The 140,569-nt window shown below is 41.6% G+C and overlaps 15 protein-coding genes across 43 annotated transcripts in view; 6 read left to right on the plus strand and 9 right to left on the minus strand.

The window, feature by feature from the left end:
* The first annotated feature begins 543 nt into the window (after positions 1-543).
* Positions 544-7,154, plus strand: LOC111596006 (S-adenosylmethionine synthase). 7 transcript variants are annotated; one of them, XM_023310019.1, is made up of 7 exons: positions 544-631; positions 1,402-1,586; positions 3,742-3,819; positions 4,077-4,199; positions 5,341-5,453; positions 5,986-6,665; positions 6,738-7,154. In XM_023310019.1, the coding sequence occupies exons 2-7, from the start codon at positions 1,448-1,450 to the stop codon at positions 6,841-6,843; spliced, it is 1,239 nt and encodes a 412-aa protein (XP_023165787.1). In that variant the 5' UTR covers positions 544-631; positions 1,402-1,447; the 3' UTR covers positions 6,844-7,154. The 7 variants fall into 7 exon arrangements, with proteins under 7 accessions (XP_023165787.1, XP_023165788.1, XP_023165789.1 ...); XM_023310020.2 differs by lacking the exon at positions 544-631 and adding an exon at positions 698-787; XM_023310021.1 differs by lacking the exon at positions 544-631 and adding an exon at positions 797-1,193.
* Positions 7,155-8,972: 1,818 nt separating this feature from the next.
* Positions 8,973-14,080, minus strand: LOC111596004 (ATP-binding cassette sub-family G member 4). 6 transcript variants are annotated; one of them, XM_023310013.2, is made up of 10 exons: positions 13,851-14,076; positions 11,828-12,088; positions 11,427-11,550; positions 11,275-11,362; positions 11,113-11,214; positions 10,909-11,054; positions 10,335-10,848; positions 10,101-10,269; positions 9,779-10,035; positions 8,973-9,716 (listed from the first exon to the last, which is right to left on the minus strand). In XM_023310013.2, exons 2-10 carry the CDS (start codon positions 12,033-12,035, stop codon positions 9,291-9,293), a joined length of 2,034 nt encoding a protein of 677 aa, XP_023165781.1. In that variant the 5' UTR covers positions 12,036-12,088; positions 13,851-14,076; the 3' UTR covers positions 8,973-9,290. The 6 variants fall into 6 exon arrangements, with proteins under 6 accessions (XP_023165781.1, XP_023165782.1, XP_023165779.1 ...); XM_023310011.2 differs by lacking the exon at positions 13,851-14,076 and adding an exon at positions 13,174-13,194 and having other exon boundaries at positions 9,291-9,716; XM_023310012.2 differs by lacking the exon at positions 13,851-14,076 and adding an exon at positions 12,472-12,906 and having other exon boundaries at positions 9,291-9,716.
* Positions 14,081-15,626: 1,546 nt separating this feature from the next.
* Positions 15,627-22,227, minus strand: LOC111596002 (ATP-binding cassette sub-family G member 1). Its single transcript, XM_023310007.2, has 7 exons — positions 21,720-22,227; positions 18,915-19,032; positions 17,974-18,163; positions 16,793-17,632; positions 16,568-16,736; positions 16,400-16,500; positions 15,627-16,335 (listed from the first exon to the last, which is right to left on the minus strand). Exons 1-7 carry the CDS (start codon positions 21,910-21,912, stop codon positions 15,835-15,837), a joined length of 2,112 nt encoding a protein of 703 aa, XP_023165775.2. The 5' UTR covers positions 21,913-22,227; the 3' UTR covers positions 15,627-15,834.
* A 4,224-nt stretch (positions 22,228-26,451) lies between these two features.
* Positions 26,452-28,499, plus strand: LOC111595994 (glutamine synthetase 1, mitochondrial). The gene is made up of 2 exons (XM_023309991.2): positions 26,452-26,710; positions 27,050-28,499. Exon 2 carries the CDS (start codon positions 27,057-27,059, stop codon positions 28,257-28,259), a length of 1,203 nt encoding a protein of 400 aa, XP_023165759.1. The 5' UTR covers positions 26,452-26,710; positions 27,050-27,056; the 3' UTR covers positions 28,260-28,499.
* Positions 28,500-34,184: 5,685 nt separating this feature from the next.
* Positions 34,185-34,882, minus strand: LOC111596003. Its single transcript, XM_023310008.2, has 2 exons — positions 34,793-34,882; positions 34,185-34,734 (listed from the first exon to the last, which is right to left on the minus strand). Exons 1-2 carry the CDS (start codon positions 34,871-34,873, stop codon positions 34,234-34,236), a joined length of 582 nt encoding a protein of 193 aa, XP_023165776.2. The 5' UTR covers positions 34,874-34,882; the 3' UTR covers positions 34,185-34,233.
* Positions 34,883-35,011: 129 nt separating this feature from the next.
* On the minus strand, positions 35,012-36,470 carry LOC111595996. The gene is made up of 3 exons (XM_023309995.2): positions 35,642-36,470; positions 35,361-35,574; positions 35,012-35,224 (listed from the first exon to the last, which is right to left on the minus strand). Exons 1-3 carry the CDS (start codon positions 36,450-36,452, stop codon positions 35,014-35,016), a joined length of 1,236 nt encoding a protein of 411 aa, XP_023165763.1. The 5' UTR covers positions 36,453-36,470; the 3' UTR covers positions 35,012-35,013.
* A 66-nt stretch (positions 36,471-36,536) lies between these two features.
* Positions 36,537-39,270, minus strand: LOC111595995. 2 transcript variants are annotated; one of them, XM_023309992.2, is made up of 6 exons: positions 38,874-39,270; positions 37,882-38,753; positions 37,778-37,819; positions 37,617-37,718; positions 37,441-37,552; positions 36,537-36,892 (listed from the first exon to the last, which is right to left on the minus strand). In XM_023309992.2, the coding sequence occupies exons 2-6, from the start codon at positions 38,654-38,656 to the stop codon at positions 36,685-36,687; spliced, it is 1,239 nt and encodes a 412-aa protein (XP_023165760.1). In that variant the 5' UTR covers positions 38,657-38,753; positions 38,874-39,270; the 3' UTR covers positions 36,537-36,684. The 2 variants fall into 2 exon arrangements, with proteins under 2 accessions (XP_023165760.1, XP_023165762.1); XM_023309994.2 differs by having other exon boundaries at positions 38,958-38,984.
* A 410-nt stretch (positions 39,271-39,680) lies between these two features.
* LOC111596000 lies at positions 39,681-40,764 on the plus strand. Its single transcript, XM_023310001.2, has one exon. The coding sequence runs from the start codon at positions 39,776-39,778 to the stop codon at positions 40,535-40,537; it is 762 nt and encodes a 253-aa protein (XP_023165769.1). The 5' UTR covers positions 39,681-39,775; the 3' UTR covers positions 40,538-40,764.
* A 45-nt stretch (positions 40,765-40,809) lies between these two features.
* On the minus strand, positions 40,810-49,242 carry LOC111595999. The gene is made up of 9 exons (XM_030223372.1): positions 47,431-49,242; positions 45,616-45,963; positions 44,982-45,463; positions 44,844-44,922; positions 44,749-44,782; positions 44,512-44,686; positions 44,251-44,450; positions 44,082-44,181; positions 40,810-42,349 (listed from the first exon to the last, which is right to left on the minus strand). Exons 1-9 carry the CDS (start codon positions 49,240-49,242, stop codon positions 40,810-40,812), a joined length of 4,770 nt encoding a protein of 1,589 aa, XP_030079232.1.
* Positions 49,243-50,182: 940 nt separating this feature from the next.
* On the minus strand, positions 50,183-67,533 carry LOC111598489 (cadherin-related tumor suppressor). Its single transcript, XM_023313746.2, has 7 exons — positions 61,981-67,533; positions 60,495-60,809; positions 60,203-60,436; positions 59,942-60,143; positions 59,589-59,878; positions 53,028-59,353; positions 50,183-52,961 (listed from the first exon to the last, which is right to left on the minus strand). Exons 1-7 carry the CDS (start codon positions 67,513-67,515, stop codon positions 50,243-50,245), a joined length of 15,621 nt encoding a protein of 5,206 aa, XP_023169514.2. The 5' UTR covers positions 67,516-67,533; the 3' UTR covers positions 50,183-50,242.
* A 4,836-nt stretch (positions 67,534-72,369) lies between these two features.
* On the minus strand, positions 72,370-79,926 carry LOC111599644 (ral GTPase-activating protein subunit beta). Of its 6 annotated transcripts, none has more exons than XM_023315324.2 (15): positions 79,358-79,926; positions 79,068-79,287; positions 78,464-78,862; positions 78,139-78,399; positions 77,430-78,026; positions 76,899-76,997; positions 76,666-76,806; positions 76,066-76,609; positions 75,791-76,005; positions 75,492-75,662; positions 75,222-75,362; positions 74,219-74,785; positions 73,584-74,167; positions 72,672-73,486; positions 72,370-72,601 (listed from the first exon to the last, which is right to left on the minus strand). In XM_023315324.2, the coding sequence occupies exons 1-15, from the start codon at positions 79,547-79,549 to the stop codon at positions 72,487-72,489; spliced, it is 5,061 nt and encodes a 1,686-aa protein (XP_023171092.1). In that variant the 5' UTR covers positions 79,550-79,926; the 3' UTR covers positions 72,370-72,486. The 6 variants fall into 6 exon arrangements, with proteins under 6 accessions (XP_023171092.1, XP_023171087.1, XP_023171090.1 ...); XM_023315319.2 differs by lacking the exon at positions 77,430-78,026 and adding an exon at positions 75,055-75,072 and having other exon boundaries at positions 74,219-74,839; positions 79,358-79,923; XM_023315322.2 differs by lacking the exons at positions 76,899-76,997; positions 77,430-78,026 and adding an exon at positions 75,055-75,072 and having other exon boundaries at positions 74,219-74,839; positions 79,358-79,924.
* Positions 79,927-80,143: 217 nt separating this feature from the next.
* On the minus strand, positions 80,144-82,562 carry LOC111596242 (cleft lip and palate transmembrane protein 1 homolog). Its single transcript, XM_023310374.2, has 2 exons — positions 82,377-82,562; positions 80,144-82,310 (listed from the first exon to the last, which is right to left on the minus strand). The coding sequence occupies exons 1-2, from the start codon at positions 82,419-82,421 to the stop codon at positions 80,415-80,417; spliced, it is 1,941 nt and encodes a 646-aa protein (XP_023166142.2). The 5' UTR covers positions 82,422-82,562; the 3' UTR covers positions 80,144-80,414.
* Positions 82,563-82,894: 332 nt separating this feature from the next.
* Positions 82,895-83,848, plus strand: LOC111596235 (ubiquitin-60S ribosomal protein L40). The gene is made up of 2 exons (XM_023310353.2): positions 82,895-82,993; positions 83,288-83,848. Exon 2 carries the CDS (start codon positions 83,301-83,303, stop codon positions 83,685-83,687), a length of 387 nt encoding a protein of 128 aa, XP_023166121.1. The 5' UTR covers positions 82,895-82,993; positions 83,288-83,300; the 3' UTR covers positions 83,688-83,848.
* Positions 83,849-106,251: 22,403 nt separating this feature from the next.
* Positions 106,252-107,109, plus strand: LOC111596236. Its single transcript, XM_023310354.2, has 2 exons — positions 106,252-106,831; positions 106,887-107,109. The coding sequence occupies exons 1-2, from the start codon at positions 106,341-106,343 to the stop codon at positions 106,981-106,983; spliced, it is 588 nt and encodes a 195-aa protein (XP_023166122.1). The 5' UTR covers positions 106,252-106,340; the 3' UTR covers positions 106,984-107,109.
* Positions 107,110-125,197: 18,088 nt separating this feature from the next.
* LOC111596239 (protein turtle) overlaps positions 125,198-140,569 on the plus strand; it is a 39,392-nt gene continuing 24,020 nt past the window's right edge. For 11 of the 12 annotated variants that reach the window (XM_023310357.2, XM_023310360.2, XM_023310363.2 and 8 more), the window contains exons 1-3: positions 125,198-125,265; positions 127,150-127,666; positions 137,841-138,335. In XM_023310357.2, the coding sequence (XP_023166125.2) occupies positions 137,900-138,335 (436 nt within the window). In that variant the 5' untranslated portion in view covers positions 125,198-125,265; positions 127,150-127,666; positions 137,841-137,899. The remainder of the gene's footprint in view (positions 125,266-127,149; positions 127,667-137,840; positions 138,336-140,569) is intronic. The other variant, XM_023310358.2, reaches the window with a different exon arrangement.

Raw genomic sequence — 140,569 nt, forward strand, 5'->3', positions numbered from 1 at the left:
TTTTTCTCAACCACAAATCTATCTGGGGGGTCAACATCTTTATAAAGATTATTTAGCTTGTTATTTCAGCTATTTTCAATAGATTTTTGTGTATATTATGCAGAAGCAGATTACCGATCGCCTTGATCTTGGCCGACCTTGTTTGTGATTAGCATGACACGATCTTTCTTTGTTATTTGAAAAAAAAATATTGTTGTCGAGCGCCTATTAGTGACGCATCTTTAAAAGACTTAAATTTATTCAAAATTTTAGATTATTAAAGTTTTTAAACGTTCCATTTTTTAAATACCCATGCAAAACACTTTTTATCTTTAAATACTTACTTTTTCTATTAAATAACTAAATCATTTTGCCCAACAACGATATTAAATACTTACGAAGCTCTAAATATATATTTACGCAATAAAAAACTATGAAAATTAGTAGGATGTTTTCATATTTCATCAATTTATATGGTACTACAGTGATGATAAGCCCTTAATTTTGTCAAATCATCTTTCCGGATTAAGGCGCAAATATTTATAAATAAATTCAAATTTTTTAGAGCACAGTCCCAATTAGACGCTGTTCGAGCGCTTGTCAACACCAACAGTTCCAGCGAATTAAAACTCCAGACTCTAAATTTATTGATGTAAGCGAATGGCAAAATTTTTATATTTTAGTGTATCATTTCTTGTGAAAATTGAAACAGTGTGGCAACGCTAAGCCACCCACCGCATTGCAAACACAGCTGTTCACGAACAGCCATAAAAAACGTGGAGATGCTCTTTCAGTTTGCTTAAGAACGGTAGGAAAGTTGAGTGTGGCTTTAGCTCCAAATAGGAGCGCCAAAACAAGTAACAAATATACACACATACATATAGACGTGTTACCACTAAGAGCAAAAGAGAGAAATTTGTTCTCATACAGCGCCGCCATCGTTCTCCGCTCCCTCTTCACGACTATAAATTCTGTAGCTGGCAAAAATTGTGCGCTCTTTTTCTATCATACCGTCACGGAGATAGGACGTGCGTGTTAGTTGCGCTAATTTGACTGCCTTTCGGCTAAATTATAACATATTCAGAGGCATCCGACTTTATACAGAAGCAGTGCCGTTTCTGTTGCCAAAAACATAACAGTTTCATTGATCAGTTATTGGCGTCTTTTAACGCGCGTGCTTGTCGGTGTGTATGTTTATTTATACAATCACACATGTATGTACATAAGTATGTATCGCTGCTGTTGTGTGTCCCATCAAAGACAACATAAAATAAAACGTATAATGCGTTTGATGATTATATAAAAAATAACAATAATATTAATTGCCGAAGGCAAGGCAGCGATACTTGATTTGCATACGTTTTTTTTTGGAAAATCAATTTATTTGTTGAACAAACTAATACGAATTTTTGTTTTACACAGTATCAACTTTAACTACTTAACAACCAGATTACAAGGAACAATCGAAATGCCACAAAAGACGAATGGACACTCCACATCCAATGCCAACGGCCTCAATGGCAGCAATGGTAATGGCAACTCCTACGACATGGAAGATGGGCAAACATTCCTATTTACTTCCGAATCCGTGGGAGAGGGGCATCCAGGTGAGTGTATACACATTCAAATATCAATTCGTGCATGCATGCGTGTGTGTGCTTAAATTAGCTGCATCTCATTTCGATAAGAGAGCAGACGCAGGCCGACCTCCTTATTGCATCACTTAGTGCGGGCAAGCACACAAAATACATATGTATACACAAATGTACATATGAACATATGTACCGCATGCGGAATATATTTTCATATTTAGAATATACGGCTGTAGTTATGTGTGTTCAATAAGTATGTATAAGGATTTAACTTAATCCAGGTTGTGTTTTTACAAATGTTTCAGACCATTGCATTGCTTTGCAGCTGGGATGTTGAACGAGAGTTTAGGTGTAATTAATGATAGTATGTAGAAAATTCCATCGAAAAACGTGGTTGTTTACTCAGCAGACCACGAATAGCAGTTGATAAGTGTGACCAACTCTGCGGTAGAGACTTACGCCAAACGAGTAACTTGTATTAATGTTTTAAATCTACAGCGTTAGGATGCTCATACATATGTATGGATTTAAAAACATATATAAATATATTCGTTTGTATCTGTCTATCTGTATGTATGTTTATTTGTTTGTCTATATGTGAGCGTGTATGTTCGTATGCTAATGCATCTGTTTTACGCATATCAGCCTTCATCTATTTCCCACCAAATACCAGCTGGTCGCTCGCTCTTTCGTGGTCCGATGTGCTGTTGCTAGAGAGGCTGCCCCGGCAACGTGTTCAAGTTACAAACGTACATACGTAAGTGTATGTGTTTGTATGAATGTACATATGTGTGGCTACAGACTGCGTCATGCGCACCATGTGCTTTTATAATGATTGCTGCTCTTCCGAGTTACCGGCTCTCTTCTCTTTCGGCATTTTTATTGTTCTCAGATTGCCGATCAAAACATTCGCATACATACATGCATATTTATTCCTATTTACATACATTCAACCATAGTAAAGGTGCAAGCAAATGTTATACAAATGTACTTATTTACCTACATATGTGCATATGTATGTAGGTACAATTCCTACTTACAAAGAAGAAATTATGTTTTCATAGCTTATCAAATTTGCAAAATGTAGTGACCACGTGGTTTACTTTTATAATACTGCATGGGCATTCTTCTGTATCTGTATAACATTCATTGGTTCATAGCATTGAACTTTAGTTTGTATTTCCACTTTACCGTGTCGCACATGCAAATGAAAGTGTACAAATACATATGTACTTGTGTATGTCTGTATGAATATATTCCATTTCTATGTAATTATAAATATTTTTGATATTGTATTAATATTGTCTAGCGATAAGAGCGAGCAACTGTTTTTGTTTGATGGCTCCTAACACTTTCCAAACTAATTAGGTCCGGTTATATAGGAACTTGAACAGGTATTAAACAAAGAGTCTATCAAAGATATATGGGACATTGAAAACTTACCTGATTGATGGATTAGTTTATGTGACAATTAGGTAATTTAGCCGGCGGTATTTAGTGTCATAGGTCCCTTTGTCATCAATTTTGATCATCCACATGGGGATCTGTAGACATGTACAGGACGTGATGGGGCACTTTCGTTTGCGTCTTTTTCATTCGTCATTAAAGTAAACATTCTCCGATCTAGAGTAGGGTTATCAGCATTCCGGTCACCTTTAGAGCCAAAGGGGATGCCTGTTGCTCTCTACTAAAAAAAATGATTATACACAAATGGAGATTAGTAATATTAAAGATTGAATGGTTTCAGAACGATGCGCCATTTGAATGATTTACCACTTTTTCGTCTTTGGGTATTTTCGCAAGTCCATTAGTAATATGTGAGTAATATTTAGTATAATGTAATCTTACACCAACATAGCTCGTTTCGTAAGCGTGTGCAGCTTTTATTTCTTGTTAAACCCAACTCTGAGCATAAACGTGACGCCACAAAATTGAATTCTAATGTTTAGGGTTTTATATGGCATTCAATTTCGCTGTCGATCGCGAATTAAAAATAAAAAAAACTGCGTTTTTTTTTTCAAATTTAGCTGTCGTCAGCGTCCGAAGGTTTATCTGGCTGCTCTTATACACCTTTTCTCACATGGCACTCTTAAATATAGCACATTATATATAACTGGCAATACACACATTTAAGATTGTTCGCACTAAATTATATTTTACTCTTATATAGACAAAATGTGCGATCAAATTAGCGATGCTATCTTGGATGCCCATCTACGACAGGATCCCAATGCCAAAGTCGCTTGTGGTAAATATATATAAACATAAACTTAATTTATGAACTGAACGCGATGGATAGTTAATCACTAATGTTGAAAAAATTTGTTAAAATTCCAACAATTTGCCCAGTCTAATTCAAATCTCCATGGCATGCCACAGTAGCATTCATACATTCGGCGGTCGGTTGATAAACAAACACAATCGTAAAAATGAGGACGTAGCCATTGGGCGCAACAGACTAAAATCTTGCAACATTTTTTAAATCCCATTTTTTTTATTTTATAGAAACTGTGGCAAAAACTGGCATGATTCTGCTCTGCGGTGAAATTACATCAAAAGCCGTGGTCGATTACCAAAAGGTGGTGCGTGAAACGGTTCAGCACATTGGTTATGACGACTCCTCGAAGGGTAAGTGTTAGAGTTAGAGTAAAATATGAGAATTTTTCTCTCGTGGGTGGGCGGCAGAAACAGCGTAAAGCATTGTTTCCCTATTGACGTGTACATTGGTATATATAATATATTTCAACAACAAATCAAATGTCAAAAAAATCAACTCAAAATAAAAAGGTTTCGATTGGAAGACGCTAAATCTGCTCGTTGCCATTGAACAACAGTCGCCCGATATTGCCAACGGCGTACACATCAATCGCGAAGAAGAGGATGTCGGCGCTGGTGATCAGGTATACCAACATAAACCTGTACCCTTATTAAAGATTAAGCGAAGCCGAAGAGTGTGCGTTTCTGTGTTATGTTCACATTTCGTTTAATGTTATTATAAACTGTATGTTTCCACTCATATGTGCTCTGCTCACCCGAAACTCATTATCTCTTTACTTTTCCTATGGGTATTACATTAAGAGTTTCCTATATTTAAAAGTCGATAAATCAGAATACCTTCCCAATTTTGAATAAATTAATTGGAAGTCTTAAAAGTTGTATAGAATCAAATAATTATCTTATATCCATATACATACCTAGATAACCTGTGATAGACTTGCCATATTTTTCATAAGGAAAGGCAGGTCTCAACACGTTAAGCTTAAAATGGACTGAAATCATATTTTACATATACATTCAAAGCAGTTATCCGAGGATTCTAACTTCATAAATGCTCATTTTAATATATATCCGTTCACGGTATTCCAATAAATAGGTATTCGATAAGCCACTGAGGGAAGAACCATCTCTATAAGCAAACTTGCATGCGCTTTAATAAATTAGTCCTTGGTAAACTCTAAACAGGAGAGAGTGAAACACTTGCGATTTCAACTCGAATTTCAGCGTACCGACGTGATTCCCAGCAGAAAGACCTTGTGTTTGTCTACATACATTTGTGCACATGCATTTTACACTAAAAAGAATTTGTTCTTTTAAGGGGTTATATCATAACTAACATTACTTACCATTACTTATGTAATTTCAATTGCGCTGCGCTCTCTACTTTTTATCTCTTTCGTTTCATATAAATAAAAACAAAAAACAAAAACAAAAACACGCTACATTTACCATATGATACCTTGAAAACCAATTCGCAATTTACCAAAAAAAGGTTTCGATTATAAGACATGCAACGTTCTCTTGGCATTGGACCAACAATCTCCTGAAATCGCTGCTGGTGTGCATGTAAATCGCCTCGAGGAAGAAATTGGTGCTGGAGACCAGGTGTGAACTAAAAATTCAAGTACAAATATACATGCCTCGGCATGCCGAGCCAATATACACTTTCCAATGACACGACTTGACCCGGAATAAGTTTGGAAAGTGTGTATAGGTCACATATGTACCTGTGTAGAATATGTACCTTATGCCTACTACTATAAAAGAGATGTATTTATTAAGCTGCATTGCTAAAATTTGTTTTTATATGCAAATTCGACTAAAAGTTCACACACATATTTTTAAACAAATTAAATTAACATCTGGAATTGACAAAAGAATTAACTTTCTCATGTGCCATTATTAACATTTTAATACATTTCGTTTGGTTTGGTTTGGTTTCACATTTTTCGCATAATCGATCCCAAGTCATTTTCATGTCGACTCTTGCATTACCTGTTGCTTATTAACTGTAAATTGAAAATATAAAAACGTTTGCCAATTTGCTTTTAATGTACTAATTTGATTGTTTGTTACTTTCGCTTGAGACGTGAAGCATTTACACTGCTTACTTATCTGATATTTCAACCAATTACAGGGTATTATGTTTGGCTACGCCACCGATGAAACAGAGGAGTGTATGCCCCTGACGGTCGTGCTGGCACACAAATTGAACGAAAAAATTGCCGAACTGCGTCGCTCGGAAGTCTTTTGGTGGGCCCGTCCGGATTCTAAGACACAAGTCACCTGCGAATATCTCTTCAATCAGGGCTCGGCTGTGCCTAAACGTGTGCATACTATTGTTGTATCCATGCAGCATTCGGACAAAATACAGTTGGACACTCTTCGCTCGGAAATAATGGAGAAAGTTGTTAAAGTTGTCATACCCGCCAAATATTTTGATGCCAACACCATTGTGCACATAAATCCCTGTGGATTGTTTGTCATTGGCGGTCCCATGGGCGATGCTGGTTTGACCGGCCGAAAAATTATTGTCGATACATATGGTGGTTGGGGCGCCCATGGAGGTGGTGCATTTTCTGGAAAGGATTTCACCAAGGTCGACAGATCGGCAGCGTATGCAGCACGCTGGGTAGCAAAATCTCTGGTCAAGGCGGGTCTCTGCAAGCGTTGCTTGGTGCAGGTGTCCTATGCTATTGGCTTGGCTGAACCACTTTCCATAACCGTATTTGACTACGGCACTTCACACAAGTCACAAAAGGAGCTTCTAGAAATTATAAAACGTAACTTTGATCTACGACCAGGCATGATTGTCAAGTAAGTGATAAATAGAGTTATATCAATTTGGTTACCAATAATTTACTCTATTTTTTGTTTTCTAATATGCAGAGATCTGAATCTGCGCCAGCCGATTTACCAGCGCACCAGCACTTATGGCCACTTTGGTCGCGACGGATTCTCGTGGGAGCAGGCAAAGCATTTGGAGATCAATTGACTAGATGCCGACACACCGTTACCGCAATCGCCGTGTGCTAAAAAGCAAAGGATACTAAAAGAAACAACAGCAACGTAATTTTTAGTTTTTAGTTAAAATCGTAAGTGATGCTGGCAATAGGCTTGGCAGCTTTTAGACTTTCATTTCTAATCTATAATATACCCCATTATTGTTCATACGCAATGTGTGTATGCAGCCATTTGTACTACAATTTAGTTGTATGGATCATATTTGCATATATATATGTACTAACTGTCACTAGAGGGAGCTCAACAACCAATTCAGGGCTGCTTTTTTAATTTGATCAATTTGTAACCTGCCACATACGACTGTTTACTTTTCCGTTTTTAAAATTGTATAAAAATTAATTATATAAATAGTAATTTTATTAATGTTTTGAATATTTAAGTACTCTGTGCCCCTGAGGGTTATTCAGTTCATATATATGGTGCTATTGGCGCTTACATGTAGTAAGGGTTATCGGTTCTATAGAATGCTGAACTCGATCTTGCCAAGTTAGTGTTATAATGGATGGTTCAGACCTGGGTATAGGGTATTTTATAAGTCGAGTACTCCCGACTGCAATATTCTTAATTGTTTATAAATTACTATGTCGTCGCTTGTCGATGTTGGTATTTCATCAAATTTTTAAACAACCTAATTGTACATTACTTAGACTTATCAAGTTTTGTATTTGCGGTATTTTCCTTTACAAAAATATATTTTTAAAATACAAATATCAAATTTTAAATTGTTTTCATTCATTTACATACTGGTACTATCTGTAGTTGAAGCAACAAAAAATAATTTGTTTTTTTTTTTGTTTTAATTAAACCAAATTAAATACAAATTGAAGTGCCAATAACAGAAGCTTAGACTATAGCTGACAAACTTCTGCTTGGCTGTGTGCTAACATGCCCTTCAGGGCAACAATATAATAAATATTGTATTTAAGGATTTTATTTAAGATATGCTACAAGATAGGTGTTACTTAACACAATTTATTGAGTATGTGTGCCAATGATGTAAAATATATGGCTGACAACAGTTGAGTGACATAGCAAAGAGCTATGTGACAAGCTAAAAGTTAACAGAATTTATTGGGTATATATGCCAATGATGTAATGTAGCTGACAACACTTGAGTGACACAGCAAAGAGCTATGTGACAAGCTTAAAGTTGTATCGCTAGTCATTGCGTACAGTGTTGTGAAACCAAAAATATTTCAAATGAGCGCTTTAAATGAGATCCCCCATGGTTAGACAGAATAACGATCACTGTAACAGCATTAATTTGTTATTGTTTTGTGCCAGTGTGAACATTTAAAAAGGTGTAAATATTTATCATCCAAAGAGGGTCGCAAAAAAAGAGTCTGATTGCGAAATTAAACCCACTCTAGAAACGAACAAAACAACAGCCGCAAAACCTGAACAAGCTCAAACAGCCAACTGTCAAGTTAGTAATGCTACCCCAAAATATTATCATTCACGCTACACATGATGAAGCTTGACAATCTCAGCAGCAAATAAGAAGTCGTTCACTGTAACTGTAAGTGCAAACTAAAATGCATAACACTATTCTAGCCCTAAAAAACTAAAGATAATCACATGATAATATGGACAATTCACCATAATTTTCCTAATATCTGAAACTTACCTAACAGGCAAATTACCCTGCTAAAAGAATAAATGGATATGCTGCACATTTAATCAAGCAGAAAATACGTAAAATTTTCTGAAAATATTTGACTTAAACTCCAAGAAGTATTGCTTAGGTAATGCCACATCCTGTAAAAGGGGGAATACATTAATAAATGTTGTGCATCAACCAATTAAAATTATGATGTATTAGCAATAGGCTTTCCACCTCACTTTCCTTACAATACACGTCAGGCTCCGCCTGAGAGTGATCTCGCCATCTATAAAGGAATAAGACGCGATTTAATACATATCAAAGATGCTGGTGATTTAGGATCAGACTACCTGCCTCAATATTCGATGCCAACTTGGTGTAAACCTCATCCGGGGGCCATCCCTGGAGTGCCGCGGTACGTCAGCAACCATACAATACTAATATTTATTACAATAAGTGCAAAAGCAACACATTTAAAGTTTACAAACAGTGTTCATTCTTCGTTATTTTATACAATGATAGTTATCTTTGACTAAAATATCACTTAGTTTATTTGAATATCAGCTTATTCCAGCTTATTTACTTATAGGGTTGGTAACACAAGTGTATAACTGTAAAAAGGGGAATGTGATGCTTATCCGCTTTAAACATTACTCGGCCTTGGCGGGAAGTTTTAAAGAGGTTACCACTTGGGACGCGTAAAACTTATCACAAGGTCTTATATATTACGTTATTTATACGACTACTTAATTGCTATTCACAAAGAAACATGTTCATACATTATTGCAATTGTAATTTTTTCCCGAAATAAATTTTTAATATTTATATGAAGTGAAATTGAAATATTTTGTCAGCATGTGGAATACAAAGGTTACAATCGGATTTGCTACCGATTGTTTTAGCCGATGACGTAGCATCAGATATGCAGCAACTGTGAACGCAATGTAGAAGCCAAATAAACAGCTGACGGACCACAAATAGCTTATGTTCTCAAATCCAAGGAACACCAATAAAAACTGTGACTTCTTAAACATGCAGAAGATTTCTGTATCACAAATCGTATCGCCTCTACCATAGTCATATAAGGCAGCCACTAGACCCTCCAGGCCGTGGCGTAGGAAGCTGAGCGACATCAGAAACCGCATAATTGGCGAGATGTATGTATCCTTCCCGTAGCCCATGCCGTAAATAGAAAGCAGAATTAGGGGAACGGCAACAACTGGTCCCATGAACATGCCATTCTAGTAATAATAGTTATATAGTAAGTAATATATGTGTTGAATTTGATACTCCCAGTACTTACCACCAAGCTAAGCCTGCTGGATATCATGAGGCCAAAGCTGTCTGAGGTTAAGGCCGTTAGAAAAGCTACAGTGAACAGCATGGCGAAGCGGAACCATTCCAGGGGCTGGCTTGACATTAAGTACACAATTGACAGGTATATGACGGCGAGCACAAACATTAAGGGAAGTTTCGCAGAGATCATTGCGGCGTAGTAAGAGCTCAGTCGGTACCACTGATTGAAATATTCGCGTTTCAGGAGCTTGATCTCTGTGGGAACTGCAATCGTAAAAGGCCAAAGGATTATTTGTTATATTTTACAGGTGAAAAGTATGTGGATTTACATTGCAAGAGCACTGGCATCATGGGTAGATATAGGTAAGCTATGACAATGGTGAACATAAAGCCAAAATTAAATAGGGCTTTCGAAGCCTGTCGTCCCACTCCTTCATAGAGGCAGCCGACAAGCAACGCAAGAATTAAGTTCATATAAAATTTCAGCTTGATGTAGGACTGTAAGATAAAGTATTTCCATTAGTTATATCATACATCATGTATCTCAAGACTGGCGCACTTGCCTTGTCCCTCCACATTTGGAGGAGCATACGTGTGAGGAGCAATTTATACTGCATCCACCAGGTGGACTTGGAAATTAATAATTTCGGGTTGATTTCCTCCTCGAACTGTTCGACCTCGTAGTATGAGGATGCACCGGATGTCGTATCCGATTTGGTTGGAGTTTCCTTGCCGTTACCAGTAGATGGACCCCATCGTGCGACCCTTCCATTGTTCACGGCCGTCACCATGCGCTCGTGGTAGCTGTTGCCGTACTCATTGCACGCCACTTCGATTATGAAGTCAGCTGGGTTGTATGTGAGCGGGCAAGATAGGCCGATGTGATTCATATAAGGCACAATGTTCGCTCCGCTTCCCTGGTAAATGCACTGACCCTCAGCGAGCACGTACACCTTGTCAATCATATCGAAAATCTTGGCAGACGGCGTATGGATGGAGCAGATGACAGTGCGACCGCCGTTTGCCAACATTTTCAGAAGCGAAATGCATTGTGAGCTTGATAGATCGTCCAGTCCGCTGCAGGAGTAAATATATGATAAGACTTCTCCAAAACCTTATTTAATTAACTTAACTCACGTTGTTGGCTCGTCCAAGAAAATAATAGGTGGATTGTTAACCAGTTCCAGCGCAATTGAAAGCCGTTTGCGCTCTCCGCCTGAAATCTTTTCTGCCTTTGTGTTCTGTGCACTTGTTAAGCGGAGCATGCCCAAGATTTCTTCGATCTATATGCAAATGGAATACGTGTAGCTGAGTCAGTTGAGATATTGTCATTCCGCTTACCACTTCAAGCTTTTGGGCCAACTTTAATTCATTGCCCAGTTTCAAGTTTGCCGCTAAGAGCATCAGCTCTCTCACAGTGAACTGTAGGTCGAGAATATCTGTCTGCGTATTATTCAATAAAATTGTCACATTCTTTTGCAATATTTGATTAGATGGAAATACCTGCATAATGTAGCGAGACATCTTGCGAAAGATTCGCATGTTCCGCGGACTGTTGTTGACCAGGATCTCGCCAGATGAAACAACGGCACTGCGGATAGATAGATAGACAGAATAAGTCACTTTTGTTTGATTGATATTATAGATTTACTTACCCAAATCCTGCCAGTAAATTCAGAAGGGTTGTCTTTCCTGCTCCAGAGGGTCCCATGATCGCGGTTAGCTCGTGAGATCGGAACTCTCCATTTACGTCACGTAAAATTTGTTTTGCCTTTTGGGCTTGATGAAATAAATTAATGTACATAAGTTTAAATAAATTAAAAATGTATATAACATTTAATAGAAACCGAACTGTATATGTATTATGATATAAGGTTAAATTTATTAAAAACAAGTAATAGTGTTCTAATGGGGCTCGATTATGCGATACCCTGTACCAAAATTCTAATCAAGACTATATATATTTTTTATGGGGTCGGCCTTTTTGTCTACCAATAATTTGGTGTGGTATATATAGAACGGGAATTATTAGCCAGTGATTTGTGGTAAGTCTTACCATTTCCCTGATCAGGCACTTCGTACGTTAGTCCAGAGAACTCTATGTTTACCGCTGGCCAGAGAGGTAAGTACTTCAGTCCATTAATTGATGGATTGTCTTCAACGTCAGCCAGTTCCACGCTAATAGCGTTTATATCGCTGCTGTAGTCGAGCGAGCTGCCGCTTTGGGAGCAGTTGACTCCCTTCAGGTGATGATTGCACTGCATTCTGCGTTTTTATCGGAGATCGGAGAAGGGCATCTTCAGCTCAGTTTGGCTTGCTGTATAAAACAGAAGTAACGAAAATTAAAAACTACTGAAATACTTTATAGAAATAGTTAAGAGCTCAACAATTTGTGATTTACTTTATAGACGGGTTGTCAATGTGAAATGGAATTCGTGAGATAACCTTTGCGTGATTTCTAATCATCTTATTTTTGCAATCACGTATAGATACGTGAATGAGTATGTGTATTAGTTAATAATTATCCTATTGTCGAAACAACAGCCCATTTACTTAGGCGTGTGTGTCTCATCCGTTCCCGCTCACAATAGCTAGATGTGTTTTACCAGCCGTTTAAATTGTCGAAACTCTATAATTACTGTTCATCTACAGCGTCAAGCATCAGCTACTTATTAACAAATCCTGTTTCTATATACATACACATTCGTTTTTGTATAATTTAAATAATTAAGATAAATCGTTATCTTCTGGTTTTTTCTAATTCTTTGCAACGATCTTTCTTCGCGCATTATTATATCTAGTATATGAGTAATTTGTATAACTTCGAGTATGATTCAGCCGTTCCCTAATGCTCAGCCTGCACTGACGACCCCAGAGAATTGCTTTTATGTTCAGCCTCAATTAAACATACGAATGGTTATCATTTCGCTCGATCGGACACAATGGCGCGTTCTATATACAAATTTTACACTGAACTCAGTTCGTCGAAAACGAATTTCGCTTCTCAGTTCGTTTCGAGAAGCAAGTTGAGATTTCCAATTGATTTCAGAGTAGTTTGCGTCGAACCTACGAGCGGACACAACTACCTCTGATAATTACGAAGAGCAAGAACCCGGCTTGAAACTTTCTACTGCGTAACCCAATCGCTATATGCACGCTTTTAGCACGTTGCGCTGTACGAGCTTGAGATAAGCATGTAGGAGTCGCATCAGTGTTATCAGACTACATATATCTGAAGCGGAAATAGTGCTCAGATCCGTGACACCAGCTGGCACCAAAGACTGCGAATTTGTCGGGTGCACAGAGCGAGAAATCTGTTAAGCACGATATGTAGGTCTATTACACGGCTTTATCGCTGCGTTCAAAGCTGTAAATATTGATAACACTTTAATTGATATGTACTTAACCCAAATGAAGCAATGATTTTGGCTGTTGCTACTTAATTTCAATTGAAGCCCTTTTGGCGACTGTCCAAATATATATAGTACATTTGTATGTGCATATATAAATCGATTCGATTTAAATACGTGTTCAATCCATTTTCCTCTTACATGCATATTCAAGTCGCTTATAAGGGAATTGTACATTGCTATTATTATTATTATTGTTATTATTTTTTCCCCATAATCCAATTGTGACTAATGGAGCATGGCAATGCACTGAACCGTCGCATGTTGAACTTTGAATGTATCAACTACATATTCACTTACATATTGATGTATGTTTAGTCATTAAACGATATCAGTCTGAGTCAGTTGTCAGGCACACACTCGATTCACATTGGAGAATTGCAATTCCATAGGATTCTTAAAAACATCTTATCTGCTTACCGGCAGCTGCGGCTGCAATTCTGTATTGTTTATACACGCTTGCACGCCTTTAAAATATATATGTAGATACATATGTATATATAGTACATGCATGAATGTACTACAAGTGAGTTGATTTATACAGTTGCAGACATCGACGTCGACTGGCAAGTTCATTGAACGGATTTCAAATACTATGAACCCGTGAACACTATTTACATAGATATTACAAAGTTCATCGAGGCAGTCTTGGGGCTGCACTACACTTACTTCACTTTCTATTTGGGAGTGTATTTGTTATTGTGGCGCGGCTATCCAGTCTCCTCAGTCTCTTTGCGACAGCAGCGTAGCGGGCGTGCAACAGCAACAACGACGACAATGACGACTTGTTGCACCGAGAAGCGAAAATGTACTGAAAACGAACGAAGGAAGAATGATAGAGTGGCGGCTGGCAGGCAGGCACATACTCACTCACTCACTCGCACACACACACACATAGACAGCCATACAAGTGTGTGGGTATTGTGTATGCATACAAAAGCGTGTTGCGCACTCAATCCGAGTGGAAAGCACGAAACGCTACAAAGTGGGCAGCGAACAAAGAAAAACGGAAAAGAATTCTTCTAGGGGGAGACAAGAACCTTCTGAATACTATTCCATTTGGACGTACAGTCTATTTATAGCTCGATAGCTTGTATAGTCCGGTATCAGAATTTTAATGCATAGTAAAAAAGGACTTATTAACAGTGCTAAAAGCCCCAATTAGCATAATTTCATTATCATCCTAATAATTACATTTTCCTTGTTCTTTTCTTTTCCTCAACCGAGAATATCTTTGCGTTGTGCGACCTACCACAATACGTTTTGCATTTTGCAGTAGTCAGTTTTTTGTTGTTGAAAGTTGTAAGTGTTACGCTTTGCAATACCCTGTAAAAAGAACATTTCCATCTATATCTTTTGATATGACAGAAAACTACTTAGAACTAAAAATATTTTCGAATTACATTTTATAACTGTCTCAGAGCTTGGAGTAAAATATTAAGTTGAACCCAAACATATTTCTCATATTTGAATTTCAGTGTGTACGAAGACATAGAGTATCTTAAAGTTGTCTAGTTAGGCTTACAAATGCATTCTGGTCCCCTCTGTTGCTGTCGGCTCATCTCGATATCTGCTTTGTTTGGCAATATCCATAAAGTGGTTGCCAAGCAACTCAGAAACGTAGGAGAAATTAACGAGAATATATTTATGTATGTGTCCAGAGATATTAACAGTCTGTACACTCCCAGTTTTAAGACCTTTTGTATAGTGATTTCTTAACAATCTCGTAAGCAAACTTCAGCTTATAGATATTCAAACAGTATGTGAAACCATTTTTATACAAATTGCAAAACCGATATCCAGCATACGTACTAGTTGAGAAGTGACCGACAACAACAACCAGTCACAACAATGCTGCATGGTTTCTATACGAATAGATACAACAGCTGTAAAGTGTCTCGCGGTATAAATTGTCGCTTTAGGAAAACCAAAAGCGACCAATACCTTCCTTAGGAGAATTAAACCGCTCAGCAGTATTGATTGCATCTGCTTGTACTCTATTTGATTTCGCGTCTAACTTTTTCATATATTACATATGTTTTTTATAATCTGTATCTCATGAAATTTTCTATACGATCTTGAAAATATTATTGAAGTGGAGCATTTCATCGTTTAATGAGTTCCCAATTAAAGCATTTGACTTTATTTGAGTTTATTTTCACAACAAATTTTAGCATCATTTAATCATTATTGCAAAAATATATTCAATATAAAATCTTTTTAAGACATTTATTTGTTGGATTACATAAAAAGTACAAAAATGGCTTTACAATGTTTGTTTCTTCAATTTGCTTTTGAATGTGGTTAATTTCGCAATTGCACATGATATAAAAATAATACATTTAAATGTATTAAGATTTAAGTTTCTAAACACTACCAAAACCCAGTAAAATTTCGCCGTTGGGTTGCTTACTTTTTATACATTTGATCATTTTGTTTGTTTAATGTTTTATGTAATATCTGGAGCTGAAACACAGATCACAGTGAAACCTTCATTAGTGGACCTATCACACTTAGTCTAATAACTATAAATGAATCTACTATACAAAATTATTAATCGTTTCAGATGTTGAAATATTATCAGATACATAGGCATACATGTACATACAGAAAGCTTTTTAACCCAAAATAAAAACAACAATATATATTAGAATTAGCGTGTAGTTTTAAGCTTCCAGCGCAGGAAGAGATATGCTGAGACCCGCAGCACTACAAAGATTGCAACAAGTGCTGCGATATCAAGTGTGAAGTTCGCCTTCACCATGTCCAGTTCCTCCAGTGTAGTTGTGGGCGATTTGAAATGACAATATGTTTGGAAGCACTTCAATTTCTCACGTCCATAGCCATAGGTGGCCAGGGCCGTGCCCTCGAAGCCGTAGCGGATATATGATAGATACGTGATCCAGCGTAAGTAAACTGGAATCGCATCGAAGGACACGAAGAATCCAGAGAAGAGCAGGAATGGTACTGACATGACAGGGGCGAGGAAAACACCGTTTTGAACGTTCATAGCTGCACCGACGACCAGACCTACAGACTGAGCCACGAACGAAATAAGAAGGCAAGCTGATAAGAACATGGTGAAACGGAACAGTTCCCAGGGCTGTGACGTATAGAAGTATACTATAGATACGTAGATGACACAGAAAATGGCCTGAAATAAATATGGATAAGATAAAGTAAATATGTTTATCAAATACGTTTTTAATGGCTCGCACCTGGAATGGCAGATCCGCAACTGATATAGCCAAATAATAAGACTTTAGGGAATACCAGCGATTAAAGTTCTCCTTTAGCAACACTGGCATTTCAAGAGGGACTGTGGATTAAGAATTTGTGAATGTGATTAAAGATTTGTGCTGCACGTAGATAGATGATGGACTCACATGACAGTATAGTTATGGTCATAGAAGTGTACATCAAGAACAGCATGTTGAAGAACAGAAAACCCAAATTACTTAGCACCTTAGCGCCATCGTTGCCAATGTCATAGTAGAGAGCTCCGATGAGGAAGCCAACCAGGAGATGGGCAAATAAACGCAAGTACATCAAAGTCTACGAAAACAAAACATATATCATTTGGCATTTGCGAATAACTGATTTGTGCTTACCCAATCGCGGTAACTGAAAAGAAGAGTTCGCTTAAGTACAACCCAAAACTGGTGAAACTGGGAAGTTGGATAGCGTTCAGGCGACATAATCTCCTCAGAGAGCAGAGCGGTTGTGCAATTGTCTGTCTTTTCCACATCAATCATAGCATCGCCCTTCTCGTTGGTTGACACCACAGCCTGTGTGCCCGTGTTGTTCGTCTCCTTGACAATGTCGTTGACCATGCCGTTCAGCAAACCATTGTTCAGAGTTAAGTTGTCCTCGTATTTGCTACCATTAACGGTAGACACATCGTTTTTATCCAAAATCGCTTTCAAATTTTGCACTTTCACCAGATCGTTGCGTGCCTTCAGCGTGGCGTAGTCGGCCGAAGAGCGAATGTCCCGCTTGCCATTGTCAATGGCATCGACCAGCTTGCGTGTGTGATCGCCGTGCTCGCCGCACGAGACCTCGATCACATAGCTAGCTGGATTGTGATAGCTCGGGCACTCCAAGTTCAGTGTCGATAGAAAAGGCACTAGCTGCTTAGTGCTGCCTTGATACACGCACTGTCCGTCGGCTAGGGTGTAAAGCTGATCAAACATTTCGAAGAGTCGAGCGGATGGCTGATGGATAGTACAGATGACAGTACGTCCGCCGGCTGCCAACATTTTCAGCAGATGTATGCATTGGAAGCATGTCGAGCTGTCCAAGCCCGAAGTGGGCTCATCAAAGAACATAATTGGCGGATTGCTCACCAGCTCGAGTGCGATCGATAAACGTTTCTTTTGTCCTCCTGACAAGTTGCGCGTCATCGTGTTGCGGTGTTCACTCAAACTTAGAGTCAAAAGAATGTCATCAATCTGTAAATAAACACAGGGTTTTTCACATATTGATTATTGATTGCAAAAATATGGCTTGTAAGCAAGAGTGAGCTGCGGTAATGACATACATCTGGGTCTTATTCAGCACCATTTTTATAAAAGTCATGAAACAACTTCTTCAGTTTTAAGCTCTGATATAGACAGATGGGCGCTTCTATCATGATCGTGCCCTACAACAATTTTGTTAACGTAACGTAAAGAAACTTAAAAATAGTTGGTAAGCCATATTCAATGGAGCGTGTCCAATTTGTTGTTGAACGCAGGTAACCTATTGGCGAGTCGATGTCTGTCTAGACAGGCTACTTAAGCTAAGTCATTACCATTGAATTCTTCTCCAGCTTTGTGAACTTTTTGCTCAGCTTTAAATTTGTTGCCACTGTCATCGCTTCCTGAACAGTCAAGTTGCCGTGAAGTTGGTTATCCTGCATTATGTATGCGGACAATTTGCGGAATGTGCTCAGATTTCGCTCCGAGCCATTCATGGTAACACTGCCTTCGATATTTGTGGTTCTAGAGGTAGAGAAAACACAGATTGTATCAGCATTATATGAAATACGCTTATATATATGTATACATTGTATTGTATTCAATATTCGTATTCGTATAGTATTTGCTTTGAAGCTATTTACATTTATTATGCACATGCTTATTCTACTTGATTATAATCGCACATTCAAAGAAAGTAAGCGTCAGGTATACACACCCATATATAAGTATATCTATGTGTGCAAGGTTGGTCCAAAGTTCAGAATTTATATAATAGCCACATTTTGCTATGTGTGCTTGTGCTTTTAGAATGATAATATAAACATTCGCCGATTACATGCCGGAAACTTGGTTTTATCAGAATCAAGCACGCCGGTTCTATCGCTTCATGGCTATTATTCTAGTAATTTATGGGATTCAGAAATAAAGTTTCAACTATTTATGGGTATTACATAATTTTATATGTAGTCAAATAATTTTTATTATTCATTTCATTTTGCTCTCAATCAATGTGGGTAAGAGAGATCAAATGTATATAATGACTAAAACCCTGAACTATACAATTTAATAGTGTATTTACTATAATGAAATAAATAAATATGCTAGGTGAGCTGTTAGATTCGCTCTTGATCAGGCGAAATAGTCGAATAGATCTAGCACTATCTACTCATCAGTAGGGTATCGCCTAGTCGTATACTCTCAGAGCAGTGTTAGTTACACAAATATTGTATATATAATGCGCTGATAAGAAAGTTCTATTAACTAGCACACTTACTTGTAGCCCGACAAAATGTTAAGTAATGTACTCTTGCCAGCACCCGATGGTCCCATGATGGCTGTGAGCTCTCCTGACCGCAAACGCCCGCTGACACCCTTCAAAATGGTTTTGGCATCTGGAAAGATAATAATGATTAAGTAATCGAGTTAGTATTAATTAGCCATAATTTGTGGTCACTAAAAATATATCTATTTATATCTGTTTATATATATATGATATATCTCAATATTGTTTGGTATACTCAGCAGCTAGTCAAGTTGAAAATTATTGAAATAAATAAAAATTTTAAACTTCAATAAACAAAAATTGTACGGTCATTGGCCTTTGTCTATTTTGTTGCCCTCCACAAGTGAGACGTATAAATGCCGATGACAACGTGCCTATCTGTATGTAGTTATAAATGAAGGTGATTTATATACAGACATATATTGCAAGATAGACATTACATTGAACTTATGGCGACTATAGCACATAGTCTTTTAAATTGAAAGTCAAGTCGATCAGGCAGTCTAAGCGATAGATTTTTGCAATTGATAGCATTTAATAGCCGAAATGGTCGAAAGGCTAAAAGGTAGAGGTAGAGGACGATGTGACGAACACGACCTCAAAACGCATCTTCCTCTTAAGAATGACGAGCTGAGTCGCTAAAAACAGCGGAAAATCAACGTTCTATTAAAAATGTTAGCAAACTTGTTTTTGACCACAATATTTGAACATCTTTAGATACCTGAAACACCGCATTCATTTGATTTGAGTCAGTGATTGATGGGTAGATACGTCTAACACTGGAATCGAAGAAGCTTTTTGGCGTTTTCTGAATTTATAAATTTTAGTATACTTTAGTTGTTGATTCTGAGTAACATATGATGTCTATGTTTAGTTTCCTAGTTATAGCCTTAATATTTAATTATCTCATTTCCCAAGCATTACAAAAGTAATTTAACAAAAGTTTTTATAACTGCACTTAATTACCATGACCTGAACCTTTCTGTCATAATGCACATTACTTTTGCAGCTTACTTAATATGCTTCAATGTTTGCTTCAATGTGACTCAACGCGCGGCACTCGCCAGTGAACCTTGACAGTAAGTGCTTAGAAGACCACATAACGACGACGATTACGCAATATTTTTGCATTCGACTACCCTAAATTACAGGTGAAAATGCCAGCCATATCTTCTCCAAAAAAAAAACCGGTACGTACAACGCCACGCTTGACAAATTAATGCCAAGCATTAAGGTTAGTTAATTAATAAATAACTCGGACAGAAAGGTTTCGCACAGCAAGCAGGCTACATGTGGCATATGCGTACTCACCTCCATTCAGGCACAACAAAGAAAACTTGACTGCTTTCAAGTGAATTGTATACAAAAATAGGAACATTCCGAATATAATATGTATTCATCTTCGTCGTATTTGGCATTTTTCTTTGAATTGGACAAGAACTTTGCAAATATATTTAGCCCACTGAGTACTCGCAATGTACATATATTTAAGAATGGAAAAGAGCTGTAAAGATTATTTCCATATGTCAGTTACTACAGATTCTACTGACATATGGAAGTAATCTTTACAGCTATTTTTTTTCCTTCAGAGAGTTGATTTCCTGACCTTTGTATTAAAAGCTGTTAAGTGCAAAAGTACTAACTGCTAAAACAAGTATTTTTTAAACATTTACTGAGCTGTAATTAAGTCGGACAGTTGACTGCTCGCCAGTAAAATGCTGATTGACACCCAGCTGCAGAGCTTAAACCTGAAAAGGCCACAGTCCACGGGCAAGCGGCGCAGGCATCATAGTCACATTCAATCAATTGAATTATCATCCTTAAAGTAGAGCAAGTTGCGCAATGAATCAGTGGGGAAATGGAACACTTATTTGTCCATTCGAGTAAAAAAATAATGAGTTATTTCAATGCATATGGCACAATTGATTTACGATTACCTGAGAACAACAGCAGCTGCGCCCAATACCCTGTAATACGCTACGTATGCTTGATATATACCAGTAAAGGGGAGTGTTGATAAATACACATATATTTGTGGGTTCATAAACGCTTGTGATGATTGATAATCTATACGTTGTAAGAGATATCCCTAGTATCTAATTAGCTGCTTTGACGTAAATAAAACTATTCTATTCAGGCCCTCATGCATATGTATCTATTTACAAAAACACTAGTCATTAAGAGGAGGCGAATCCCCACGCTTCTCTTCTACCCTAGCGAGCCCCAGTTCTAGCTTATGTACACATGTTGTGGATAGACGCAGACATACATTCATTCGCATATATTTATATATTTATGTATACAGCAAAGACAGTCACGATGATTTGGAAGCTACTTGTTGAGCAGTTTACTGAGTTCTTATGGGGCAAAGGGTACTCATCTCAATGTCTACTAGAAGGTAGCTATAATTACACCCATCTATACAATTAATTAAGTCCAAAGTTCCACTAAACTTTGACCAGCCAAACGCGATGTGGCAACGCTGCCGGACAACCGCTGATATAGATGAGAACAAAGAAACCAGAAACAAGCACAAAGCAAAAGCAAATGCAAAAGCAAAACTGGATTGAAACGCTGAGAGAGAGCGCACACAGCCCATAACAAAATCAAAAGTGAGCTGTAGACATCGAATAAACGCGGATTGCAATTCTAAAGAACAACAGACGCAAATAAGCGGAACAGGTGCAGCACAAGGCACAAGTGCTTGCTGGTTACTTATTATACGCTTTTGTTTAGTGACTGCGTCTGACTGCTTGAGTTTCAATGGGTAATACTTGTAGGGATTTGGGTACTTACTGCTGCGGTTGCCCTCCTTGACGCGATATGTCAAATTATGAAATGCCAAATCCACGGCTGGGCGCTTGGGTAAATGCTGCAGAGTCTTGGGTTGAGCGGGCACAATTTGGGCTTTCGGTTGTCCGGCACCTCCATTTCCGCTGACGCCCAATCTGTTATCATTTAATAGATTTTTATTTTCGTTCGTCACCATTTTGACAATAGCTTGTTAACCAAGAACTATGTGTTATTTGTGTGTTAATTTGTATTCAAACTGCAATTTGCAGTCGTTCGCGTTGCACTTGTAGTATGGTATGGTATTTTATAATAATTTTGTTTATTTAGCCTTTGTTGTTTATTCTTGCACCACTATTGCAAAAGGCTTTATTAGCGGGCCCTTCTGCTCTTCTGCGTTTCAACCACCGTCAACATGAAAAATTTTCCACCCGTTTTTCGAAAAATGACTGTTCCTCTTCTCTAGCTAGTACTTGACGCGCTCGCACCGCGATCGCAACTGAATGCTTAGCAGTCGCGAGGTAATGGAATAAAGCAACTATGAGAGAGACGCCGAACATTCACCACCACCAACGCCTCACTCACTCACAGCTGCGAGTCGCACAGTCGGGCAGCTTTACTGCTTATGCCAATGCATTGGCTGAGTGTGGGAGCACGACGGCAACAGTCAGCATGTGTTCTACTCTCAGTTGAATCAGAGCCGAGACACAGAGAGCGTATGGAATATTCTCAGCGCTGAATTGATCGCTTATTCTCAGTGTGCTTGTATACATTGCTTTGTTATTTCCTCGCCATAAAAATAAAAGTTTTACAGACACACAGGCCTATATATATATTGTATACGCCAATACAGGTGGATGGGCATTTTGGACTAATTTTTTAGAACAGAACATTTGCTAGTAGGGCATAGATATCGACAGAGATGTCTGTTTGCAGCTTGTACACACACATATATATTTATTTGTACATGTGCGCATTATAATTATTTTCACATACCGTGACTTTAGTGCACTGATTAAAGTTCAAATGTAATTCTGAGAATAATTGAGGAATACGTTGACTTTTACTAAGTAAAATAGTAATATTTTCCAGTCTAGTAAACTAACTCCCTCTCTCTCTATGGATTTGCTGTGTTGGTTGGTTAGTTGTAGATTATTTATGTCGCTTATCAACTAAACCTATCAAAATTTAGTACGCGTTTCGCCCGTATGTATATACAAAGTGTCTATATTTATGCATATAGCGTGATATTGTGTATATAATGTGATGTTTGAACAGCGATAACATTGAATTTAATATAAATTATATTTATTTAAAAACCCTGTATTTTTCGAGCATTTACGATTCGCCCGTGTTTCCTGTGTTTGCTGCTTATCTATAATGAACAAAGTTCATTAATGAACATTTTTCTAACTTATTACTCATTATTTATTACAGTGATATGTTTGCTCGCACGATATAGCTTGGAAATGACACAAACCCCTAAGCTGTATATAAACCAATATTGTTATTTAACTGATTCAAATAGTGAAACTGCTCATAACTGATTTAGAATGCCTTCGAAGATGTATCTACGTAAGACATTGCCTAAAATAAGATAGGTATACCTTGGAGTTTATCGACTTAACAATTAGATATGAAATGATGCCAATGACTTTGATCTTATCGGTATCTAATCTTGAATACAGCAAAGAACATTTGTGGAGCATGTTCTTGTATATTGTCATAGAAGTAATTGGCTGGAACGGACTTTGGCTTTTCTTTATCACCTGTGCGGTGGTTGCCAACGAATTGTATATACTTATGTGTCCAGTTTGATATTAGGATACTGTAGATAAGGAAATGTCGCTATTTATGGGATCATTATATGACGGTTATTTGATAACAACGGTTGGCTGTGTTAACTATAAAATAAAACTTCCAGCTGCTACCAAGTCAGGTGTTAAGCAACGTACTTAAAACCCTTTTACGTAAATTATTTCAAAGAATAAAAATATAGTTGAGTTATAATATACAAGTAAGAAAGCTCTAGTCGAGGAGATACCCTGATCCCAGTCCTATTTGTTGTTTTTTAATATTTTTCACAGTTTGAATAGTGTATTAAAAAATAAATAGAATAGAATAGAAAAATAGACAATTATATAGATCTTGGTATCGATCCGAGCCAAGATTGGCTACCTACCACCCCCAAAGCGCATCTACTCTAAAAAGGCCGTCTCTCCTCCGCAACTGCGTGACTATTGCAAAAAGTTTCAAGTCTCAACTAAAGTAGCAGCTGACAATTCGCAATTTCGATTTTTCGAATAGAAATTAATGCATGAATTTGAATGTATGTGTACACATGTATTGGGAAAACTCGTATGCTTTGCGCTGCCTGACAGGACGGACTAGATATAGTCCTTGTTCAGTTGTGCATTTCGGATGCATAACACTAATATGAAAATATCGGTTATTATTTCTACCATGCACCGCAATAAGACAAACCGGTTATGGCCTTTAAGATTTCCATGTCTTATGTCTTACGACTTTAATCTATTTACGTTATTTGCACAAAGTTTATTAAAAAGAAAAATGTGAATAATTGTTATTTTCCAGTTATGCAAAGCAACTAGTTTTTCACGAACCCAACCCTTGTCGTTTCCCATTGACATTGCGGTGGTTTCCCAGCGTGGCTTTGTTTTATATTTAAATTATAATAAGGCTTAGGTAAACCAGTATTTTTGCAATTCTCCATATATATGGTTTTTTTATTGCGTTCACTCACAGGTTATTATTTTCCAAAAACTGTTGCCAGCTATAACTATCCATAGTTATGCCAATGGCAACTCTGTTTTCTTATACGAAGCTGTGCAACGGCTCAAAGAGCATTACAAAGAGACACGAGGAGGCCCTCTCGCTGTAGCCTTGAAGCAACAAGTGGCAATATCCACTAAAATGCCAGTCCGGACTGAGTCTGCGTGTCTTTAATGTTGGCAAGTGCAAATATATGCACTGCTAAACAGCCCTAACTTAGTTTGCTTCTTGCGAAAGAAAATCTCAAACCGGCAACCACTGGAAACGATGCCACACAACTGGAAACGCATTGTGCGAGCCAACTACAAACTGTGCAGCAATTGCAAACGCACTAACACTCTCTCACACAGTATGGTGGAAAACCTAACTAATACATACATACACGCAAAGCGCTTTAGTGTGTGTGTGTGAGCAATGGCAATTTAAAGCTTGGCCAAAATTACGTCAGTTGGACGATGTAACGAAAATACAGCAAAGTAAAAAAAATGCTTTCGCATGCATATGTATGTATGTATGTATGTATGTGTGTATGTATGTAAATATATACAAATTTATGTATGTAGGAAATACTCTTTTTCAGCTTTTGTTACAGTTCAGTTCAGCTCAATGAGAAAATCTCAATGATTTTCCCTAAAAACTTCCACGAATTGAATAAAACGGATTAGAATTATGGTAATTTTGAATAAACATAAAACTAAATGTTTTGTGTTTCAATGCAGACATATTAAATTATTTTTATGAAATGTTCCATAAAGTGTAGCCTATCTTTAGGCTTTTATAAAATTGGCAGACCGCACAGAAAATGTTAGTCCATTGTTTATTTTTCAAAGAATTATCAGCTAATATAATAAATATATGACTTAAATTGAATTAAATTATTCGTGTGCTTTAAGTTAGCGAGTGTTGACTGTGTCTCACACAGTGCAGTAGAAGCTATAAACGGACATGGCTTAGAGTTCTACATCACAAAAAGCTTGCTAATACAAACAGAACAGATGCCGGCGGACATATGGGTGTGTGGATGTACCCACGTGTATGTATTAAAAATATCTTATGTTAGCATACCACTAATTTTGTGCGTCAGACGAAAACACAGAAAGTGGACTTTGTACTAGTCATACTCTCTCTAATTCTCAGTAGCTCTGTCTCCCTCTCTCTTTGCATGGAAGAGCGCATGTGCCGCAGCAGATATCAGCAGGCATTTGTTGCTCTGTTGCAGTTGTGTGACCCGAGGCAGAGTATACAGCTTGGTAGAGGTCAAACGACAAGATAGCGACAGTGCACTGATAAAGAGCCACAGCCGTTTGCTACATAGTTCGTAAAGAGCCAGAGCCTGCGCAATGTGCATGCTGAGTACATACATGTGTATGTGTGTACGTACGTTCGTATGTATGCATATTTGTGCTCTCTTGTTGTTTACATTTTTGGTTGTTCCAGACCCACTCTACAGTGGGCCCGCACAATAAGAAAAAACAAAAACAATAATAATAGAAACAAAAAAAATTGAAACTGAAAATGAAAATAAACCACAAGCAATCCTTCCGCTCTGACCTTAAAAATAATATATCTAATATATCTATATTTATATTTATAAGCACCACACTAATGTAAATATTCTTATCGTCTTCAGCAATAACAAGGCGCGTTCAAGAAACAGTAATCTGGGTAGCCTTCATGCTTTGTTTGTGTCACTCACTTGCGCTCAGAGACAACGATGGTAGTTGTATATGTAGGCGCCCACTTTTGTCTTGTTTTCTCACTCGCTCTCTCTCTCTCTTTTTCCCTCTCTCCTTCTCTGCTTCTCTCTCCTTTTGTGTGCAAATGGGTTGAATATGCTTGGACACGCTCTCGTTGGTATCACTGTAGGACGCGTCGTCACAGCCGATGCCTCTGCCGCTGCTGCTGCTGCTGCTGCTGCTGCTGTTGGCGCTGCCTTCGTCTCTCCGTCGGCTAAAAATGCGATAAAGAAAAATCGAGACTGGCGAGCCAAACGAGAAAAGTGAATGTTGTGTCGCGAATTGTGTTCACAAACCTTCCCAACTTCGCATAGGTTGGGCGTCCCAAGCAGTCGATCCGCAACTGATAAAATAGCGCACTAAATTCGCGAGCTTTACCAACCAGAGAACAAAATTAAAAAAAAGCTAACACAAAATTGTATATAAACACATATACAAATATAACTGTACAGTCCAATCAGTGGAAAAGTAAGTTGAGCGAAAAAGAATGCAGTAAATGCAGCGTAATACGTGTCCATTTAAATACACACATACATACGTATATACATATGTATATGAATAAGTATGAATGTGTAAAACTTGAGCAGAAAAATGATGTGAATATTAAAAATATTTTTAAAAAGTGCACAAATCAAAAGTAAAAATGTCACATTGAAATTACATCTTTTGCGCAACTACTTCAGGTCCATTATCCTTGAACTTATGTATACATACACTATGCATACATACACAGAGTGCCCTTGTCTTACCCTTCCAGACTACCTCAATATAAGCTTAAACGTATCCTTTTCTTCACTCATACACAAGCATCACTATGGCATTCCGTGTGGCTGGACTCTTTCTGAAAAAGGAGCTTGTCGCTCCTGCGACACAGCAGCTGCGCTTTCTGCGGACTTCTAGGATTGCCAACGCTCAGTTTCTGGTCAACTCACCCAATACAGTTCTTGACAAGAGCATCCTGCAGCGCTACCGAAACCTTGAGACTCCTGCCAATCGTGTTCAGGCCACATACCTCTGGATCGATGGCACTGGCGAGAATATCCGTCTTAAGGATCGTGTACTGGACAAAGTGCCCAGCTCTGTAGAGGACCTGCCCGACTGGCAGTACGACGGCAGCTCCACTTACCAGGCGCATGGCGAGAACTCGGACACAACCCTGAAGCCTAGAGCCGTCTATCGGGATCCTTTCAAGCCAGGAAAGAATGACATTATCGTCATGTGTGACACATATAATGCCGATGGAAAACCAACTCCCTCCAATAAGCGTGCCGCGTTCCAGGATGCTGTCAACAAAGTTACCGACCAGGAGCCATGGTTTGGCATTGAACAGGAGTATACATTGCTCGACGTCGACGGCCGTCCGTTTGGTTGGCCCGACAACGGATTTCCAGCTCCACAGGGGCCCTACTACTGTGGTGTGGGTGCCGATCGAGTCTATGCCCGTGATCTCGTCGAAGCGCACGCTATCGCCTGCCTGTACGCTGGCATTGACTTTGCCGGCACCAACGCGGAGGTGATGCCTGCACAGTGGGAATACCAGGTAGGACCCAGCAATGGAATGAAAGCCGGTGATGATCTCTGGGTGTCGCGCTATATCCTGCAACGTATTGCTGAGGAGTACGGTGTAGTCGTCACATTCGATCCCAAGCCAATGGAGGGTCAGTGGAACGGAGCGGGTGCCCACACAAACTTCTCCACAAAGGCGATGCGTGCCAATGGAGGCATGAAGGCCATTGAGGAGGCTATCGAGAAGCTAAGCAAACATCATCAACGTCACATCAAGGCCTACGACCCCAAGGAGGGCAAGGATAACGAGCGTCGTCTGGTCGGACGCCTGGAGACCTCAAGCATCGACAAATTCTCATGGGGCGTGGCTAATCGCGCCGTCAGTGTTCGTGTTCCACGAGGCGTAGCAACAGCTGGCAAAGGCTACTTAGAGGATCGTCGTCCCAGCTCCAATTGTGACCCTTATGCCGTCTGTGGGGCGATAGTGCGTACGTGTCTACTAAACGAATAAACCAGCTATATGTGGGCGTTCAAGTTTCAATGATGTAGATATCTAGCTGAAATTACAGCAGGTGGACTTTCTATCTGTACAGTTTGGCTATCGTTCTCCTTTGATTAAGATCAAGAATTATGTTTTGCTTGCGTGTGTAAAAAGACAGAATAGGTTGAAGAACAGAAATATGTGGTTAGCATTTAAGTAAGTCAAATAAGCGATGATGAAAATGAAATAAAACTGAAACTAAAACTAAAACTGAACCTGAAACTGAAATTAAAATTAAAAGTGAAATGTTCTCTGCCATACTTATTTTTAGAAATTATGTATAAACAAAAATTGCTTTGTCTAATTTTATAATTTAGAAAATTTTGTATTTTAATTTAAATGCTGAAATTACCTTAATACAAAATACACATATATAAATTGTATTTGATTTGGCTTTATTTGGTTTTCCTTCAAGTAATATTTCCTTAAAGAAATTGCAGTTCGCATTTATAAATGAAAAAATATTTTATAAAGTTTATGATTGATTGTGTGGCATGCGTAAGTAGAATTTATTATAAATGTATTTAAAAATTTCTTACTAATCGCAGTTGAAGCGTCATTGAAATTATATTTGTGTATTTACATAGGCGTAAATAAATCTCTACATCTCTACATGCCAGTAAATACTCTTTCTGATGTTATAGTATACAATTTGTTAAGTTAATCAATTAATAAGTAATTTTAATCATTATCAATTGTTGAAACATATTCATCTGTATATCAATTGTAATATCAACACTCTCAATTATCTCGATTAAAAACTAGATTGTTTGAAAAACGAAATTGTTTGATTATGGGTCAAATGCTTTGCATTTCATATCATTTGGGACTCTGGCACCGAGTATAAGAACAGGCGACAGCACACGTTGTTCTATGAATACTAGAGAGAAGAGATGAGACTTCTCAAAGAACCACATACATATTTAGATTTAAATGCTCTTCCGTAAGCGAGTGAAAATTTAGTTCCAATGGAATTTTCCAATGGGAAAAGTACCACATATGTGTGTCTGGCTGTACAAAGAGATTTACTTGGCACTTTCTTTTTTCGTATTTGTAAAAATAAATGCATACGTAAATTCCATTTTATACATATGTAACGGTTTAATGACAATATATATTATTGAACTTTTTAATTGTTGTGCTTAACAATTGACAGTCAAATATTGATTTATTGATTAATATGGCTATGCAATACAAGATGTTGCAGCAGAGGGACCTTCATTGAGAATAATAGGGTATCCGCTCATATAGATAACCATAGGCAAACAAGTGTGCAAACAGCCACACGGCTGAGCGATGCACTTCACCTTGAGCTGACGACATTTGTGACACTTGCATCGGCGTTTTATGCGTTAGTACTGGCTGTTGTTGTTGATGTTCTGTTATTGTTGTTGTTGCACCAGTCCACAAATGGGTTGGCCTGCCGTTCTCAAAGCTTTACTGCACAAATATTTATACACTTGTCTGCGATTGGGCAGTTTTGTTATACCCTGAACCCATTAAAAGAAACGGGAGGGTATAATGTTTTTGCTAGAATGTATGTTCAATAGTTTTTTTCCTTTTTTAGTAGTCACTATTCTTTTCATGAACGACTAAATACTAATACTATTTTCATGAACACAACTGTATGTAACAGGCGGTAGAAAGGCTGATCTTGAACATTGTTACATACACACCTTTGAGTGTCCAGACCTGAATATTAATCGGCGTTCTAGATCTAGAAGCTAAATTATTTACAAGCTTACATTCAATGCTAGTATATTTGAGGTAGGGAGTCTCGTAGTCGGACACTCCTGACTACGAAAGGGCCACTTGTTTTGTTATTGAAAGGTTGCCTTTATATAAGTATATGCATTATATGGGCAGCGATCTCTGAGCTTGTGTAAGTAGAATGGGGTCACTAGCCAGCAGCCGATAAAGTAATTTTTTGTTGTAATAAAGGAACGCGCGTGTCGTAATATTGTTTTACGGATATAAGCCTGGACTGATTTACGACTGAGTTGTCACAGCTTCAAATGTTCTTTCTATACCTCCACAATATGTATAAATATATATTTTTTCCGATATTTATTGCTTGCCTGCCAGTTAGTGTGTGATATACGAAATAATTACGTTACTATAGCAACGAAAACCTGTCGGACTTAAAAAATCCATAAACAATCGTTTGTCTATGCCTAATTATGAACGCAATATGTTTGAGTTCCGCACCGATTGCTATTTAAATGAATGAAGTTTTTTATATACGGAAAACTAGTTTCAATATATATATATATATATATATATATATATATATATATATATTTATATGTATATATACATTCCTATTTGTTGACATCTTACAGTGCAGGTCTTTCGAGATTTAAACTGATCTAAAGCTGGTCCAATTAAGTTTTTCTCTAGAAGATTTGCATAAAAATGTAGCCAGCTAAAGTTATGTATGCTCACAACTAAGAGGTGACCCCACAACTTATACAAGTCGTTCCATATTGCAACGTGTCTAATACATTTCAACTGATTACAAAGAACAATCGTTTTTTCTATTTTGAATTCTATTTTAGTTTTAAAACAAAAACAAAGTAAACAAGAAATATTCGGAAACTTATCAAGTCAAACGAAAATCTAGTGTATTCGGTAAAGGCTTTTGATTCAAATACCAATAAAAAAAGAAAAGAAATCTTTGACCAGTAAGTCACTTGTTAGTAAGCCAATAAAAAACTGTTTTCATTGGTCAGCCAGCAACGGAGCTCCTTAAGAGCTACAAATTTCATCAAGCAATCGATCAAGCCTGCTTCGGGCAAATTAATTTAAATTATATTTAATGCAAAGAGTTAAGTAAATTAGCAGTCTTGCAGGCGCGAGCTACAAAACAAAAATTGGCAAAAGAATTGATATATTTTGATCGCTCTGAAGTGTGGCTATTGCTCTAGTTAGACGAAGGACTTCTCCAAAGACAGTCTGAAGACGATTGATATGCCATCAAATCGAATGTTGTGCGATGAGAACGTTTGGCTAAGCTTTGGTCAATAGATAAAAGACGCTATCATGCCGCCATAAATCATTTTATAAATTCGTGTCCCAATTGCCAAAAAAAACATTTTATTGATCTAGTCCGCAAAATAAAATTAAATTATATATATATATATATATATATATATATAATTTAATTATATATATATATATATATTCTTGCGCACGGCCAGAATGCGTGATAGATATGATACGTATTTCAGCTTGACCAAATGGAAAGTGGAAAATATGAGTCACAGTTAAAGAGTACAGCTCTGCTGGCTATCTACGTGCCCCACAATGCGTTATCAGAATTCACTAATTGAGTAGGCCGTCAACTACTACGAATCATATTCAAAAGTACGAAATTCAAATGAAGTAGATGAAGGCTACTTATGTTTGAATTGCTCCCTTTGCGGGTGGCCTATTTTTTACTGTGTCAATTAGTTTTATCGCCAGCCAAATGAGCTGATAATTACGATTATGATAATTTATATATATATGTATATATACAAAAAAATATGCTTGCTAATAAAATTATAACCTGTGTTCGCAGTGAAGTGGCTCTTCAAATACAATCTAAAACAAAGACTTTTGCAACGAGATAAATATACAGAAATAGAAATATAACAGTTATATTGTAGCATGATATACCGAATATTAAACTGCCCTAGTATATTTAAGAACAGTCGGACCTCACTGGAGTGTACCTCAGACAAGGCCTCAAATGTTTTATTTAACTTTATGTAGTTGAATTCACTGGGAAATTTGTTTAGAAATAAGTATAAATATTATTACAAAATTTGAAAATTTATTGTTAATGCTATAAGATACCTCTTAATAATTTTTAAATATTAAATCCCAATTCAAATATTTATAATATATAAATATAAATCTAAATATAAATCTAATTAATATATAAATAGAAGAAAAATACTATTATTGAAAAACTTAAACATCGTTTTTTATTACTTAGTGTGTTTAGATTCAATTGAACCCCAATTAGTGGTTTTTGTGAATACAGGGTATGTACTATAACAAAATCTTACGTGCACCACTATAGCCCTTATCGATGCACGTGGCATACTTAAGTCACATGAAAAACAATCAACGATACATGGCTTGAAAAAGTGTCTTTTAAAATCATGGCAAAAGATTTAATTTTTAGCGAAAAGTCTTTTTAATTAAATCATAACAGAAAGTGCTATACCGACTCGCAGCTGTATCAACCTCAAAGAGTCTACTGCCCTCTTATTTGAATTTCGGCGTTGGCGTATTCCGTAGTCTACGCCGTACACGCGAGCCCAATTCTTTACGTCATATTGTGGTTCGCACGCGTCTGCCAAGTGATCTTTTTGTTCTTTGGCTGATAGCACATTGAACCAAAACCCATAGAATGCCACAATCAAAAAAAAAGCTTAGCATTGTCGTAGTTCATCATCTGGTGTCTCTGCCAGTATCTATTCAAATTTTAATTGACAATTTACTTGGACTAATCATTTAATTATAAATATTCATTATTAAATGCGAAAGTGGAGCAAAGTTTAAATTGTAGTAAAACATAAGTACAAGTATAGTATAGTCTATATATATACATATATATATATTTATATGTATATATTATGCTTTACAAGACGCTCAAAAGCTGACCTCTCGTTTAGCTGATTAAATGGCAACGTTTCGTTATGGTTTTTGCACTTGCTAACTGATTATAAGTTCCTGATAAGCCATTTGTTGGCTTTTGATGTTAAGAACTGGTGATAATATACCCTTTGTTCCATGCATGGCATATTAGTATATACATGCACACATGTACGTTTATATATCTTTGCTTCTTAAAGTTGACTCAGCTCGCAGAATTTTTCGTCTTTGTACTTTTGAAAAAAGATAAACTGAATATCATGGTTAATGCAATATTTAATATGTTCTTTTGTGTTAACGATATAAATATATATATATATGTGTAGACTGAAATATGAATGTCCAAGTTCAATTAAGTAAAGTTCATTCACTGCTATGTCAATCATGTTAATTGTGGTGTTCCAGGGGTAGAAAGTGCTACTTGGACATTGACATTGCGACTAGCGATTAATCGATTTTTATATCGTATGCATACATACATTCATATATACATATATATATTTATATATATATATATATATATATATATATATATATATATATATATATATATATATAAATATACATATACATATTATTCCCATTTAACTATGTATGTGTGTATCTCATTATTCAGTCAAACATAAAATAGGAAGACTTAGAAGTACGGACGGCCACAGCTGCTCAATCCATATAGACTAAAGTTCAAATGAAATGAGGTTCATGAAGTGGAAGAGTATATTGGCTCTATGCAATGTCTGTCTTGCTCGCAGCTGTTAAAGCTAGTGACCTGAAATTTAACATATACTCATTATATATATATATATATATATATGTGTGTTTATGTAAATATATATATATATGTGTGTGTGTATAGCAGGAACGCTATAATTTCAGGTGCTAAAAACTTCAAATTTTGGATGTAATAGACAACCCAAGGCGAAAATATATAATGAATATAATAGTTTATAGCCTTTTAGTAAACTAATTGTTATATATTACCAATCAACAATTGATTAGATTCAGATCGAATATAAAAATATAGTTTCATACATCAACTATTTAAATGGAATATTTGCATAATTTATTTTAAGGGACAGCCCTAGGGTATGCTATATTTTTCTTCAGCTATGTGCGTCATCTCTACTTGCTTAAAAGCTTAATACAAGCGGGTCTAAAATATTTTAGAATTTGCATTTAAAATCATTTACTCTGGACTAAATAAGAATGTAAACTAGTTTTTTTACTTTTCTCATGCACTGATTTTTATTCTACTCGTACGAATAGGTGAACAAATTGATAAATTTTGTACGAAAACTTAGTCAAGTCTACCACAACCCTTTTTTAAGATTTTTCCGGCAAAGTTATACGTTGAGAGTGGATGCATTTCTGAATTGGGCAGTTCTTCCAACAAAGCACCCGTCACCGTGAATATGCCTTTGGCCTGGTAGAGCAAGCTCAGTAGAGGATTTTTCGGATTGATGCGCATGTTGTTCATGACGTAGACGCCTTTGTTAAGGGGGCAACTGAATGTATAGTTGCTTTGCCTCAGCATATTTTCCTTGACTGGCTTGAAGAGTGGCACGGCATCAATTATGCCCTTAATGGCGCATAATTTGGTTGTCATGTTGTAAACTATGCGCTTCTTTTCGTTTGGACTTTGTTGTACAATTAACAGACTTGCGACGGGGGATATAACAGGATCGTTAATGGTAGTTACTGAAGCGATGCCGTTTTGGCTGGAAAATGTCATGTTCACAATGAATCGTGGGCGATCGTCTGTCCAGTTCGAGTACAGCAAATCGATGTAGTAACATTTCTGAATTGTGAAAGCCATAATTAAAGTCAATGAAAGGTGGAAGTGGATGTATACATACTTCTTTGCACTCGATTTCCAAATGGATCGCTAGAACTATCCAAATCGTTATGGAAAGAATAGAATCTGAGAGCACATTCATAGCCTTTTCGTATCTCATCACAAAACTAAATGAGTAAAGTCTGTATTTGCTTTGATATGAAATCAATCAGTCCAAAACAATTGTCAATCATCATTAGCATTAGCAAGTTATTATTATTATTTCCGATGTAAACAAAATAATTATTCTAAAAATAATATTTCGAATTTATGTGCCAGCCGCAAAATTTCAATTAGCTTGCTATGAACTCGATTCGAATTTGTGCCCTTTAGCACCTCATGCAGTTCGAGAGCATTCGCACTACCATTAACCTGCTCTGCCAGAATAAATCGGGTCATGAATATAGCATGAGGCACTTGAATGTAGGCGATGCGCTTTAACTCAGCAAGGAACCTGCCAAAGAAAGAAATATTTATTAATAATCTTATACATGTTTGTGCTATGTTCAAAAAGTAAAGCTCCAGTTTGATCTCGAGTTAAGCTTTTAGTTTTAGTTTTTGAACAATGACGTATAACAAATGTCTCTTACGCCTCGTAGCTATATGCATTGCTATTAACGCCCACTTTAAGCAGAGTATCAATGAAGGCATTAAAGTAGAATGTCAGCAAACTGTGGTAATTATCCTCTAAAATACGCGTTGATACGCTTGTAAACAGAAATGCTATTAGGTCATGTACCACAGAATCAAACTGCGCCGTTTGAAAGTCGATTAGTTTCAATTGCGTGGGCTGGCCGGAAGGGTCTGTTAAATGGCGATGAAAGATAATCATATATGTTAGCTGCAGATATATATGTACATAGTCACTTACCATACTTGAACATTAAGTTCATTGTCCACATGTCTGAGTGGATGACAGTGTTAAATGGATTATTTTCTATTGGCGGCGAGGCGAGAAATGTGAAAAATTCAGTTGACAATTTCATGATCGTCCTTATCGCATTCTGGTCGTTGTTTGTGGCTGCTTTAATATCTGCTAATGTTTCCGCTATCATGGTGGCCTTTGCCTCTGGTTCAGCTGCATGCCAATCGAATTTGTCAAAGAAGGGCCGCACTTTCTTTTGAAAGACATCCGGTTTCTTCACTCGCAGCGCAATGGTTAGAGCATGGAATTGTGCCATATACCTTAAAGATAGGTGGGTGTGGGACAGGTCAAACGGTCGTAGCCTTTGACCCGGAACGTAGTTCTCATCCCGCAAATCATCCAAAATCAGAATTGCGTCCTTGTCCACAATTTTGGAACTTGGAGTTAAGGATATGCGTGACCCAAAATACTTCGCGAAGCCATCGAACTGCATGTTATCGGGAATGCCTGCCTCCTCTTGCAGAGCGATCAATTCAGGCGCCAATACCTCGTAAATTGCATTCTCAGCCAAACAGGTGCGTTCAGGTTGTATAAATTTCCAATATTTAGGGTCTGTTGGCGGCACTTTAGCCACCAGCCGCTTATTAAACAATGTTCCATCAGCGCCTTGTACTAGAGCGCGTATAGATATTAAGACACTGCCATAATTCTCGCCGGGCTGAGTAAGATTAGCCACTTCATAGGAATGCAGACTTGCACCATTAAGGGCAGGCTTAATGACCTGGCCTAACTCTTTAATTATTGGCAGGTTGCTCATATTGGAAAGCTGCCGTACTGTAGCTAGCTCAGCGAACAATTGAAATCGAAAACAATTTCCGTATATGGTATAGAAAATGCTTATCACTCAGATAACGCTTATTGTGGCTTATCATTAGTTAGTTTTATTTTCTGTGTTTTACGCTCTCACTTTGTAAAGTAAGCGTCATAAGTTTAAGGCAAGTAATATTTAATCAGAAGTAGTTGATAAGTTTACAGACGTAGTTGATAAGTTAATAAAATATGTTAAACTCTCTTGCCAATCTGATAATGTCTCTTAGCTTCGTAATGATTTGTTCACTTCCTTTTTTAGTCAACATCGTCAAGTCAACGTCTTTGTAATCGCTTGGCAGCGTATTGTTGTCGGCCAAGAGTACCTTTGTCATAAACAGAGCATGTGGCACTTGCACAGGTGCGACACGTTGAACTTCATCAAGATAGCTGTAAGTAGATCAATTTTATTTTACATATGCTAGAAAATCATTATCTTTATGCTTGTTGAACGAATCTATTAAATCTAGATATATGTATATTGTGCAACACTCATCTGATGGCAAATCGGAAATTGCTATATTTCTTTAGTTTTATTAATATGACGTCAACAAAGCTAGAAGCTGTGTTTTTGATATGATAAACTCGTTCATGTTAGTTACCAGCATTCTTCAACAGCTAAAAGGTACTATCTCAAGTTTTGCACTCTGGCCATGTTTTGCACTCTGGCGTGGCATATTAGAGAGCATAAATGCTTAGCCATAACCGTGAACGCGTATTTCGCAATCGGTTTCGCCTGGCCCAAACGTTCTTATCAGCTTGCTTGATATACGTCTTAAGACTTGAAATGATTTGCAGTTTTTCGTTGTTAAAACAGTTATTAACTGAAATTCAAGCGTTATCAGCTGTTGTCTAAGAAGGCTTATGAAAACTAAACATAGCTCCTCATATTGGCCTAAGTTTTATAAAACTTCTTGTATTAGATTTTGTGTTCTCACGTTTCGTAGGTGTATTTGGATGTATCCACATTTGCCCGTTTCAAGGATTTTATAAATGCTTCGTAATAGATGCGTAGAAAGTTATAATAGTTTTCCTCCAATACTGATGTATCTATGGTAAACAATAGTTTCAAGTATTATATCAATTATTGCTGTAGATTCTTGTCAGAACTCACCCACGCTCGAGAGCAGTAAGAAAATTAAGTCGTGAATCACTGACTCATATTGAGCAATTTGAAAGTCGACAAACTTAAGCTTAACGGGCAGTCCAGACTCATCTAAACAATATTTATAGACAATTATGATCCACTAATAATTTATCATTGACAATTCTTACCATATTTGACCATCAAGTTATTTATCCATAGGTCCATATGAACTGAAAACATACAGTTTTATGAGATGTATATATTCGTCTAGAGTTTCAAGACTGATATTTACCTATGGAAGTCCAGGGACTATCCTCCACCTCGTCGGCTATTTGGAATTCATCATATATATCTTGCAATTTCTTTACACCGTTAACGATTGTCTCGTCACCGTCGAAGATATCCCTAATTTCCCTTAAACTTTCCTCTTTTAACATAACCTGAGTGTCCTCTTCCATGTTTTCATTCATATCGAATTTTTTGAAATAGGGGCGAATTTTTGAATCAAAGACTTTTGGTTTCTTGAGGCGCAGGGCAAGGGGCAATGCATGAAACTGGGCCATGTAATGAAGGATAAGCACAGTGTGTTGCAAGTCGTAAGACTTGTGTCTGTCCCCAGGTTGATAGCCGCGTATGGTTAGGTTTTCCTGCACTAGGACCGCATCTCGATCCACTTTAGTGGCTTCAGGGTTGAGTGAAATACGTGAGCCAAAGTAACGGGGAAAGCCATCAAACAGATTGACAGGCAGAACACCTGATTCCAGTTGTAGCTTCTCTATCTCGGGTGCCAAGTACTGATAGACAGCATTTTCCGTAATGCACGTTCGTTCGGGCTGGAAGATTTGCCAATACAAATCGTTGGTGAGTGGCGGTAGTTTTGCAATCATATGCAAATCCTTCATCATATCATTTGATTGCTTAATTTTCGCACTTATAGCTAACATAAGACTTCCATAATTATCCCCGGGCTTGGTGAGATATCGGCTCTCGTAGGATTCGAGCTTGGCGCCTTGTAAGTACAGCTCAATAACTTTGTGAAAATCTTTAATTTCTGGCACTTCTCCCATTCTAAAGGGTCCGCAATATATTGTATGTATGGTTTAGCCGACTTGTAGTGACTGAATGAAATCGCAAAGCAGTTATGCCCCGCTTTTCATGGCACAGCTAGTGATATAGGGAAATGTAGATAATAAAAAATTAAAAAAAGATTCATTCAACTGATGCAGATAAAAGAACTGTAGACACATATTTGTGATTCTAAACGTGCCTTTCTGTACCCTCTACCTTTCCAAAATGACACGATATAATGACAGAAGCAGGCGTTGATCATACCGCACATAAAAAACACTGACTGAGTTGATCTATTACCATATGTATGTGTATACGGAGAGAGTCTCTCTTTTACATTTTAAAGTGATGCACTTCCACGAATTCAATATCACCATATACACGTATATAAGAACTAGCGTGGGTTATAGAGTAACTTTTAGTCAGGCGGTCTCGACTAGTATACTCTTGTATATTCACTACTACATGCGATTGCTGATTAAGCATTGCTTTTTTGATTCGAGTCGTATAATGATGATATGACATATCAGTTGAATAACCCAATCAGTTACGACAGTTGCGGTACCGACAACAATTAGTACTATCAACAAGTGAATGTCAACCTCCTCCTTCCGTGCCATTCTAAACACTAACAGACAAGTAGGCGCATCATATAACGGTATGCCAACCATTTCCTTATAATCAACTGCATGGTTTCTATTAAATATGTTTATAAAGTATTTTTAAATGTAAGCATGACATATACAAAAATAAATAAAATAAATTGATTATCAACTGAATTTATTTTTATTTTACCACCCATGCTTAAATTTTGTATTACGTATGGCTGCCTTTGAAGTGCAGGAGTTCTATAAAATATTTTTAAATTTAAGCATGACATTTATAAAACTAAATAAAATAAATTGATTACCAACTGAATTTATTTTTTTTTTTACCGCTCATGCTTACATTTTTTATAACTGATGGCTGCCTTTGAAATGCAGGTGTACGGTCACACTTGTTGTGTGCACAGAGTTGCATGCACTGCTATCGATGTATCGAGCGCAATCGAATAGCTAAGGCTTTATTATTCGTATTACAAAAATAAGGAATACATATTTTGATTGAAAATAATTGAAATGGATCAACGCTTAGTGTCTGCCATTCAGCAGGCCGCCCTACAGCAGCAAATTTGGAATGCAGCCCATAATTTGGGTATGCAGTTGCCATTTCAGCATGCACCGTCTATGAACTTCGCTAGCAGTGGCTACGGATACGGGCGTCCAGAGGGAACGACATCTTATCCGCTGTTTGATGCAGAGGAAATCGACGACGAAGATGACGATGATGAGGAGCAGGTTCGCACTTTGTTTAGTAATAACCTGGACGAGCGCGTAACAGAGGACATACTTTACGAAGTGTTTTTACAAGCGGGTCCAATAGAAAGCGTGCGAATCCCACTCGACAATACAGGACGCCAACGTAATTTTGGGTTTGTTACTTACCAGCACAAAAGCGCGGTGCCTTACGCAATGGAGCTCTATCAGGGCTTAGAACTGTTCCAAAAGAAGGTGAATATACGTCAGCAATGCCCAGAGAAACCGAAGCCATTGGCGATGGGGCCAGGAAGAAATCGCAACCCATTTTCTCACGATTTCGCATCGCCTACGCCGCCCATGAATGAGCATTCAGCAGGGCCACGACGTGCCCGTCATAGTGTACAGGATGCAATGCAGTTTGCTGGTGTTCAAAAGAAATATAACAATGATGTGCGGCGACGCAGCGACAGTGCCGTGATAGACCGCCATCGATCCCGACCACATCACCACCAGCAGTACAACAATAGTGGGGGCAATCGCAGATCTGATCAGAGATATAATCATGGAAGAAGGTTATTGTAAGCTCATCTTGTGTAAGTTTAATTCTAAGTAAATTCAATATTTTTAGTACGATGTAACATTTATTTGTATAAATCTTTAATAAGCGTAGATCTATTACACCGTACAAAAACGATTTCGCTATAGATTAAAGTGGCATGATCCTTATAGAATCATCACTCGCGTAGGTCTTTAGGGGCAATTCAAAGTAATGACCAAATACATCAGCTAACATCTACAAATTTTTAAAATAAAATAATTGTTATTTACATAAAAAAGCTATTTAAATTGGGAAATTAGCGGGTTATGCTTCTTAAAGTCTTCTCCACATTTCGATATACACGCGGTGGTATGACCTCCAATAGCAGGCGCTGGTAGCTGCCGTGCTCTGACAGAGCTCGGAATAACGACTTGGCATAGCTGCGGGTCTCGAGGCTGCCTTCAAGCAAAAGATTTGCACCGACCATGAAGAATTTGTCACGACTTTCACGTCCCATTGAGTAGATACGATCGCAGCCTAAACGTTCGACCAGTCTAAACATCAGCTTAGCCGTCGTTGTTCGGACTACGGCATTCTGATGCTGAGCACCTTTGCTTGTCAATATATTGAGTACTTTCGCAGGCTGGACGTGATCCACCATCGACTCTAAGGCACGGGTGGCATCAGCACGCAGGAAACGATTTGTGTCCGCTGTGCGGTGCAATAAGGCGCAGACCAAGTCATCACATTCCAACTCCAATGATTTGCATTTTAGCGTAAACAGTTCCGTTGCGACCTGGCACGCGGCGCGAGCTACTTGCGAGCGCAGGTTGCGAACAGAACGAGTGAGCTGAATACTTGTCATATGCATATGACTATCCAAAAAATCCGCATGGTAGCGGATCAGGCGTACCATGCTTTTCAGGCCTGTTATGTTGACTTCCCAGTTATTAGAATCGAGTTGATCAAATGTTTTGATTAAAGCTTCCCGTGGCTTGTCAAAGCGTGACATTGTCGGTGGGAACAACTCCGTCTGTGACATATGGATGGCCTGCTTCACGGGTGAGACGCGTCGCTGCCCACGCAATAAATATGAAGTCTTTGCCTTTTGCTTTAGCGGTGTGTGCTGGGTCTTCGACGGCAACCTATTGGTATGCTCGAGGTGAGAGCCGGTTTGTGAGCTATTATCAGTTGTGCTGGTGCTGATGTCCAGAGAGTCTTGCTTGGAATTGGGCCGCCGCCTATACAGCGAGTCGAGTGAGATGCTGCGTGATTGTATGGCCCTATCGTCTTGTAAAATTTCAGACTTATTGCTAGATGAGACTCGTGAGACGGCTGGGAGCAGTGTTCCAATATTCGGTGTTAGTTCTGGCAATTCGTGAAGGGATGCCGACTCTACTGCCGTTGATTCGAGCTCGTTCTGCAGTTCCTCGACAACGACAAAGCTATTGGCGCTTTCGATTTCTTCCTCAATAGCCAAGGACTTCATAGATTGGGCACGCGACATTTGTGGTGTTGCATCCTCGAGCTGTGTCTTAATGCTTTCCGTTTTGCTTTGCAGGCTGCTAACGCTTTCGTTCCGCTTTAAAATGGGCTCCTGACAGGGTGACTCCGTTTCCTCTTCAATATCGTCCACTACTAGCTCCCCGAATTGCGTCTCTAAGTTAGTTGCCGTTGCCTCCATTTCCGCAGAGTGAGTTGCGGTCTGTTTGCCTACATCGTATGATTTGGCCGAGGCAGTTGACTTCTGAGAATAGCTTGTTGACTTGATCGATAGGGGAGAGCCTTCGCCATTGTGGTTGCTTGCCTGTGGTCCGATGGCTGTTGTAACTGGAATTGGTGTTTCGGCTTTGACTCTATAGAAGATAAATAATATGAGTTTAGTCTAGGCATATTTAATTCACACTCACACCCAAACACAACTCACAGTTCTACTTGTGGGAAACTCTCACAGACGAAAGTTTTTTCGACTACTTGAGGTGGGTCGAGCACTTGCCACGTCACTTTATCAGCCACATTTGTAGCACTTTTATCAATTTGCATCGATTTTCTTTGCTTGTTGTGACAAAGACAACATGGACAAAGACACCGATCATAAGGTATCATTGCCTTTTCCAATAAATATTCCTTAATCGCGTGAAATGTCGTGCGAAGCAGGGCCAAAAGATTTGCGGGTTGACCGCTACAGTTAAAGGCATTTGGCATTTTGTTAGCTATGCTAAATTCATTCCACTTCTCTTGAACAAACAGCCTAGTTATAGAAATACATTCCGATGGTGAGCTTGATTAAAATGTATTAATTTTGGTACTGACTTCTCGCCTGGGCTGCTTGACCACTGTAAGCAACTACGCCACTTCACAAACTGTTTGCAAGAGTTCGTAGTACGTCGGGCTGACCACCTCTTGAGTTCTCCCACCAAAAGGGCAAAAATGCCCAATCCACAGCGCTTTTTATTTCCATTTCAGGAAAATACAAGCAAACACAACTAAAGTTGCAAATGTAAAACAGGACATTGCGTTTTCCACAATACCTACAGCCCACACTCACAGGACCTTCCAATACAGCGGGCACCCCTGAATACAGTTAGCTATACATATTCTTATATGTATGTACTATAAATGTATATAACCAGCAACGACGACTACTAGAAGCGAAGCTAGCCATTGGCCTGCCACGGCGCCTTCACTGCTAGTATTTTCAGTTGGACTTTCTGTTTTCAATCGAGCGACTTCTTAGTCACGTTCGGGTTTCTTCGTGTGTTTCACACGAAGACCTCAAATGGAAAACAGTTTAGCCTAAGATGGGTCGACACTGGGTACTCTATATGCAGCTTAAGCATTTAGTGCTTTGTTGATGTATATCAAAAATTAAGTAAATAATGTAATTCATTTAATAAAGTAATACCTTAAAGTAATACCTTAATAACCTTATGCAAAAAAAAAAAATAAAACACAAATATTTTAATTTATGAAATGTAATATAAAGATATATATTTGCCTGGGCATTTAAAAAAGTTTTAATAAAATATATTTTTCGATCATTAACTAATTTTATTAAATAATCAATTTTCATGAAATGTATTAAAATTGCAGATAAAATATTGATTTATTTTGCAAAGGATGGTTCATAAGCACCTAGGACCGATGACATACTAAATGGAATAACACGCGCTACACCGGCTGCAGGTAGGTAACAGGTACTTGTAGTGGTCATTTGAAGGTTCGATAGTGGTTATATTGGACATCCTGTACCTAAAATGTCCCTGATGAATGTTTCAGCGCGCATTTAAATTATTTAGGTTAAATAACGAATTTGTTTGCGCTTTGATATGGCACCTTTAAGGTGCCGATGTCGTATGACGTGCCCAATTTTTGGGGTCAACAACTACATTATTTCCGCTGCGATTTTTGATTAGCGAATGCCGGCTGCCGACACTGCCTGAATATTAACATATATAGAATATGAAATTAAATATTGTATAATGTTAACTTGTTCGTCAAGCGGGTTAACCAAGCTGATTGAGGTTGTGTTTAAGTTGTTATTGTAGGTGTGACGTATTGACTTATTGTATTGACTTATCAACTTACTTGCATTTAGAAGCATTTAGAACATCTCTGTTCGGTGCTGATTCTAATTGGTGATTGAAATCCTGATTTCCAATTTCCTTTACTCTTGCTATTGCTCTTGCTGGAAAAGTCGAAAATTATTGCTTTAGATTAAATTGGAATTTATGTTATTAACCTTGAGATTGCCCACTTCTTTCTAGCCAATTTTGCTCCAGAAAAGTTTTTTGTGCGGCTGGCTCCTTTGGGCCTTGCTGTTTTTGGGGTTTTTGTAGACCATGATTCACAATCGGATGGTCTTTCGTGTCCTCGAAACTATATTGACAAGGTGTTCGCTCTATATTGCGCATAAAATTGGTAATAAAGTCCGTTTGTCGCTTCATAATTGGAAATCTATACAAAGATAAGAGTAGATGAGTTAGTATGATAATTTGGAACACTTTGCTTCCCTTACCTTGAGTTTTGTCGAACCAAGCGCCTATTAATGGCCACATTACAAGGAGTCAACTGAATAAAACTTCCACTTCCACTGCCACTACTACACGACGTTGTCGTACTGTCAGTGCTTCTGCCATCCATTGATGATTCAGAGTATGCCTTGGCTCCTAGGCGACGCTCCATATAGTTAGCTAAAATGGCAATCAATTTATTAGCTACATTTATTTGTAATTAAAGACCTCACCACACTTACCATTAGTACTATAGACTTTCTTTTTAAAAAAGTCCTGGAAGAGGAAAGATTATGTTATAAGGTATAAGCTACAGGAATATTCGAGTTCAACTTACATTGGAGGCTCGAGACATGTCCAAAGCTTCGGGCGGGGAGTGGAATGAATGTCGGTGCAAGTTTTCATCCATTTGAAACCTTCAAAATTAAAAATATATTTGACTTATTCATATCTAACTTGAAATATATCCACAAACCTTTGGGTCGCCATGTCTTCCGAATCTTTGCTTTCCTGCAGCAAACGTTTCCTGTTTGCCAAATGCTGACGACGTCTTTTAACAGCATTTGGCGAAGCTGAGCCCTCGCCTTGCGTGATCCAGTCCACATCTGCTCCGAAGCGCATTCTCCCAGCTTGGTCTGTTTTGTGGAATGTGTACAGTACGGATCCATCAGTTGTTATAATGGGCAACTGGAGGCGGGACAAGCGCGTTTTTACAGCTGTCAGCAGAGCAGGACCTGCCTCGGTACTCTCGACTGTCTCGGCAACAATTTGCAATACCTCATCCACCGAGGCTATATCAGCTAGTACGGAAAATACCTCTAGGGCAGCTTGTCGAACGCGACGCTTACGATTAAGTGCAGCATAGGTCACTTGAGCTGCGAGGATATTTATGTCGAAACATGTGCCGGGAAATGACATCAGTGAGTAGATGGACATCTGCAGCGCATGGTCACGAAACTGACGATGAAATAAGTTAAAAGACAATTGCTTTTAAGATCTCAACTAGAATAAACTATTTGTGTCTCTAGTGGAAAGATTATTGTGTAGATTCTGACGGCTTTAAGACGTGAAATCTTTTCAAACTTCATTGAGTAGCAATAAAAACTTACTTTTGAGCTCTTAGCATGCAGGTAGTCGGGCGCAGTTAATTTAGCAACAATAGTGCCTGCTGGCAGGCGTTGCATTAGCGCTTTGCACACACGATTTGCTCCAGCGTTGCCTTGGCGACACAGGCCCGACAGTATTTGAAGCGTCCTCTCCTCCAAGTTGTCCAGTGGCAGGCGTGAAATCAAATTAACTAGAACTTCGCGCTTGAGCTCGGCTACTTCGAAGTTTCGTTCTGAGGAAAGTAATGTGCGCAGCAGACTGTCTAGGTAGGGCTGCACCATAACCAGATTGCTTGATAGGCTTAGTGCTATTTCCAGCTGGGCTATACCTTGTAGTCGATTGCGCCAATCCTGTACGGCAAAAGATGATTTAGTAAATGGTTTGATGTAGCAGAAAATATATTTTATGGCCAAGTAGAGCAGCAACTTGGCTTGAATTTCTGAGTCATTTCAATAATTGCAGTAGAGGAGGGACTATTGTTTCTACTAAATACAATTGGAGCAAGCTGAGCTGGCAACGATAACGTCGCTTTAAATAATTTCCTGGCTGCCCCCTGCTCCGTAACTGGTTTTTATTCGCGCCCTTTTTGTATTCTGTACGCGCTATAATTTTTGTTAATGTTTTATTATTTTTGTGCCAGTGCTGACCCAGTTTTCGGCACGCTCTACAGGCCCCACTCAATCCCATTCCCATTCCAACTTGGACTGCGTCTCCATCAGCAGTGTTTCTTGCCATTTTATCGTCCTCTATGCATGCTGCTACTGAGTGATTGTTGTTTTTCTCGCTGCTATAAATATCGCGTGCATTTAAATGATTGGTCGGCAGGACTCAGTGGTACTCTGCAGCAGCTACCAACACAGCCAAAACATAGTATGCACTGTGACTACAACTCCTTAAGTCCATGCACCACGGCACCGAATGTATAACTTATGCATGTGTGAAGTACAAAAGTATAAGCTGATGCTCGCAAATGTAGATCGAAAATGTTTTGATCTTCTAATGTCTACTGATCTTTTTAAGTGTATTTTCCATAATAAAAGACGTAGTTGGAAGTGACTGGCTAGAAGATATCTGAGCAGTTGCTTTAGAAAGTTCCAAAACATTAAGTTATCTCAGCTCTTAAAATGTACAAATAATTTCAGATCAAGTTGATAAGAAAAGATATTTTTCATTTAAATCTCTGCTTGATAGAGAATGAATTCTAACACTTATACTTTATTGGGTGAGGCATGCGTTCTTCTGTCTTTTATACATTTTACAGAAAACATTATAACCATCGACCTATTTTCATAGGGTATAAGAAGGCCTGTCAGATTCGTATTACCAAAACGCAGTTAAAAAAGTTTTACGGGAAACGCACTCATAAATTCGACGTAAAAATGTAGGGCTTTTTGAATTGTTCACGTCAAAAATTAATAGGTCATTGGTACAGGGGGTGCACACCCCCATCTATCGATAAACAGAATTGTTCTGCTATTAATATGTGTGTGTTGGTTGGCTGTTGAGTTTTGGTACCGTCCAGCCGGTATTTTAATAGCAATATAGATGTTGTAGTGTAGGTTATGCGTGTCGTGTGTGTACAAAATTTTGGTGGCTGCCATTATGAAGGCGCAAATTGTGAGCGCATATGAAACTGTATATATCCTAGTAACCCAGTTAGCGTATGAAACGACCGCCGGTCATAAGGATAGCGTGCGTTAAATATAATTAGTTTTTTTAATTTTTATGGGAAACACACAATGGACTGCAGTAGATTCGAAAGATATACAAAAGCTGAAACATTCATTAAGATCATTCGAGCTGAACGCTTTACTTACACCTGAGCGCAAGTCCATTATAGTTTTATAGTTGACAATGTCCAGATCTTCCCAGTTATTTGGCGTTGGTGGTGGTTTTGCTTGTACAACGGTTGCCGTTGCAGGTGGAGTCAGACTTTCACTTCGCCGCATAGAGCGAGGCGAGGGATCGGTTTCACGCTGAAGATTGTGTAGCACTTCGATTTCTTTGTGGGGTACTTTCGGACTGGCAGTAATGCTGCCTGCCGGACTGATGCTACAGCTGCGGTAAGCAGGAGACCCATCTCTACTGGGCGATGCATATGAGTTGGCTGCATTAGTACTTGGCGTTGCTTGTTCCTTCAGAAAGCCCTTGTTTCGCTGTGGCGATTGTGCACTTCTGGCTCGAGGCAGGGGCTTAGTATTGTCACTGGGAATCTCCAATGTCAGGGCTGACATCTTGAAAGCTTCATTGTTGTCTGCTTGTTGTGGTACCTCTAACACTGAAGAAGAAGAAGACTGTGGCTTACCAGTTTGCTGTCCATTCACATCTGCAACGGTGCTTTCAATATTATGGGTAGAGGAAGCTGCATCACTATCGGGTGTGCGCATTTTAACAACTTCCCCACCGAAGGTAACACGTTTCAGGCCCCGGAAGGGAGTGCCAATCTCAGTTTCGTTCATTTCTTCCAATTCTGAGTCGCTGATTATCTGCAGTATTCCTGCATCCATTTCTCGTTGGGGTTGGGCGGGGAGTGGGCGACAGACGAGTTCCGTTGCCTCTAAAACGGGGCTATCCGTCTCTTCGGTCTCAGTTTCTGCCTCTAGAATTCGCATGGTAAGTGTATCATCGTTGATCTTGATTTCCGTTTCCATTATCACCTTTCCTTTCTCTGGATGAGGGACTTCTTTCGGATCCTGCGCAATATTCGACGCTCGCCATGTGTGCTCTCGCGGTAGAGCTCTCCAAGCCCCTGCATTTACACCTTCAGCACGATTGGGCTTATTAAATATTCCATATATTTTGCACAGTTGATTGAAGAGTGACAACCCATCGACACTTTCCACTTCGTTCAAGTAATGTTCAAACTCTTGCACGCCCAACAGCTCACTTATTTTGGCTAACACTTTCAAAATAATCTCCTGCTGTGTCTGTTGGCGTTGCAAGCGCTCTACTAGTCGCTCCACGACGTGTTTCACTATGAAATGACGTTGTGGCGTGAGCAAAATCGATTGCAGTAATGGCGGGAGTGAGAGCAGCACCCCACAGCCGAGGCGTTCATCGTAGATTGAATGCTGGCTTAAGCCAGTGTCCAGTATCTGGAGCATTACCATCTCGGGCACACCTGTCTCCGAGAGGTAGACTCGCAAACAGTCAAGTGCGCCTTTGCGCACCGTCGGCGCCTGATGTCCGAGGTTTTTGATTAAATCAATTAAAAAGTGCATATTATGCTTGTCAGCCTTAGAGCGCATTACCATCAACACGTCGACAAGGACGCGTAATGCATGTTGGCGCACCTGCCACTCGGGATCCTGCAGCCTTTCATGGAATTCGGTAAACATTGCGGCTGGGCAAATTGTTTCCGGCAATCGACGCGTACGTAAAACATGCTCCCACAACGAGGTTAGCTGCACAGCAGTTACAGTTTGCTCATAGCGCCGCTGCATTTTATTAGAGTCTGCACTGCTATTTGCCTGATTGTTGTTGTTATTGCTGTCCTTGTCCTCGCCAATGACATTGTTCGCCTCGCCTAATTGATAAGTGTCAGTCTCTTCGGCGTCGTTATTCCCATTACCTGGCAGGGCTGTGTTATCCGCAGTGTCTTTTCGCTCGAAAATGCGCTGAAAAAACATGACGAGCCACGGTTCCTCGTTTACTATATATTTGATGTTGCCTGCTTCAATTATCTAACAACTTGTTAAAGCTTGCATAGAATACTTTTCTTCACTTAGTTTTTAATTTATAACTGTCACGCACGCCTGCATCCGGTGCAAAGCTTTCTATGACTCGCATTTACATTGGTTCCAATATCACTTTTTTCGTAGAGCTGCCTCCATTCGATTTCTGGACTTTTCCAGTTACTAGCAACGACTGCAGCTCAAAGTCGATGGATATGCCTTTTTGTACTAAAGCAGCCAACTGCACGAAGTGCCGAAAATGGTGAAATTACCCCAGTATTTTTGTTAGTCACTGCGCAGGTCACAGCCCCTCTCCGAAATGGCTAAAGCAACAATTATTTTATTTTTTGTTTTTTGCACTTCACGACTCTAGTTGGACTACTCAAATTCCTTTTGTTTTGTTTTCATAAATGCAACTTTCGTATGTATTTTTTGCATTATACAAATATATATTAACTATATTTCAGAAAGTAATTTCAGTATATTTTAGTAGTGCTAGCAAGATAAGGATTACAATTGGTTTAAAATGTTCTTAAATGGCAATAAATAGTGTAGCGGGAACTATTTTAATATAGCACACATACATACATTTACACAAGTAATTAGATTAGTATTAGACATTAAAAGTAAACCTCGAGAAGTATTTCTTAATTAATAAACTACATTGCCTAACAAGAGGCTGCTGAACTCGGCTCCACTATTGGCAAATGCACATCAGTCAGTGCAATTTCGTTAAAGACCTATGAAAATGCACTTAGGATCAGTAACCTTGATACAAGGTGTTAAGTGTTTTGTAAAGTACATTCGTATAAATATCAATGCAATAGTTATTTGAAACTTAATTAGAACTAACACTGTACAGTTTCGTTGTACATTACAGAATGAAATGGCGACGCTTAACTCTAAAAGACGCATAAACTTTTACACTTAATACACATACTCCTTACGGAGTGTTTCACACGTACTCCTCTGGTGCTTTTTGTACATTGGGTATACGTAGAGTGGAGACTGGCTGGGAGGGCTGTTGTTGCTGTGGATTGGTCGTATCAGGAAGTTCGGCTATGTCCTTGAATACGCCCATCAGGTTTTCATAGCTTGGGCCCCAGTTGAGCAAATATTCCCAGCCCAAGGTTGTTGCCGATGGCGAAGCGGCTCCATTTGCCTTGCGGTAGATTCCACTTAAATGGTTTGCCAGATCATCGTCGCTGGCTACAAGCGTACTAAGTGAACCTCGAAAAGATGACTCAAATCCGTCATAGGCATGCGGTGGAATGGGCGGAGTCTTTGCCACATTTTGGCTCCTGCTGGGCTCCCCACTGATTGCACGAGCCACTGGACTCCGACTATCGAGAATGCTTTTGCTGGTTGAGTACTTGCCATCGCCACTCAAGCTGTTATTATCATACTCAATCTCAGAGCAGGTGAAGCTATCGTTCCCACTCTCATCTGTAGATGTTGAGCTGTGCGCATCGACATCACCGCCCAGAGATAGATGAAGTGCACCGCCTGGCACTCGAGGCGTCGGCGCCTCGCTGCTGGATGACAAGTCCAAAGTGGAAACTAAGCTACAAGTTCTCGGTCGAGCACTGAGTCTTTCAATTTCTTCGGCAGTGAGACCCATTGAGTTCTGTGGTGGTGCTTGAGGTGGTGCAACAGACTTCTGGCGACTAGCACTGGAACTCTGACCAGACAGTTGCGACATCACTGGACTGTTCAAGCTACGCTCGCTGTTGCTGTGCAGTGCATCCTTGCCGACGCCTCCAGAGCTAGAAGTGGTGGCTAATAGTGCGCTCTGCAATGGTTTGCCTGAGATATCGTGCAGAGTTAGAATTCGCGGCTGTTGTGAGCTCAGTTCGGAGCTGGGCGAGAGGCGTGCTAGGGGAGTTGTCTGGTGGGTGCGAGACGTCGACGTTGCCGACGGTGGTTGATTGCTTTGATTGGGCACGCGCGGCACGAAGGAGGCGTTAACAGAATGTCGTGGTGAATGGCGATGCTGCTGCTGGGCTGCTGCGCTCTGATGCTTGTGGTGTGTATAAGATGCCACAGGTGGTGTGGTGGCCTTATACTTGCGCATGCCACCCGCTTCACGATATCCCTTATAATGGTATACGATATCAATGTCGGACGGTGCAATCGAGCTTGCGTTCTCCAAATCGTAGTGTTCTGGATACTCTGAGCCCAAATCTACGGAGCTTCCGTGATCGAGTGGGTGCAGTGGATTTGGTGGCGGTATCGACAGATGATGTTCCTCTCTGATTGGTGGACTCTTGCCCACAACCTCACGTTCGATTATATCAGGTCTTTGAGGACGCTGCTGTGGCTGTGGATGGTCTGCAGTAGGCGGTAGTTCACTGCGTTCCTTGAATTTTTTCGTAATAAGCTCGGGGCCAGTTAGATGATGACCAGGTGATCTCAAGTGATCGTTGCTAGCTACGAGTGGTGCAGGTGGGTCATTTGCATTAGCGTGGATACTGCGTGGCAGCCCATGATCAGAGGTTTGGCTTTGTGAAGTTGGAGCGGGAGGGTGCTTAATTTTAAATCCTGGCACCCCACAGCTGAGACTACCAATCTTTTCTTGTTTTCCTCGAAAGCGATAGATAATGTATGATCCGAAAATAGCCACAACAAGTATTACGAAAAACACAATAACCAGTGTGATGCCAATGCTCAGGGGGTCGGCTACTTGGGCAGCATCGGTACTCGTATCTAATCCTCTGCAGCCCATCTTAACATTTCCATGATGCTTCACTGTGAGGAAAATGCTGCCAGAGCCGTTCAATGGCTGCAACTCGTTATTGATGGTAAAGTTGGCTATGCAGCCAGTGAAAGGTTCTTCCTTCATCAAACCACTGGACGCACCGCCTACGCTGAGTGTAGAGAGATACGGGTCGAGGAAGTCATGCACTCCCGCAAGGTCTAGCTCATCGCCCACTTGGTGTCCATCAATTAGCAAGTAGAGTGTGCGGCTCTGGCTGTGAAGGCTAATGTTATGCCATTTTCCATCATTCAAGGCTGAAGGCTCTGGCACAGTCATGTTGATTGAGAGGTGTTGCTTTGAATAGTAAACGAGTCTGCCATCCAAAAGCGACAAGGAAGTGTACATTTGATTGGTGGCTGCATATAGGATCAATCCATGTGACTTGAATGTGCGGAAGAGAAAGCTGAGCAGCTTCGGAGGCTCATAGAAAGATGTCGTCACAGCACTTGCATTATGTGTTGAGAGGCGCTTTGTGCGAGTGCCTGAGTTGGACCAAGCATTGTTTCCATTATAAAGATTATCCAGAAGCTGCATGCGTCGGTACTGTTCGGATATTTTAAATTCGATAAAGCCTCCGCTGCTTATTCTGACAGGCTCTAGAGAGTTTCCACAGTCGGGCGAGAGAAGCTGGTCGCCGCATTGGCAAAGCGACGTTGACCAACGATCAATGCACTGACCCGCATAGCTACTGCAGCGCTCTGCTGCTATAGCTGGCTGACAGGCTTTTCTGTTGCATCCGGGTAAAATTCCATGCTGTTGTATTGGTGAGCTCAAATTTAAGGCGCGTCCATTTATAGAAACGCTGTGAACACAGCCAACAAGATCGTCACTGTGTATTTGACCAGGTCGCTCGAGGACGGGATCTGCTGATTGTAAGCCTCCAATAAGCAGGGGCTGTTTGTTGAAGTTGAGAGTTCTGTAATAATAATAATAATGCGATAATTAGTTTCATAGTGTAATTGAGTTGAGTTTGCTTGCTTACCCCACGGGCACAACATTGTCTGCATAACAATTGGAATCACCAGGAATGCACTCGGCGCATACTTCGCCGGATTCCGTACACTTTGCGATGCTCAGGGACATGACCCGTCCATTGCGGGTGGCAGTGACCTTATGCCAGTTTCCGTCGGCGAGATTGAAGCCGGCAATAACTGTACTAATAGCAGTACGTGAACCTCCTGATGAGAAGACTGCCTGACCTTTAACCAGCTCAATGGCCAAAAAGTCCGAGCGTCCGCCGTTCTGCAAACCGTAGTTGTACACCAAGAGTGCTGTAGGCTTTGTTGTGGCAAAGACAATTGAGATGTCGTTTGTTGTGGGATCCAAAGAGGGAAAACTCATAAAGGAAAGTGGTTCAAATCCGTAGCTAAATCGTTCGCAATGACGTCCATAGCGACCAGAAGGACAACTGCACTTGTAGCTTGGCTTTAGACTGACGCACAAGCCACCATGTAGACACGGATTGGGACGACACGAATCAGCTATACTCTCACATTGGCTTCCCCGATAGCCGGGCCGACAGAGACAGAAGTATGAGGCGCCATCAGGACTACGTTGGCAGCTGCCGCCATTGCGACAAGGTTTCCCCCAGCAGACATCACTGCGCTCCTTTTGACACTGCTTGCCATCTCGATTAGCCGGGCACTCGCACTGATAGTCATTGCCCATTCGCCGACACTGAGCCTGCCCATGGCAGGGATTGGGTAGACATGGATCTTGCCGTCTGGCGCACTGCTCACCAGCATAGCCCTTGGCACATTGGCACGTGTAGTCGTGAATGATCCGTGGCCCACTAAGTATGAGCTCAGGGCTATCGATGCTTCTAAAGTGGCTTGCATCCAGCAGTCGAATAGAAGCACTGCACACACCTCCGTTGGCGCACACATTAGGTGTGTTGCAAGGCTCGTAACCGATTACAATTTCTGTGTGCAGCAAGTCGGACAGAGCGGAACGCTTCTCACGCAGACGTTCGCCGACGTGAATCGGTTCTTTGTACGTAAAATTGAATGAACGCACCACCATTAGGGCTTCCAGATCTACATTGCTTCCATTATTGGCCTCCATTTCAATGACGCTATAAATGAGAATTTCGTCACTAGCAGAGAAGCGGGACTTGAGCAAATCAAGAGTTTGCACGTAATGTTTTGTGAGAAACTGGGATGCTGTCATATTCCGTATCAAGAGGGGTAAAGTGTTATCCAAGGTGGCATTGTTGTAGCTCTGAAAATCGACGGTCACCTTAGAAGTGACATCATCGTGTTTGCCATCATTGCCAGTGACATCGTACACGTATGACATCGGGGTAGTCAATGATGTTGTGTACAGGTCACAGCCGGTCTTTATAGTCAGCTGTCCGCTGCCTTTCAAACGGCAGCGATAGTCGCCCACGATGTCAACATCATTCGGATGCACATCAGCTAGTTTCGCATTTGTGGGCAAATCTCCGTTAAATATACTCACAGCCACATGAACAGAGCGCGCTGTTGAAGGATTATCATTTTTATCCAACACTTTTATGGTCACTTTATGCTGCGCCTGTTGCTTAGGGCTTCCACTGTCCTCCACCTCAATAATAGCCTCCAGTTGGGGGGTTGCCTCACGATCGAAGCTGGCAGTAGACTTTAGCAAGCCTGTATACTTATCAATGGCTAGCCAAGACTTGTGTCTGCCTCCCACGATCTTGTAACTAAAAGGTGCTCCGTTTTCTGGCAAATCTGGATCGGTTGCTGCTAATGTCATTATTGATGTGCCTGGCGGCTCGTTTTCTGGTATATAGCCAGTAAGAGCTTCTGAAGTAAATGTAGGTCCATTGTCGTTGATATCCTCCAGGTTAATGCGGACTGTGGCTGTGCCCGTCTGCGGTGGCAGCCCCGTGTCAATTGCGCCTATAACTAGATTATAGTGTGCAATATCCTCTCGATCTATCAGGGCAGCGGTGCTAATTTCACCGCTTTCTGCATCAATCTTGAAGCTTTGCTTCAAGTTCCCATTAATAATGGAGTACGTAAAGTGATTATTTTGTGGGCGAACGTCTTTGTCTACTGCCTTCACTGTTGTCACTACCGATCCAATTGGGGCAGATTCTAATATTGTTGAAGTGTAGAATCGCTCAACAAACTCTGGTGGATCATTTCCGTCTTGGATAGATATTATAACCTGTGCCTCATCCGTATCATTGCCTCGTATGCTTCCGTAGTTCTTAGCCATTACCATAAGCACAACCCGATTTTGAGTTTCCCGATCCAAATTACGAGTTACATGCAGCAAGCCGGTATTTGTGTTGATCCCAAAGCCCCTGTCATTACTGGAGCCAACCAACAAATAATAGATTCGACCATCTTCGCCAATGTCTTTATCGGTTGCCTGCACCGAACCCACTGCAGTGCCTACAGCTGAAGTTTCCGAGACATCGAAGTGGAAAACCGGTTGCAGGAATTGCGGATAGAATTCGTTAACTCCCAAAATGTGAACGTGCACAATTGCGTAACTTTCCATGATCGAGTCTGGGTTCTTGGCTTTAATGTGCAATGTGTAACTGCGGCGCTCTTCATAATCAAAGCTGCTGGCAGATAAAACTGTTCCATTGCTGGCATTGATCGTGAAAAAGTGATGATCAGTGCCGCTAGCCAGAAATGAATAATGTATGATGGCATTTTTCGTCGAGTCCTTATCGGTGGCATGGGCTTGAAATACAACAGTTCCTGCCGGCTTGTTTTCCGCTATATATCCATGGTATTCAGATTGATTAAACAGCGGGGGATTGTCATTAACATCAGTGAGTATAATTGTGACCATAGCTACTGCAGACAGAGGCTTGTAGCCCAAGTCGGTGACGGATATGTTCAAGTGATATTCCTGCATCTGGTCGTAGTCCAATGGATGCATTATTGTGATGGCACCAGTATGCTTGTTAACATTAAATTTTTCGCTCTCGTTGCCGTCCATAATACTATAGTGCAGCATTCCGTTGGGTCCGTTATCTTTGTCCGTCGCAGTGACTGTTAGTATAGTCGATCCAATCGGTTCATTCTCCGGCACAATCACCTGGTAACTGAGTGTCTTAAATTCGGGAACGTGTCGGTTTTCATCAGTGACAACTACGATGACTCGAGCTTGATCTGACTGTGGCGGAACGCCTCGATCTGTAGCCTTGACAGTGAGCTCAAAGCGTGAATTAGCCGGCATTTGAATTGGTTTCATCAGGGTTATCCAGCCATCGTGCTTGTTGAGAGCAAAGTAAGCGCTCAAATTGGAGCTGATGAGTGAGTAGTCAATTTCTGCGTTGACTCCTACATCGTAATCATCGTTAGCATGCACTTTGACCACACGCTGACCTGCTTTTGCATTTTCCGGTAACGGGGACAGATACTCTGGCTGCACAAACTTCGGCGGGTTGTTGTTTGCGTCTACTATGTTGATATTGACTAGACATTCTGTATAGAGGGGCGGCTTTCCGTTGTCTGTGGCCAGGATGGTCAGTGAGAACATGTTCTCTGGTGAGCTTATGTACTGCGAGTGCTTGTATTGGATTTGTGTTTTGGTGAAGATTTCGCCCGTGGCGGGATCGACGCTAAATATTGGAGATGGTGACTGCAACGAGTATGAGATGACAGAGTTAGGGCCCTGCTTATCGCGATCAGTTGCTATGACCTGGCCCACAAAGGCAACGGTATGTTGCAGCTCCGGGAAATTGAAGCTGTAGAAACTATGCTCGAACTCCGGAGCATTGTCGTTTTGGTCCTGTATGGTAATTGTGACAGGGGTCTCCGCCCTCCAGGCTCCATCTGAGGCTATAACCTTTAGAATGTATTCGTCCTGTTGCTCACGATCAATTTCGCCCACGACTGTAATGTTGCCACTTTGAGAGTCGAGTTTGAACTTATTACCTGGGTTCGCGCTAAACGTGTACGAAGCGTTCGCATTTTCACCCAAATCCAAGTCGGAGGATGTCACACTTATAACGAAAGTGCCGATCTCAGCATTTTCTGTTACATTCAACGAGTAAAGACGGGTAAACTTTGGTGGATTGTCGTTTTTATCCAACAGATGCAGCAGCACACTGGCAGTTCCTGTTAGTTGTGGCACGCCCTGATCGACGGCTTCCACAACAAGTGCGTAGTCACTCATCTCTTCGCGATCTAGTTGCATGGTTGTATATATTTCGCCAGAGCTGTTAATTTCAAAAATGCCATTGTAGTCATTTTTCAAGAGGTAGCTGACCTCGCCGTTGTCTCCAGAATCTTTGTCCATTGCCTTGATTGCCACAATAAATTGCGGTGGGGTTTCTTCCTCTAAAATTTCTGCGTTATATATAAGCTTCTCCATGACCGGAGGATTATCATTAGCATCAGAGACGTTAATGTTTAGAAGCGTAACGGTGTGAAGACTTGGTCTATCCGAGTCAGCAGCTGCAACCCAGATCTCATATTGATGAGTCAACTCATAGTCCAATCCGTCTTGTCCAACGCTTAAAACTCCGCTATTTGGATCCACAACAGCCGCATTGCCCATATTGCCACCAGCTATTTTGTATTTTATCGTGGCTACAGATCCCTTTTTGGGGGACGAGGCAGCCAATTTAGCAATCATTTTGCCAGGTTGCACGTCTTCCTGTAAATTGAATTGGGTGATGGGCATGTAAGAGAAAACGGGAAATAGCTCCACCGGTCGAAGCTGAACCGTGAGCTCTGCTGTCGACACTTGGGGCATAAGTCCGAGGTCCGTCGCATGAATGTTTATATTGAAAATAACGTCAGCGTTTGGTTTGTTTTTCTGCATCAGTTCCGATTTCGCACGTATCACTCCCGTGGCTGGGTGGATTTCGAAGAAGTGTTCATCTTTTCCGCTTATGTTATAGACTATCATTGCATTAACTCCCTCGTCCAAGTCTGAAGCTCGTGCTCCAAACACAAACTCTCCAGCGCGGATGTTGTTCGGCACAACAATATTAAATGTGCTTGCCTCGAACTTGGGCACATTGTCATTTGTATCAAGAACTGTGATTGTCAAATTCACCGAAGTCGCTCGCGGCTCGGTAATAGAACTGTCCTGAGCCATAAGTGTTAACTGATAGACGCCAATGCTTTCTCGATCCAGTACGACGGCCGTTGAAATTTCGCCCGTATCTGTGTCAATGTGGAAGTGAGTCATATGCTCTCCCAGCAAGTTAAATCGTATCTTAGCGTTTAGACCGACATCCTTATCTGTGGCCACGGGCTTGAGCACCAAAGATCCGCTTGGAAGATTTTCTTGAATTGTGGCATGGTAGTATTGCAGTTCAAAAACAGGTCCATTGTCATTGATGTCCTGAACTTCAACTCTCACAATGCCCGTATTGGACAGAGGGGGCGATCCAGTGTCCATTGCGACCAGTGTTAAAATGTATTCGCTTTGCTGCTCGCGATCAAGGGGCGTCAATAGGACTATCTCGCCCGTTGATGCATTGATTCGAAACAGATCCTTTGTCGCATTTCCCTCCTTGAGGAAGTATCTAACTTGCGAGTTTAAAGGCGGAGTGTCAGCATCGTAAGCATTTACAGTCAGCAAGTAGCCATCATTAGGGGGCAGCGTATTTTCCATGACTCGGGTTATGTAAGGGGAGTCAAGGAACGTGGGTCGGTTGTCATTAATGTCAATAATGCTGATGATCAGCTCGGCGGTGTCACTCGCACTGTCTCCTGGAGCACAGTCTTCGGCTCGCACTGTCAACGTATAACGGGCAATGCGTTCGTAATTTAAATTTTTGGCTACTCGTACCATACCCGTATCTTCGCTAATGCTGAAGTCTCGATTTTGATCACCAGATACAATCGAATATCGCACACGCCCGTTGTCACCCTCGTCCATATCTGTGGCAGACACTTGAAGAACCATCGCGCCAATGCTAGCATTCTCTGGCACGGATGCTGAATATTGCTTGGGATCAAATACTGGAATATTGTCGTTCTCATCGAGTATTCTAATCGTAAGCTGAGATTGCATGACAAGAGGCGGTTCTCCTCGATCCCGTGCTGTTATGTTTAAGACAAAGTTTTCCCGAAGCTCTCGATCGAGCACGTCGGCGACGCGTAAAATTCCATCGGTCGGGTTTAAGGTAAATGGCAGAGGTTCAACGACTTCATTATCTTGCCCAAATGGGCGCGGGTCATCTATAAAATAATCTATGTAGCCGTTGCGTCCCTCATCGTTGTCAATGGCCTTCACCGTAAAGACAACCGTATTGACAGCTACATTCTCCATCACCGACGTTTCGTTTGCGGAAACGAACACGGGCGACTCATCGTTGACGTCTTTGATAACTATCGTTACCTGTAAAATAGAAGAAAAGAAAAGTTCTTAACGACGCTCAAGTATTTGTGTCACTTGTTTTGGGCAGTGATATGGTCGATGATCTATTTAAAACAGGTTTGGCTAGAACACGTTTACGTTTAATTAGGGCTTGACAAATTGTAATCGGACTTGTCATAGATCAGACGCCGTTAGTGAAACCCTACAGCTTAAGCCGGTTTCAGGCTAAAATCGACTTAATACGCCAATGTCTTACCTGCACAGTCGATGAGAGCCGATCTTGCTTTTGATGAGCTAAAAATTGATTTTGCTGTGTTTTATAATAACGCCGCGGCGAGCGATATTTCAGCTTTAACTGCGACTCCTTTAGTTCACTGAATATCGCCATCTCGTCGGCGCAGTCGCGGGCGGTAACTGTTAAAGTATATCCGCTACGCTGCTCGCGATCAAGCTGTCGACGTGTGGATATCGTGCCATTGCTATGGATCTCAAAGTCATTGTTATCATCTCCAGCTGTAATGCTGAACTCAATGAGACCGTTGTTACCTGTAATTAAATGGGCGATATTCGCTTATGATTTATTTCAATCAATGGACCCCAGTTACTTACCCGAATCAATATCTTTGGCTGACACGGTTACCACCTCCATTCCTATGGGCACATTTTCGAATATTTCACTCGAATAACTCATGGGATCAAAGAGGGGCGAATTATCGTTTAAGTCGAGCACATTGCAATACACAGTTATAGTAGTTGATAGGGAGGGTTGTCCATTGTCCTGAGCTTGCACAATCAATATATAATGTTGCACCTGATTTGAAGAAAATATATTATTGAAATGTTATGTACGAGAGCCTGTGATTGTCTTACTTCCTCGTAGTCCAGTTTAGCTGTGAGGGTAAGTGTCCCCGTTTGAGGATTTAGGCTGAATACGTCGTTGGCCCAGTCAGAAACAACAGCATATGACACTTGCGCATTCTGAGCCAAGTCAGCATCCTTGGCTACAATTTCGCCAACTTGATAGCCACGTGGTGCGTTTTCTGGTATGTCAAATGAGTACACAGCCTCTTCAAAGATCGGCGGATTATCGTTAGTATCGGCCACCTGAAAGTGAAAAATAACGAGTTAATTACCATTGTAAAGCTAAGCTTGGACTACTTACCTGTATGATCACATCTGTTTCAGTATATTGCACTCCATCACTCACTCGAATGCGCATGTTGTACACGTCCTTTGTTTCGCGATCTAGAGTATCTTTCAGCTGGAGTTTGCCGGTCGTTGGTTCCAGAATGAACTTTGAATCGTGTCCGTTAACCAGGGTAAAAATGATACTGCTCACAATATCGGGATCGGGGTCAGTCGCACGTATTGTGGCTATATTGTGCCCGATCTCCAGGTCTTCGCTTACAGTATAAATTAATGGCGTATCGAGTACCTTTGGCGGACTATCATTTTTATCCTGCACAGTAACTTGCACCTGGAAACAGTAACATTTAGCAAGAGCAACTACTTTCGTCAAATATTTTCATTATATGTGTAGAGCTTGTTGTTGAGAGTATGATTTTGTACATTTTTTATTCTAAACGGTTCCCTTACGCTTCTACTCGTTAAGTCCGAACTTAACTTCAGCACTCCAGATGCAGTAAATACATTTTTAACATAAACGCACATCCCGAAAAAACATGGCAATCGTTTTAAATCAAAGAAACAATAAAATTGATTGAAATACTTTTAGAACGCAAGCCTCAGTCGCTGCAGCAGACTCATATAAGTTCTCCTCTTCGTATGCTCAAAGATACTTAAGCAAATATATATATATATACATGTATGCAGAAGATGCTGGCCAGAACTGGAACTACTTGTATACACATTTGCATGCGTACATTGCTGGCATACCTACGCATATAGCATAAAGCATATCTGCAAAAGGCATGCAAAGGCAAAGGCAAAGGCAAAGGCAAAGGCAACGCCGAGCAGCACCAATGGCTGGTTGCCTGTCTGGTTAAGTGGCAAGAAGTTCGGCTGAAGGGCCGGTGAACAGTGTTCAGCAGCCCCAAAGATGTTTACTGTTGTGAATTCGTTTATTTTTTATTTGACGTTTAAAAACAGGTCGAAAACTTTGCGTCTCGCTGGAAACCAGACTGTGGTATGCGCAGCCGACTGAAGAGTAGGGACTAGAGTGATTCGAAACACCTTCATTGGAATATGGTATGGCGCGGACTACAATTAAAAGCAACTGCCGATGTCACAAGTTATGTATTATAATTTTAGGCTTGCGGCCTATTTATACAGTTTTTCAAAGCATTTCTGCTCTAGAAACGAGTATGACAGGCTTTACAATTGCTTGCCAGAGACAGACCCTCGCAAGGTCTTATAAATTTAATTTTGAGTCAGTCTCTTGCATCTTCTGTCGATTTGCATTTCCAGTCAACTCCCTGCTTTCGTATAATCTACTTTTCATATCTGCAGTAGACATTAAAAGCGCATTAGTGCGGCCTTAACTCATACTGATAAGCCCTTAAAACAGGCCCAGAAATGCCCGACCCAACAGACGACCAGAGTAGGTTTACTAAGAGCGGTGTCCCGCTATCTCTCACATAATCGTGCTCAGTGTCTGGCTGCAGCATCATGTGAATGGCATGTCTTACCTTGGTGTGTGCAGTCCGTGGCTTTCCGCCCAGGGCGATGGCATGGACTTCTATCTCGTAAGTGGGGGGCCCAGCTTCCCGGTCCAACTCCACCGCCGTCGATAATATTCCCAGTTTTGCATCGATATCAAACAGACGATCAACTTGTATGCTGCTACTCGCATGTCCGAATGCATTTGTTTTCGACGCTGTGACATTCGTAACAAAGTACTCAATCTCAGCGCCCTCAAGATGAGCGCTTACCGTTAGGATGCTTGTGCCAATTGGCTCATTCTCGTACACCGAACCGAAGAGGGAGTTGGAATTTTCGAAAACCGGCCGATCGCCCTCGTCCTCGTACGTGCCAAGCGTAATAATTGTAATGTATGTCTCCGTGCTCTTTCGCTCGCCACTTGCCTCGTCCGTTGCCCTTAAGGTCAATGGGTAGCGCACATTGGGCTTAGTTTGAGCCTGGCTAGCCTGGCCAAGCGTGATTATGCCCGTATTGCGTTGCAAATGGAACAGTTCTTGCTGACCGCCGACAAACTCATATGTGACCAGGCCGTTACTCGAGGAATCTGCATCACGGGCCAACACCTGCATCACATGACGCCCAATGCTCCCTGGCGGAATTAAACCATTTCCCAAAACAGGCAAAATTGCAGCATTCATTGAGACGAAGATGGGCGCATTGTCATTGATGTCTTCCACAATGACCGTGACCAGCTTCTCTGTGGACAACTGTCGTTCCGAAGGCTGCGCCTGATCCGTAGCCACGACAGTCAATCGGAAGTTATCTATTGACTCGCGATCAATCTCACGGAGAGTGTGTATCACACCTGTTTGGGTATTGATGCCAAAATGACGACCTCCAGACGTTTCCGGCTCCTGCTTGGTGATAACGTACGTTACTTTGCCATTAAGACCCGAGTCAGGGTCATCTGCAGTCACAGTTACAATTGGTGTTTTCAGTGCTATGCCCTCCTTGATTTGTCGCACAATCGCCGTGCTTGGGAAGATTGGCGGATTGTCATTGTCGTCCACAACAATCACGTTGTAGAAAACGGTGGTCGAAAGGGGCGGAGTGGCACAGTCGGAAGCTGTTATGTTAAGCGTGTAATTGGTAATATCCTCATAGTCCAAGGATTTGTGCAAGTAAAGGCTGCCGCTAATACTGTCAATGTGGAATGTATCTCTTCGATTACCCGCCGTAATACTGAACACTACTTGGCTGTTCACCCCTTGATCCGCATCGCTGGCCCGAAATCGCATTAACTCAGTTCCACTGGGACTTGTCTCCAATACGGAAATTTCACTGCTCGACTGTGTGAACTCAGGTGCATTGTCGTTGTCGTCTAATACCGTGATTGTAATATTGGCTTTGGAACTCAATGCATCTTTTAGTGCTGCATCCTTCGCCACAACGACTAGACGATGAATCTCTTGAGACTCGCGATCCAGTTTATGTGAGAGGGTCAATAGACCTGTGGCGCTGTCTAGGCTAAATAAGTTTGCCTCATTTCCTGCAGCTAATGAGTAATATACATCTCCATTGAGGCCTTCATCGGCATCCTGCGTAAAAACGTGCATTATATGCGTACCCTCAGGGGCTCCTTCAGAGATGGTCACTTGATAGGGGGCACGTAAAAACTCTGGAGCATTGTCGTTTACATCAGTGATGATTACCTTGACTTTAACCTTGTCATTTAGTGGCGGACTGCCGTTGTCCGTCACCACTGCCTCCAGTAATATATAGTTATCTCCGCCGCTATTGATATTCCGCTCATCGTCGCTTAGGCTTTCGCTATTATCAGCTCTACTTGTGCTTCGCACTAGAGCTTCCCTATCAAAGGGCCGAAGAGTCTTGATAAACCCATTGTGCATATCTATCTTAAAATCCTGAGACTGCGAAAGCACGCTGAAGCTCAATTCGGCATTTCGTCCAATATCCCGATCCACCGCAGTCAACTTGCCGACAAACGTGTTTGGTGGCGCATTTTCTGGTATATTAAAAGTAAATGTACTATTCGTAAACTGCGGTGGATTGTCGTTTTCGTCTATGACATGAATGACGATTGGTACCACCGACGAACGCGACGGCACGGCTGCATCGCTACAGGAAATTGTAAGTGCATAATAGTCCCGTTCCTCGCGATCAAGGGGTGCACGAACAAACAGAAAGCCATCGGGAAACACTCCAAATTTACGATCAGAATTGCCATCTATAATCTCATATGATATACGTCCATTGGCGCCCAGATCACTGTCCGAGGCAGCTAGAGCAAAGAAGCGCGTGTTCACCTTGGTGGTCTCTAAGAGTGAAGTTTCATAGGATGTATGATCAAACACGGGAGTGTGATCATTTACGTCAGCAATGTGTACGGGCAAACTTAGACGGCTGCTCAATGGCGGGTTGCCTCCATCAGTGGCCATTATCTCCACATAGAAAACTGTTTCGGGATCTGCGCGTATGGGCTTCTGCAAGTAAACCACTCCCGTGGCGGAATTTATACGAAACTGTTGGTCCGTGTTGTACGTGAAATTGTAGCGTATACGACTATTGACTCCGGCATCACGGTCCCGGGCACGTGACAAATAAATTTCTTGGCCCACTGCTGTATCCTCTGGCAACCATATAGAAACCTCCGTGTCCTGGGCGAAACTGGGTGCATTATCATTTAGATCGAGAACCGTCACGTGAACTTTGCATTTGCCGTAAGCGAATCGAGACATAGAACTGGAACCGTTTACGCTGCGTGCCAGTACAGTTAGTTGATATTGTGCTTGGACCTCTCGATCAATACGGCGGGCAGTTGTAATATAGCCAGTGCGTTGATCAATTGCAAAATATTCGCCTCTATCGCCATAAATAATGAAGTACTCGATGGCTGCATTTGCAAACATAGGCTGTCTCTTGACTTGCACTCGCCCAACCTCTCGATTTAATTTTGGCATCTTCTGATCAGGATCCTCGATGATTTGGAACTCGTAGCCATTGTGAGCGCCAAAGTCGAGTGCTTCCGACTTCGATTCCAATACGATTTCTACAATGGCATCCTCTGTGGTGCGCCGCTCACCAGAATCTCGAGCAGAGATGCGCAGGTTGTAGTGCGCCCTTTTCATTTCGCCACTTGACGTAAATGTGATGGCGCCCGTGCGAGAGTCAAGTTGGAAAACATTCTCGCCACCAGACTCTAAGTTGTATGTAATTAAGGCATTATCTCCATCATCGCGATCAGTTGCCGTGACATTAAGCAGAGGTCGCATACTGTTCTTGTGCGCGACATCAGTGTCCCGATCCTTTACTGTGACGATGTAGTGCTTCGGATAGAACTCTGGATTATTATCGTTTATATCTAAAATGTTGAGGTACACAGTAGCTGTGGCCGACTGAGGTGCCGGTGCACCTTGATCGCGCGCGATCACAAAAATTTCATAATTCGCCATTGTCTCACGATCGAGGGCTTTGCGCGTCATTAATTGGCCTGTTATAGAGTCAATAGCAAATTGTTGCGGGTACAGCCGTTCCACGCTGGGCGCTAAAGAAAATGTAACCGATCCATTCGTGCCTTGATCATTGTCTGTAGCAGATAGCAAGGCAACTAGTGTCGGCGGACTAACGTCCTCACTTAGACTAACATTGAGCTCCTGTTGTCCGAAGTGCGGTGCCTCGTCGTTTTCATCCAGGATGGTGACCTTAAGCTGAGTGTATGCGAACTTTGGATTGGGACCGCCGTCACGTGCGGATATGCTCAGTTCCACGCTCGCTTGCACTTCCCGATCCAATGGACCGGCAGTGACCACAAGGCCCGTCGTCGTGTCGATGTTGAACCACTTAAGTTCATTGCCCGTAAGAATTTCATAATATACTTGCGCGTTGACGCCCGTATCTTCATCTGTGGCAGCGATTGAGGAAACAAAGGTGCCCGTTGGCGCAAGTTCACTTAACACAGCAGAGTATTCAGACTTCTCGAACACTGGCTCATGATCGTTAACGTCGTTTACATTGATAATAAGGTGCGCTATTGATTTCCTTTCTGGCGTTCCTTTGTCTATAGCCACAACAGTCAAATTGTATTTGCTAATCTCTTCGCGATCAAGTATTCCATTTACTCGTACTATATGAAATAGTGGAGTCTTTTCTAAACGAAAATGATGTAGCTCATTGCCAGATACGATGCGAGTTGATGTCTCTCCATTCAAACCGTCGTCCGAGTCAATCACCGATACGGCGGCAACAACCGTGCCATTGATCGCATTTTCGTCCACGGTGGCGGCGCTCCCAGTAGGTGGAAAGTACTGGAACCGTATAATGGGATCATGATCGTTGGTATCCAACAGATTGACAGTAACATAAGTGCGGCCATCCTGACGCGGAGAGCCATGATCGCGAGCAAAAACAGTAAACACACAGCTCTTTTGAGCGTGACCCTTGCCAATGGGCTCTCGTGTCTGTTCGCTTGTTTGTTGAGGACAATTCAGACGCTCCGTCGTAGAAATCACACCCGTTTCAGGGTCGACAGTGAATTGAGTTTCCGTCTCGGACAGGTAATAAGTCAGCTTGCTATTGTCGCCCAAATCGTTATCGGAAGCCATAACTTGGAGAACGGGTGAGCCAGGCAGAACCGTTTCGTTCAACGTTACACTATAGTCACTATGGTCAAAAATCGGAGGATTGTCATTTACATCCAGTATAGTAACATTGACCTGAAGGAAACCTAGTCGGGGAGGCGAGCCACCATCGCTGGCCGATATATTTAGTTGATAGCTGCCGCGTGATTCTCGGTCTAAGTTGCCCGTCGTTTCCAAATGCAGGTAGGAAGTATCTCCGCTGGGATTCGTGGTGGTTACCAAACGAAATTTATTATCCACATTGCCAGCTACGATCTCATAATGATCCGTCACGCCGTTATCGCCGATGTCAGCATCTGTAGCCGCATCGAGCAGCAGACGAGTTCCGCTTACTGCGCTCTCCGAAAAAGAGACCGCGATACTTGCCTCTGGGAACTCTGGCGCATTATCGTTGATATCCAAGACTTTAATGCGCACTTCTATTGGATATGTGGGCTGTGAGGAGAGCACCACAAGGTCGTAATGGCTGCGCATGCCCTCGCGATCTAGCACGGCATTTGTTTTCACCTCACCCGTTATCTGGTCCAGTGTGAATTCTCTCGGCGGCTCATTGAATCGATACGTAAACTTCGGCTTGGTTGGAATAAAACCGACCAGTGTGCCGCGAGGCTGACCCTCAAGCACTTCAAAATCAGCGCTAGTATCGACCGCGCGGGATTGCATTTCACCAGCTGGCGAGGAGCTGCGTCGTCTAGGAAATGCGGCATACTGTTCATATGTTGTGGCATAGCTCCGTCCACGAGGCGACGCCAATTGCTGGGCGCTGGACCGAGCCTCTAACACTTGGACGAACAGAAACGTGGCTAGGACGATCAGGTGAAAGAATTTGCCTCTTCGTTTTCCGCGAATTGTGAGAAGCGAATGCATCTTCTCTATAAGCCTTAGAAGGCTCTGTGGTATTCGCAGATTTTCATTCATTAACATCTATATTCACTTTTTATTGTTTTCATTAGCAACGTGATTTTGTGTTTTTACTGATTGGCTATTCACGCAAATCTCGAAACACGTCATTTTCCAATTAGTTTTGGATTCTTCTAATCACCTGCAAAAGAAAGAACACAAAATTACAATCAGAAAACTCTCGGTTAATCTAATTTCTAGGGTCATCTATTCAACAGACCATTCAAGTCTAGAATAACATTTCAACTTCTCTTAATTTATTCTTATATTTATTGTAAATGCTATGGGAAGGTGTTGCGTCGACTAAATCGTTTTTAATTACTTTAACATGCTTTACTGCTTGCAGTTCACTCAAAGATTTCGTGCCTCTATAAGCACCGAGCACATCAACACTTTCATACTACGTCAAGCATGTAAAATTTGTTGTTTTTATAATTTAATGAAGAGAGGGGAAAATTCATGACTGAGTACAATATGCTCACTAGTAGAAGGCAGCATGATAAAGTATTCCTTGTATACATACAAATATATCTATATATCCAAGTCCGTCTTAGGGTCGACCATATAAATAATGGGTCAATCTGTAGAACATATTTATTCACTAATTCATCTACCAAGCATATATATATATATATATATATATATATATATATATATATATATATATATATATATATATATATATATATATATATATATATATATATATATATATATATATATATATATATATATATATAACACAAATAATTGACCCAAGTCTTAGTTAGCCCCTCATACAGACAAAAGTTCGTCAGCATTTATAAAAAATACCATAAAAGCTGAAAGGAGGATTGATTTAAGACAAGCAGCAGCTGAGTTAGATTTCTTGCCGTGTTTTATTTTTGATGCGGGATTAGCTATACTACCTGCACGAAATGCTGATATATGTTTCAAGTGTTGTTTATACAAACTTACAAAAGCACATACATATATGCCCTGGAATCCGAAAATTCCTTTCCCCTGATTTGTGGTAGTTGTCTTAAACTTTCAAGTCGAACCCGATCATTAATCTTTAAAATCTACCCATTATAATAGTATTGTGTCTTTGTTTTTTGTTTTTGTCGCTCTTACTGTAATTTTAACTCTGTTCCTTCTCTCTACTCTGTTCTTGGTTATTTGAATAATATACAAACACATACAAATACATGTCTTAGCGCTTTGTTTATGAATAGAAAAAAGTTTCTTCAGAGGCAGAGTTTAATCTAAGAGTGCTTGTATTAGATGGAAAAATAGTTCACAGATTATATTGTCTATTTTAATGCTTAAATATTGTGAATATATATTTTCAGTCATTCATTTTGGTATAGGAAAAACAGTTCAATGACTCTCTGTATTTTATAAGGAATGGATGAAAGTACTCAAATATATATTGCTGCCTATTGATACCCAACTATATGTTAACATATATAGTTATGCGGGGCTATTTTTAAGAGCTCATAAATACCATATCTGTACGAGTTCCAGCCAAAGATTTGCAATGCAAATTATAACAAAAGAGCCAAGCATAGACCCAGAACGTGGCTAACAGGCAGCCTCTGCCTGCCCGCGAGCCATATGGCCAAGCTTCAAAATTCGTAAAGAATAATAATCGATGGCCAACTGGAATCAATGAGCGTTGCTATGAGGCGCCTACAAGCTAAGACACACACACACATACACACACTGTCACACACATTGAAGTATGATCTTTATTTTTATGACTTTTCTTTATTTGTGCTTTTCACTTTATTGCCATGCTGAGCCTAGCCTAGCCTCCTCTCAAAGAAAACTTGTTTTTCATATTTCCATACTCATTTACACTTCGCTCGAGAGCCGATACCTGCCATAAATAATTTCGTTTTTGAACAAAAAAGAAAACAAAGGAAAGAGATTACTTATTTATAAGAAAAGGTATTTTTGGGTTTTCTGTTTTCTGTTTTCTTCAAAATTTTTAGGCTATTACGTGACAGCACACGTACGCTGGCGTTTCAAGCTCCACACAAATCTGTGTTCCAGCCTCCGACAACAAAAGACGTCAACCTTTACAATGACAACAGTAACAACAACAACAATAATAACAACTACCTACGTTACCTTCGCTTATTTATAAAAATTCAACAATTAATCTTGTTTGAGTTTTGTTGCGTCGAATTCAAGTTCGCTTTGCTGTCTATTCACTATAGCTTTTTCCCTCTGCCTTTGCTTTCTATCGCGGCTTTGCTGACTATTCCCGATTATTTCGATTCAAAATGGAAATTCAGTGCTTTATATATAGGTACTTTGATGTAGATGTTGGTCTGAATAGATTTGAAATACCTACCATTTTTTGTTCACATTTTTAGTTAGAGTTTTGTGATAGCCTTGTTGTTGCTGGTGTTGGTTGATCTGGTATACATATAGTGTAAATACGACACGCGCACACAAAAAAACACAAATGCAACATCGTCAGGGGCCACAGACGCAGAAGCATTTTTTTCTTTCAGCAAAACGTGTTTTGCCTCATTTCTGCTCTTGTATTTCTTGCTGCAGTGCGGGCTGCAACGTTGTTGGAATTTTTCACTTATAAAAAATACAACGATAACAGACACACGCACGCGCATACACACACACACACACACACAGAATAGGTGGACAGCGCAGAGAGCGAGCTGCCCATACGCAGTGGTGTCCACACTGAATTCACCAACTGCTATAGATCAGATTTATATTATTATTTGGTGCATATGGATCTATGTAGGAAAATAACTAATTGGTTTAAATATGTTGTTGCATACACACACACGCGCGCACACACATTTACGCTTGGCTTTAGTGTGGTTAACTGTATTTATGTATGGACCAACGAAACCTGAGCATCCGTCGCACCTTCACTTTTGTCAAGCGTTTCAAACGTTTCACGCGCACACGTTCCCAAACCGAACAGCCACTCGCTCTGTGGTCGCAACGTAACTAACTGACTGTCGAGAGCTGCTCGAGAAGAACTTGCAGCGCGCAGGCAGCACAAAAATTATGAACATAGCGGCAGCCAGGCTTCGAAAAGCCGCTTGGCAGGTTTGGGCCGAGAGCTGGAGACTGAAAAGGAGAAACCCAAAGATCGAGACAGAGACAGAGAGAGAGAGAGAGAGCGAACACGGCTCTCCCGCTCCCGTCATAAACGTACCAAATGTGGTAGCTTGTTTTATTGTTGTTGTACCGCCTGCACGTCGCTTAGCTGAATCTTTTACCTGTTGCTCTGCATGCGCATGCGCATGCGCAGCAGCAGCATAGACAGAGCAGTGCTAGCAGCCCAGCCGCCGTCGCCCGCAACATATTTTTCACTTGTTGCAGTTTCGTTTTTCATTTTCTTGTACTGAAACGTTGCTAGCCGCAGCTCGCCTCGGCATGCTGCTCGGGTTTTCTTCGTCTTCCTGCTGAAATGCTCATATATGGGTGAGCGTGCGCATTTGCCTTTCCTCCATGAAGCAGAATTTTAGACTTGCCCGCACTGCTGTGGTGGCAACTCGACTCAATCTGTGAGGCTCTTGCCCGCATTAGTGTGCAGCAAGCCAGCTTGCCAGCTCCAGCTCTCCAGCTAGCCAGCCAGCCCAACAAGATTCAATAGCCACCGGCGACTCATACACAATAAGATTAAAAATTACTTGGCTGCCCACTTCACTTGCCGCTGAATGTTGCTGTTACTGTGACTCAGTGTCTCCCGACTCTCGCACCTTAAGAAACAAGAAATTGTTTTGCTGCCTCGACAAAGCTCTATTTCTCTCTCTTTGAGAAGTCTCTCTCTCTCTCTCGCTTCTCTTATTGGTGTTTTTTGTTTAGTTTACCACTTCTTCTGCTTACTTGGTTCTGTGCAGTCTTGAGCTCGGTTCGGCTGCGCTGCAGAATTTTTGTTTGGCATAGAAACTGGTTTCAAATTAAAATTATCGCTGGTCATTTTTCTTATGGTTAGTTGTCGTTTACTTTACCGCTGTTGCCTCTTTTTTCTCATTTCTTTTTTTTGGAATTTTGACCTGCGTATACTTCCCTTTTGTATTGGCGTGAACTAATGTATGCGTATACCTGCATGCATTCATGTGATGGTCACGGGATACCAGTCACCAAATGTGTATGAGTGGGACGCTGTTTGAACATAGAGATGTTTGAAGCCGAAGCCGAAGCCGAAGCCGAACCCCCTCTCATACACTACATAGATATAATCAGCGTGCTTTTGGATATAATGCCATTGAGATCTTAAGCTATTCAGTTTCTTAGTAAGCATTTCGAATTATTGTCTTATATTATACAGAAAAGTTCAAGTTTGTTGCCTGTCTCTTGCCTATTTCTTTTGTTTTACATACCTTAAGGTTGTGCGAAAAGCGCTTATGCTTATGCCAACTAAGCATAGATTGTAAAACTGTCACTTAGTAGAGAGCGAATTTCGCCAGATTTCATTTGTTTATAAACTGAGCTGCTCAAATGCAACGGCGAGCTGGCGGCCAGCATGCAGTCCGGTCTGGTCGCATTCTTATCTTTGAGAAATATTACAATAACACGCAAAGTCCAGGCTAGCCAGTGAAGTAATGTGATGCTGTTTCTGTTGCTGAGATTGGTGCCCAAAAAGCGTGGCCAACACAAAAAGAGAAAAATAAACCAATAAAAATAGCTTTAGCCTGCTGGCCTCGGCTCGGCCGGCCAGCCGCCTGTACGAGTTGTAGTTGTTGGGCTATTTCAGTACGGAATTCGCGCTTTCTGTTAATGCTTTAATCGCGACTGTTAAGTATGTGGGCGCTGCGGTTACAGCAATGCCGATACTTGCTCGAGTCTTGGTGCGATTTTACAATTTCTATTTCAACTGCAAGTAAACGGAAACGGGCGTGTGTGCTTTTGTTGCTCTTAAGGTTCTAACTTTGTTAGTTTACTTAGACTTTTACAATTAGTTTGCATATAAAAAAGATGATCGGAATATTTTTAGGGATAATAATATATATAAATATTTTAAAGCTAAATCGAACGTTGGAACAAATGCGCCAGAAGCTCTGCTTCGCTTAGGTCCATCTTATACTTTTGGACTATGTCCTGCACCTTTAGACGACGTCGTACATGTGGTGGCTGATAACTACAGAGAAAGGAAATATATATAAATGGTGTTAAATAGCTCCTAGAGGAGAGAAATGTAGAACACTTACTTATCATTATCTAAACGCCTACGCCGAGATATATTCAGTGCTGTTTGACGTACCAAATTACCCACTACTCGCCGGCTGAGCACCATGCCATCGACTAATGGCGTGGCGAAGCTCATGCGACCAGGTGGTCCAAGTAATTTGACTCTCAACAAACCTGATTGAAGAGAATGCACGAAGATAACGTGACAGTCGGCTGCTCTCGGCAATTGCATCGTGTGCAGCTCTTCACCAGTGCGTGCATAGGCCAATAGATCCTCGACAGGAAAGTTAAGGTAGTCCTCGAAGCTCTCTAGCCACACTAGGAATATCTTCGCTGGCGCTTGGACAAGAAGTGCAGGCTTTGACACATTCCCCTTTCGGCGCGTGGGTGGTACAGGCTCCTTATTTCTATTGCCTGTATCCAACTCTAAGCTGAGATTTCGTGGTTTCGACTTCATAGAGGCAGCGTCATCGCTACGTATCCAGACATTGCTCATTGTGCTCTGATCACTGCAATTGCTAGACAAACTGCAGCCATCCATTTCGTTATTGTAGCGCAGATTCCAGGCGTTGGGCACAACGAACGCTATCTCAGAGGAGACATCTGCCCAATAGAGTACGCGTTGTGCACCATTGTAATTAGATTCACTGGACACGTTGGAACGCTCCGAGGTGCTCTTTAGTGACCATGAGTTGTGTGCAAAGCCCGTCCAACCCGAGTGCTCAGCCACCTGAACAGGCCAGCCCAGCGTTTGCAGCATGTTGGCAAAGTGTGAGTCATAAAATTGGTCCTCGGCCATATTGCCAATGATCTGTTGTGCGCTCGTTTGACCCGCCTGCACGTGCACGACGAAAAAGGAACAAGAAAAAAAAAAAACGATCATGAAAATGTTATGAGCGGTAAGCTCCTAGTTCGATCGGTTAGATTCTCACCTTTACATAGAAACAATAAACCGTATCGTGCGTTCGAGCACTTAGCTTATCCAACTTGTCCAGATCCGTTGCAAAGGCAGATGATTTTGTGTCCAGCACAATGAGAGGCCTTTGTGGAGGAGTAAGTGACTCTACGGGATTGTTCGGATTGCGGATCTCAAAGCTGAGAAATCCGAAATGGGAGAGAAACAGACGAGCTGCATGAAACTCATGACAGACCGTGGGAGGTACACATTCCTGGGCATGTGACAGGCTGTCCATATTATTGTCAGACTCCGCCCAAGCTAGCTTTTCGTGTATACTTTGATTCTCTAGCATGGCCTCTAGATCGTTAATGATGCCAGCACCGTACTGTTCACGAATCTGCTCAATCGTTGGTATCGAGTAATCAGCCACACAAGGCTGAACTTTGTCCACGCCCTCGGGAAAGTTTTTTTGCTCGCATTCAGGACGTTGTGTGATGTCATTCATCGGAATGGGCCGACCGGGATTAACGGCGTGGTACTTGATACCCGATTTGCTGCGCGGTAAATGGCGCAGCTGCATGGTCCATGCATGGCGGCCAAATGGCCCGCGAATTAGAACTAAAGAAGACGGCGATAAAGTACGAAAACTTGCTGATCCTTTTTACTTACGGGTGACAGTTGGTTGCGGATCCTGATCATTGCCTAAAGGCTCCTCCAGCAAAGCCAATATTGTCGAATTTTCTGTGACAAAATACTTAAACTTTGAAATTGCTTGCTCCGCATTGCAAACGCCCGCTGAACCATCTCCGGTCGGAGGAGAATTGCAGTGTTTCATCAGAGCTAGTTCATCAAGGAGCGAAGATATGGACTCGGGGCCACACTCGCTAGGAAAGTAGCCGACTTGCTCTAATATGATTGTCAGCAAATTTTCAGCTGCATCGCGAACACGCATCGAAGCTGGCTTTAGTTCCTTTTCGTCTTTAAACTTGGGTAGATCTCCAGATTTGCTCTGACTCTTAGTCCCCGATATGCCAAGCTCGACCACCTCAAGCACAGTCTGTAGGCAGTCCTTATCCTGCAACAGGTAGGGATGCTGCATCAACCAGGCTGCCGTACACTGGAATGCAGCAACTATTGTGCTGTGCAGATCCTTGCTGTGCGCTGGTGGCGGGCGCGAGCACTGATAGCAAATATAGTCGCATATCCATTTCACTGCGCGCTTGCATTCGAGAGCGTCTGTGGAGATTATCGTTAGATTTTGACTAGGATCGACTATTTTCACTAAGGAATCTAGGATGTGTAAGTTCGGGTGGGTTTGATTTAGTTATTTACATAGTGGCCCGGAAAAAATTAAAGCACAAACATAAAAGGAACGACATTTACCACCGTGTATTTGTAAGTGAGGGTTAAAGAGTGCAAAAAGGTGTTAGTGGTGTCAAAGAAACACATAAAAAGAAAAGAAAAAGAAAGATGAGCATGTGGTTAGTAGCATTTAATAAAGTTACCATTCGTTAATTTCCTGGCTGCGATTTTTTATATGAAAATAATAAATTCGGAATGGAATGCGAATATGAAGTCAAATTGTACAAGAGAAACCACAAGTGGGAAAATAGAAAAGTTTACACAGAGAGGACATTAAAAAAGAGACACATGCAAGTCCTTAATACAATACCTGTTTCGCGTATGTGAAGTCGCGCTAGACCCGAGAGTAACTCGAGCGCTGCTAGGGAAACGTTCAAATCGGTCTTCCAGGAGGATATCAGGCGATGACACACCAAATACGTGGCACGCACAAACAGGGCATGAGCATTGTCTGCAAGGTTTAAATTAATTTGTCAATTAGTTTATTTATATTCAATTTAACTTGAGAGCAACTTTGTATACCCTAAGGAAATGCGATGCAACAAAAAGTAAATAAACAGAGATAAAACGTAAACTTTACCATATGATGCAACGCCCTCTAATTCGCTTGTAAACTCCACCGATATATCATCGGATATGGTCAGACTGGGATAATCGTGGGCCGAAGCCGTATCACGCGAGCTCATTGCCGCGGTTGGAGCGCCAAAGCTGACCGTGCCGCTGGCTAACGAAGCGGAACGGTCCGAGCACGCTGACGAAACACACACAGCGATATCAGAAATAAAATCAAAATGCAAAATAAATTAAAATAATTAAGTACAAAATCAACCAAATGCATTTCAAAGCTAAAGCCAAGCCAAACCCGGAGGGTTCTCTTACCAGAACTTAGAATATTTTCTTCATGGTGCTGAACACCGGTGCCACTCAAGTGATCTGTGGCTCCCAGCTCACTTTCCTCAAACGTAACTGCGTCTTGGACACAGAGCAGCAATCCGCCCAACAACATATGCGTGTTTTGTGCATCAGTTTCCACCTGCAGGGCGTTCATCAGTATATTCATTAGACGGGACTTGAGTTGCAAGAATGTCATCATCCTAGGGAACATAAATATCTATTAATATTAGACAGTTAGTTGGAATGACAGCTGTGCTTACTTGTCACCCGAGTCGGCTGTCAATGTACGAATGGGCAAAGCGTGGTAATGGAGGGGAAGCACCATAATAGAAAGCAAAATATTTATGGCCGAGCGACGTAACTCGGTGCGACTGAATGCAACTGCCTGAGTCTTGAGCTTTAAGTCTTTATCTGGCAGTACTATCTCGAGAGCTGCAATGAATCCAGGTAGCAGGACATTTATACCATCAAGATCTAAGCGGAACAAGTCTGCCGAATGAAGTAGAATACTGGCCAATGTTTCGTCACACTCCTTTGACTCAGTTATCTTGAGGCACTGTTGTAGCGCCATATAAAAGCGAGCTAAATAGACAGGCAGGATTTCCTCGCCGGTTTTCTTTGCGCAGAAGATTTTGCATAGTGTGCCAATTGCCTCGGCACGACCAGATTCATATTTGTCAATGGTCAGCGTGGGAGGCAGTGATGATGGATCGTTCAGCGAATTGGGTTGGGACAACGATATCGATCCCTTGCGATTCTCCATTATCATAGACGACGGCCGCTTACTAGCCTCACATGCTTGCTCTGAAAAACTCAGTGAATGTAGTTTCAAACGGTATTTAACTTTATTGGGTACTCACTTTTACGATTCTGTAGCCAAGTATCGCCGCCTATGTGCGCTGCCTCGAACAACCACTCTCCGAATAAATGTAGAATGCTGTTGCATTTCGGACGAGCCACAGAGAGAGGCGGACGCAGCTCAGTGCCGATCGATGGCAGCGCTGTAGGTGAGTGAGAGGGAGAGAGCGTGGGTAAAACAGATGTTGAGAGTAGAATAGGCAAGTGTTTTGCTTTCCTACATTAAAACACTCACAATTGATGCTGCTTGATGAGGGCGGACCCGAAGTCGGAGTCGTGGGGGCGGCGCTCGCCGAGCTGCGTGTTAGGCTGATAAGCGCTGTTTTGCTTAAGCCTGTAAAGCGTGTGGGAAGGGAAAGCGTGTGAAAAATTACTAAAAAGAGTTAGTCGGCAGAGGGAGTGCATACACACATGCAACATTGTGCTCAGTTATAATTGTGGGCGTACAATATATAAAACTACGTTCTATTAAATGGGAACGAATAATTAGAGGGCCACAAACATATGTGTGCTCGCATATGTAAGAGCGTAATGAAAAACAAAATCAGGCAGTAATACGGGCTTAGAAAGACTCAATGGTTGCTCTAACAAAGGCCACAGCGCGTGATATAATGAACGTAAAATGCAAATAAGTGCGGGCATACAAAATAAAGCGTCGACGATGTCCGTCACTTGATCAATCACAAAGCTTAGTTAGTCTCTAACATGCTGTAAAAGTAACAAAAGCGACACGGCACAAAAAAGGCTCAATTAACAAAAATCGCACCCTTCTGCTGCGTGATGGATGGAGCCACGCTAAAACTTTTGGCCAGGCGACGCTGCAAAGGTGGCGTGGGTGTTACACTACTGCTGCTGCTGCCGTTTGAGCTTGACAGCGGCATTGCCTCAGACGTGCTGAACGAGATGCAGCCTGCAACGCCCGCCGAGTGACTGCCGCCAGCGCTAACGCTGCCAACCGGGCCAGCGGGAGCGATGTAGCAAAGGTTTGTTGGAGAAGCACTACAATTTTGTACGTATTGCCCTTGAGACAGTTGCTGTTGCTGAGGCTGGTGCTGGTGCTGCTGCTGCTGATGATGGTGGCCCATAATGGCGTTTAAAGCAGAACTGGCCGAGCTGCTTACAAAGTTATCGCGTAGGAAACTCCCAGCGCCATGTAAATGCAAATGCGGATAGTGGAGATGATGATGATGCGGCGGATGGGACAACTGAGTCGACCCCGATTGCTGCATGCTAATGTTTGAGACGCTGCTCGAGTGTATGAACTGTTGGAGCGTGGATGAAGTTGCCTCATTTAAAGAGTGGCGTATCTCAAGCAGATTTGTAACGACGTTGTCCTGTTGGCTGGGCGGAGGCTGATAAATGCCTGTGTTTCGTTTCGAAGATGGTTATAAAAGCGATATAATAACTATTCTAACTAGAGGGTTAATCCTACATGTGTATGAGACCTAAACAATATCTTTATTTGCACAACTTACCCAGAAAGGCATCAACTTGGCTGGAGATTCCGCGGATAGCATTTAGGAAGATCTGAGGCAGAACTTGAAGGCACGGATGCTGATGTGTCTCGGCTCCCTTTTCGTGCGTGAGAGCCCACTGAACGAAATGTGACGATTTGCTGATGATGTGCGGCGAACAGAGAGCTGTGGGATTGCCTATCATGCGCAAAAATCGATACCAAGTCTGTGCCACACAATCATTTGACATGCCCGCAGGTATAAGCTGACTATCCTCATCAGCTGGAATAAGTAAGAGAAAAAGAAAGATAGATTTTATTCATGTATTACTTATGATGTTGCTTACCATTTTTAAGCTGTGTAAAATCTGGCCCATAACTGAATTCCAATAACCTCGCGGTTAATGCAAGATTTACTCGATTCCATTGATCCACAAGTGCAATGCGGTGACGCCACATGGCACATGATTCTTGCAGAGTCTTCCACAGCGAGGGCGACGGAAAACAGCGAACACAAGCCAAAAGCCAAACCTCGAATAGTACGGAAAGCACACGTTCACACAGTTGGTCGCCCACATCATCCTTCACAGTTGGCGGGGCCAGTAAAATCTCATTGATTGCTAACAGAAAGAGTAGCAGCGTTTCCCAGGTCTCTCGGTCCATGTGCTGCGAAATCTGAGCTGTTTGCTGGAGAGTGCGCAAAACGCGATGACAGAGCACGGCCTGGCGCTTTATCGTATCAGAGCCTATAAGAAACAATTGTAGGAATTAGCGCGACAATTAGATTTATATATGGTAAACAAAGAGAGAGCACCTACCAAGCTTCGTTTGGTATAAAAATGGCAAGACTTGAAATTTAGAATGCAATAATTACAAATCGTCATCGTGTATGAATATGATTCAAGAAGCAGCTAAATCGGGTGATATCACTTAGTGGTGCCTGGTACTTACTTTCTCCCTGTCGTGGAACGAACAGATTGTGGAAATGATTGATTATCTGTCTTGCATACAGATTGGCATCCTCGCAAATGGGCTTGGGCACACTGATACGTGGCTGCGGATGCAGCGCGGTCAACCATTCGCAGTAGACATTGACGCAGTCCTTGATAGTCTCATGCTCCTGCAATGGTAATGAGAGTCCAAAACAAATGACGTCCATGCACCATCTGACCTATTTAGTGAGCAGACATAGAGGTTAACGTTGAAATAACGAATAGTGGTAAGATCTAGATCAAACACACCTCCTCATCTTTCACCAGGTGGCTGGGCTCCGCATTCTGGGTTATGCCCAAATTGGTGCCAAGCTGTTTAACCACTGAGATTACGACTTCCCGACCAGCAGATGCTGGAAACTTATTCAGAACACTGTAACACTGTGCTCCACAACTGTTGGCATTAATCTGTGCCGACAGCGAAGCCCACTCAGAGTACATTTTTTACAGTTCTCTTTGCTTACACACACAGTTTTCACCTTTTCTACTCGAATCAGGGCAGCAGAGCGCAACTGTGACTCATTACAACGTGATGAATCTCTTCTTCCGTGCTGACTAATTGTAATATGATTTGATTAAAGTTAAGTAATTGCTGAGAATTTACTTAAATTCAATTTTGTTGTACAATTTTCTGTTTAGGCTTATTTTCTTCTCAACAAACAAAAATAGTGTTCGTTAGCGACAAGTGGACAGTGTTGCAAAATGTGCCAACACTATGCGATATTTAACAGCACTAGAGTTCATCAAATTTTCAAATTTCATAATTTAAAATTTAGAACGATTTTAGATAACTAAATTGCCAAATGAATTGATTGTATAATTTTATACATCAGATTTAATTAATTGACGTTAATTTACCGATCTACTACCTCACAAAAATACTTAATTGCTGTTATTTAGCTATTGACCCAAAACTTAAAAACAAACTATATTTCCCTTCAGCCATAAGTGGCTTAGATAATTGTTGCGTCTAATTTAATCACGTGTTGTATCTTCAGATAAGCCGCCAAGACAAACAATGATAAGACAGTTGAGTTCTCTCACACTGAATTTATTTCAGCACCCGATGCTATGGACCACTGTTAATAGCCCGGGAAACAAACAGAATACACATATATTAAATTACTCTAGAATATGTTCGTAACTACGACGGTAGATTAACCGTTTGACTATATGTATACTGAAACTGAATTTTTGCTTATATTTGTGTGTACTTAGCGCACACATAGACAAGTAATGTGTATGTATTATAACTGCCGTTAAAATTGTTCTAATGCATATATCTTGGATTGGATGCACTGCTTATCTAATCCTGTTTCTTTTGTGCGGCTGTCTTTTTGGTTGGCGTCGCATTCTGCGCTGCTTTGGGGGCCTCGGCATTCGGCGTTGCTTCTATAGCACCAGCTGGCTGGTTGGCATGGGCTTCTCCCTCAATTCGTTTGTTGGCAGCCTGCTCCTCCATCTCGCCGGAGAATCCAAATTCGTTCACACGCTTCAAATCCACGCGGTACTGCCAGCGCTGATAGAGGAAAACAAAGAATATGATGTCGTCCCTAAAGCAGCCGATGCGGTACATGGTGGGCATCTTAATGACGAATGCGAAAATGTCGTCGATGAAGGTGTTAAGGAATTTGTACGTCATCATGCGCCAAGGCAGATGGGCAACCGATTTCAGCTTATAGTTGATGAACAGCTGCGGAGTCATCAGGATGAATCCAAACGTCAATAGGTAGCTGTACAGCATATTCAGTACAAACGAATACCAGCCCTTATGCTCGTTATACAGCAGGGAGTAGATGAAGTAGCCCACTAGCAAGGGGAAACAAGCCCAGCCCAGGTACTTGAAGGCCAACTTGTCGTATTCCTTGGTAGCACTCTCTGAGTACGAGCCCTTATCGTTGAAACTGATACGTGGAAAAATGCCCAGCACCTTTTGCTGGTTGTTGTAGTTAACGTCGACGACCTTGTGTATTTTCCACACCTCAATGCCGAGACCTACGAAGCAGGATATCCGTATCATGAAATTGGTCTCGTTGTCAAGCACATAGAGTAGAATGATAAGGGACTGGAATACACCAAAGAACACGGATCGCACGGAGAGACCCTCCAGCGACTGCCGATTGTTCCAGAACTGAATGTCGTTCTTGAAGGCGAGTAGCTCGAAAACCGAGTGCAGTATGGAGACTGCCACAGTGATTCCGAGCAGGTAGATATTAGTGTCTAGCAGAGTTTCTTTAAGTGAGTCCTGGTCCTCGTCTGTCTCCTCAGGAGCACTGGCTGCCATTATCTCGCCAAGCACGTTGCCGGCCCACTTGCTCTTCATCTGCTTAGCTGCATAAAGCTGCCACTTAAACATGCCCAACGGCTGGAAGGTCAGATGTAGGTCTAACTCAGGCGTGGATTCGTTAATAGGAAAGTATTCGCGCTGCAGATTCCAATAGTCGTTGACAAAGACAATCGGCAGATACGTTTTGCCTCCATCGACAAATTTGACATACTCATCAAGGGGCGAGGGCACGCTTCCCTGTGCCCAGTTCGTCTGATCCACGACAAGATTGACGGTCAAGTTTGAATGCCAGTGCGAGACAATCTGATCCTTGAGATTGGCATGTTTCAGCTCATGCTCCAACTTCTCCTTTTCGCTGGCCAACAAATTGTAGTTGCGATTCACACGCAGCTTCTTGAACTTGTTCAGTTGATGCTGTTGATGGCCCATGTGGCCATGTTTTGAGTATTTAGGCGATTGCGGATCTGGACTTTCACCAGCACGTGTGACAAATGCGTGCAAATAGACGCTGCCGTTGTTCAGAAGATGTGGACTGGCTTTAATTTTGAGAGTGTGCGTGTAAATGCCGTTACCTGTGGGACCCGAGATCCAATCCCCGTAGGTAAGGTCCTCTTGCAGCCACAGAAGATTGTTCTTCTGTTGGAAGTTCACCACATCCGGCTCCTCGGATAGCCAGATGTGCAAATCAAAATCTGTGCCATTCTCAAAATAGTTCCATGCGGTTATTTTTGGACCCGCATTTGCAACGGCTTGATCTGGCGTTGCATTAGGCTGTGGCCGCCGGAAGAAGGAACTTACAAAGTAAATAATTAGTGCCCGCAGAATCAACGATTTTGTCATTGCGAAAAAAGACTCCATGCGTGTTGGCTGGTTTTGTTGCTGCTGCTGTTGTTGTTGACCCTCGGCAGCAGCCGCCTGCATTTTGGAAATGAATCAAATCGAATCATGAAAGAACGTTATAATAACAATTGAATGACTTACCGGTGTTGGCGCAGCCGCCGGCAAAAGGACATCGATGTCTGACATGTTGTGTACGTGTACTTAATGGAATAAATACACGTTTTTTACACAACTTTTCCGTGGTTGCCTAGATTTTGTTGAACTGAAAATGTTATTTAACATAACAGCAGCGAGAACCTGAATAAATGCTCAGCTGCTAATAACAGTGTGAAAATAATAATTGCCTGGATTGTAATGTTATTTGACATAACAATGACCATAACATTTGTTACGCTATGTTATTTTACGGAGAAATGCCATTTCATGTCGAATCGATAGATAACAGCTGATCAAGTACCACGTCATGTCAATACTTAACAACATCATAAAATAGGAATAATTTATACATTTAAAAGTCTATTTAATCACTATATTTCAATATGAATAATCAATAAGGAATATCTAAAAATTTTAGTAATTTCAAGTTTCTTTGACCACCTAGACCGACATATCGATACTTTTCTGACTACCACTCAAAAGGTGACTGATATAACCAAGTAGCCAGTGTTGTGCTATTTGCTAATTTGAGTAATATTCACGCTAGTTGTGTACACATTCTTTTCGTTTGTGAATAAGCGTTTGGTTGCACGTTTCTTTTGGTAAGTTGCTCAAAATAAGTAAAAATAAATATTAAAAAGTAAAAGCGTTGCATTGCCTGTATGCCAATTGTCGTCAAGAAATTAATGTGCAACGGTAGCCAACGTTCGCATATACGGATGGCCAAAAACGAATGTCAAACATCTCATCACTTGTTACCATGTCGTATCTAACCTCAAGTTTCAAGGCATGAGACTACGTCGCATTACAAATCGGCAAAATGCAAATGTGACGCTTTCATGTTAAAGTTAAAGTAATTGAACAAATTCTGATGTTAACATATCTTGCGCTTGCAGCAACGTTTTCAAAATGCAAATCTTCGTGAAAACTCTCACCGGCAAGACCATCACCTTGGAGGTCGAGCCCTCTGACACCATCGAGAATGTCAAGGCTAAGATCCAAGACAAAGAGGGAATCCCACCAGATCAGCAGCGTCTGATCTTTGCCGGCAAGCAGCTGGAGGATGGACGCACTCTTTCCGACTACAACATCCAGAAGGAGTCCACTTTGCACTTGGTGCTCCGTCTGCGTGGTGGTATCATTGAGCCCTCGCTTCGCATTCTCGCCCAGAAGTACAACTGCGACAAAATGATTTGCCGCAAGTGCTACGCTCGTCTGCACCCGCGTGCTACCAACTGCCGCAAGAAGAAGTGCGGACACACCAACAATTTGCGCCCCAAGAAGAAGTTGAAGTAGACGCTTCTTTTTCGTTGTTTGCATTTCGTTGGACGAAGCTGCTGTGCGCTTTCTACAAACAAAACAAAATTAACAACTATTTAGTAAATATAAATTTGTAATACAATATCAGTTATGATAAAGTGCGAAATGTATTTACTTGCTGTAAGGCGCACCGTACATATGCCTGTGTGTGTTTTTCGTTATGGTCATCCAATCTTAAGCAGCTCATCTACTGGGAATCTTTGACTGAAAATCTGCTGTGTTAAATGTATTTTGTCATTAGAAGATAAGAAGATGGGAGTAGTTGACAAAGGTTTGGATAGGTTATTTTGACGCTTAGAATAACGGTTGATAAAGCTGTGACAAGCTACAGCAGATTCCTATACAATATTCGAATAGAGGGATAAGTTAAGTAGAGGCTTTATTTAAATAAGGGAAGTTTAATTTTGTAAGAGCATGGTATCGTGGCTCTGTGAACAGGTTGATATGTCGAATAATTCGATACGAGGGTAGTCTGACAGATTTTCGGCCTAACAAGGAGTTTATTGTAATATAAAAGTAGAAGTATGTTCTAACCTTTCGATCCTTGAATAAAGGTCAGCTAATCATGCTACTTACGTCCTCAAACGTTGATGACTTGCTCGCTTAAAAAGTGGGAACAAATATGTGGACTATAGTTAAACTTATTACAATTTTGCAACGGAATTAGTATGTTTGTCCCATTGTGGCTGTCCTGTGGATTCGCATTTTGGGTGCGCTCGCATCTCATGTAAAATACATTAATAGGTGTTTTCCTTCGAGCTCGACACACAAAAAAAGATTGCACTGAAATATTTTAAAAATTTACATGGTACATATTTGTTTTTGCTCCGAGTACGATTTTTGGTGCTGCGAAGAACCCTTTAAAAAAAAAAACAAAAAAGAGAAGAAAACGCTGAGAGCTTGAAAAGGCATTTGCAGGCATCCAAATTTCGGGTGTCCATTTAACGCGATTGCAGAACTTTTTAATTCCTACAGCGCACGAAGAGGCGAACTCACTTTGTCTTTGGGGTTTGTCTTTGCGCTTTTTTATGCTTTGAACGTAGTTTACATAACAGATGTGACCAGAATAATTAACAATGCTCGGCTGCCAAGTGACCCAAATATTATGACTCCCAGGACGCAGGACGCGAGTACCACAAAGTTCCAGTTTTTGCTGACGCTGGACGAGCGACTAGCATTCTGGATACTTTTCTTGGCGTTAACTTTGTGTTCGGACGGCTCAAACTCAAGCGCATTAATATTGCAGAGCGTGACAGCCTCCACTGCCCGCAATGTCCGTTCGAAGAACTTGGCCATATGTACATAAAGACAAGTAGGTATGTAGGTATATGTATGTATGTATGTACACTGTTACCTTCGCTGCTTATTCCATATTCATATCCGACTGTTCGCTGTACCGAAAAAAGGAATAAAATAAAAAGTGCGTTAGTTATGTCTGTCATTTCTTCGTAATATCCTGATTGCTGAAAGAGGTTCCATTGCGCATTTGCAGATGGGTAGCGTACAGATGAGCTGAGAGCACTAAGTGCACACTGTAGACTACGGAATATGCAGTACAGAGTAGTAAAGATTATGAAGGACAAAGTTTAAGGTAACGTTTATAGACTACATGGCTTAAAGGGTAATATATTGTAGAACAGTAGCTGAGTTGAGAGGACTCTGTGTGCAGAGTACACAGCGAAGAGTACAGAGTATAGTGTAGTTAGTAAGTTTTTTGCAGTGAAAACCAATTGTTCCGCTGGTTGGTTCTGCAGGAGACGGTTCGATAAAGTTGGAGGCCAGCCTTGAGTAGCAAAAGTCAATCCAGTCCCACGTGAGGCACCAGCTGCAAACGTTGAAGTTTATCGGATATACGGAAACACAAACACACACACGCACACACACACACAGATCCAAACACACACACACAGACTAAATGGACACACAAATGGGGGCGTTAGCTCAGTTGCCATAATAAAAAAAGCAAAAAGAAGAACCTGCCAAAGATAAGACGAAGAACCAAACGTTTATAAATTGGTCGCTAGTATGGGATCATATGGATAATAACGGGGTGGTTGGGCAGCTTACTTTCTGGCGGCAATCAGCGTAGCCGCCAATTTAGATGTCGGGAATTTAGGCGGCGTATATAAGAAATGTGTATAAATATTTTCAAAGGAGCAGCGGGCCGCAGTAGGCAGCGCAATGCTTCCCATTGGATACTACTGCGTATTGTTGTGAGGCAGCTCGTGTAATTTAATATGCATAAATCGATACCGAGGCTCCCTTTACATGAATGTACATTCATGCCCACCCCACCTATTCGCATCCACATCTACACTCACACCCACACATACCCGCAGCCAGACCCACTCCACAGCCCGCTCTATAAAAGCCGCGCATTGGCGTGCTTCACTCGTATTGTGCTGTTTGTATTCTATTTTCAGCGCAAAATTTGTTGTTTGTTTTTTTTTTATATATATTTGGTTCTGAAGTACGCATGTATGCGTGCCATACACACACACGCATATATGCATACATATGCGACTTGACTGCTGTGCCTTTACACACATACATATATATTACACACAACTGCTTATGTACGAGGGTACTTTGATAGAAAGTTAGCAAAATTAAAGGGCATTTTTTTTTAAAAATGTATTAATAAATATAAAACAAGATAATAATAATAACAAAAATAATCATTTATTAATATACATTAATTAAACCTATTTGTTTTTAAAGCAGACTAGGGAGAAAGATAAAAGAAAATAGAAAGTCAATAAATTAGTGTAAAAATCTTTCGAACTACCCTCGTAGATATGCCTACAAATGACGTACAATTGTACGAGTGTGTACGTGCGCGCGTGTGTGTGTGTCTCCTTTAGGTTTTTGCATATCTACAAGTTATGTTTTGTCATACAGTTAACATTTTCCGCAGATAAGCTTTTCTGCCACATGGCGCTTTGTTGTATCGCAAATAATTTGAAAAGCCATTTTATTCAATTTCAATCGTGCTTTGCCGCATTGACTGGCTGTAAGATGGAAGTTGGAGGTGGAGGCGGAGGATGCTGAGTAGAATGTGTGTGCGAGAGTGAGTGTGTTTGTTTGTGGATGGCTTAAACTAGCGACTAAATAAGCACATTTTACAATAAGTTCAAGCTAAGCGGAAGCATTAAAACTAGACCGTCAGGCAAACAGTTGGCAGACATATTGATATCCCTGATAAATACTTAATAAAAATCCACTTAAGTACCGGGCTTACATTACAATTTTTGCTCAAATTGTATCCTACTTTAAGCCCACCAATTGTTCAGGCAACTTTAGGTCGATGCAGTGAAGTGAACGTAACCTTTCCCATTCACATAATCAAAGTATTAACTTCTTTTGCCAATATGTCAATAATTTGCATAAATGGCTTGTGAATCAATTCAGTCTCTTGCTAAAATTGATTAATTTTGATAACGAAGCCAATTATGAAGCATTGTTCCCTACGAACAGCAGCTTTTGCATGGAATATATAAGAACCAAGATGAGAGGGCGCAGCAAATTGGCTGTCAAAATAGGTTAGCTAGCCGCACTCCGAGCCGCTTTGCTTGACCCCAGATGCATATTTTGTAGTCGATTTCAGGGCACTTACCACAAATTTGAATCATTAACAATGCAAACGACTTATTGGGCGGACGCTGGTGCCGTGGTGCAGCGGAAGCTTCAGGGCATTTGGAAGAGTTTTTGTGCTGTCGAGGCAAATCCTGTGGCCATCTATATATACGTACGACTCAGTATGGCACACACTCACTGGCCCACTCGTACACAGAAAACCTAGACAAACTTGGGTGTTTTTGAAAAATATTGACACGCAAAGTTTGTGCAATCACCAAACAAATTACTTCATCAATTTTACAAAACAACAAAAACGTAAGATCTTTTAAAAAGTTTTCTACCAACCGGGCACCGGCACGAGGCCAGGGGAGGCGGGAGAAAGCGAGGCGAAACAACGAGTTGAGTGGGGTCCGGAATAGCGTGCCGCAAGGCCAGAGGAGGGGGCGACGAGCGAAAGTTAGACGAAGCGAGGCCTTTGCTCACGCCCCGGACACAGGCCCAGATGTTGGCCCAAAAGGCGGCTAGGCCATTGTTGCTTGACATACGCACCAGGATCCAAAGTTCTGCGGGCAGGCTTGTCGCATTCCCTCTGCCCGCAGCCCGCTTGCCACTGCCCGCTGCTCGCTTCCCGGTCATCGCTCACACACTTTGCACTGGGCTAAAACACAACAAAGCCAGCTGTAGGAAAGTTTGCAACAAATTGCTTATGTTCTGACATAGACCCATAGAGAAGAAGACACCCCCCTAACGAATAGTCACATACAAAATGCGAAACAATATTCGTAGGCACTCCCCGAGCCCAGAGTCCAGAGTCCAGAGTCCAGAGTCCAGACATGCGCTGGAACTTGTTAATTTTGACCAGCTGTCCCAGTTGTCCCAGCAGTAAACCAGCTATGCGCCGACGACGACGACGACAATGACTGTGGACGACGAGGGCAAGTGTAACGACGAAGTTGTCGGTCGAACGGTTGGCTGCTCGTTTGCCTGTCTTACAAATGTCTGCCTGCTCGCTCTCTTGAAGGATGCTGTTGGAACTTTAAATTGGCGCTTGGCAAGCAAAAAATGCTGCTTTTGCATAAATAAAATGCCCACAGTTAGATAGATTGGCTGCCAGGCGAGCTGCCTGCCTGCCCATGGAACTTGACTAAAAGCGTTTCGCTTGCTGGACAGCAAATTACGAATGACCCGCCCGCCCAGCACTTGATTTTTAGATTACAACTGCTGCACTGCACTGCACTGCATCTGATCTTCTGGCTGACTGGTCTGGATGCATTTGGCAAGTGCACTGCTCAGGCGTGGCCCTATTGTGGCGTGTGTGGATGGCTTGCCATTGTTTCAGCTTTAAGTCTCCGGCGACGTTCAGTGTGCTGAAGGCCTATCAAAAGTGCATACCAAATTTCCATTTTACCTCGTTTACTCAGTTCTCGACGCTCGCAGTCTAAACAAATTTGGGCCCTTAAATAAAATAACGCAAAAGTGAAACGGAAGCAGACCCCATTTCTGCTTGGCCTTTCAGCGAATGAAAAGTTCATTTAATGTTTCGTTTCGTTTCGTTGTGTTTTGTTTTGTTTTGTTTCGGGTTACCCGGGTCGCTCGGCCGGGCACTTTTGACAGTACATTTCGTAACCTGTAACATGCCTTGCATGTTCAATTCTGTTGCCAGCCACACTGAAGGGTATAAACATGCGATACACAGATCTGCACGTCTCTCTCAGTGTGTGTGTGTGTGTAGATGTGTTCCATAGGTGTTTCTTTCCGTGTATGCAAAATTCGATTTTCACTAGTTGACAGCATTTATTTGCAAATTACTTGTGTTCGACCCGTACAGCACGACGTATGCGTGACATTCAACTCGCTTCTGCATGCAAACGAGTCTATTCTTAATGGCCTGCACGTCTTGTCGTTTATTTCGTGATTTTCGTACTTACCTCTTGCCAGATATAAATATCCATATTCCCCTTCCATTGGCAGGGTATTACATGTTGAGCGCTTGCATACAAATGTTTGCAAAATTTTCCCTCGATTCTAAAATCGACTATTTCGAAATTGTAATCGACTGCAGCTCGATCGGAATAATGAACAATTTAAAACGGAAATCTTGTTGGCCAAAAAACGGCATCTGAAACTTCCTTTAATTTTGACTAAATCGGCAACTGACAAATTCCCTCCCGAAGCTAATGTATTATTCATACAACTATAGTCGAAGGTAACAATCTGAATAAGACTAAAGCTTGAGCTGACGCCAACTGTGGCATGCTGCAAGATGCAAGCAGGAAGCAGCTAGTGTATCAATAAGCCAGATGCCAAGCATTGCAAGTTACAAGTCATTCCCATGTGTCTCGCTTATGCTTCAATGTCCAAGACACACCCACACACACACACAAAAAACGCTCGATTAGAAGTTTTAGTCGAACAATGTTGCTCAGCGGCAAACTTTGGCAAATTCTATGCATTCCTGATTAATGTGCACAGCAGAAATGCAAACATTTGCGCCAAGTTGTCAACTTTTGGCAGTCTCCCCGGACAATTGCATCCTTCGGCTGATCAGCGAATGTGTGTGAGTAGATTTTGTAGAAATCTCCCGCAGCTCTTGGTGACATGAAGTTCATGCTGTAACTGCATTAAATTCATTTCTGGTCAGTTTATGGAGTCTTGTAGCACTTGACGCATAATTTAATTACTTCGTTATGATTGAAAAATAAAGCTAAGCGAGCATGCGTCGCTTAGAGTCAAAAGCTGAACTTTGCCTAATCGCATTTGTGTCTAATTTTATGTTTAATTTAACAAACATTTACGCTGCGGGTCGGCGGCTAGATAAGCAGGCGAGGCCGCCTTCATCTTTCACTCGCTCATCCTCTAATAGTTTCAATTAGCAAATTTAATGAGTGCGGCTTGTTGAGCGTAAAGGACAAAGTTTCTAGCTGCGCTTTTTTGTTTCTTTTTTTTTTGTTTTTAAAGCACCAAGGCAGAGAGGGGCGCTTGAGTTAGGCGTGAATTTTTACACAATAAATATTGGTTGAAAGTTTTGGCGAGCGTGTGGCATGTAGCGAGCCAAATTTGCCTCAGTTTAACAGCTTGCCGGAGTGCCGAAAACGTGGGAACTTACTGATGAAACGGCTATTAAAACTTTCTATGCAGGTCAAAACGAAAGCTGGCCGATAACACAGCCTAAGCAAATAACTTGGCTTTGGCAAGCAACACTTATCTAAGAATAAACATAAAAACGTATAAAAAATAGTATTTTCCGTGCATTTGAAAAGTTTTCAACGAAAACAAAAGAAATATGCAAAACGTTTTTCAAAATTTCAGAAAATTCAGAAATTATATGACATAGACCCATCTGTGGCTATATTTCAGCTTATGCAAGAGACTTCTGCTAGTCGTTCAATCTGATATCAGTTGAATGCGTGTATTGGCTTGTATGTATGTGTAGGGCTTTTCCATTTGGCCATTATGTGTGATGGACGGGCTGGGACTTAGTGAGTAGTCCGTGAACATCAAAACAAGCCACGAGTGAAGTCTGGTTTAGCCTTAAAGCCAATTTTTCAAATTAAAATGTCGCTGCCAAAGGCTGTGTGTGGATTGAACGTGTTCGCTTTACGTGAGGCTGTCCAAGTCTAAAGCGAACGCGTGTTCATTGCTGCTCGGTGATGAAATATGTGCCAGCCCGCGAGGCATTTCTCGCATGTGTATAAATTGTGGCAAGCACAAAAACTCTGTCAAATTTGCGGCAACTTTTCGCCTTAGTTATTGTGGCGAGCATTAAAAAAGAATGAAATTATAAAACTAATTTGGAGCAATGTCACTTTGTTGCTAACACCAGCAGACAAAACTTTTGCAAACGCAACGCAACAGCAAATTTCCGGATAAGGTCTGATCCAAGTTTCCATGTGGATTTGTGACAGGCTTTGCCTGGGCCTCCGCCTTTGCGTTGCCTTTGCCTTTACCTAAAAGGTGGACAGCAGCTTCAACGAACGCGCTCGTAAAAACACATTTAATGTGTTTTTGATGACATGTCAAGATGGCCAGCTAGTCAGTCCACAACCCGTATCTACCATTACCTTCTTCATCTCTATGGCTCGCATCCGCCGTAGTAACGAGGGAATGGTCCTTGATGCTAGTGCTTGGCTGCCAGGACGACAGCCGGACACCAGATAGCTTAAGCACAGCAATAGGACCTAAATTTAAGCAACGCTTGGCTGTTTTTACAGTTAAAACTACTTTTTTGTATACACGCTCAAGCTGCTAAAGGAGTATATTGGCTTAGTTTTCTGGGCTATCTATGAACACTCGCGAGACAGTGTTAAGGTTGGTTCGATGAGCTTTCAGTTTGATCACAGCTGAGCTCCTTTAGAGATTAATTGATCCATCAACTGTTGAGTTCGATTTGCCTGAGAACCTTTGACGTGTATCATGCAGCTGGTTGCGCTTGACTGCAGCATTGTTGCTAGACTTTTTTGGCTCATTGTGTGCCGAGCAACTGGCAATAGCTTCCTTAGTGTTAACAATGCTTGTTTGTTTGCGGCCAACAATAGGCCCACTGGCTGACACATCAACGCGGAAGTGCGTGCATAACATGTCATAGCACTTACGAGTCTAGTTTATGGTCCTCTGTTTTTGTGCTGCGGTTGGTCGGGGCCCAGTCCCCATTGGTTAGGTTAGGGTTTTCTGAATCGGAAAATATAATCGTAGGCTGCTGACTGACTGGCTGCAAAAATGTGAAAAATTCAAATCTCGAAAGGTCTTTTAAGTGCAGATTGGCTACGTGGTCTGAAATTTTAATGAGTGCCTCGCTCGCTCATCCGTTACGCTGCAAAGAGGCACTGCCATTGCCCAAGCACTTAGGCCCATGCACGTATCCATATGTGTGTGCGGGGCCCGCTGTGGGTGTCGGCGATAAAGTTCGTTAGAATGCTAAATAGGTATGGCTCCTTTTTTGACACTTTACGCAGACACGCACTTAAGTTAGGTAGCACATGCTGCCAGGCTTTAAAGATGTAAGGATGTAAACTATGCCACACATTCGCGTGCAAGCGGCAGGCTCGATTAAAGGAAAGTTGAGCTTTATCTTTGCGCTCACTGCTAATGCCCACCTGAAGTTGGGCGGCTGTGAAGGTTGATTGTCAAAAAAACTAAGGCAAAGTTTTGTCAACCGGAAATTAATTGTCCTGACCGCAATTTCCAATGTCATTAAAGACAAGTCAGCAAACTTCAAAGCCGCAAAAGTAGAAGTGGAAGAAGCAAAAAACCCTAACAAAAGAAATAACTAAAACAGAACAGGGCACACAAGAAATGCCTTAAAGAAGCAGCCAAAGAACAAGCACAATCACAAGAGTTATAAGTTTTAGCTGCTTTTGAGGCAACAGCAGCGAGCCAGAGTCAAGGCAAGCTAAATTTTGACAAGTAGATAAGCGCCTAAAGAACTTTCGCTGTGGATGTCGTCGTCAACGGCGACAACAAAATGTGCTGCTAAGTCTATTAACTCAAAAATGCACAAGAGCTAAACATAAAGTAGCTGGCCAGCTGAGCAGACGTGAGGAGGAGACTCGGAAGAAGAAGAAGCCGACGCTCCGCCAGCAGCAACAAGATAAAATAGAAGAGACCGAAACATGTAAATGACTGCACACAGCCAATGTGCCCTGCGTCCCTACGCCCCTGCGCAAAGTCCGGCCAAGGAGCGGGCGACTACGAGGCGCTTTAGAACAAAAGGTATTTGGAAGGACATTGTGGCAGAATCGGACGGCTGCGACTATGACGATGACGATGGCGATGGCGATGGCGATGGTGAGGACGATGAAAGCGAGACAGTCAAGCCAGAGCGCCGGCAACGCTGCAAACATGCCGAGCTGGCATTTACACAGCCGGGTAATAAAACCCAAAAGCTATGCAAACATTATTATGCTCGGTTCGGTCCCAGAGCTAACCAGAGTTGTCCAGTTGGGAGCACGCTTGGGGTCCGGGTGGGTTGGTTATGAAGAGTTTATAAGACGGCCACGTGGACGTCGAGTCGTTGACCGCATCTGGATTTGAAACCTGGAACGATGTGTAGCCCTGTGCATAGAATGACTCCTAATGCCAATGGCTTTGCCGTGGTCATTTTAATGGGAACTATTCAGGTTTAGGCTCCAAGGGCACACCCGTCGCCTTGGCAGGCAGTCCGTCTGTTTTCTTAAAGCCTTGCCAATTCGAATCGAGCAATAGTTGGGAGCCCTTGCAGACGAGGTCGCTCGGCTGTTTCTTACTTTTCCGAATCGTTTGGCCTGCAATCATGCAATTTTAGTGCCAAATCAGTTGAAACAATATTTTTTATTTCCGTTTTCCGCTTTCCGCTTGCGGCTTGCGCTATTTTTTACAGCTTGTTGGTTTCAATTGTGTAAGCAAACGTATAGCATATCTATTTTCGCTATCTACTTGCGGTGCCGACAGGTAAAAGACGTTCGACGACATAGTGCTGGGCTTTGATCGCGTATCTTGCCGTTCGCTCTGCCTCGGCTTCTCCCTCCCATGCCCACACAGACTAAGTTTACTTATTACCTAGCTTGGCAAAGGCACTTGAATGGATTACTGTGTCCTTTACCATTTTACCATCTTACCATTCGATTGCGGAAGCCGCGCACACACAGACAACTGCAGACATAAGTCAGACCCAAATGCACAAAATAAACAAAAAGAAGTCGGAGCAGAGGACATTGCGTGCCACGTTTCGAGCATCGAAAGCAAAATTGTATTAAATGTGAAAGGAAGAAGCAGCAAACAGGCTTGATACATAGTCTACGGTCTCTGTTTTCTCTCTCTCCACTTTCCCAATGTGTAAAATTGACACTGACTCGAGTCGACTGTATACAGCATAGATTGCCCGAATATTTTGACCTACTTTCAGAAATTTGGCTTTCAACTGTCGCAATTCAATGAAAACAAAGACCGCACAGCGACCGTCTGCCCGACTGACATATATTTTCTTGCAGCTTGTGCACTTCCAAGATCAATCTTTTAATGAAACTCTGCACTTTATCAAGCCCTGGCTCTTAAAGCGAAAACTCTTTAATAAATATGCCCACAATCGGGGAGCTCTGCACCTAAGTGCGTTGTCCATCAAAGCTCGAACTGGGGAGACCATAAACTAAACATAAATAGGTACAAACAGGTGCAACAGACCGTGACTGCACCGATAAAATAATGAGAGGAACAGCGTTTGCCCCTTGTGGCACCAAGTTGTGAGCGCTGCATATGAGCGAATGAAGGATGTCTCTCAGCGACACTGCATAGAATCTGTATACGAAAATAGAATCTGCAATTGTGAAAGGGTCAGCGGAATACTCTACAATAATGATATTCAAATCAATTTAAAAACTTTACAAATTCGCTCAGAAGGCAGACTTGGTCAGCCCTGGGATTGATTAGTGAGATTTCCTAGTACAAGCTGCCCTAGGTATTTCCAAATGCTGTCCATGCGTGTCAGTTATGGCGTGCGTGCGTGAGTTAGGTTGTCAAACTCCTCGTCGTCCTTGTCGTCCTGTCATAATGGAGAGATGAAAAAATTTCATTATTTGTATAAGTCATAATCCCCTGACCTCAGTCGTCATCAGGTATCCATCAATAAGCATATCACGTTTTTGTTATAAATTTATTTTATATATATTTTCGCTGAGCGAACGCCAAAAACTTGAACGGCTCGTACGTATCCCCTGGCTGTGTATGTTCTGCTGCGTTCGCAGCAAAGGTGTGCTGAGGTGCGTGTGTGTGTTGTGTGTGTGTATCTGATGTGTCATTCATTCTGCTGAGTCTGATACGGAATGTAGAAGGAAAGAAGTTTCGCATAGCCTTACGCTTGTTTTTCTTTCCTTTTGACAGAATTCCTATGTAGCACATTCGCGCTGCTGGCCCGTAAACTGCCACGAGGCTGGGCGAAGGAAAAAATGAATATTGTAAAGTTGAGCAAGTCTGAAAGTCAAGTGAAAAGTTTAAAATGAATTAGCTTGATTGCTTTCATTCATCGAGCAACTAGTGGCCTGGGTGAGCGCGTGCGTCTCTCGTCTCCGATTCAGGAACGTCAAGACACCGAGAATTTTGTGAAAATTGAAGCAAAAAAAGGACTATGTGATATTTGTATTAGCTCTCGTGTAAGCTACGAATATATGTACGTGCATCACTCAAACTGCAATTACGGATTTTGAAGTAGACTTGCGAAACTTGAGGTTGCAGCTGCCTCGGCAATGGGTTAAGCGTAAACCAAGGGCGCATAAAATGACGCTCGACCACCCCATGCAGCCGCCTATCCACACGCGTGCCGTACTCAACTGCCACCGCCGAGCTGCGGTGAACTAGGTAGACAGCAGTAGTAGTTAAGGATGTTGCAGTCGATTGTGATCGACGAGCAAATAGCCTCTACTCAAGTCGGGCGAGTCATTAGGAAACATTAGGAAAACTCTCAGGTTATATGCAACTCATAATTAGACCATGATATCTTAATGAGTCGAATGACTCTTGGTATAGTTAATGGAGTTGCATTTAGGCGCTGCACAAGTTAAGTCGCAGCTTCGCATTTGCACGAGTTGGGGGACAAGCAACTGTGTAAAAGGTGTAGCATACATTTGAGCGTTCACACACACACACAACTACTTGTATACTTGTGCACTTTCTATTCATATTTTTACCATACAAGACGAGCTTTGTGTGGGTAATGACATTTTTGCTGCACGCTTTTTAAAGACGGCACTAAAGTCATGTAATGAGTGCTGCCGGGATATCAGGACTAAACTTTTTGCGTGCAAAGCGAGCATGTTCGTGGAGTAGGAATAGAAACAAAACATTTCCTGTTTACATTCTCAATATTACACTGTTGCAATTTATGGTGCGCCTTGCCTCTATTTATATACAATATTTACACATTTGACCAACAGCAAACAAACAACACACAGAAATAGTGAAGCTGCCAGCCATGATATATGCTCTGTATATACACGAAAATCTTTATAGTTATATTTCTATATATATGTAACCAAATATATGTATATGCTCTCATACTCTAGCTGCATTTGTGAATATTTGAAGAGTTTGGCGTGTTGAGAGCTTGCCTGCAGGACATCACTCGCCATTCAGAGTGAGTGAAGAGCGAGAGATGAGAACGAAACGGGGCCTGGTCACTCTGTGGGATGCCATTGAGCGGAAGAATGCAATAACATCGAGCAACAATACGAAATACATTTTAAAAGATGTGTCTATGGATAAACCATATATACAGCGAGTTGTGTACGTTGTTGTATGTATATATTATGTATACGCAATGTAACACCGCGCGCAGTAGGATGGTTTGCGCCCTCTAATGGACCGCTTAATTTCCTCCATTCACGCTCAGTCCCAAGTTGCTTTGTTTAAATTTTTCTACACCATTCAAATATTTTTCATGCCCTTTTGTTCTGTTTGAATTCCACAATTTGCACGCTGTACAAATATGTAATGAATTTCTCCGCTGTCGGTGCACATAAAAGAAGTGGACAGAGCAGCAGCAGCAGACTGCAGCACAATAAGAAAGAAGCTAGGAGCAGCGAGCACCAATGGGCGAAGCACAAACACAAAGCTCAGCTGCACTCTGCGTTTTTGTTCTGCGCTCACAAAGAGCGGCTAATTAATGTCATTGTTTTTGGACAGCGCAACGTTTGATGCATTATTAAAAATGCATTTGGGCGGGCCAGACAAAGAAAAGTGGACCGGACCGGCGTCCACTTGCGAAATTGAACACATACTCTGCATACTATATAGAGGCGACTACCTTGACTTAGAAGGGAAGACAGAAACCCTTCTGTGGACGAGTGTGTGTGTGTGTGTGTGTGTGAGGCATTTGTGTTTCTTTGCTTTTACTTTCTTAAGCAAATAGGCCCAGACCCGCATACAAAGGATGTTTGCATACCAATTTCTATTGATTGTTTTTGTTTGTGTTGAATACGTGGAAACATCCTCGCCTCGCCTCGCTTCCAGTCTCTAGTCCCTAGTCTCTAGTCCCCGACTCTAACAATGCAGCAAAGTATGCTAGGAATTTCCATTAAATTTGCCTCTTTTGCTAAACAAAAGACAAAGTTTCAATAAAACTCGTCAAACGCCATCCGAACTGTTAATGCGTAAGCGTAAGACACTTGCCTTCAATGCTCCCACGAGTGGGTGGATGATTACATATGTAAATAGGCAAATGTTATGACGTCTGAATGCATCTCTGAATTGTAATAATTTCTGGGCAGACTTAGGGACTTGAGTCTAATTGAATCAGTTGAGTGGCGAAAGCCTTTGCCAGCTTAGAGGACGTACCTAAACTTTTAATAACTTGCACAGCAGACCAGGCCAATTATTAGTGCCCTCTGCTACCCCGTTCGCAGTAATTTTTCTTTCTTCTCTGGGCACGCAACAAATTCATTTAGCGCTGGCGCCTTGTGTCTTCTGGCATTGTCTTCAACTCGTCGCTTGACTGCTGGTAATTATAATAAATAACAACTGTGTCCTGTTTACTTCATCATAATTAACATAATGGGACTTGAAGTACAAAGATGTTGACAGTAAACAAGAAAAATATGACAAGATTTTCATGTTGCCAACACCGTTTTACGACGCTCCAGGAGGCCAGCAACGAGGACGCCGACGACGACGACGAGGACGACTTCGCTCTTTGGCTGGGGCAACTGCAACTTTAGCTCCAGCTCCAGTTCCAGCCTCCTCTTTCACCCTTTCTCATTGCGCCATTTAGCCGTTTTTCCCTGTCACTAAATGTTTGTATTGTCATTGTCTCTTGGCTGCGGCGACCATGTTTAAACATGTGAATCTGTCCGGCTGAGCCCTTCGAAAATGGCTAAGCGGTGTACATTGGTTACGTGGGGCGGAAGACCTCAGAAACATGAATCGTATGATCCAGATACAGACCGTCTGTCCGTCTGTCCGTCTGTCTGCACTATTGCACTATCGATAACAGGCATCGATAATATTGCCATGGCATCAATAGAAATCTGAAGAAGACAGAAAGAAAACGGCTGTCCTTGCTCAATGGATTCAGTTTTGACAAAGGATGTTTTATGTAAGGTCTAGCCATAAGACTAAGATAATATATATATAATATATATACAGATAATGCAGTTTGCCATTCAGAGTAATTCCAATTCGGATATTTTCGCGTTAACCACTTTTACTTGTTAGCCGCTGCTGTTGCTGTCGCAGTTGTCCTTAACACTCGTATTACGGCTGTGTGGCGGGTCTGCTATTGTAGTCTGCGTAATGCACTCAAATTAATGCGACTTCATTAACACTGTTTACCCGTAAAATGTGCCATCGTGAAAGAAAAGCAGCGCGACGGCTTGCAAACATGCAAATGGGACTCGCAACAGCAGCAGCAGCACCAGCAGCAGCAGCAAAAATTATTCTACTTTAATATGTAAATACATGAAATTTTTGTATGTCGTGTATTTGAAATTTTGTCGAGTGTCGAGGCAAAAGAGCAGTAACGAACGCATCCAAATAACCGCAAAGCACTTTAAAATAATTTAGCCTCCTACTTCACGGCTGCTCTTCTATTTTGTTCTGCTCCGCTCGGCTTTGCTCAGTCCTGATATCCCTTCAGGATTCAGGACGACGTTGACGTTGATGCTGATGTTGATGTCTCGAGTCTCGACAAGGCGAGGCGACTTTAATATGCGACATTTCGGTTCGCAAAAACTGGAGACGGGACCCACCTCTATACTCATCATACAGCAACCATCTGCTGCTCTCCGTTCTCTGGCAATTTGGTTGGGAGAACGACGAACTCCCTTGGGAGTCATTTTGCCTTTTGTACTTTGTGGTTTTCGTTCTGCGATGTGCAAATGTCGCGCAGCCTCTTCGTGTTACTGGCTTTAAGGCGTCGTTGTTGTTGTTCTTTTATTAAAATGCGTGTTGCTAGCTCTGAATATTTTACAAGCTTGCCGATGTCCAAATAACTATGTACATATGTAAATGCGTACATAATTGTTCGACTCTTAAGTCGCAAAATGCTCCTAGTATTGTCAAATCTTACAGTCGGCGACTGCTCACTGGATAGGCTAATCAAACTTAAACCATTTCCGGGCAAACTTTATGCATGTCTTGGGCCTGCGCCTGAGTCGCATCGGGAGGAAAAAGAAATACACACAAATTGTTTCTATGTAATCAAACACATGCGAGCACTTCGAATGCTTTATTGTGCATGCATGACACACACACACAGACACACACACAGACACACACACACAGACACACACATTATGTGGTATATACACTCTTGTTTCAAGATGAGTTAGAAATATTCGTGCTTGGTTTGTTTTATGGCGCCATAAATGCCTGTTTCATTGCAAAGTCGCACATTTATTCCGTTTTCGGCGTTTGCGGTTACAGTTTGCAGCAGGCGCGACCGCACTCCTGCGCGGCCAAAATTAAAGTTTAAGCATATTGCTTTAAAGCTTCATATGCAGGAAATCGAATAACTTGGCTTTATGTTCAATACGAATCGTATAGCAAGGTTTATGGCTGCGAGTTTTCATCGCAGATGCGAAGACAAGCAGCAGCAGCAGCAGCAGCAGCAAGCAGCAGGAAGAGTAGTCAACGCCTTGTGATAATAAACGCAAATGACTGCTACGGGAATATTTTGGGTAGGGAAGTAAACGTTTGCTCCTGCCTCTGCCCTTGCCCCCACCTCTGCCCCTGCCATGGCTGCAGGCAGTGCGTCGCAGTGGGAGTAGCTGGAAGTGGGACCGCAGCGTCCGACCCCAGGCCAAATATGTACGTTTATATGAAATCCCACTCGTGCTGTGCATGTACACACATAGTGCTATTTGTAGAAACGTATTTTCAGCGCGGAGAGAAATTATTTTAAAATTACACAACAAAAAAGTTAAAGCTCATTACGCATGCCAGCGTTTTGGGAGTATGGAAATATGGACGGAATATGGCGGCCTCGTCATTTGCAATCGCAAAACAGAAAAACTGAGAAACAGAGAAACTGAGACTCTGAGAAGCCTAGAAGCTGAAACTTGAGGAAGCAGCCAGTAGGAAGCAGGAAAGCAAGCAAAAGGACAAGTAAAGCAAAATGGGCATTGCTCTAAGGCGTTGTCAGCGTCGTAGACAACGATGCGGTAGCCAGTTGTCAAAGGCGTTGCCTTATAATGAGCTGGAAACATGTGGCCTAGGTGGGGCCGAGACACTAACAGGAATCAGGACTAAGGACCAGTACCATGGCACTTCATGTAAGATGCTCGTTGATGTCTGTGCATGGTTTATGCATTAGCCTCTCGGCAAAGTAAACCTCAATCAAGCACGAAGTCAGAAGTGTGGCACAGCCAGAAGAAGCCAAATCCAAAGCCAAAGCCAAAGCGAAAGCCAAAGGAGACACAGCAGCCACTGCCAACGGCTGTTTCATCCCTTTGGCCTGACGAGCGCCATTAACGTCTTCAACTTTCTGTTAGTGAATATTTCAATTATTAATGCCGCCCACGCAGTAGTAGCGTGCCCCCTTTCATCCCCGCCCCGCACCCTCCCCTCTCGCCACACGCCCTTCAATTGCTTGTACAGCAACACATAAAAATGTAAAGCAGAATTGTCTACTTGCCCTGGGTAAGCGCCTACCCACCATTACCTACAATCTTTAAGCTGATGACACCTGGCCAGGGACAAGGGCAGGGCGCGGGACGAACTCTTTGTTCCTACGTGTGTTGAGAGCACATTGTGCATTTTTCATAGTATGCCTGCAATAGTAAGTGGGGTATTGTATGTAGTCCGGGTAGTCGCTCACCGAGTATGTGAAAGTCGCTCTGAACAGAAACTCCAGAGTAAGGAAATATGAAAAACTCTCTAAGCACAAAGTTCAGACAACTATAAATAGTCATGCCTCTTCGATGTCTTTTACGTCCTGCGCATTGATACTTGACGCAGTCTGCTAGATCTGTCTGAGAGTCCTTGGGTAAAGCAAGCCGAACAAGTGCCCATGCCGTCGAAATACTTGATTAGGACGCTCAGCGAATTCATTTACATTGCTCCTCAGGTTAATTTTGACAAATGGCTTCGATCTCTCTAATGTATTACGGTAATTTAGCAGAATTAATGCCCTAATTAATCAGGAAACGTCCGTTTTGGCCCCGTTTAGACGAGCTCCGCCTGCACCTCTGGCTGGGCCTGGGCCTGGGCCTGCTTTAAAAGTAGTCCTCGCGGAGTCGTTTTCTCAACCTCCTCGATGGCAAATAGGTATTGTCGGCTGTCTGTATAGAAATCAGTTGCACAGGCGTCGGTCTACGGGCAAGGGATTCTATTTAATCGAAAGTTTGCTTCAGAGAAATCACAGTCGCTGAGAAGTGCTTAGGCTTTTCTCACATGGAAGTCAGGGATTAGATGGTAATGCACTTAATGAATATTCAATTATAATTGAAATCAAATGGAAGGGAAAATATACATGCACATGCCCCATTTTTAGCGGATGGTTCAGTTCGCAATCGTAAAATGAAAATTCATTCATTCAGATGGGCCGACGATACGAGCATAACCATTTGATTGTCTAATTATGTCGTTAATAACACAGTCATAAGTGCCAGGGTGGGTCTAATGCCGGTCTTAAAAACTCAATTGGCAACACAAAAATATTTAGCAATTTCCGGGTGCTACGCAGAAACGTTTAGGCCACGCTGATAAATTCACTTGAAAATAATTTAATTTCGTTCTTACTCGATGCTAACGAACAACAATACCGACGAGAGGCAAGGGCATTGCTTCTGCTGGTGGTGTAGCTGCTGCTACTGCCTTCCGAGCCACATTATTTTCCACTTTGCCTATCAAGTTTTCACGAGGCACTCTGCGCCAAAATGAAAATGGGCATAAATGTTCCTTAGCATTGACAAAATGCCTTGGCATCAACATGAAGCCATATCGATATCCTTGATCTAAATTGTGCACAACCGCAAGCGATCAATAAAAACAAATATATACTTGAACAAGTTTATTTCGCTGGCATTCGGGCACAGGCAGGCGCTGGCCTAGACTGAAAGGCAACGCGATTTGATGCTTAACACTCAGCCAGCAGCCTGAGCCGAAAAAGTTTCGTGTAAATATGTGTTTATTATCGAATGGAAACTCTACTGTGAAATTAACAAGTTTTAAAAGTAATTTTAATAAACAATTGTGTAAATAATTGTCGTAGTCTCTGCCTCTCTGACTCTGCTTCTGCATCTGCTTAAATTTTCGACTACATAGCAAGTTTTTTAGCTGGAAATGCACATTTGGCGGGATTTTCTCTGTGGCAAGTCATGTCAGAGCATTTTGTGCACAGTTTGCATATTCTTTTAATTTCGCTATTAAATATTTAATGAGCTGCGCCAGTGCGAGGAGCGAAGGGGCGAAGGGACAAAGTCGGCACAATTTGGGCGCTTCTTTTTCTTCTCGTTGGCGGCTTCACTGCGACACACTCATTACGCAAAAGTTCGTGAATAATTATGGTGAGTGTGAGTGGGAAAGTTGCAGTTGCTGTAGCAGTAGCAGCGGCAGCGGCAGGGCGGGTGGGGTGGTCAGTGGTCCCATGAGTGGCGCCAGAGGACTGAGAGACTGCAAGTCTAATTGCGTGCTTGCTGAAGTAAGCTACCATGACCTGCTAGCCATGCCTTGTTACTTCTTCCTAGTGACTGCTCAGCACGGGCACACTCGGCTGCTCCGAGCTGCATCCGACAACGAATCTTGATTGCCTTGTTGCCTGTGCAAAGACCTGGCCTTAGCGTCGTGCCAACAATGATGAAAATGTAGAAGACACTACGGTTCCATTGAAATTTTATACTTGTGTCTTCCTTGTGCTCATGCCCTCATCATACCTAACTACCTACACAATGGCCTGTCGCCCGCTCCACACCACATTGCGTGCTGGATGATACCAATGTCCTTGCTGCTCTGTATTTGTATGCGTATGCGGGACGAGTATAGGCCAAGTACAGGGCAACAGCAACAATGGCACAACTTGAACTTTCGAAGCACGTTAAGTCACATGCATGATTCAGCTTCACACTTGCACACCTGTCGCATTAACTGTCACCCAAATAGCGCTCAGTCAACTATATACTGATTACAATTTTACCTGTGCTCTGACCATTTACAGTATAGATTTAAGGTGCAAGGCCAGCTTTGAGTTTGTTCTTTATTAAGTGTTATTAGTCAACAGTTTATGTTCGAAAGAATTCTCAGATCATTTCGAGCACTTGCTGTGGTACAGATGTTGCCTTAAACTCAGTGCTGAAAGAAATTCGTTGGAGTTCCATGTCGCACCTTTATTTTTGGGCACTCCATTGCAGTGCGGTTGGCGCTCGGCAATGTGCAATGGTCTCGAAAATTGAATGTCAATTTTCGACTCATTTCACGGAACACTTGAATTAGTTTGCTGAAAATCGCGTAGCCAGAAGGCTGAACCTGCGGTTGGCGGCTTGTTTGTACACTTTTCGCGTTGCTTATTCGTAAAACTTGTGCTTAATGGCGTCGACGACAAGTCGTAGCACAGGACTGCCTTGCCACTGCGACGATAATCCACACAAAACTGACCCCACTTAATATCTTGGCAGTTCCATGAATAGTAAAGATAGACTGAATGTGAAGAACCATTATATATATATATATATATTTGTACTGTTTGTTCAGTCTGACTGACTGTCTTACAGATTCGAGATTGAAAGTTCCAGCCTTTTGGCTGGTTACGAAGGCCGGGTCTAACCCTACGTTTACCTCACTTCCTTCCAATTCTCTGAAACATTTGAAACAACATTGTGGTAAGTTGTTTTCCTCCTAGTAACAATATCTCAGGCAATGCAAAGGCTTGATCGGAAATCATAGTCGAGTTTTCAATGTTCCAGCTCAAATTTCCAAATATCCTTGGATAAACCTTCGAATAGTGTGAACTCTGTTATCCTGCTCGTGTTTGGCAGGGTACTGCAAGCATGTCAATTGCTGCACAGTTAGGGTCTTCGTTTCATTGCTTCGAGTGGTCATCGTATGTTGCAATTTGTGAATCGTTCAAGTTGTTACTGTTTTTGTGGTCGATTTTCCATTAAATCGAGTCACTCCGGGCTCTTGAGTTGGCTCTGCGGTCATGTCATGGACGGCCATGCACTTCACATACAGGAAGGAGCTTGTAATGGCCTTGCTCTTGTGGTATTCGACCAAATAAACTTTTGGATTGTAAGTTGCAGTTACACTTGAGTGTGTATTTTAATTATAGCCAAGAACATGTTGGCTATAAAAATGCAATGTTGTTTTTAATCCCATAAAGCGCATAAAAGTGCTTCGATAAAAATGTCTGCGTTCGTATATTCAAAGTGTGTAGATGTCGACCCGAATCAAGTTGCTAGTAGAGTAGGGCAACTGCTCAAAAGTAGGCTATAAAAGACGAAATCTCCATACAAGGGCTTCCCATATGCAATATGTACAGCTTCTTCTTTATCATTTACATAAATTTGCATAATTTAAGAAACTAAGAATTTCTCAATTTCTTCTTTCTTCTTAATATGCCAACAATTTGTAAGCCTTCGCTCGAGCACACCTGAGCAGAACACGTTTCGGCTTTCCTCTTGTAAACATTTTCGTATAGGTATGAAATGAGGTTTTAATGTCTCGTTATATTTTCATTATGGCTACTGTCTGTTGACAATGTTGTTGTTGTTGTTATTGTTGTTGTCATCTCTCGACATTAGCATTGCCCACAGCAACAACTTGGGCGCCCTACGATCCGAAGGCGAGTGGTGAATGCTTTCGACTAACATGTAAAATCCATTTATTTCGACATAAAGCGAAAAAAAACCTATTTTTGATACATTCCATTCTTCTGCCCACTCGCACACAAAGACTGAATCAAGGTACGAAGTCACTTCCTTCGTTCTAAAAAAAATATATTTATGCTGCTCCGAGATGCTCAGAAGATTGCTCGACGGGTATATACCGCGCATCAAATGTATTTTATTTATTTATGGCGAAGGCATTCGATTCAAGCGCAAAACTTACTTTTTGCTCATCAGAATATCACACTTATCGCTGTGAAATTTTAACTATTTTACAGGTTCTTATATGTTATTTAATTTAATTTTTTATCTTAGCATTGTATTGATCGAGAATCTTATCAGTGCCAGCCAGAGCCGAGAAATATAACTCTGAGAACTTTGCAACATTTGCTAATGCTATTCATCTTGTGGGATTGCAAGAGTAGTATTTACATTGCCGGAATTGTGATGATCCATGCTTGTGGCGGGTGTATCGCTGTTACATCATGCTGTTTCTGCTTGGCTTGTATTTTGATAATTAATTATATTGCTTTTGTTCCATTTGTGCAGCTTCCATTGCAGCACATCTCCTGCAGATGTGCGTGAGTGGACACAGCGCTACATGTGTGTGTGTGTGTGTGTGCCGTATTTCAAAAGCACTGACTGACTCTGGCTCGCCATGCACCGTACACTTGTACATACTTACACCAACTAGAAGTAATTGCAACTGCTATTGTTCATTTGCAATGCAATAATGCGGTCTCGCAGGCATAGGCGCAAGGCACAAGGCACAAGGCGCACGGCGCACGTCGCAAGGCGCACAACAACAACGATAACAATAACAATACCAATAATAAAAGCATAAGAACAGTTGGATGTGTCTGCATGAATGCCGCTCGGTTGTGTCGGTGTCATTTGCAATAACATGCACAGCAAGCGTTTATTGTATTTGACATTGTTTCAAAAGTTAAGTTGCCTGTGGCCACAGCAGCCTGCAACTTGTTGTGTCTGTCCAGTTACAGATGTGTGTATTTATTTTTATCTGAGTGCAAGTTAAATAATTGCAACAATCGACCAGCTGTCTATGCACCACTGCGCTTCAGCGACTGTTTCATAGGTCAGAAATAATTTTGAATATTTGAGAAGGCTTTGTCCGCCCTTTTCCAGTTAATCTAGCGAGCGTCGCATTTAAGTCAGATTCAACAAAAAATTCAATTAAAACAAATGAAAAATTGTTTGAATATTTAGGAACAAGCTAAATTAAAAGTATTTAAATTGTTTTTGTTTTACTATGGCTATATCAAACGCTATTAGAAACCAGAAGAAACAAATAATTTGTCCAGCCCCGAAAACTATGAACTCTAAGGTGCGGCGACAGCCCCAGTGCGACCTGAAGCAGAACTCCCCAGGGTCAACCAAAGGCCCATTACGTGTGTGGCGTAAAACAATTGTGGTGACCAAGCCAAAAGTAAAGCCTCGTGTTCCACGGCTGTTCCGTGCTGATCGAAATACTGGCCTGCCGCTGGATTACGAGCGGACTGTGTCGAGGATCATGAGATACGTCAATCCGCAGCACTCGCAGAGCCCCAGTCCGGAAAAGATTCTGGAGGATCATATTACGCGGCAACTGGTTGAGATTTTCGAATTGTGTAACTGCAACAACAATTTTCCTTGCCTCCTAGCGAAACATAGACTCTCGAAATCGTACGCATGTGGGCCGAAGAGCCCGAAGAATTGTGTCTACACGGACAATATGAAGCTGTCGGAGTTTCACTGTGCCTGGTTAGACCTTATGCCTTGCGCTTAGTGCTTAGCTTACATAACTACTCTCTTTCAGCAAACGTGGTCCAGCAGCAAGGCCTGAGCTACAAGCATCCCGCCCCACATACAAAAGCAAATTCAACTACAACACCCTAAGGATTCACACCAAGTAGCAATTGGATGAAGGTGGACAGATGCCGCCGACTATGTCTACGTTTATAAACACTTTCTAGAGATTATTGAAATTCATGCCATGGATTTTCTATTCTGCTATAAATGTCCGAACATATGTATATATATATTCATATATATGTACATATTTGGATATATGTATCTACAAATAAATACATGTACACATATGTATATGTATATATGTCCACATATTCAAGTGCAAGTCCAACAAATGTGATAGTTGAAGATGATGATAAATGTTGTAGTTTGACAACGAATCGCTCAACGTTATGCATAAATCTATACATTTAAAAGATACGAAGTGGCATTTAAACAACCGTCAAGAGATCCCGACTAGGGAAAACTGGCGATACATAACTCACGGTCTCTTCGATGTTTGCATAGCGAATCTAATGGCCACCTCTTAGAACAAAATACACATGATGGATAGGAAGACGAAGGGAAAGGGTTAAACCGATTTGGCTGTTTATCTTGGTCAAGAATATTCATCGGGTTTTCCGCCATTTATTTTAAAATAAAAAATACCCCATTTAAGTTGTAGCCCCTAGTTGGTTTGGCTTATGGTGAAGTGAAGATGATTTGCCATTATATTTGTTGTTAGGTCCACGTTGGTCAGCTTTAATGAGCTTGATATTATGCCAAAACATTTAGGGTACGTCGCCCTCTCCGTTCGCTGGGGCTGCGACCCCAACCGTGCGCCAGCTAAAAAGCCAGCTGCGACGAATTGATGTCAATGATTGTGACAAGTGCACTTGCTCTGCTTTGGTGTAGTCAGAGAAGAGGAGTGGGAGAGGCAGAAAGATGGATGCCAGAGGTGGATGGGGCAGGGGTCGCAATGGGCGGGACGGGCCACTTGAGCTGAGTTGACAGGCAGAGCCAAAGAGCGCGCATTTAACATTGTCTGAACGAGTGCCATTGTAGAGCGTACTTGAGCGATTCCGCAATGCCAATATATCTGCCACTAACTACGCTGCAGAGATCGGCTCTCGATCTGGATTGGGCGTGTTGGCTGGCTGTGCGTGTGCCAACTCGGTTAAGCATCAGACAAATATGCCAAGTGCCGCCAGGCAACATTTTCTGTTCACTAATTTGAATAGCGACCCCGCCAGCCTTTCAACTGGAAACTCGTCCCTTTTCGAATGATTTCCTGCATACACATTTGATGCGAATTTTACGCTGTCCCAAGCACTGCAGCCGCAAATTAATCGCCCGAATCAGGAGTGCCTGCAATTACCATCGACAAGGATGGCAAGGTAAATATTAAAGTGGCTAATCATAAGAGTGCTTGGCGTTGGCTCTAGCCAGTTGGAAACTGTTGGACGCCGAACTGGCTCTTAGTAAAACGCGGCTTAATATTTATAGCTTTTTCCAGCGTGCCTACTTCCATTTCTTTTCTATGGTTTTTCCCAACTGATAGCACTTATAAATATTTACAAGAACGTTGATGTTCTTCAAGATAGTAAAAAACAGTGGCCCCAACAGGGAGTGTCCGGCTGGCTATTGGCTTCGTCTTAATCATAATCTGCTCTGCAGTGCACGCCTAACCATCATGAGATCAGATTAGCTTCTATAAACAAACGTTTTGCTGTGTTTGTGACGAAATTCTCATTGAAAATCAAGCTCAACTAAAACGGTTCACTGAATCAATTTTTACACTTCAAAGTGAGAAGCAAATGTTTTTGCTACTGTTTGAGGTCTTCTAGATTCTAGCTTAAAGACCCTGCCACACCTGTTTCTATCTGTAACATTTGCAGAAAAACAGTCTACCCTGAATACTAATTTTCATTTAGAGTATAGCTATTAGCTGCATTTGCTTATCTAATTTGTCTATTTAGATTAATGTAGACTTACTTTTTATGCAGCTATAAAATATGTTTAGATTTTGAATAATATAAACAGCTTTACAATAGTTTGGTAATCCTTTCAATCCTTTGGTAATCGAAGCTCCTAACTAGTGTTCCACATGCCTCGATGTTGATTATTATCTAAAAGGGAAATACTTATATTTGACACTTCAGATGATTTCAGATTTCTGGTAGCTATCATTTGACTTGTTTACTGTAGACTTCTGTTTACATCTTGAGTACGGGGAGGCAGCTGCGGCAGTCGTTTGACTACCACTTGAGCTGGTGTCAGTTTTTTGGTTGACACCACGGGTCGGGCGCTCTTCCCTTGTTTTTGGTACCAGTTAAATAAACAAAACAATACTGAGACATCGCAGCAGCTAAGCGGTAATCGCATCAGTTCTATCATCAGAATTCAGTTTCAGCTTTCCTCGTCGTGGTCAGCATTGTCCTGCTGCCAGCAAAAGCTGATCCATGCCCATGCTCCAGGGCAGTTCGCCGTGGTTTGTCGGTTGCCGTCGATGCTGTTTTTGACGTGCGACAATATTGAGATATCGTCTCAAGTGTAAATTGTTATCGACACTTTGCGAAGCGTGCGTTTTAGACATTCCCCTGCAGCAGTATCATCAACGTCAATGGCAATGGCACACAAGTCGCCGCCCCGCCCCCCGCCCTCGCCCCATCTCCTCTCCTTCTCCCATTCTACTTCTCTGTTGGGGATGTTGATTGTTTGCTCGAACATTTGTTTAGTTTGTGCATTTGATCGAAAACTGCCTTAGCACTTCTTAGCCAACATTTTTCGCTCTCACGTTGTTTGCATTTTAAAACAACTTATACTAAAAGATTAAAGTTCAAAGTTCAAATGCCTATTTGAGCTTATATTTATAAATAACTACAATTATATTAACTGAAGCGAACAAATATAGAACCAGAAACAAGTCAGTCAATGCTAAAGAAAAGGTTTGATTGTGCTATTGTGGCAGTAATCGAAGTTGTTCGCATTGCGGCCTTTACCAAAAGACCTACATATTCAATTGTTTATAAACTGTGAAGGTCGTTAGTTAGTCAAAGCGTGGTCAAAGCCGCGTAAACCTTACCGAGCCAGTGAACTGTGTAGTTTAACTTCGGTTTTTGGGGCTTCGTGACACGGGACAGGACAGGGCAGGGCAGGACGGGACAGGACAGGACAGGATAAGTCGGCAAGGCATCAAGACTGTGGCGTTCATTTGGTTCGTTGTGCCTTATTCATTAGCTGGTTTCCGTTTCCGCTTCATTCAATTCTCTTGATGCCTTCACTGCGACTGACTTAATGCCATTGACGTGGCCCTTGCCGTTGCTTTGCCGAATGCTATGCCACGTTGTCTATACTGATTCCCTCCGCACCTTGTTTACGTTTTTCCAGCGAACACCACCGTTTCGCAGGAACTCCCTTGAAATGGCCCACTACTCCACTACTTCACTACTCCTCGCCTTCCGGCCAACCCGATTCACTCTATTTGGCAATTCATTTTCAATTTATCTTGCCTAATATCGACATGCTTTTAGGTTTCGTCCTTTCCTTTGCCTACTTGCTCGTAACTGACTTAACTGGCTGACGGAATGAACGGACTGTAACTGGATTTCCGAAGAGTGTTCTATGCTCTGGCTTTACTTCAGGCTGGGTCTATGTCGGCCATTGACTTACGCATACATATGTACATTTGTTTGCTGTGTCTTCTCGGCAGCAAAGCTGATACCTTGCTGCCTAGCTTATCGACTTCTCGCGTATTGGCTTACCATTAATAAATAAAATTTTAAATTGAAGAAAACACATATTGTTGACTTGTACCACCAAATTTGAAAGCCCTTTATTGCCTGTAAAGTCTATGTGTTTGTGTGGGCTGTGTGTAGGTTTCACGTTTTAATAACAGTCGCAGCTCGGTTCCGCAATGGAGCTGCAGACAAGCTTAGCTCGTTTTCATTTATTTTAATAAAGTTAAAAGCCACCCGAAACATCAACGGCTCCAACAATCTGTACCTGTGCCTGTACTTCTACCTATACCATGCTTGACACTGTGCCAAGCTCCGTCGTCGTCGTCGTCATCGTTGAAGGTAGTAAAATTTAAAATTTAAACGAGTTCTTTGTAATATTTATTGTAAAAGCTCACCCTTTTTTGGTCCTCCGTTGGAGCTGGCAAATATACCGACATGTATGAAACAAAAGCGGGGCTAATGGGAGAACAGGTCAGGACGCATTCATTAACAAGGAAAGCGCTTGCTCGACTACCAGTCTGCCCGTCTGACCGTCCGTCTGTCCGCCTGTCCGCCTGTCGGTCAGAAAGTCAGACAGCTCGTTTTTCAGCTGTGCATATTTTCACTTGCTCCTGAATCACACAATAACTGGCCCACCCAATTGACGAACCGCCAGCACACTCTGGCAAGCACAAAGTGCTTATAGTTTTCTGGCAACGGAAATTCGTATTGCTTCCGGCATTTTTGTTGCAACTCGCTTTTGCTTCTACTGCGGTTGCTGCTCGCGATTGCAAATTCTCGCATGCTCCAGCCATGCCAAAAATGCTCTGCCAATACTTTCACTTCCACAAGTATGTCTGCTTGCAGTACGTATTTTTGCCATGTATTTTGCCTGGTGTCAGGCGCACGTACGACTTATGGCCATTATTGCCAGTCAAGGCGTTGCCAAAAACAAAGGATTATAATCCCACTGATGACCTACGTTCAGTTACTGCGAAACGATGCCAGGACTGAAAAAGTTAATATTTGTGATTTTCTGTCTTAATGGAAACGGGTAAATGAGGTTTATTGAATGTTGCTAACATGCAGCAGGAGGCGTGGCCGTGACCAGATAATATATATATATAAATATATGTATTTTTGTATCAGTATAAGCTGTTCGTCTACCTGCCTATTAGCCTGTGGTAACTGGGAACTCAAGGTCTTGCTATAATGTCTTACGGAAATAAGCCAAAGGGCCAAAACTGTGTCTCTTCTCACAATTTCATAACCATTTAAACTTTGCAGTCAAAGTTATTTAAGCTTGCAATTGCAATGAGGCGAAACAAATGATTTCTTATTTGTGCTCTATTTTGCAGTAAGTATTACGAGTGTTCGAGAAGTAGATCAAAGTATTTGTTAAGTAGCTGCAGCTTCTGAAAGGACCTGGGTTAAGTGATTTCAAATTGAGTTAATAGATAGGTACAGTCACTGCAAAGGGCGTATTTTAGCTTTATCGCCTACTTATATTTAATACTCGACATTATTCATGGAGCAAGTTATTTGCAGTGATACTTTGAACCTGCATCTAAACTTTCTCTTTAATACTAAAGTTCGTTATTGTTGTTGTTGTTGTTGCTGCTGTTGGTGGGACTTTGTTAAGCTCAGCTCAGCCCAGCTGACCGCATGCAACTTTGTTGATATCATTGTTGGCTGGTGTCCATTTGCTTTTATTATACTTTTTGGTTGTATACTATTTCAATTCTATTAAGTTTTCGCCCCTTTTCGCCTTTGTGTGTGGGCGTTGTTGCTTCCGTCTGGTATCTGAGCGTGGACACTTGACTGGTCTGGTCCCTTGCTACTTGGTCCATAATGGAATTATTTGTATTAAATTGTGGCAACCAATAAATGAAATTGGAGCAGATCTCTGAGCATCATTACCACGACGTAAGTCCACAGTAGCAGCAACACTAACACAATTGAAAACTTGCAAAATGATGAAGCTTTCATTCGGGCAGAAAGCGCTTCAAATTAAATTAAAAGTTAAGGTTTCTTGCTTTTCAGTTCTCTTTGATTTGCGCCTTTAATGTAGCTATTTTGGAGCTCCTCGAATGCCTTTGATGTTGCCTGTTGTTGTTCGGCTAAGCGCGCTTATCTGGACCGCAAACATTTATATTCTATTCTCAGGCTTTTCATTTCGCATCGAAAACAAGGTCGAGGCTTGGGGCTGCTTAATGCTATTGCCAGGTGATGAATATGTATTTAAGTGCAGGTGTTTTGCAATTTGTCGGCAACTCTCTATACGCGCCAACAATCTCAACGCAAGCTCCGTTGACACTTGACGCCCGACGCACGGCATGAAATCATTTTTAAGCAGCCACCGCAGCTGAAAGCAGAAATATCATTGGGGAGTTTGTCGTCGCTTTTGCACATATTGCAGACATCTTGACAGAGATTGATGGACGGCTGGAGTCGTGCAATCGGAAAGTGCATTATAAACAAGTTATATACCTCGAGCTCTGCTCCATAGTCAGAGCAATATGAAAATTCCACTTTCTTATATACAAAATTAGCTTTGTACACTTTGTGAAGTCTTCACTTAGCTGTTTATATGCTATTTTAATATTTAAAGTGTACGAGCTTGTATTTATATTATTTTTTTTCTACTTTGTGAGTGCGACTTGTCCCGTAGAGAATGTCTAACAAATATGAAAAATACTCGATTTTTATTTAAATGTATATTTTATACTTTTATAAAAGCAATTTAGTACAATTATATATATTTATAGAAAATTATTATTAGAAATTATTATCTAGTCTCTCTATGTATTTTCGGGCCAACTTTTGAGTTATATATTTAATTATTTGCGTGGCTAACATTTTGTTCTTTATGGGAAATAATTGCATTTTGCACGACTGCAAAATAAGCTTAGCATACTTTTGTGGGCATCCGACTTGGCTATTCCTGCTCTTACATATTTTGCAGGCAGAAATATTTAAATATTGCTCATTATTTATTTTTGAATTTGGCTATATCTTTTCTAACCTTATTTGCTTACAGAGAAATTGAAATATTGTTTCTTAATATTTTTTCATATTTGACTTTTCCATTAGGGTTTCTATTGGGATTTCTTCGGCACCTTCGCCAATGCCCACTCATTGATCCAACTGTTAATAATCTTTGCAACTTCGATAAGTAATTTGCAGTCATTTTATTTTAAGTAAACATCAAAGTGCTGTGATTAAAACAACTCTTGCAGGCTCTCAATACTCAGAATTCCACATTTTGCCTTCAAGCATATTCTCAACCAAAAAATAGGCTTTGCGAACGTAAAATAATTTAAATTTAGATAAACTGTTAGCTATTATTCGCGGCTGTTGGTTTTTGGTTTCGAATTTCCCGGAAAATATATTTGTTAGTTCACTTTTGCAGCTATCCTATTGCTGGATTATCTTTCATACGCGCCTCTCACATAAATTAATTTTAGTAATTGGACATCAAAAATCTTTGATGTTTCTTGGCGAAGCTTTAAGCCTCTTTAAAAAGCCCCTTGAGTCAAATTTAGGACTTGAACATGTTTATTAAACGCATAACAAGCGTTAAGTCTAACCTAATTTTAAGAACCAATCATGCCTGTATGAGTGCCCTGCTGCATACGTACATATTACATATAATATTTGGGGAGAAAATAAAAATAAGACAGTCAACATTGGCCAGAAATCAAGGCTTAAAAAATGGTCGTTTGATGTATGAACGACCACAATAAAGCATGTTAGTAGATTAAATCCAATCACCCATTAAATTTCGAGTACGCCACAGCATGAGGTGGGGCGGGATGGGATGACCACAGAAACCGCAAAAGTAAACTCTTTGAGTAGGGTCAGAAAGTGTGGAAGGCAGGGCGGCTCTATTGATATGCCCTAATCAAATAAATTGTCATACACACTTGTCAGGATGTCGACAGGAGATGGAGTCGATTGATCCGAATTATATTTCAATAAATAAATGAATCATATTAATATGCCCGAATTGCATTCTGGACAGAAACAAGCAGCATTACTTATTAAATGGGCTTAGACGTTCTTGTTATGTTAACAAGCTAACGTAATAAAGAGGGAAACAAAGACCTACATTTAGTTGAAAGGGCTTTAAACTTACTTCGCAATGGCTGGCTATTTGGAGTATTGATTTTTTGCATCGTTCTTTCTTCTCTAGTCAGCTTTTGCTCTCAGCTCGCCCCACCACAATTTTACATTGTGAATTCGCTCTGGTCTGTTTGACAGCGTCATTTAAAAATACTTGGGTTTTTATTGGGGCATTCGCTACACCAACACACTTGCCCAACACCAAAGCCTGCTGTCTCGATTTGCCTTGTATTTAAGTCTGGGATATGCTGTAACCTGGCACATGCTTCTTACGTTAACTCTCTATATACGCTCTGCTCTAGTCGAGTTTGGGCCACTGGGAGAAACTCAAACTGATGTAATACTTCTGTGTGTAGCCGACTGAAGTTCTTGCTTGACAAATACTTTACTCGTAATCGTTTTGATAAGCGTAAAATTAATTAGTTTTCAGCACTTGAGTTGACTGAGAGAAGAAATTAAGTGTGCGGGGACATACGCACATACGCTTAGTGCTAAACCGAAATCAGCAAATCGCATAAGTATGCAGATTGTAAAACACAAAACGACTTCAACCGGTCATAGATACGGAAATTGAACAGCACAAAAGCACAGCAAAGGAAGCAATTTTCCCTATGACTGCATTTTCACAAAATGCTAGAGATATAAACAAGTCAGCTAAGGTGGGGAAATAGACAGAGAGCGAGAGAGCGAACACTAGTGGGATTTTCTACAGATAGCATTACGACACGTCATTTGAAACAAGAAGGAGCGCTCTAGTCGGGACTGCCTGACTAAAATATACCCTGAAATCCACGCCGACCGATTATGATTTATTTTAAGCTTATGAGAATTTCTGTAATAAACTATTTTGCTTTAGCATGTACATATCTCTACATCTCTTAGTTTTCGTATAAATAGACAGCTGGCAAGACTACTCCAAGTCTTGCCAGCTGTGTTACATTCATGTTATCAAGACCATTATAACCTCTTTACCTTTTTTTAATAGGTTGAGGGTATAAAGAGAAACGTTACATACACACGCAGACACGGACTTGAAGAGGTGTAAAAAAACTGATGAACAGCTGGTTCCAATCAACTATAGCTTACTTAGGTGGCCATGAAGAGGCTTGCTTATGTAGGAGCAAATGATAGGCCTTACCTAGGTTTGTACAGTCGAAGTTTATGCATGAGAAGAATTTGACGATGCTGGGGCATGCGATGTGAAAAAAGAACTACGAAAAAGTCTGTCGCGAAATATTTAAAATGCAATTCTAAAGCGATTTGTTTTATGGCCACTGCTATTCGGCTAAAAGGAAAATGACTGCTAGCTGCAGCAGCAGCAGAGAAGCAAAGAGAAATGAGCATCCATCGCATCCATCGTCCCACTCGCAATTGTTTCGTTGGCACCAGCATTTTGTGGATCTCTTTATATCCGTTTCCGGCATACGGTCGAGTGCACCCGACAGAAACTGCGGTGCGGAAAACTTAACTCGCATTTGATGTTTGCCAAGCAGCTGTTAATGCTGCATGATTTATATCGAGACTGCCAACTGCAGAGCCCAGCGGTCAGCTGGCAAGTGAGGCGGCTCATTATATGGCACTTCATTTACGTAACCAGACTATATACAGTGTGGCGTACTATAAGGATTTATGTAGATGTATGTGTGAGCATATTTCTAACCTTATGGGTGTGGTTCCGTCAACTGTTCATGACGCTTCGGATGGTCGTATATATGGAAACTTTTCTCATTGTCACAGACTAAAAGTTGTCGTCATCGTCGTTCTATTAAGGATTAGCGGCCATCTCCCAGCTCCCTTAAGTGGTGCATGTATTTCCGTTTCTGTTACTATTTCTACATTTTATTTCTGGCTGAATCTACATCGTGATATGTTCCATATACGACTTGATAGATGCGTTCGATGTCCTTATGGCCTTATAGTTACCTACTTCATTTTGGATATCATCTTGTTGTGTGCGAAATGATTTGTGTGGCCGCTATTCAGCTATTTTTTGCGCAAAGTCGGGTGCGTCGCACTGGAGAACATAAATCAATACCCAAATACTTGTTTAACTCATAAAAAAGCCAAACACACACAAGTGTTCTCACTCGCATTTGCACATTCATATTCAGACAGCGAGCCGAAAGTTTTTAGAGGCAACTAGTGAGCAAACCTACATCAATTTACAGATAACTAAACATATACACATAAAGCCATTGAAGTCAAGTCATTATGATGTTTTTACCAACAATTGAAGTTGCTATATTTGTAGAGTCATTAGTGTGGATAGCCATCTGAGTCACATTTAATGCCAGTGACAATACATTGCAATCGCTGCTCTGTGTGTCCTTTGATATGTGCACAGAAGGAGCTGGACGCCTGTCCGGGCTGTGCTGGATGAGGACTTCAATGGTCAGCTGGTAACCTGGACATTGCTGGGTGTGTGCAGGTCAAAGCATAAGGCTGAGTCGTATTCGCAATATATATAAAAAACTTTAAGTTTTAATCAGGGAATCATTATATTTCTTGCGCATAAAATCGGATAATCTCAGCAATGCGCGGAAAGTGAGAATCGGAAAGCTAGAACTGATAGAGCAAAACACTTTACGAAATTGTTTTTCGAGCAAAATAATTGGAACATAAATTCGCTTGACCTCATTTTAGTTTTATGCAAGTAAGAGAAGCGCCCATGGAGCAGCCCTTCATTACCTGAAAAGATTTGCGGCAGTTGCACTAAATCTGTTAAAGCAGAATAAAAACTGTGTCAACAGCAGAGCACAGCCCGAGTAAAGCATCTCTCAATTTGTAAGTGGAGTAGCAGGGATCAAGAACGCTGAAGAGGAAGACATTGCCCCATTGGACGAAACAGTAAAATAAAATACTAAAACACTTGGGGCATTTATAGCTATTGCTATAGCCATAGCTACAGCTATTCCACTTTTATGCCAGTTGACTGGCAGTTTTTATGTCATGTTTTTGTTGTTCCATTTCAATGCAAACATTAAACTATGTTTAACACTCTGGGCCAGGCTGCTATGTTCCATTGGACCACGATGGGCCGTGGCTGCATATGAACGAGCGACACCAAAGAGCCACAGTTAAATTTGCTCTAACCATTCGTCTTCGCACGCCCACACATGGCCACGCCCACAACGACACACACCAAACAATTAGAAAATATCACACAAAGGCGACAGGACCCGCAGCCACAGCTGTTATTGCTGTTGTCTGCCAGGACGCGCTCCTCGCCGCGGGACTTAAAAATGTTTAAAAGTATTTATCACACACTGTGCTCACTTCTCATACTCGCTCGCAGAGCAGAAAGACTGTTTTGGCTTTATCCTTTGTCTGTGTCTCTCTGAATGCAAATCAAAATGAAATCTATATAGATCAGGTGCATATAGACTAGGTGCATAGTGAAACTATGTTTTCTGGCTGACCTCTTCCACGGATATACGAATAAGTTATGCAGTCCATGAGTTATATCAGCCATGAGCAAGTATTATGCAGTCAGTTACACCTCATCTGTTGTTTTTGCGTATGGTTACCACAATGCTTAAAGCGAAAATGAAAACATTTTAACATTTGAGCAAAATGAATTATAAGCATTCACTTATTGCTTTAGTTTATGGATTTGCTTGGTCAGTATAAATAAATAAATAACACATAAAATTTATTTAAATAAAAGCATAAAGCAAGCAAGAACAGTCAGCCGAACATTAAGTGATTCTATTGAGTGCACTCGCAGGATATAAGTTTTAGTAGAAGTAGAAGTAGATGATGACATCTAGCTCTTTCTGCTAACAACATTATATTAATCTTTGAAGCAATACTAAATTAATAAGTTCTGAGCTAGCATCATAGTAAATAATTAAACAGTTAATAATCAGTTATGCCCATATCCTATTATATGTATTGATATATAGCAAACTTGAGCTGTTTAGCATTCATTTAGTTACTTCTTCAATTTCCAAACTGATGCCATTAAGTAATTTTGCATTGACTAGTTTTTGGTTCAGTGCATGCGCAATTTTAGCTTTAGGTGCGAATGCAAATTATGTCTACAGGTAAAATATCACGTAGACATAACTGTGAATACGCCCAGAGACGCCCCTTCGAATGCAAAAATTTTCACGTCGCCTATAGCACTCGGAGTTTTCGAAACATACTTTAAAATAAATTTGTGCTATGATCAGGTGTGCAAAAAAGTTGTTCCAACAAATTTACAAATGTTTAATTTATACACATGGGAAATTTTAATGAGTTCTGAATATAGCAAACATTTCTATATACTTCAAGTTACCTTAATATCCAATAAATATGAATTGGGTTTGCTTGGAAAATATATTTTTCGGATTTGTAGCACGCTCGTGGACATGCAGGCAGCAAATGATGAGAGAGGGCTGAACGCGATGCCTACGACGCAACGTTTAGTTATTGTGTTTAGCTGTAAGCCGAACTGAATGAAATATCACATCCTGGAAAGAAATAAAAATCAGCGTCAGTAAAAATACACATAAGAAGTAAGCAGGAAGCAGCCAGAGATGAAACAGGAAGTAAAACACACACATACGCAGACACATACACATACACACAGACACCGAGACGAAACGCTCGCAGCGTCAAAAGACAATGACGATGCAGGTTCCCAAAGCTGGGGACAAGGTGTGGGTGGGGTGGCTCTGCTGCCAGCATCTGTACACAGGAGCTGAGCAAATAAAAAACCAACAAATATATATATATATATATATATATATATATATATATATATATATATATATATATATATATATATAAATATATATATATATATATATATAAATTAATATGTTGCTGGTCCAGCGATGAACTAGGCGTCGGTGGCAGGTCCAGCGTTGATCGGGTATTTATAGTCTTAATCAATAAGTTGCTGGTCCAGCTATGAGCTAGGCGTCGGTGGCAGGTCCAGCGTTGATCGGGTAATTATAATCTTCTTATGATGATTATGTTGGAGGGTTTGACTTCACCCCCTTTTCTATTAACTGGCCTTGTGGCTCAGCAATGATCAGAAATATAACAATTTGATTACGGCGGTGTGCCGGAGTAGTGCGGGTTTATTCTTCAAACTTCAATGCAAAACTGATTTTTAGCTACATAGAATATTTCACTTAAGCTAAGCCAAAACTCGCATCACACCACAATGTCATGGTCGGCAAGCCGACTCAGCAATCTTAGGCAATAACGGAAACTCTTGCAGTAAACAAAAGTATCTGGTTACCGCCGCTGACCATTGCAGTTATAGCGCGCTGATACAAAGTATGCAGTGTCGCAATTGCGAGGGCTGTTTCTTAACTTACGAAACACGCGATAGCGAGGGTTGGTTATAAACTTATGAAATACCCTATATTAAATGTTATGTGTTAACTACTCCCCCTTCAAGTGTAAGGCCGCCCTCGGCCGACCCAATTCCGGCGACGACTTCTCGTAATTGCTTCGCAGACTTCCTTGCGTCGATGAACCGCCAAAGGGTGAGGCCAATGCAGATTAAAGCACAGCATATACCTCCAATGATGAATGCCACACGATAAGCTTGATCAGTTCCGGCGTCTTTCTTGAATTGCTGTATCTCCTCCAAATTACGTTCATTTAAACGATGAAGATAAGGGAGGCTGAGGACATCTTGGCTGGCAGTGATGTTCAGCAAGGGAGAGTTGGCAATGCCCGGGACTCTATTGCGTACGTTGTTGTGGTTGTAAAACAGAGTCCCGTTGATCGCGACTCGGTCCCCGAACGTAATGAGATGCGTGCCGTGTACTTGGATTTCAGTGCCGTTATCCACCTGGATCCTTGCGGACCCGTCGTTAAGAATGATGATTCCATCATCTACGTGGGTGATTATTTCCAGGTTGCTCGGCTGGATTTCACAGTGTGCCGTGCCACCTGCATGGAGCTCTTTGGCACATGAACTCTCTAATGCCAGACGACAAAAGGTGGCTCCAGGTGAAGCGGTGCAACTCTGCAGTGTGTGGGTTTTTCCATCGCATTCGGCTATGACGTTGTCAGGCAATCGCAATATGAAATTCTGATTTAAATTCCAAAAAAAAAATTTTTTTTTTTTTTTTTTTTTTTTTTTTTTTTTTTTTTTTTTTTTTTTTTTTTTTTTACGTTGGGCGCCAATTAATATGTTGCTGGTCCAGCGATGAACTAGGCGTCGGTGGCAGGTCCAGCGTTGATCGGGTATTTATAGTCTTAATCAATAAGTTGCTGGTCCAGCTATGAGCTAGGCGTCGGTGGCAGGTCCAGCGTTGATCGGGTAATTATAATCTTCTTATGATGATTATGTTGGAGGGTTTGACTTCACCCCCTTTTCTATTAACTGGCCTTGTGGCTCAGCAATGATCAGAAATATAACAATTTGATTACGGCGGTGTGCCGGAGTAGTGCGGGTTTATTCTTCAAACTTCAATGCAAAACTGATTTTTAGCTACATAGAATATTTCACTTAAGCTAAGCCAAAACTCGCATCACACCACAATGTCATGGTCGGCAAGCCGACTCAGCAATCTTAGGCAATAACGGAAACTCTTGCAGTAAACAAAAGTATCTGGTTACCGCCGCTGACCATTGCAGTTATAGCGCGCTGATACAAAGTATGCAGTGTCGCAATTGCGAGGGCTGTTTCTTAACTTACGAAACACGCGATAGCGAGGGTTGGTTATAAACTTATGAAATACCCTATATTAAATGTTATGTGTTAACTTATATATATATATATATACGTATATACGTATATGCGTATTATACATAACGATGCTGGCTGGCCGGCATCAAACGTGACGAAAAATGTAAAAATAAAATATAATGGCTATGCAGTAGTCCTTGCGCAACGCCGTGTCCTGGACTTGAGCGATAATTTTTTATTTGTATGCCTATCCGTAAGCTAAAAGTTAGCGGGGCCAAAGTGCCCAAAAACAAAGCCAGCCACAGCCAGTCACTCAGTGCTGGCAGCTTATCCTTTTTTTTTGGATAAAGTTAGCTTTTTTCTTAACTGAGTTTGTTGACAAAATTCCGATGCTTATTTATCAATACATATTTTTTAAAATATATTTTCTTTTTTAATAATTTTTTATTTGTATGCCTATCCGTAAGCTAAAAGTTAGCGGGGCCAAAGTGCCCAAAAACAAAGCCAGCCACAGCCAGTCACTCAGTGCTGGCAGCTTATCCTTTTTTTTTGGATAAAGTTAGCTTTTTTCTTAACTGAGTTTGTTGACAAAATTGCGATGCTTATTTATCAATACATATTTTTTAAAATATATTTTCTTTTTTTATATATTTTTTAACAGTTTTTGATTTCTGTTTCGATAGAAAGGAATCTGCTTGGCAATGCTGAAAGCCAGTCAGATTTATTTTTTTAACATGCAATCGAAAATCGCAAACAATCTTTACAGCTGAGATTACACTTGTTACATGTGTCAAAAAGCTGATTTAAAAAATTTGTATAGGTTTTCTTTTTCTATTTCTGATATTCTTAATATCTGGCATTTTACATATTTGCTAACATTTTATTTTACAAAAAAATTATTTAAAAAATGATTTTATACTTTTTTGAAGTTCATGTTGTCTCTTTGTCAATCTCGATTGACGACAGGCAGCACTGGCAGGTCAAACCGAAATGGTAATGGCGGGGATGTGAGGCGTGAGGGCTAAGGCGTGAGGGGTTAGAAGTGAGAACAACACATACACTTGGCCCAAAAAAAGGGAGAAAAAAACACTTTTTAGCCACGGCCGCCGCCGCCGTCAAGCTGCGCGTTATCCTTTGTGTAATTTTTGGTTTAATGAGGCAGGATTGGCAGCAAGAACTTGCCTCTTGCTGCTTCTCCGGCACCTTCTGCCTCTCCTGCTGTACACCTCTTTTGTAATAGCCAGCTTGCTTTTAACGATGCCGCACAGTAGGCAGCCATATTTTTTTCACTCATACATTTTTATGGCTGGAGCATTAAGTTAAAATTTGTGTTAAATATTTTATTGTTTTTATGGTCACATGAACACCTTAATTTTTATGTCAGTGTGCCGCGACATAGGTCCTGCAAATTATGAATATTATTTAACGCTGCGTCTGCAATCCTTAAAGCTAGCTGACAAAACTGTTGGACGTCTCCTCTCATTCACACTCCCACGCAGTGGGTGTCTGTGTGCGTGGGCATATTATTAGTTGTGAACCTTTTCAGGAGCGAGCTCCGGCAGCTAATGGGATACACAATTATTTTGCCACCTGTCCGATTACCAATGCAACGTTCGATTACAGGTTTAACTTTTATCTATCTGCAAGGGGAGGACATGAATTGGAGGAGACGAAGCAGTGTTGGGTGTTGGGTTTCCTATTAATTACTCATAGCCAGTTGTGTTCCTTGCTGTGTCCAATTAAATAGAACGAGTAAGAGCGTTGAAGACGGTCACAACCGACTGCACAATACTCGTCCATGGCCTTAATTGGAATGAGCAATGGAACTGACCATATTGAACTTAGGTCTATATGTAGAGGAAGTTATCCTTGCTGATAGACATACGAACAGCAAGAGGGAATTGCGTTAAACCAACTCTACTCTACTTTACTCTACTTTGCATCGTGAGCAAGTATTAGGCAAGGTAATTACTAACTATGCCAACAGCTAGCAAACTCATGAGTTCTGTCTTATGGAAAACTAAATCACTTTTCATCTAATTGATTCGGCAGACAAATCAGCTTCATGGAAGTGGAATTTATGAGTGGCTTGGCATTGATGCATGTCATATCTAGAGTCAATTTTATTAGTCTCAAAATAGCTCATAAATACCTAAGGAACATCGAATGAAGTACAGGGCAATTAATCTGTGCACATTGACCAGGTACGACCAGGACCAGGGACCAGGACGTGTACTTGGGGCATAAGATGAGCAAAAGTAAATTATTTTTAGCATGCATAGGTTTATGGGACGTAACGTCGCCGAAATTTGCAGATTTATTGCAGCTAAAATCAACGCTAATATAATGCATAAATCAGGCTGATCAAGCCAACATACGATATATTCGCTTGAATCTAGCATAAATAAGTTCGTTTCGGCTCTACCTCTGCTGAACGGGCCAAGTCTCTGGCTACATGTGAGCCAAATGAAATTCAGCGAAAACGAATCATTTTGGCCAACTGCTGATGGCTGGGGTTGGATGGCTGGCTGCCTCGCTGGCTAGGTTACCCTAAATTGTTCGACGGCTATATTAGGTGCACGCTTTTTTAGTAGAGCGCAGCAAACAGACAGTCAGAAACAGAGAGGGAGAGAGAGAGAGAGACCGTTAGAGCGCAGACGTGTACTCTCTCGCCTTCCAGCGGTCCTGCCAAATGCTCTCAGTGAATTGCTAGGGAAATAACTGACTGCGAAAAAAACTGGGTTTTTCGCAGCAGTTCTAGCAGCTGGCCCTCGAGTTAGCGCCTGGCTAATTGAAATATTGCATCGTAGGTCAGTTTGAGGCAACTACCGTGAGAACTCGATGACAATTTCAAACACTTCTGCAGTCACTGCCAACCTTCAGAACCGCTCTAAACGCCTGTGTGAAACCCAGGATGCCTAGTGGATAGCAGATAGCAGGTAGCAGGCGTGTCAGCCGGCAAAGTGCCTTCAAAGAGGCAATCAAAGCTGGGCTTAGCAAACCTGTCCAGCACTAATTAAAAACCCATTTACTGAACGCGAGCGCTGCCAATGGAACAGATGTACTAAGCAGCACAGAAGTACAACAATGTAGAAGTAGATGGCAAAAAAGTCGACTGCAAACAGTACCTCGGCTTGCTGGTTGCGGTTGTTTTTGTTTGCCTGATCAAGTTTGGTGTTTTCACACATTTCCAGATCAGTGGCCAACTGTCGACTTTTCTGCGGGCCTACGCAGCGGCCTAAAGTTGAAAACAAAACTTCAGTTGGTGAGTGGGAAACGGGTTGACGGGCTGACGGGTTGGCTGGTGCAGAACGAAACATAAAACTGGTTTTTGGGTCAAAGCGAAGGGCTACTAGCCCGCTACAGAGGCCAGACAACGGCGTACTGGCAAACTTGAGATAATTATTCAATGAAGCCGAGATCTCGAGACCTGAGTCGCACTCGCAGTCGACAGCTGTCGCAGCAGAAGGGCTATGCTAAAGGGTTATCGAGTGGCTGACACACATACACACGCACACGTGCACACACAAGCAACGACTCGACCCGACTGGACAGGTTAGCCAACGAGCGTAGCAAAGGTGAGCATCGGCATAGGCATCGGCATCGGCATTGGCATCGGCATCGGAGTGCGGGTATAAGAGTCATCCAGTCGGCTTGAGTTGTTTGCTAGCCATTTTCGCGCAGGTTCTCGCTCTCTTTCTCTTTCTCTCTCGTGCGCTCTCTCAGATTTTCTCTTGTGCTCGTGCTCTCAGCAGAGGTTGCTCCGTGGCTCTCCGGAAGTTGTGGTGGCTGCAATCATCGGGCAGCGCTACTGCTTTATTCCTGACGTCGAGCTCGGCGCAGATTTAGTACTCAATTGTTGTGCTGCTACGGCGTACGTGAACGCGGACTGTGAAACACAACGTTCAGTTCTCAGTGAAGTTGTAAGTGCTGTTTGTGTCTGGTTTCTGTGCCTTTGCCTGTGACTGTGACTGTGTTAGTGTGTGCGTGTGTGTGTGTGCGCGCCTGTGTGTGTGCGTGCGTGTGCCTGCCTGCCTGTCTCGCTTGTGTGCGCATATCTGTGTATGTACACACGTACTATGTGTGTGCAAAGATGAAAATTAGATGAAAAATTACAAAAAATAAATCAAATAAATTGTAAATGCAAGCAGAGTGGGCAAACACCCCAAAATGCTCAAGGGGTGGTGCGACATTATGTGTGTGGCTGTGTTGAAAAAATAATATATGGAATCGCATCAATATTGAAAACACAAAATACTCGCAAGCGTGAAGCAAAAGCAGGGAGTGATTCTCAATTTTGTAACAGCTACGAAGTTCATGATTTTCACGCTCACTGTCAGAGGACCACACCCGCGCGGATGCACAGGTTACAAAAAGAAAAACCAGCGGCTGTCGTGCTAGAGAAAATCACCAGAGTCAGAAGCAGAAAAGAGCTCAGAGTCAGAGCCAGAGCCAGAGCCAGAGCCAGTGTCAGAGCAAGAGCAAGAGCCAGAGCGGAGGTGCAAGAAAAATTCCAGTTTTCGACTGCAACCCAAAGGATCACGCGGAGAGCAGAAGAGCGAAAGAGTAGGTCGTCGGCGTCGTTAATAGCTCGCTCGAGTGGCTGGCTGGAACGCAGCTGTGTTTAAGTTCTAGCAGCGATGGGGGAGCAGCAGAAGGAGGAACACCAAATGCAGGGTAGTTGTCGTGCGGGACAGGATGTTCGCCAAAGTTGCGCAAGTGAATATTTCCCGCTATTTCAAGCGAACGTTATGCGCTAACAAGACCGTTTTAAACCAATGTCAGCTGTTTAGGATTTCATCTTAGAAAATAAATTTTGCGGTTTGCCAATATTTTAGATAATTATTTATGCATGCTTTACTATGCAAAAACGCAGCACGACAAGTCAAGTTGATTAACCACAGATTTAATTTTACTGCAAGCTTCTGTAGCTAACAAAAAACTCAACTACCAAAAATAGTGACCAAAACATTTGCTTGGTTTTATGGTCTGTTACGAAAACGCTGTTGGGAGCAGCGTTTTTTTTTTTTTGGGCCTGGAAAACTGGTGCTCAGCCAAGTTGTGCAGTCGGCAGAGCAAATTTTCCAATAGAGAGGAGAGTCGCTACCACGCGTCGCAGAGCCAAACTGAAACCGAAACAGAAACAGAAACAGAAACATGGAGCTGGCTGTTCGACGTTCGAGGTATTGCCTCTAACTTGGCAACGGAGCGCTCGCATCTTACAGCTGTGCTGTGGTTCGCTTCTGGCTTCTGGCTCTGTAACTTTTTGGGAAAAAAAGAAGGTTAAGCGAAAAACTAAACTAAAACAAAGCAGCACTCTAACGGGGCAGGCAGGTGGACAAATTGTAAAAGTTACGGAAGCGGTTCGTGAGGGCTCGAACAAAACATTACACTGTGTGATAATTATATAATGCGTTTCAGGACAATGTCTCGGACAGCGTGTCCTGATGCCAAATGAGTCACGTGCTTGGCAAACCAAATTCTATACTGTATGTGTGTATGCGAGTGTGCGAGTGTACGTATGTGTGTGTGAGTTTAGTGTTAGCAAACAGGGCGTGAAAAAAGTCGAAAAGTGGCAACCCAATCGGGAGTTTACAGCAAACAACTTCCTCAGACCATATGCGATTACAACATCAAAATCGAACATAATTTTTTTATTTTACGCCGAGTTGATTTAAGTTGATGTGCATAAAAAGCGACGTCGCACCAGAATATGGGTTGAATGTGAATGTTTATGCTTGGCCATCGCGTTTATTTTACGTCTTATGTATTCTTTTTGTTCTCAACCCTTGAAATGTTGCCTGTAGCCCAGCTCCACGTAAAAGTCAACGGAAACACTCCCGTCGGCAGCAGCAGCGGCAGCCATTGCTGAGGTCCTTCATCAAAATGCGCACACACACAAAAGTAAATGTATATGAAAAGAAAGTGTCATAAATCAAGCGATTATCCTGTAAACAAAGTGTAAAACGCGCCCCAGCAAACAACAACAACAACCTTTAATAAAAACAGAACCAGAAACCCAACAAGGAGTTTTTCTTAATAAAACCCGATTTGTATTACGTTAAAAGCCAGCGCGGATAACAACAACAACAACAACCGTCACAGCAACAACAACAAGAACAACAACAACAGCAAAGGCGTGCTTTTTATTACTTGAGCATTTAATTTTGCTGAGTTGCTGTTGGACATTTCATCTGAAGCCCAACAAGGTTTCGGGTCCAGCTACAACTACATTGTTTGGCATTTTCGGAGAGTCCCAGCAAAAAACAAGGCACTACATTGGATTGGGTTTTAAACACATTATATAATGCTTGCGACAGTGAGGTGAGTAAATAGTCGTCTTCTCTGATCGTCTGCTCTTATAATAATCCATAGTGAACACAAATAGCAGTGCGCTCATTGGGAATATCCGACTAGCAAATACTCTGAACGACATGCAGCGTAGCAGTTTTAGCCTGCCAGTTACTCGTATAGCCCTTTTGGTGCATATCAATCTTCATATTTATAGAGTTACTCACTATAGAGTTACTTACTCTCGAAGAAGTTTCGCTTTAAAGTGCCTAAAGTGTTCGCGCACACAGGAACTTAATTGAATCGGAGCTTCTCTATGGAAATCGAGGGCTGCTATCAGCACACAGAATAGGCGAAAATGTAATTACAATTTATGCATTTTTCAATTACAATTGCAAAGTGTATGTAAATGTCACAATTCAATTACAAGGCCTGCCATGGCAGAATGCAGACAGACAGTGCACAACAGAGCATAAAAACAGAGCCACAAAACAATCGGAAAATGTGTGTAAAACTATTCTTGGCTTGGGTTGAGTAGCTCAAGTTTGATTGCTTCTATGGTTTTGGCTCGGGCAGCGCCTTTCCACTCCCTGCCGCCGACGGCTAATGTAATTGTAGATGGTAAGGCCCACAAGCATGTATATCTATCAGTTTTTAGCTTGTAGCCGGCAGCTGCAATCGATTGGCAAGTAGGAAATTGCAATTTCCATAAACAGAAATGTGTTTTGCTTGACTTAACCCCAATGCCAAACATTTGTTTAGACTTTCGCTCTGTCTTAATTTAACATTGATTGCACACACACACATACACGCACACACACTTTCACACAGACATTTGTTATTATTGGCTGTTCTTTGAAGCTATCTTCTCCAAGTGTCTCGACATCTCGCAGACCGAGGCTAATGGTAATAGTAACAAATTGTGAATAATGATAAATGGCTGCGTTTATCTTTATTTCAGCACTGTCTATTGACCCAGCCAAATATGATTACTTCTTCCCAGCTATGGCTAGAATTGTTTCAAACATTTTTTAGTTGCTTAATTGATTAATCGCTTCTTCCTCACATACTCGAACATTTGGATCTCGCTATCTTAATGGAAAGCAATTGTAAACTCGCACACGAATGACGTCGCAAAACAATAATTTCTCACGCATGCAGCCAAACTCGCATAGACGGAAAAATGTGTAAACAAAATAGATTCCAAACAAAAAGTGGCTATCGAACGACAGCGAAATGAAAATATCATCAGAAAGCAAAAAACAAGAGCCTCTGAAAATAGCTCGAGTGGAGAGAGACGAATGAGGAGAAAAAAGTGAGTGACCAGCTAGCTAGAGCCACAGCCACAGCCAGAGCCCCAGGCAGAGGCAGAGGCAGAGGCAGCGACTGGTCAGCCGTCCCGCAGTTCATTGGAATTTCTGTTTGAATGTGATACCGAATGGGAGCGAAATAGAGGAAGCAGTGTCAGTGGGGTATAGGGGCAGAACAGAACAGTCCGAGAACCGAGAAACTGGAGAGCACTTGAAGTGTACTGTGCCATAGAGTTAGGCGTGCTGCTGTGCGATTATGTGAATAGAAGAGCAAATCCGAAAGGAAAAATCAAAAATCGAAAAGCTGAGAAACTGAGAAACTGAAAAACAGAAAAAATCTTTGCCTCAGGTAATAATGAGGCACATTTATGTATTGCCTAAATTTTCTCTCGATGTTCGATGAAGTTCACTCAGTTTGAATGCTGGAGATGTTTGTTTACACACACATACACGCGCACACATTCAGCTTAAAAGCAGTTATATGGCTGTGATGGCGCCCAAAACTGGCGCGCATAATGATGCGAATGCTGAGCACAAAACATAAGCCCCAAGAGGCTCTACAGCATAGCGATATTCACCACAACAACGATCGCGTAGGCCCGAAGTTATACTGGAGGGGGATCGGCGACATTTGTATAAGAGAGGGGAAAGAGAGAGAGAACCTCGTATAAGAGATAACTTGTTTTCCAAGCCCAAACTCGAGTGCGACAGATACACAGAATTTCCTGTATTAGCAGCTGTGCTAATTCAATGACGTCAGGGAAGACTGAAAATGCAGAATGTGATTTTAGCATCAAGCTTCAGCAAGTCGCATCAATCTGCTGCAGCCATAGATCTGCGCACTTTCCACTCAGACGCTAGGGCATATGATGTAGGTGTTATTGTATTTCCCGAGTTTACATACACACACACACACACCTACCTCTTAGCGTTGGGCATTGTTTTTTTTTTTTACTCCATTGGCAGTGAAGCATAAAAATTGACCTAGTTCGACTGTTTTTACAGCATGACAAAAGTTCGCTCTGGCAGTAAAAGGGACTAGGACTAGGTTAAAAATATCCTTATTCTATTTTTGGCTAAAAGCGCAAACTGAACGAATGCAAATATATCTTACTGAAAGTAAAATAAGGAAAAAAATAAAGATAACTAAATAATCAAATATATTGCATCTAAAACCAAGAACTGCTTAGCTTAACTTTGTAGGTATAAAAAAGGAGGCAGGAGAAGAGTTTCCGACCGGTAAATATCATCCACTGAGAGGTCAGTCACACCTACTTTTGCATTTACATTTTAATAAAATTTAGCTTGGATTCCCATATCCCCAAACAGATAAAAATTAGAAATTGTTTGCATTTCTTGTTCAGCTTTCTCAAGAGCGTCTGCACTCTGTTCACCTTTTTGGCACTACAAAGAAAGAACTGTACATATATATATATATATATATATATATATACATGCGTATATATAAGCAGAGAAATACTTGCAGGTCGGCACTTCAATTTCATAACTTTGTATACTTTTTTGCAGCTATGTGGGCTCCTTTTGTTTTGTTACTGCAAAAGTTTTGGAGTGAAAATGGGATAAAAAGCTTTTGAAGCGCTTTTTGTGTGTGAAAACCACAAACTGAAAGTAGAATGCAGTAGAATACTTTGTGCGAAAGCAATTAAAAATAAAACAATTAGATGAGCAGAAAGAAAGAAGGGCAAGCACAGAAATTAAAGAACACAAATGTTCATTATCATATTCAAATGTGGCTTGCACATTCAAGAGGGCAAAAGGAAAATTCAAAAATTCGTAGCCATTACATGTACACCCTTTTAGCCACAATGGCATTCCAATTTAACAAAACTCGCCATAATTTGCACTCGATATCCCCTTTAAACTGCCCCTCTTTGGGTGTCTCGTGCCGAGTGGCGAGTGCCAAAAGCTATTTAGGCCCGGTGCGGAGGCCAGCGCTCGGGCAGCTCTTCTTGGGAACTGCTGCTGTAAAGTGTGTTCGGTGTTCATTATTTCGTAGTAGCTATTAAAGTAATTTGCCACATTTGTCGCCGGCCATTAGGCGCTATTAAAGCGCAATCAGAACGATTTCCCCAGCCCGTGGGCCGATACTTGAGAATCAATTTCAACAACGAAAAACTTCTCACAACTTCTTCCAGCACGAACCCTTTTTATTAGTTCTGGTCTATCGTCAGGACGACGCAGCATAAGTCGCCACTTTAAAAGGACCTTCAGACCGCACTAACGACACAATGCCGTGTCGCACAGTGTAGTTACACTGTGCATACAGTTCAATAAACTCATCGCCTGCAATCGCCAACTTTTCTTATAGAACTCTGGTAAAAATCAATATTACCTTAGTCTATTTGCTGAGTCTGGCAATGTTGCCCGAGAAATTATAGATTTCTGTTGCTCAAAGTTCAGTTTTTTTAGCTTTGCATTACTTCAACTAATTCAATGCGAAAAAAAATTGTTTTTTGTATAGAATTTAATCTGCATTCCAGCCCCAGGCCTCCACTTTAAGGCATGGAAATTCATTTTTGCATAATGGGAAAAGTTTTACACTTCAGTCATGATTTGCTTTTCTTCTGCTCGCAGCATTTCATTTAATGCAGCGGCCAAAAGACGTGCCTGTCAAAAGGGACGCCGACGGGGCCAATGGGCAGGACGACGACATCGCTTCGAGTCGAGTGCCAAACTTTTTGCCAGAGTCTCGCTTCGGAATGCTCCGTACTTCACTGGAGAGCTTAACTATCAGCATTCTCTTAACTACCAAACAGCGCAGCTGATTGTCTGTCGTGCATGTTTGCTGGAAAAGGTGCGGATGGTCGTTAAGCCCCTCTGAGTCTATATTTATACTACTATAAGTTGAGCCTATGCGAAATGGGTAATTGGGGTATACGAATTTGAAGTCACTCAAGAGGAAGGTAGCTCTAATACCATTTACATTTATTATATATTCCCGATTAGCTTAACTTAATGCCGACTCAAAATAATCATTTTGATTTGTCTCAAGCAAAATAAGCCTATTTGCTACTCTCCATTTTGAGTTGCCTATAAAAAGGCCAATATAAGGATGAGCATGCTGATGATGATGACAATGAGCAGCTGATGATATTTATGTAGCAAGAAATTCATATATAAAGCTTAATATCGTGAAGATATAAAGTTTTAAGAAATTGACTTTACGGTTGGTTATAGATGGCAAAGGTGGAGTCGACGTCCTTCCGGCATTGCTTTTATATAATTATTGTTTGTCCGCTCGCTTGTCGCCCATCTTGGCAGCACAAATAATAACAAAACTTTCATTATTAATTTTTCTTAATCGAAATGCCGCAATTAAGAATGAAACATAAAACTTTTCTGCTCGCCTTTGAGGGCGATTTTTCGTTCTTCTTTCATTCTCCCATTTGCTTCATTCAGCCTCCTGCCTCTCGCCTTCTGCTTATCCTGCTTGATGACTTTAATAATTATGAGAAAAAAGATGAGGTACAAAAAATTATTAAAGAAACTCGCGAAATACCACAAAAAGTAAATGCTGTAAAGTCAAATTAAAATTACATAAAAAAATTGTAAAAATCATGTGAAAAAGAAAATTGACACGGAATTTGTGCACTGTCATCGATGATGAGTTCGGACATCGGACGGCAATGCAATGTAATAATGATAAGTGAAGAAAAGATGTACTAACGAAATTAAACAATTCATTATGGAGTCATTCTTGTCCCATATCACAGCGATACCGACAGACTCACAACGAAGCAATTCTGCTCAATGAAAACTTGCTAAGTAATAGCCTTTGAATAGCTCTGATAAAAGTGAAAACTAAATGAGAAGCACAAATTTATTGTAAATAATATAAATGAGCAGCAACTAAGCTATTGGACTTGATGAGGATACACATATTCACATTGTGCGAGCGTCCAAAGCCCGTATAATTTCCTGTGCCGCCCAACTACGGCTATTTATGCGCCACGCCACTAGGCAGGCGAGGCTAGCCAGGGCAATGAGTTTCACTGGCACTCGCACTGGCACTGGCTCTGACTCTGACTCTGACTCTGACTCTGTCTCCATTTTGACCAAATTAAATTTCAAAGCCAGTCATTAGACCATTACGGCCTGCTCTTGCTCTTGCTCCTACGCCACTCTGGCTTCGCTCCGCACAGGAACCCGCAAAACATCCTGTTGATGTCAGCAAATTTTATTTATTTGTGGTTCGTGTTGTATTACAACATTTTAGAGCAATTAAAATTGTACAATGGCCTATGTTCGTCCCATTCTCCTAGCTCGTAGCTGTTATCGTTTGCTCTCCCGATTCCTGCGAGGCCCATAACATGGCTGCCGTTTGCCTCTGCCAGCCGGGTCGGCAGCTTATTTGGCCGCATTTCTTTTTAGATCATTTAGTGTAAGTGCCTTTATAATGATATATTGACTTTGCTTGTCCCTACAATTTGTATACTCGTTCACGCAGAGAAAGGCGCATATAGGTTTGCTGCAATGCCTGCCCGGCTGCCCGTCTGACCTCATTGAGCCTCTTTGTGTTCATGTCTGAGTATCCATTTCTTCCACTGGACCTCCTCTTCGTATAGACATCTTAATTTGGAACGTGGACTCTGAACAAGTATTATGCAGTCGGTTCGTTCGCTTGTTACATGCTACAGCTTACCTAATGGCCGAGAGTGGACCTAATTGCCGCTGTGGCAACGTTACATTTTCTAAAATTAAACGACGGTATATATTTTAATGGCCATTACCTTCGCCCACGGCAACTTTTGACTCATCTTGGGTAACATAATCTCGCTTCATCTAGCGCGTAACTGCAGACTCAGTGAATCAGATCTAATTAATTTAATAACAAAGTGGATACATTTCGAAGCTTCAGTCGCATATTTATTGAAATAAAGCTGCGCTAGATCCCAGATTTTAAAAAGGACGCAATGCGGCAACAATGGCAGTTGACAAGATAATTTAATGTTTGCCGTGGCAAGATGACAATGTGCTGCAGTGTGCCTGGTACCGCCGTCGTTTTTTTCACACGCGACCCAAATAATATATATGGAGACTGTTCTTATTGTTATCCCTAATGTTTTTTGTTGTTGTCCTTATGCGCTAACAAGCTAATACGCTTGAGTCTCTGCACTCTTTATTCCACCTAGAGGCAGCAGCCACCAGAAGTGCACGACCTATTTCATTAAAGTTTTAACTCCGGCCAATGCGGCGTATGTGCAATACCAAGAGTGCTCGCCTTTTACCCTGCAAAGCTGGCCATATGTGACAAGGGATATCTACACATGCTGAAGCTCGAACTTGACGCCTTGGCATGTCACATACAAAAATATATTCCCTCTTTAGTCATTCCCATTGGGTACAGGGTACACCAGTGGTGGTGCTGGAGCCGATGCTATTGCGGTTCTCCTCCAGTTTCTTTTTTTCTTGTTGTATTTTTTGGGGCATGTTTAAGTACGTACATATATGGCCTCGCATCACTTAGTTTGTAGTCGCCTGCAGCAGCTGCAACACAATAAGCTAAAAATTTGTAAAAATTTTGTTTTGCACTTAAGTGCACACTATCGTACCCTTGCTACATGCAAACACATCAACCAAATGCCTCAAGGAGTCGCAGAAAAAGCGAGACTAGGGCTGGGCTGAACAGCCATTCGCAGTTGTTAGACTGAGAGGGCGAGAGCTGCAACTCGTTGTGGGTTGGACCCCTTGTCGCGTTGATTTGAAGATGTTGTCCGTGCTGTTCAAGGGTTGCTTATTAAGTAAACTGTGTAAAACACGTTTAATTAGTTTTCAAAAGAGTCGGACACAAGATTCCTATTTAAATAGGGGGAAATGTTCGTTTCAAGTGCTTCGAGCTATCGAGGACTTTTAATTAAATTTTTTTTGATTCGATGGAATGTGTGGCAAGTAGCTATCGATCAAAGATCATGTGTGCAGGCGCGTAAATCGTTGGTCGCCCAATTGACCGCTGACCATTTTTGCTTCAGTGTGCAGTCAACCAAAAGCTTTTACTCATCGCCGCATCCGCATCCGCATCCGCACTCTGCTCTTTGGACGCAGTCAGCGGGAGCGGCAACGGAAACGGATCCCATAAAGTGCTTGCCACACAGACAAAAATAAAATGGTGCTGCGTTAACGTCAGCTCATTGAACTGCTTTCCATTCCGAGCGTCAACTCATTGGAATGCGTTCCACAACTCGCAGCGCGATGATTGCAGAGTCGAGGTACCCACCTCTGCTATCTGGATGCGTGTCTACATACACTTTAGTGACAACGATGTGGTCGAATATTTAGTTATGAAATCTCGGGCTGCAGCAGTGTACGCATTAACACAGTCGCCAACAAAGGCGGCCATATGCATGGCTATGTGCACTATGCGAACCAATCAACTGATTTTTGGCATCCACATCCTTGGACCGTTCCCCAGCTGGCATCGTACTTCACTTAATGATTGCCCCCACACATTTGGGCTGGTTTGCATTTGGCTACGTGTAGAGCGTAGAGCGGCAAATGCAATTCGTTTGCTGATTTGTCATTGTGAGCCGAGTCCACAACAAAGATGGCCGCCACAGTGGCCATCAAATGTCGAGTTGGCTCCCTCTTCGCCGATGGTCCATCGTGCAGCATCCATCGTTCGACATCCGGCGTCCATTATGCGACGTTCGAGCTCAACTTGAGCTGATTTACAAATGAAATCATACGCCATGGCGGGTTTTTCGGTAATGAAAATTCAGTCATAAGGGAAATCATTTTTCCGGCTTTTGTTCTATTTTAGTTGTGCCTGGCCATGCTCTTCCTGCTCATGTCTGTATCTGTGTGTGTGTATGTGTGAGTGTATGGCCAGGCCGCAACTGTTTAGATCTAGCCTAATGTGATTTTTGTTGCTAGCTGAGTGGTTTGTGGGCCGTTGGCTTATATTGGGTAGATGATGATGGCTCTGAGCTGGAGCCAGGTAATGGCCACTCGTTCCCGTTCGTGCCCCTGCCTCTGCGCGCACACATGCTTCATAAATAAATTTCGTTTTAATAAACTTGTCATAATGCCAAAGCGCAAAAAGTTTTCATAATGCTTGACGTTATTAAAATTTTACATGTCATGCCAAAAGGATTTAAGTCGACGCATGAGCCATGCCGAAGCATTCCGGCACAGTCTGTCCCACGCTCTTCACTCCTCCCTCTCGCTCGCTCGTCCTCCTATGGAGGGCATAATAACTTTGTGACAAAATGTGTATCGCATTAAAGATAAAGCTGTGAGCAGCTTGCATGCGAATTTCGGCAAGGGTGTTTAATATTCGGCCTTCGCATGCTGCAGTCCTTGTTTATTGTTTGTTGTCTGTTTTTCACTCCCGTCAGGGGTATTAAGTTATGCATTAAAAGATCACTAATGACGTTTATATACAGTGCCGTCACAGACGCGCACAAAGGTAACCACAAAACCGCTGTCCCAGCCCTTCAGAAATTGAAAATTAAGCGAACGAGTTGTCATCTCCTCAGTAACGCGCCCCATGCACAGGCGTCAGCACTCGACTTGTTATGCTCCTTCAGGACATGAAAAGAGTATATTGGCTTTGCCCAGTATTAATCTAGCTATCAGTCTGTGTATCCGTCTGTCTGCAGAAGGACTATGACGACGAGCCTACGTGGTCTGCCCAGCAGATAAGCGCGATAACCGTGAACGAGCATTGGACAGTCAACTACGCCCGTCTGCATAGCCATGTAAGAGATGGTTAAGAGTGCAAACTCGAGTTACTTAATTGCAGTGGCAACATTTAATAAAGCTAAAGCAAAGATTTGCTTGGCTATGCCGACCCCCGCCGCGTTGACAAAGCAAACGAAGGAAAATCGTTAGAAAAACGCTTTTCTTGCGTTTTCAAATGTGAAAAGTGTACGCGTGTGTGAGTGTTTGGGTGTGCAATATAAGGATATTACCCTATCTGAGAGAGTGTGTAAATGCGTATGTAGAATTTTTATGCTGATGCTGCTACTGCTACTGCTGATGCTGATGTTTATGCTTTTACTCAGGTTGCCTAGGTATTCGCACAAATTCCTCGCTTAAATACTGCTGACTGCTGTGCCAGGAGTTGCCGTTGCGAAGGGGCAAACTTTTGCACATATTGAGGGAATTTCGCTTAAAGCATTTCGAATAATTTAATTAAAAATACCTTTTTGGCCGAGCGAGTATGCCGCATCATTCCGCTGCATACTTGTGGGAGAACGCGAATGTTGCTAATTGTGGATTCAATCCCTTTTAATTAACTACTCAGCAAACAGTGGGCCCATATATAACACTTAGTCCTAGATCTTCAGATAGTTGCCAACTCTACAACAATGGCCCTCACGACAATCAACACAAGTTTTACATTTAAAACGCAAACTTTTAATGCCAAACAGCGCAAGGAAAAGTTTCAGCTATTTGTATAGGCGCAACGCAATTTAATGGAGGCAGCCTTTGTCTCAATTCCGTGCAGCCTCACCTGCCTGGCAAACTTATCTGGCTGTCTGCCTTGTAGCTACAACCTATTAGCTGCTTAACTTTATGTGAAAGTCCGTGTGTGAACGTTTGGGTGTTTGTCTACAAAGGTGTTGGCGGGCGCTTACATGCGAGCCTTTTGTTTATTAATTTGTCATCTGCGCTTTGCAGTTTGTGTACGATTTCTATCGCTTACTAAGTTTGTGGGCATTGAGGTGTCGATTGAAGATGGGCGCCTACTCAGCACCTGCTCAGGGCAGTTATACGCAGATACAGCGCTTGGCGCTGATTGACGTTCTCGAGTTGACATTGATGATTATGCTAGACAGCTTGCTCAGATTGCTCAGCTTGCTGTCAGGTGTGGTGCTCCACTTGAGGCTACTGAAACTCATTTCAATTCTTTGTGTTCTCTCTCTTTGTTACAGATGACGCCAGTGCAAGTGAGAACGATACGTTAGGCGGCGTTGACTATGGGACCAGAGGCATGGGCGTGTGTGCGGACCCTGGGTCTTATCGATGGTGTCAGGCATTAAGCCGGTCGCGTTCGTCGTGCGCCACAAACACAAACCAATCAACGAGAAAGCAGACTCAACAACAATCAGACACAATCAGCGAAAGTACCAGAGCCGAGTCAACAACTGTAGCATCGATATTCAGAAGAGCTACGACGACGCCGACTACGACGACGATAATTGCAACCGCTTCGACTCCAAATCAAACGCCGTTGAAAACGGCTGCGTTCACAGTGAAAACAACGAGAAGAAGAAGAGACCAGGACGAGGACGACGACGTCGAAGAGGACGTCGACGGCTGTGCTAGCACTCCGACCAAGACTTGCCGATCAATACAGCCTCTGAAAGTAGTGCTCATCTGTCTACTTGCCTTCTTGGCACAACATGCACAAGCTCACAATATACCAGGTAAGTTGCTCTGTCATACATCGATATATATCGATCACGATAAATGAAAATCTACATCTTAAGTTTCAAGTATCCGAGATAGTGGATGGGGGTGGCTATATCAAGAACACATAAAAATTACTCTATGGCATCATCGCTTACATTATAATAGTTAATTTATTATCTATAGGCTGGGCTGCCCCAAAAATATTCATTGATTTCTGTGCAGTAAAGTTGCCCAGCCAAATGGTTACAGAAATCGAGCCATGTGTGGGGCTTATGGGCGGGGCAAGCGCTGTGCGTCGTTTCGCCCAGATTCATTTTTATTTGGTATTCACGAAAATGTAATGGTGCACAATAAGCGGCTTACGTGAGGGCAAAGCTGATTACATTTGGCAATTAGTTGACAGTTAGTTGAGGTTGTTTTGCCTTAATGGCAACCAAAGCTGGCAGCAGTGAGCGAAATTTATAAGCAAGTAAATACATCTATGTATATAATCATATATATATATATATATATATATGTATTTTATATATATACATATGCATATTAATTTTAGAAAGAGATAGAAGTAGAGCGAGGTAGCTGCTCGATAGACGTGACATGCACTTGGGAATTTCATTTCCAGTGGTGGCACTAGGAAAGTTTCGACCGGCTTGCTTTAATGTACCGTAACGATTCTTCAAATGAATTAAATTAATTTAGCCGAAAATTGAAAATCCGCTGGGGATTTCTATAGCAGCCAATGGTATGGCCACTTCGTGCGCGGTCGAAAGGTCAATTGCCAAGTACGCCTCAAGGCGCGGCACTTAGAGGGGGCGGTGGTGGTCCGAAATGAGTTCCGGGAAAATGTAATGGCAAGCGCTGTTAGTTGCAGGCAGCTTGGCAGCCAGGCAGCCAGGCAGGCAGGCAGGGAAACGTCTCAACTTTAAACCATGAAAACAAAGTGCGCTGCTGAATAACTTAAGGCAAGTCGGGAGAGGACATCAAGTGCCTGACTGCTTCGGCTTTTGCGTCGGCTTCGGCTTGGAGGACATTTAAAATTGTATAATGAGACCACTTTTGCATGTTAACGCAATCAAAAGACGCGACTACAAAAAATACCAAAACACCAACGGAAGGGGCTCCAAAGGCCTACTTCCTGCTGCTCTCGAGTGGCTCCGGCGACCTGTCTGCAGCATTATCAAAGGGCAATAGACGCTCAAGAGCGTTCACTGTACAGTGTACACACTCATTCGTTGTTGTTTCTGTTCATTTTCATGTCGCTTTTTATGCAACGTCTGAAGGGAAAGGCCCTACTCCCCCCACTCGACTACTCCGCACTCCCAACTCCCCACTCCCCACTCTCGACTTCTACTACTTTACTGCCAATGTTCAAAGTGTTGCCTAAGCTGGCCAAGTTAACAGAAATTTATGCAAATGCCAAAGTCAACAAGCGTTCATTGCATAATATGAAGGATACAAAGAAACATCGGGCCAGTGAGTGACTGATAAAGTGTATGCACGACCAAGCGACTAGCTGACAAGCAAGCAGGCGGTCCGCAGCCGAAGTCCTGGGGCCGTCTGACAATCTATTCTCAGAGTGTTCTCTCAGGCATTGCCTTTCTTTTTCTTTCTTTTTCAATGCGCATGTCTATGTCCTCGCACACATCCATGTGTATTAATGCAGTCTGCTACAGTGCAAGTTGAATCCTCACTTGTTTCTTTTGCCATTTCGCAAACTACTTTAATAATAATATACTTAAGTGCTTTACTTCTAGTTTCGTTCAAAGATTAATTTTGTAAATTCAAATATCCAACGTGGCAACGGCATCCAAAAACTTGCTGCCCCACATCTGGCAACAACAATAGCCTTGTCAAAAGCTGCTTGTTAACAAGTTTGTCTGTGGCACGGACAACGCTGCTCTGTCTTTAATTGTTTTCGTCCCCGCCCTGCCGCACCTCTCCCCATGTGCGTGTGTGTGTGTCTGTAAGAGGATGCGCCATGGCATTGCAACGTTTCGTTGTTCTGCTGCTTCCGACTATTCATTAGCATTTCCGTTGTAGACCAAGAGCCAGGAAAGGCCTTGCCTAGCCAGCAAGCAAGCAAGCAAGCAATTTCGGCAATTAAAGCATCGCACGTGCGCGTGCTTTAAGCGCACGCTAGTTATACGGGGCCTGGCTATTGTATGCTTTGCTTCGTTGTTGGCTTGACAGCTTCGTTTTAAATACGACACATTAGCAGATCACCAGGGGCGGCAGCTATGCGAGAGGC

Source organism: Drosophila hydei, unplaced genomic scaffold (assembly GCF_003285905.1).
Source record: "Drosophila hydei strain 15085-1641.00,03,60 unplaced genomic scaffold, DhydRS2 tig00000172-arrow-pilon, whole genome shotgun sequence".
Classification (NCBI taxonomy): Eukaryota; Metazoa; Arthropoda; class Insecta; order Diptera; family Drosophilidae; genus Drosophila; species Drosophila hydei.

Excerpts from the sequence above, each read along its gene's own strand:
- LOC111596002 (XM_023310007.2), bottom strand. The coding sequence starts at position 21,912 with ATGGTGACGAACGAAAATAAAAATCTATTAAATGATAACAGATTGGGC. Across the intron at positions 18,164-18,914 it reads AACATTTTGTCGGGCTACAA|AACCACAAATATCGAAGGCA; the intron begins GTAAGTGTGCTA and ends CTCTACCTCTAG. Across the intron at positions 16,501-16,567 it reads GACCATAACTATACTGTCAT|TCCCTCTTGAAATGCCAGTG; the intron begins GTGAGTCCATCA and ends CTTAATCCACAG.
- LOC111595996 (XM_023309995.2), bottom strand. The coding sequence starts at position 36,452 with ATGAGCAACCTGCCAATAATTAAAGAGTTAGGCCAGGTCATTAAGCCT. Across the intron at positions 35,575-35,641 it reads GAACTTAATGTTCAAGTATG|ACCCTTCCGGCCAGCCCACG; the intron begins GTAAGTGACTAT and ends GCCATTTAACAG. Across the intron at positions 35,225-35,360 it reads AATGCATATAGCTACGAGGC|GTTCCTTGCTGAGTTAAAGC; the intron begins GTAAGAGACATT and ends TTTCTTTGGCAG.
- LOC111599644 (XM_023315324.2), bottom strand. The coding sequence starts at position 79,549 with ATGTACTCTGAGTGGGCTTCGCTGTCGGCACAGATTAATGCCAACAGT. Across the intron at positions 78,027-78,138 it reads CCAAGTTGATGCCTTTCTGG|GCATTTATCAGCCTCCGCCC; the intron begins GTAAGTTGTGCA and ends AACGAAACACAG. Across the intron at positions 75,663-75,790 it reads AGAAAATATTCTAAGTTCTG|CGTGCTCGGACCGTTCCGCT; the intron begins GTAAGAGAACCC and ends GTGTTTCGTCAG.
- LOC111596006 (XM_023310019.1), top strand. The coding sequence starts at position 1,448 with ATGCCACAAAAGACGAATGGACACTCCACATCCAATGCCAACGGCCTC. Across the intron at positions 1,587-3,741 it reads CGTGGGAGAGGGGCATCCAG|ACAAAATGTGCGATCAAATT; the intron begins GTGAGTGTATAC and ends ACTCTTATATAG. Across the intron at positions 6,666-6,737 it reads CGACCAGGCATGATTGTCAA|AGATCTGAATCTGCGCCAGC; the intron begins GTAAGTGATAAA and ends TCTAATATGCAG.
- LOC111595994 (XM_023309991.2), top strand. The coding sequence starts at position 27,057 with ATGGCATTCCGTGTGGCTGGACTCTTTCTGAAAAAGGAGCTTGTCGCT.
- LOC111595999 (XM_030223372.1), bottom strand. The coding sequence starts at position 49,242 with ATGTTTTTTCAGCGCATTTTCGAGCGAAAAGACACTGCGGATAACACA. Across the intron at positions 45,964-47,430 it reads TAATGGACTTGCGCTCAGGT|GATTGGCGCAATCGACTACA; the intron begins GTAAGTAAAGCG and ends TTTGCCGTACAG. Across the intron at positions 44,451-44,511 it reads TTGGTTCGACAAAACTCAAG|ATTTCCAATTATGAAGCGAC; the intron begins GTAAGGGAAGCA and ends ATCTTTGTATAG.
- LOC111596242 (XM_023310374.2), bottom strand. The coding sequence starts at position 82,421 with ATGTCAGACATCGATGTCCTTTTGCCGGCGGCTGCGCCAACACCG. Across the intron at positions 82,311-82,376 it reads CGGCGGCTGCGCCAACACCG|GCGGCTGCTGCCGAGGGTCA; the intron begins GTAAGTCATTCA and ends TCCAAAATGCAG.
- LOC111596004 (XM_023310013.2), bottom strand. The coding sequence starts at position 12,035 with ATGCAGTGCAATCATCACCTGAAGGGAGTCAACTGCTCCCAAAGCGGC. Across the intron at positions 11,215-11,274 it reads TGTCTCGCTACATTATGCAG|ACAGATATTCTCGACCTACA; the intron begins GTATTTCCATCT and ends AATAATACGCAG. Across the intron at positions 10,270-10,334 it reads TCCAAATGTGGAGGGACAAG|TCCTACATCAAGCTGAAATT; the intron begins GCAAGTGCGCCA and ends TTTATCTTACAG.
- LOC111596235 (XM_023310353.2), top strand. The coding sequence starts at position 83,301 with ATGCAAATCTTCGTGAAAACTCTCACCGGCAAGACCATCACCTTGGAG.
- LOC111596000 (XM_023310001.2), top strand. The coding sequence starts at position 39,776 with ATGGATCAACGCTTAGTGTCTGCCATTCAGCAGGCCGCCCTACAGCAG.
- LOC111598489 (XM_023313746.2), bottom strand. The coding sequence starts at position 67,515 with ATGTTAATGAATGAAAATCTGCGAATACCACAGAGCCTTCTAAGGCTT. Across the intron at positions 60,437-60,494 it reads AAACAGATGTGATCATACAG|GTGGCCGATACTAACGATAA; the intron begins GTAAGTAGTCCA and ends TTTCACTTTCAG. Across the intron at positions 52,962-53,027 it reads GACAATGTTGTGCCCGTGGG|AACTCTCAACTTCAACAAAC; the intron begins GTAAGCAAGCAA and ends TTATTATTACAG.
- LOC111595995 (XM_023309992.2), bottom strand. The coding sequence starts at position 38,656 with ATGGGAGAAGTGCCAGAAATTAAAGATTTTCACAAAGTTATTGAGCTG. Across the intron at positions 37,820-37,881 it reads TAGTCCCTGGACTTCCATAG|TTCATATGGACCTATGGATA; the intron begins GTAAATATCAGT and ends GTATGTTTTCAG. Across the intron at positions 36,893-37,440 it reads TCCAAATACACCTACGAAAC|CTATCTTGATGAAGTTCAAC; the intron begins GTGAGAACACAA and ends ATCTACTTACAG.
- LOC111596236 (XM_023310354.2), top strand. The coding sequence starts at position 106,341 with ATGGCTATATCAAACGCTATTAGAAACCAGAAGAAACAAATAATTTGT. Across the intron at positions 106,832-106,886 it reads TCGGAGTTTCACTGTGCCTG|CAAACGTGGTCCAGCAGCAA; the intron begins GTTAGACCTTAT and ends ACTCTCTTTCAG.
- LOC111596003 (XM_023310008.2), bottom strand. The coding sequence starts at position 34,873 with ATGAATGTGCTCTCAGATTCTATTCTTTCCATAACGATTTGGATAGTT. Across the intron at positions 34,735-34,792 it reads TGGAAATCGAGTGCAAAGAA|AAATGTTACTACATCGATTT; the intron begins GTATGTATACAT and ends TTCACAATTCAG.